This window comes from Cardiocondyla obscurior, linkage group LG04 (genome assembly GCF_019399895.1).
Source record: "Cardiocondyla obscurior isolate alpha-2009 linkage group LG04, Cobs3.1, whole genome shotgun sequence".
In the NCBI taxonomy this organism is placed as follows: Eukaryota; Metazoa; Arthropoda; class Insecta; order Hymenoptera; family Formicidae; genus Cardiocondyla; species Cardiocondyla obscurior.
In genome coordinates, this window is record NC_091867.1 from 5,357,300 (window position 1) to 5,501,478 (window position 144,179).

General features: G+C 40.9%; 2 protein-coding genes across 2 annotated transcripts; both read left to right on the top strand.

Moving 5' to 3' along the window:
• Window positions 1-1,749: 1,749 nt before the first annotated feature.
• LOC139102313 (uncharacterized) lies at window positions 1,750-69,026 on the top strand. The gene is made up of 9 exons (XM_070656124.1): window positions 1,750-1,934; window positions 7,331-7,438; window positions 32,787-32,865; window positions 49,314-49,331; window positions 62,193-62,350; window positions 62,644-62,778; window positions 63,590-63,780; window positions 65,799-66,020; window positions 66,808-69,026. Exons 1-9 carry the CDS (start codon window positions 1,790-1,792, stop codon window positions 66,901-66,903), a joined length of 1,152 nt encoding a protein of 383 aa, XP_070512225.1. The 5' UTR covers window positions 1,750-1,789; the 3' UTR covers window positions 66,904-69,026.
• A 4,374-nt stretch (window positions 69,027-73,400) lies between these two features.
• LOC139101813 (uncharacterized) lies at window positions 73,401-75,199 on the top strand. The gene has a single exon (XM_070655239.1). The coding sequence runs from the start codon at window positions 73,497-73,499 to the stop codon at window positions 75,042-75,044; it is 1,548 nt and encodes a 515-aa protein (XP_070511340.1). The 5' UTR covers window positions 73,401-73,496; the 3' UTR covers window positions 75,045-75,199.
• Window positions 75,200-144,179: the final 68,980 nt, after the last annotated feature.

Genomic DNA, 144,179 nt, shown 5'->3' on the forward strand with positions numbered 1-144,179 from the left:
AGTGCCGAGCTGATTGAGATTATCGCGCGTTACAAATTTAAATACCCCTAATTTCTGACAAAGCAAATTACCCACGGTATCCCACAGTGATCCTATCTTACATTGTTCATTCTGTAATAATTATAAACAATCAATTCGTTTAATAATAATTAAGTCTCATAATTATTAATATCGATAACTCGACGATTCAATGAGGAAGATTACATTTGAGAATTTATGCTTATGACATTTCGTTATCGACATAATAATTAAAATGAAGCTAATTAAGTTTACAATGTGATAAAAATTGGGCAAACACTTTAGGAACGGCCAGTATAGATTTAATCGAGACCGGCATTACTGGGCTCACTTCCGCGTCGTAAAATCGGGAGTGGAACGATTCTTCGTCGATTAAATCCACCGACGCGTCGATTACTAATTTTGACGTGCAAGCCAATACCTGCCCCAACCTCTGGACTATCCCGTATAACTGTCGATATTTATGGAGAACAACTCTTTAATAAATACACATATACCAGTTTCGTACCGGTGTCAATCGCCGTTCCGATACACCTACGAAATCGATAATCGTTTCTCGTTTATCGGTGATGCGAGCTTTTTGATGATCTCCCGATAAACTTTTCCGTTGCAAGCAATCAAAGTTACAAATTGGATTCGTGTGACGAGCGACAGCAGAGGCGAAGATATGCGTGATACATTGTAAAAATAACCTGGATTACTGAAGACACTGTCGAAGAATCCGCACGAGTGTATACGCGATACGTGATAATTATTCCACTGATTATTATGCCGATAATGGTAATTCAATATTGAATTCATCAGTTAAATAATATGCTGAATAATGCGCGATGGCTTTAATCTCTCCCTTTCTCTATGTGATTTTAATCTTTATTCGGTTTTCTTTAAATCAAACACAATATGATTTTGTTTATCATTGAACATCGATGAAATAGTCTGTGTAATACATTGTTAAACGCTAATAGGTTAAATTAGAAATAAATTCATAGCTCTGTATTAACTGTATTCTAATTCTTTAAGATAAGCTTCCAGTGCGAGTAAATTTGTTTTAATTTCATTGCTCAACGAGTCATTGATGTGCACGTCATTAAAAAAAGAACAAAACTAAAAGTGTAAAGTAAAATAAAACACATAGTAGCAAATAGTAATGACGACAATGATTACAATACACGCGAATGTGTAGATAGCTTTCTAGTATCAAAGGGACATTCGCAATCGCTAATTGGCGCGTTGTGGATTAATTAACGCCTCGCAATCCCATTGTATAACAGTTCGTTTTCTACTTTAAATAACGCGTAAAACTAACGAGATCGTTAGAGGCAACCGGCCATTTTTGCGGAATTAATCGATGCGCCGATTAATTGAATTAATCCGTCACTCCCTGTATTTTTTTTCATTTCTTTAGTCCATTTCATAAAAATAACATAATACTCATGTGAAAATTGAATAGGCCTGCATTAAATCGATTAAATAAATATTAAGTCTAATCCAAATAACGTGGATTTATATCGCGTCTTAATTTATTTGAGATTTTATTTTAGATATTCGTGAAATTAACTTTTATCTTTAATATTTTTCTTTCCCTTTGAAAAATACTGCAAAAGCTATTTCTGTTTTAGAAAAAGTTTGTTCTAGATATATATTTACTTAGGAATTGAAAATATGGATAATCTATGGCGTAACATTGAATGTAACTCTTAAATATTTAATTATTATTTAAGACAACTGAAGAACTGGTATTTGAATTTGCCTTTTCTTCTGTTTTCAGGCGATGAAGATGAGCAAAGTGGGCAACCAGACAAATTCGCAGGACCCACAGGCGGTGAATTCACGCGTTTTTGTCGGGAACCTGAATACATTTCAATGTAGCAAGACCGATGTAGAACGAATGTTCCAACGCTATGGCCGCCTAGCCGGTAAGTTTTACCAGTTAAAATTGTAATCGATAAAAATAAAGCTCCAGAGATAAGACTGTTAAAAAAAAAATTGTAAAAAAGAAAAAATTTTCACGCGCAAATCTTTATAAAACGTATTATTTAAACTAGATGTATTAAAAAACAGGAACGATAAAAAATAAACATAAAATGCAGCTAAAAAGTAAAATGTTCAAAAATATCTGTCAAAAATATCTCGTGAAAAATATCCTTGATAACAAACTGTGAAAAATAAAGAGTTTTAAAATATTTCGTTAAAAACGAGTAATGTAAAAATAGATTAAAGAAATTATACGTAATATATTTTATTATTTCAAGCAAAATTTGTTTTCGCGTCACGCTTTTGAGAATGATATATAAGTAAAAGGATTTGATTTTATTTAAGCCGTCAAAATTCTTTTTTTTTCCCCCCGTCCCTGCGTATCTAGAATTAAATGTGTCTCTCCTGTAAATGATAAATTCATATCTAGATCGGCAGGCCATCCGATTTCATTTATCTCCTTCGCATCTTAATTCGTTTCAATTATATCTCGCGGAAATATTTAGCAGCCTAGCGATCCCATCGGAATAATTTCTTCGCAATCCCTTCGCACACGCGCGCGCCCGCGAACGTTAATCCAGCGAAGTACGAACTTTATTCCCTGCGAATTTAAAAAAGAGCGATATTCATGAAAGTAAGATAGCGACATAAAGAAAGATAAAAATTGATTATCGTGCAGAAAGGGAGAATCATTTGATTATTTCCGAATGTTTTTTTTTTTCCTTTTTTTCTTTTTTTCGCAACTCTTCGTGAAGAGTTTCCGATAAATCGGATCGCGTGAGAAATCGGTGGCCTGATAACATTCGATAATTCGCGATCGAATAACTTATTATCCGGCGCGGAAAAATTGCACCGGGAAGAATAGCGGAAGGGGCAACCGGTCCCCGGCAAAATGGGATCTCGGTAACGCAATTTGTGCTACGGCGACTTGACCTTCGATAGCTCGAATTGGATATCCGTCGGTCTCCAGTTTCAGGAGGAGCTGCACTATGACTGCCGCTACCTTCTCTTCCTTTGTAAGTCGTAACCTCGTTTACTCCGCAATCGCTGGATTTGTTATCCTGGAAAATCATTTTTCCACGGAGTTCTGCCCCTCCTCGGGAACGAAATTACGATTGCGATCTAGAGTGATAGATAGATGGACGATGATAAGTCTAGAATGACTGTGTGAGATCGAACGTGACAAATTGACGGTCGAGATAATATCAAATCTTCCGCCTTTTGTTGGATTTATTGCGAATTGCGAACTGCTTATTGCGATTCCAATACACATTCCATAGAAATCTCGCGTTTTTTAGTGTAATAGCAAATTGATTTTTTTTTTAAATACTTATTGTACATCGCAATTAAGTTTAAAATAAGAAAAAAAAATGTAAAAAGACAGAGTGCAACGGACAGATTAGCTAAAGAATACATTTCTTATTCACTTCTTAGCTACGCCAATGAAATAATAATATTATATAATCAGGACAAAGAATGCTGTAAATTAGCTTCGTGCTAACCGAGATGATATTGGCGTTCCAACGCTGAGCTCGTCGGATATCACGAGGAAGAGTTATCCTATCCCGCTCTGTCCAGTAAAATCGCAATTTCAAATGTCGGACGTCGAAATTACAAGAAGTGCTGCTAGCTGCCGATAAACAGCTTACTTTCTCAATAAAGGGCGAAGACAATAAGGGCAACTTCGTCCTTGCAGGAATTAAGGCGCTCGCCGGATTAGAGGGACGTCGATACGAAGGATAAGTCGCGTCCTGTACGAAGACGACGCCGCGTGCAATGCGCGATAGCAGATAAATTACAAATTCTACAAATCGAATCTCTTTTGCAAATAACGTTTAACGCGAAAATTTACAATCTCCGACTTCTAAAGAACTACTTTTGTTTGAAATTCGGTTTAAAAAAGAAATCCTCGGCAGAGATCGGTTTAATTAAATTTCAATAACTCTTCCGCGTGAACTACACGCCTTTGCTACGAGACAAAATAAGAGATTATTTAATGCACTTCGAACTTAAAAAGCACAGTTAAATTTTTGATACAAAAACTTTTATTTTTTAGTTATTTATGAAACTTAAACGGAGGGAATGGCAATATTTTTTGAACATTTTATGCAGTTGTATCGGAAGAAGTCGTCACTAGAATGATTTAAATCTGTACTGTCGAATGCTCAGATAACAACACTAGAGAGTCTCTCTGTCGACAAGTTTTCCAATATAAAGTCGATATTTGTTCTATATAAATGCCAAAACATTGGAAAAATTCACTGCAACAGGCCCTCAACATAGTACTGTTGTTATCGAGGCACTTGGTTGTCACTTTGGCGACTTTTACAAAACAAAAAAAAACCGTAGTTACGAAAAATACAAATAATTGTTACAAAAAGTGAACTTGTCTATTTTTATATGGAGATATTTCTATCGAATAAAACTTTGATTTCCATTTTTACATTTCAATATTTTCCTTTCTCACAATCAAATTTATTTATTATTTTATTTAGAAATCTTGAAAATAATGTATATTGAATCGGATAGATTAACCAATAAATAAAAACGAGAAAAAATCTTACTGACTCTAAATTGATTTATACTAGCATTTATATCTGTTCAAATTTCAAATAAAATGCAACTTCTGTATCAAGATTTCTGCTTGAAATCCATTTTCGATGCTTGAAATCGAGAATGATTCGTTCTACGACAAATTGCATAACGACATTAAAATCTAATTGTGAATATGAATTTTGAATCGATCTTGTTTGCAGTTGAACAAAATCCTACAAGCATCTCTACAAAATATCCGCTGATTACATTACTGGCCTTTAGAAACCATAAAAACGATCAATATTTCAAACAGTTCCGTTATGGTTTTTAGATGTGCTTTTGTCGGAGTTGCGGTTTCGATATCGAAATCAAATAAATATTTTTCTTTAGTAAACACATTCTTTACGTATCAAAACAGTTTCGATTTTTATTACATAAGAACTAAATTGGAATTCATTAATTATTATAATATATATGAAAATAATATAAAACGTTGTGTAAGAGTTATAAACATTTAATTATTAAAAAAAAAACCGAAAATTATGTCAGCATATATTAAAATCGACCGACAAAATAATTATTTGCATATAGGACTAAAACCACGTTCAAAAATAATGTCGAGAATTCCGAAAAATAAAATAATGACAAGTGCGAAGAAGGGCATCATATCGCCCAGTCTGCACCTCGCACATATACTTGCACTTACGATCGCACATTTCGCTATCGTGGTTTTTATGACCAGAATAAATTTCGTCGCGGAACGATCTCCTGAGCGGCGATATCGAACTCCCGCACCCGTCTCGCGTGCACAAATGCACACATAACACCTCCGCTGTCCCCTTACGTATGACATGCGCGCAGACAGCGATTTAAATTCCGGAATAAACGTTACGGCGATGACGAGTTACGTTACGGGGATCGAAGATCGATATGATCGACACGACGATCTCCTTTCGACCGATACGCCGCCCTGAAAATGTGAGGGTGGGATTAAGCTTTGAGATATGGGAATGATATAGTGCTTTATCGGAGAGTCGAGCTCCGAAGCGCTAAATGTTTCGGGAGATCGACGGAATCGCTATGTAATACATGATAAATTTACTTTCGTACATTGAAAAACGTGAAATAAATAGATTTATATATTACAGCTTGGAAAGGAAAGAATTATGTCAACTTGCGACCCTAATGACGATAATAATTAATGCGAAAACATGCGCGTGTGTATTTCCGTACGATTCACCATCTGATAAATTAACGCAATAGTTTCATCCTTTCGTGAGAAAAAAAAACTCGAGATTCTAATTACTTTTTATTAATCTTGAAATTATTTAAAATTATTCAAGTTATAAATATTTGCAGCATCCAGTTTTGTTTCATTTCTTTTTTTCTTCTATTATCATAATAAGCTGCATAATAAGAATGAGAAAAAATACGAACCAGCATAAATATATATAATTTATAAACAAAAGGAAGTGTAATTTATTACCATTAATGTTTTACGACGAGGCCATATTAGACCCAGATTCGATATTTTTTGAAATCTCTCTCTGTTCAACAAGCGGTGTGTACTGAAGAATGAGCTGATAACAATAGCGACGATGAAAGCTATGAACATCTCTTGCACCGAGCTTTGCGATGAAGCGGCACAGGGAGTAAGGGGTAGGGAGGTGGAGGGCAGATTCGCACGGACAGTATTTGCATTCTAGCGCGTACACGCCCGCGTGCGCGTCTGTGTGCGTGCGAGTGAGTGCGTATGGGTTAGATTTACATATTTGTTTCGGCATAATGAATTCCATGCATGGTCAGCTGCTAACCACGCAAAAGTTATTACGGGTACACAGATTACAGGTCGCGTCCGTGCGACTTGCCGCTCCGGCAAAATCGACCGGCAACAACGCGCTCTTGTTTTTATTAATTTGGTTTGCAAAAATGTTTAATATTCCCCGGAGTTGTATTTAATCGTTCGGAAATGTCGTTATTTAATTTGGAGATTTTTGCTACCAGTTAAAGTTTATTTAATTAAAATTTTGCTCTATGTATTTGCGCGAATGGTTTTCCGGCCGGAGAGAAAGAAGGAGAAAAAGAATTACTTGAGAAAGTTCGTGGGCTGTACAATTACGTGTGACACGATTCGTTAATGTGTTACAAATTTTTTCTTTTTTTTTTTTTTTAAATGTGTTTGCGAATAATCCTAGAAATCATGCGGTTCTCTTTCCCCGTTTCATTTTTTAAAAATAAATTTTAATCATTTATTTTGTAGTTTTCTCATGTATAAAACATACGGGATAAACAAGAGGGTTTATTTAAAAGGACTCACTCGTCTCCATTACTGAAAGCTTTAGAGCGAGTGTTTTTCAAATAACATTTGTTCTATTATAAAAAGCAGTCATAAACTATATTTTGTAAAGATATTTTTTTTCATTATTATAAGGTTAGGAAATTAAAATTTAATTAAAACAAAATAAAGTATATTTTTCACGTGAGCGTATTAATAAGAATTTTTATGCTTTTCCGAACTCGTTTACAACTTACCGATAAACAATTGTACTGACTATTGTTACAAACCATGTATTAAATGTTAAAATATTTAATAATGAAATAACACAAACATAAAGTTTATATCGAACAGAACAATGAAAATAATAAAAAGCGGATGCATATTGTATGTAAAAAGTGGATGAATACTGCAAATAATTCAAAGCTATAAAGTACAATTGAATTGCATTGATATTTTTCATATTGATTTTAATTGCTTGATAATACATCAGCAATATATAATTAACCTTTTCCTATATTTTTTCAGGTATCTCTATGCACAAGGGCTATGCGTTCGTGCAGTTCACAAATCCGTTTGACGCACGCAGTGCGTGCCTCGGCGAAGATGGTCGCACCGTCCTCAGCCAGATTCTCGGTGAGTAGGTTTTTTTTTTTTTTTATGCTATATTATTTAAAGACCCGTTTAAAGACACAAAAAAGGAAGGTTCTTCGTGTCATATTCCTACAAATCAAACCTTATGGAAAAAAAGACGTCGTGCAGTTTACCGTAAAAGTGAATATTACGAGTATTATAATTGCATGCAAGATTTATATAGCGCGCGAAGAAATAACGCCCGATGACCTTTTTGTAAAAAGAAAAAGATTGTTTATTCATGGAAAATCTCTAAGGTGACAAGATTGTCGAAGAACCTCTCTCTTTTTTTTTTATTATCGAAGTATCGACACATATGGTCACATAGTGACGCATAATGAAACACAAAGATGAAAAAAGGGATTCGCATTAATATGCAACGACACATAACGTGCCATGCGATATAAGCGATCGCTTTGACACGATCATTTATTCAAAACTTGGAAGAGAAAGTGTATTACTCTAAACGTTTAGCGACGGAAAATGGTACCAGGTATATTCTATAAGACATATTTATGACTTACGCAAAGGCATCGCAAGCCCGCGATAGATATTGAAAGTGCAATATCGAAAATACTGAGGGAGCATCAATTTTTCAAATAACATTTTATCGATATTTCTTTTTAACGAAATTATTTTTCTTAATTTGCGAGGGAAATAAAAATGCCCTATTATTGCGCGTACAATATATCGAAGTAATTTATAAAATTTAATGGAAATTTTGTTTACAATAATTTTTTTATTAACGGAGACCTTTCAATTTCACGAGATCTATTCGACATGCGATAACTATTAAACGTTAAGTAAACATTATTTGAAAAATTATAAATGCACGATTTCAAGGATCTTCGTCACATCGCGCCCGAAAGATAGATCTTATTAAACTTATCTTGTTAAATGGCTATAACTTAATAAGCTTGCTCTATTTTGAAACGGAAAAGAGAGGTTTCCTTAAAAGTCACTCACGCGAACGTAAATTGCGGGAATCACGAGTATTTCCCTTGCGCCCGACGTCCTAATCTGACGTAGCTGACGTGGGTAAATGCCAGTCCTTAAGATATTAAATTAGAAACACCGCATTCGCATTAGGACGCGCAGAAGCTGCGGAAACCCGATTGCAGCCGGTAGTGGAGATATATCCGGCCGATCGCGTTTGGTTATGACACGGCATAGACCATCTTACAAAGGCAATGCCGTTGAATAAGCCGTACGTGTGAAATAAACAAACAGCGATGGGATTGAAATCCGGGATTTAACTCTGAGCGCATGCAGTAGTGAGTAGTGCATGCCCGACTAGAAAGCACTGTAATCGGCCAAGTAGAACAGACCATCATATCGCGTCCGTACGCCAAATGTGGGCTATACTGTGTAATTAACGCAAATCTTCATTAATAACGCTTAGTTTCGCGATCGCCGGCTTAAGAAATCGTTCTAATGACCCGTGCGCGCATCTGCTCTCCCTTTAATCTGTTGATTTCAACCTCGTATCACGCTGTCGAACTTGCAACGGGATAAACGGATATATATATAGGAAATATATATATGTATATACATACATTTATATATATAAATTGGCGAGAAATGCATAAGCCCGCTTTAGAAGATATTTATGAGGGTATTTAGGATTAGAGTGAAAGAGATGTGGCACGTATCGAATCCACGCGCATGACTTTATTTTATACAGCTCGTACTCTCAATTACATCGATTTATCTCGCGACAGACAGATATTATAGACGGAGTTTAGAACGTGAAAGAACTGCGATCCTTATATGGTGCTCGCGCGGAGCTCTGAAATATTCCTACGTTTATTTGTCATGTATGAAAAACGTTCATAAGATTTTCGAACATGCTCGTAGGACATGCGAGATTGTCGAGGCGTATCCTATACGTCCCTTGTATAATCCATGTCCTTCATGTCCTACATGTGCCGCGTATGCTACCTCTCGAGTATCGAATGCGCGTATCAGCATCGAATTTTTCAGGACACTCTCCGTAACGCGCGTCGATACAACCCTTTTTCGGTCGTCGTCTCTCGCACGAGCCGGCCTCTCTTATGCGAGTGTTTCTCACGGACTAGTATTATGCCGACGGACACGGCCCCTTTGACTCGGTCTCGAACAAAAATGCAAATTAATTTTCGTAATCTGTTAATTACACGCGTGTTATGCACGAAAATTAAATCGGACATTATGCCCTACAGAAAACATGTAAAAAATTTTATTTTAAGTAAAAAATCTTTTTTTTATTTTTTTTTTTTTTTATTTCCATAAACTCTCGCAGTTTGCAAATTTTGTTCCCGATTTCGAGTGTGCGGATCGGCCCAACCCTTTTACTTCTGCCCAAATATTTCCTCGCCGCTCTCACATTATAGAGCGCGTAGGAGCTGTCCACCCTCCTATTTCTAACCCGCTTTCCTCCTCTCTACCCCTGCGGCAAGTCGCACTTGTAAATGCACGCCATCGTCCGCGCGCTCGCGCCTGCCCGCGTGTGTACGTGCTTGTCCGCCCCGGAGGTAGGCGAAGCATCGGGCGAACCGCCGGAAACACAGTTCTTGCATTAGCCGAAGAAAGATTTCTGGGGTAATCGTGGCAGAGAAACTGCCATCCCAGGAGAGAGAGGGAGAGAAAGAGAGAGAGAGAAAAGGTAGTGTGTGTGTAGGTGTGTGAAAGGGGGAAAAGGGGGTAAGAGAAAGAGTAAAGAGAGAGAGAAACAAAACGAAGAAAGAAAAGACGCGCACGCGCGCTTGTCGTTCTTATTGGCGCGGGTTAGACGTACCAGGGGACGGGGGTGGCAGACGGGAGGATGGTTAGCGACGGCTAATTCCATTGGGTGTGCGAACGAACGGAGTAAAAGAGTTCCCACGCGATAAGCTTTAACCCTTTGACGCTGCTTGTATCTCCCAAAAAGCGAATCGATCTTTTCTACTGGGTGACGCGAAAAAGACAAAAACACCCAACGATACCCTCGAGTGCTCTGAAAAAACACCCCCGAGAGAGATTGAACGTAAGCGAGCCTCTCGATTTCGGTTAATTTACTACTTTGCCACTACACGTACCTACCCACCTCCGAGGCAAGGGATAACAAAACTGATAAAGTAGCCACCGTCTTATAATATTAATAAAAAAATTAAGAAACTCGAAACGCAGATTTTACTTGCAACAAATTTGTATTCTTCTCTGGTTTCTCGCGCTCTTTTCTGAACTCCGCATTTTTCAGAATTACGTGCAGCTCAACTCTTGCAAACGTCTGCATATTCGCGAATTAGTGTAAAAATGCGCCTTTTTTTTCTTTTAATTCCGGAAGTTCTGGAAAACTCAGATTAATATTAATTGTGATATTCACTTCGCGAGCGTCATCAACGTTTAACGTCGACTATCCGGAAGACGAGGGTCACATGACGAGAGTAATGCACGGCATATGCAAATACCGCGTGGACGATGATTTATTATACTAATCTCGTTACGAATTAATGTGCTGATTTATGATGGCGCGGTCCTTTTTCACTCTTCGCAAGGTGTCCCGACACCGCATGAAAACGCAACATAAGTCATCCCCGTCGCACGGATTTTTTCAAAGCCGACGGTCTCCTCCTTCTCCCGCTTTGCCCCCAAAATATCCGTAAATCTAACACATTCATATATTAAAATTTTCAATTTCTATATCTCTACATAATTAACATCGATGTAATTGTGAAACAGGTGCGAGTTGTACATGAAAATGACTAATTTTTCATTATTTTGAACTCCTGAACGCGTACACCCCTTATTTGTTTTCGGTTTATACGTCTGCAGAATTTCATTGCAACCCCACATAACATACAGCATCTTTTCAAAGCAACGGCCGACAGAAATGTACGAAAAGGGCAAGGCAGGAAGCAGCGGATAAGGTTAGTAATGCTGGACGTTGTAATTTTTATTCTTCCGGTGCTGAAATCCGATATGAAATTGAAACGCTACCGTCTTCTTGGTTCAAAATGTAGCTACTCTATTTTTATTTCCGTTTCTATTTCGTTAATGGATCGGCTCTCCTTTTTCGAGGTTGAATCATAAACATTTAGTTACATAAGTGCATTAAGATATTATTTTTAATATAATGCGCGAAAGCACAGTACACGTTGGCATTAGTTATAATCCGATGTTCGAACGGTATAAAAGAATCCCGGTGTAAAAACCGGTTTCGCTTAATAACGGACGAATGTGTAGGTGATGGTCGGTGTGAAAGAATCTGTGAAAATTTTTGCAGGATTATAAAATTAATATTTCGTGCCGGGGTCGAGAATGATTCCGTTTAAATAACACAAGGGCCGGACATTAATTATTCCAGCGTAAACAGAAATAGATTTTATGCAGCGTGTCACGTACGAGCGCAATGACGCAACGTCCCGATCGCTAAAAATGATCCGCCGCGGCGTATATCGCACGCGCTTCAATCTCTATCTCATTTCAAATCCGCCGCTAATTAACAGCAACGCTTGCATTGTTTAATTTTATTATGCAACGTTATTTTAAACTTCAGACTCGTTTATCCGCCGCGAACACAACACGTCGTGTTGCGAGCCGGAAATTCCGCTAATTAGGGAGGGCGTATAATGTAATTGCGCTCGGGATCTATCCCCATCCCTCCCCTCCCCCCGCCGTACCCCCGCGCCCTTCGTGCCACCGTCCAACCCCGCCTCGCCCTACTTCTCCCTGTCGTTGAGCGAGCTCAAAGTAACCTTTTGCGTGAAATGCGCTTACACTAACGAAGTCCGTGCTCGTTACTGGTTACATAAACGATAACCGGCTCAAAGTGACGTTCTCTCAGTGACACGCAGAACCACCGCGACGCTGGAACGTTTATTCCGGCGCTGCGATGCTCCTCTGAGTCCCACCAATAATTCCTAAATCATAGGCTGGCGCTCACCGGATGTCGAGGGTCAAAACATCAAGAGCGACATTCGAACTACGCTCGTTGGGTATTAACTTCGTCTTTTCACCCTTTCATCTGTGTATCAATTTACCCGATCCTATCTTTATCTTCTCAAAACACGATAATTTAATGGAACATTTATACCGACATTTATCGGGACTAGTAAAGCTGACGGTAGACTTTGCCTTATTCGATAATTTGCCATATTAATTTTACTATTAACAAAAAAAAAAAAAAATTTGATACGGAGAAAGTTACACGCTCGTGATTATATTTTTCTTCTTTTCTTACAAGGAGACGTTCTTGAATCTGCTTGTGGATTTAGTTACTCAATTAAATTGTTGTTGCGTAACGTACATTAAATTGAAATATCGAATTACTTCCTTTCTCAGATTTTCGTTTCTTCGTTCAGATAAAATTTGTTGAGATGTAAAGCTGAGAGACTTTCGTGTCCATTTTCCTCAACGAAGGGGCGCATCGAGTACGCCAATTTTCGTAGGCACGCGTTTTTCAGATGGAATATCGAGTTCCCGCGTGACACACGTGTTTCCGCGTTTGGGCGGGTTATCAAGAGAGAAAAGGAGAGAGAGAGTGAGAGAAAAAGGGACGAGAAGAGGGAAGGAGAGCCTGACTAGGCGGGTTCACCCAGTTATCGTAAAATGCTTGCGCCCTCACGAAGTATCGCGCTGCGCTAACGCGTACGGGCGGGCAATGGACGATATTTCGTTCGGGATGGAAATGAAAAGTCCGGCGTACCTACGCGCGCGTGATGCGAATGATTTTTTTGAAACAGTTATTTTACTTTACGATCGGCCCTTTTTCCATGCGCGCACCAGAACCAGAACGAGTGTATTTAATCCGGACGGAAGAGCGTATCGCAAAGGTGGAGGGGGAGGGGGGCAAAAGGGATGAAAAGTTGACCCAGTGCATGGCAGGGGTGGACGGGATATTTTGAAATCCCGCTGTCTACGCGTAGCTTGGAGTAACTTTTTTTTATTCCAAATATAACACGCAAATCTTTCTGATAAGACGAAATCGCATTTCAAAGCACTGCATGACATGTTTTAAAGCGTAACAAGAGCAAATTACTGAAGTAATTTTAAAATTATTAAAAAATAAAGTTATTGATCATTAATTAATTTATAAAAAAAAGGTACACGTGTAAAGTTTAAAAATTTAAATATTATATATTAAATGATGACTTTGTTTTATTCTGCACTTGAACTCTTAAACTCGAATATTTCGTTATTGAAAATTAATTAAAATTTGCAAGAAAAAAATTAATTTGTAATTAAACTTTAAATTTTGATTTAATTAGCATTCAATTAATTCTCAATGAAACGCTAACGTTTCCGCGTTCACGAAAGGAAATTGTTAATACCTAAGACTTGAAGATTAAAAGTTTCAAGTGCTGGATTATACTCTTAGCCCTAAGTAGTCATTAATCGATTTGTAATTAACAGACAGTTTAATGCATAAATCACTGCATTTTTGAGCAGATGTATTAAGTGCTGCGTGCCGAAGATCCACCCCTGGACACTCGGCATCATTTTACGACTCCCTCTACGTGCTCTCCTTTCCCCACTTTTAGTTCTCTCCTCAAATGAGCGCTGAAAGCTGGCAAACTCTTGAGGATATAATCCCGGCTTTCCCGATTTTCCCGCTGCAGCCTGGAGAGCCGCTCGCATGAATTTATATGAAAACGCTATCTACCTCTCGCCTTTCTCCTCTCCGCTACCCTTTCGTTGCATTATGCACCGCCCTTAGGCCTCTCTTCGCCATTTTAATGCGCTCGCGTTTTCAGATGATTTTCGGTGAATCTTTCACTCGGATCCTCGCTTAGAGGAAAAACTTCTGTATATCCCTAAATTAATTTGTTTATTTTACTCTCTGATCTTTCATATTTAAAATAAAAAGTTCTCCAAGCGGAGCCGTGGAAAAAGTTAAATGTTAAATTTCTAAAGTGGATAAATTAAATATCAAAATGCACTAACGTATTACGTCGCAAATATATTATTTCCTGATTGCGTGTAAGATTGTGAATTATTGATACATGATCCAAATGATAAATGCCGCAATCAACGTAAAAATGTGGTAACAGCAGGTTGTCGATAAGACCGGAAGGCGAATCAGATTAAAGTTCAAAAGTCGCGCCTCGGAAAAAGTAAGGTGATTGGACATAAAAGTAATTACACTTCACCGGGATGACCAGGAGAGTTAGCGTAATTGAAATAAATCAGCGAACGAGTTTTAAATTTAAAATCCTCGGTGTTCATCCTTTGTTACTGCACCTAGAAATGCAATTAACGAGTAAAAATAGAAAGGTGCTCGCATTCAGCTAGATAAATAAGTATCCTCCGATCAATCATGATCGGTTAGTTGACTCGCCTGCTCGCCTCCGCGTTTTCTTTTCACTTAATTGAAATCGAACATTTGACGATGCACCAAAGAACGGCCGTGACGTCCAATTAGCACGCGCACAATGCCGTTCGCTCGTGGCGACGACATTGCTAATTATAAAATATTAATTAAAATTGCGTAAGGAGAAATCTGATCGCGGTTTATAAATAAGTGGCTTCCGATGCGCCGCTCTTTCGCATCGTAGTGTCATTCAACTATTTAATTTAGCTTCTTAATTGACTGTGAGCTAATCAATCATTGTCCATTAAGCGTAGCAAAATTCTTTTTTTTTCTCTTTAATAAAATGGCAGTTTTTAAGTTATTATGACTACAACAGCATAAAAGTTATACGCGATGTTAAGTTTCATTTCGTCTTATTCGTAATCTTTAATCGTACAATTAAATCTGTATATTTTTACACTTTTGCTATCAACAAAAAAAAAAAAAGAAATTTAGAATTCAGGATTAACAAATGTGTCTAAGATTCATCTTTAAATTCGGCAATTTTTACGAAGTCTCTAAAAAAATTGTCTTATGCTCCAAAAAGAATTTATTTACGAATGTTTTACGGAAATGTGCTTATAGGGGCCACTTCAACATTTATCCTATTGCAAAAATTCGAATTCTCCTTTACTTCCCTTGCACCCAAATTTCCAATATCGTTCCTGCTTTTCACGTCCGCGCAGAAATCCAAGTTTCCGCGCTAGTCAACGCTTTAAATGCGTCAGCGTAGCGGGCTCGCTCGCCAGTTACGTGTCGAAGGTGAATAACGCGATTCGGGTGCGTGCAAAGGTGACAGGACGGCAGAGGGAAAGGCAGACGAGAGAAGAAAGCGCTTTCCTTCGCTCCCTTTTCTCTCTTTCTCGCGGGAAATACGTCGAGTATCTGAATAAATCGAAACAGCCAAAGTGATTCTCCAACTTAAATTAGTTTCCGCTTCGAACATCGAGCAGGTTACGTTAGGTCAGGCCGGGTCAAGTTAGAGAATAAGCTACTTTCGCTTCTTTTTGTAGAAACGGCTAGGGGACGGGCGGGAGGAAGCGAAGACTTCCGCCGCTGTAAACGGATCCCAGGTGATTTCGGGCTGCCTATTCCCTCGTTTTGCACGCCATGTCATGTACCCCATTTTTTTCGGCGTAACATGCCGTATCGCGCAAGTTGTGACCCGATACGATCGGCCGCATTATTTGGAAAGGTTTTTAGAAATCTATTTCTTTTTGCAATAATCGAAAAATTTTTTTTTTTTGAGTTTATTCGTCATGTTCGTGGCAATTCAATTTATAATTACTTTATAGTTTATATAAACGCATGTTATTGAAATACAAAAAAAAAGAAAAAAAAATAAAGATTAATTTTTCATAAATGTTTTATTTAAATTTCCGAATGTTTTTAATTCCCGTTGCCAATAGATATCGAAAATCGGGCTTTCCTCGGAAAATTAAACCTTCCTCTGGATCTAATCTCAAAAAAACGAATTTCTCGAACAAAAAAAAAAGATGGCGGCGAGCAAAACGGGAATAGCGTGGAACTAATCGACGCTCGAATCTCGTCGAATCCTCTCCAGCATCCACATCTCGATTTACTATTCGTGCATTTTCCTGGAGAATTCGAGAGGATGGAGGAAAGGTGGAAATGCTCGTATCTCTCTTTCCTTTTTGCTTTAAAAATCTTGGGATCGAAATTCCCATCGTGCGAAAAGACGACCGGGAAATTAACGTCTAACTAAAAAGAAGTAAGCAGCGGGTGTCTCGCAAAACTTGTATTTATTGTTAATCTTCGCGAGTTTTGTTAGCTTTACCGTGCGCACATTTGTGCTCACATCGAGAACCCAAGACGCAATGGTTAGTGGAAGCTACGAGGACATTCCGAAAAGGAAATTGAAATACTTCGCATTGTGTCTCAGTCGGGATCGGTATTCTTAATCGGGAATGCGTGTTTCGTTTAGCGACGCAAAGTGGTTTTCTCGAGATTTATCGCGTCACGACAAATATCCCTCGTGCGATTTGATCCGTTGGAAAATTATTAAACTAAACGGAAATAAGTTATCGCAATCGTATACCTGTTATATGAAATATATATTACATTATAACGCGATGCAAAACTATCCTTGGCGTAAAGTTCAGAAACGCTAACAAATATTTCCGCGCGGCGACGTTTGAAAAAGAGAAACTCAGCGAAGTTTATCAGAAATATACGCCTTTATTCGAGCGTACATTTCTATAGATCGTGTTGGATTTTGTCGTCAAGTTTCGAAATGAATTCATCGCGAAGTCCATTACAAGATCGCGGAACAAGAGGTTACGTCATTACCCGTGCAAAAGTCAAATCGATAACTTATCTCCCCCCGCGGCGTATGGCCACTCCAGGAAGAAATTCATTGACTTTGTAATACACTCTGGAAATATACATTTTACGCGTCGTTAGAGTTGTCCCGAAGTCCAACGCGAGCGTGAAATATGGAACATACTTATTTTAACTTGCGAAAAAGGCTGTATAAACTTTTTTTCACAAGGGTTTTATCTTTTTTTTTTCTCTCTTTCCCCCCCTGAGCCACTTTCGCGCAAGTACGAGCGCGATATAGTCGTCTTTCCGCGAGTTTTGTTTTCGTGGAATTAGTTTCCACCTCAGACTTCGCTGTCGGAGTAGAAAGGAAGTGTAGCGTGTAGTTTTCCGTTTTATATAACTTATACAATACTCATCGATTGTGTCTTTCTCTCATTTGTCTGCAATGGCGATGAGGAAACGGTGATAAGCAACATGAAAACACGTCGAAACAATGCGAGAAAAAGGAAACATTGATCGAGTCGAGAGACGGCGGAGTTGTAGGAGTGGTTATTATAATATTAAATAAAAACGAAACGTCCCGGTGGATCGCATGTATGCAGGCAAACACGCGCAACAAGACCAGAGAGATAAAAGTGACACGCCTGCCATTTTAATGCGCCGGCAACAAACGGCAGCTACTGGTTGCGCCCGCGTCTATCGTGGAAAAAGTTCGCGAATTAACACGATTATACACGCAAATAAAGAATGCACGAACGTCATTGCTGAAAGCGTTCGTTCCGGGCGCTCGGCTGCTCGGGAAATCAGCTTTCAAACCGGCACGGGGATGGCCGAAGCGCGCCAAAGCGGAAGCGAGCGGGGCCGGAGCGCGCGTACAGGACGAATGCAATTATGCGCGATGCCGGGAGAGAGAGGGGTGGCGGGCGCGTTCGTGTTTATAATTTTCTTTGAGGCGGCAAATTCCATTCGCGTAGCTTCCGCTTTGAATGCGCTACGACGACGCATGCATTTAAACGAGATAGTTAATCTTTATTCGGCGTTTTCGCGAACGGATTAAATCGGCTGAAAAGCCGCAAAAATGCCGGCCGGAAGAGAGCGAGTGTTGCATTTTTGCATCTGTAGAAAATGGGGCCGGGAGAGGAAAGAGAAGCGAAAGAGAGCTGAAAAGATCGCCGAGACGCGGAGCACACCCTCTCCCTTACGAGGCGTTCCGCAAGCGGATCCCACGCGGACCGATTCACGAGTCGGCCCTTGGATTAATTAATTAATTAATTAGCGGAGTAAAAGCCGTGCTTTTAAGAAAAGAACAGGCACACTTTTAAGCCCACGAGGATTTCTTTGATAATTCGGCGATGTTTATTTAATAGCGAATACAGATGGTAATCCAAATTAATGTAAGTGCGTGAAAAATTTTAATTATAATCTCTCTTTTAAAACTTCCAGAATAATTATCGCGTACTGGTTGTAATTCAATTTAATTTAACTTAATCGTCTCGTAATGGTGCCGTAATGAAATTAAATGCAAATTGGCGAAGCTTCGCAGGAGGCTCTTTAATGAATTTATTTTATAAAATGTATTGAGGCTACATATATGTGTATATATCCTGACCATGTTATGAATTTGACGACAGCATAAAATGATATTAATTGGGAGGATTGCTGCATCTAAAATAAAAAAAAGCCAATTAAAAAATTTATTTGGAAAATTATGTTGAAACACGCGTGCTAGTACATTTTATTTAATTTTATTAATATTTATTTTCAGAATGTAACTTCTACGCTGTCGAATTAAGTTGCTTTATTACAATTTGACGAGTCAAATATGGATGTAACTTGAAGAAAGTACTATTTTACAGAGCTTAATAGATATTCGTTCATTACAAGAAATTAAAATATCAATAAATGCTGTGACAGTTATCCGGCCAAAAAGAAATTAAGTGATAGTTGTAATCCCTCGTTACTTTGATAAAAAAAAAAATAAAATAAAAATAAAAAAAACAGCATAGTTTGCGAACGTAATTTTCTTACATACGCGTTATATTAATAAAATTTCTGGAACAACGGTAATTTTGTTTACAAAATTTTACCGCTATTTATCTTGCTTTGGAGTGTCTACTTAATTGCAATTATAAGTGCACCAACTTAATGCAAATTAATGAGATCTTTCGGACATATTAAATAAGTCCCACTCTGGAATTTCGAGTATACATACTTTTTCCGCGCACTAAAGACTTTTATTATTCAACAACTGGAAAAAAGGTGCGCACTGCGAGTCAGCATCAAAAAAAGGAAAAAAGAACAGTAATTAACTTAATGGATTTTCGGGAACGCAGCAAACTGCGACGTGGCGAAAGTAACGTAACATTACCGGAGTGATTTCAAGGAGCCCGAAGAAGTCATATTTCATGCAACTCGCTCTCGACACCCCCGTGACTGCATATCGATAGTCCATTCGGCGATGTCTCGCGTGATTAGAAAACTTCGATTGCCAGATTACGTGGAGCGGCGAGATTTACGGAGTCTACCGGGTGGTCTTATTGATACCGACGCGTCGGGAAACTTAAAGTGTGTCCGTGTCAAGGTGCAGCCACCGTTACCATCATCGCCAACTTTTCTAGGAAAGAGGAGGAGGACGAGGGGGAATGGAAGAGAGGTCGCAAACGCCTTCTCTCGTTAAGCACGAGTGGATTTTCCATCGAAATTGCTACTCGATTTGCGTGTTCATTTCTTGACGAAACGACAGGGCCGATTTCAGAATTTTCAGCCGTGCCCTGTTTCCAGTATGCGATTGCTCTGTGGCGCGGTTGCGGCATCGACGGCATACACGTACGACTTCTGTATTGAATTACACAGTACAGTGGAACCTCCATTAATCGAACCTCCATTATCCGAATATTCTATTATCTGAACGTTTCACCATTCGAGAACGTCCTATTATCCGAACAGAATATTTCCTTATTATTTTGCGCATTGTTTACCCTCAAGATAAAAGGTGCAACCCTTATTTCGGGGCGTACGTCGGATAAAAGGCCGGAGGCACAGAGATAATGAAATTTTACGCAGCTAAATATATATATCGCGGCGATACAGCCTGCGATTTAGCAGACATGAGAGATGCATAAACATAATTAAACTATCAATTTTGCTGATTTTTCTTTTAAAAGGAATCAAATACATTGTCAAAAAGGAGTAATTAATATGTTACTCGAAAATTCGCTTATCTGCGAATCCACTTGTACCTCTCTAATAGTTTGGATAATGGAAATTCCACAATGTATTCACGGCTGTGCGTGTAGGTATACGTATATACAATTGTAATTATGGTCTCGCGCAAATACTCGTATGGCTTATAGTAAAATAAGTACGCAAATACTTCGGTATACGGCATAAAAGTATATCAAGTTAATACTTTATGTGGTACGCAAAACCAAACAAAATTTAATATTTAAAGAAAGTTTTTAATAGGAATAAAACAAATGCGATCAATGCAGTTATCTACTTCTATATCAATTTTTTCTAACAAAAGAAAAAAAAAAAAAATATATATCTATATATATATATATAAATACCTATTGTTATACATAACATAATTCTATTATCGAATTATGCACAAATTGGTATTACTCTCAATTCAATGAAATTTTATTATAGCGGAAATAATATTCCATAATGCTCATCGTAATGGAACTATGCTGTAACGTAATAACAACAATAGACGGCAGAAATAGAATAATTTGCGCCTTAAATAACAAATCGAATAAGGAAGAGATAAAATAAAAATATTATATTTTATTTTATAAACCGAAAACAAATATTGGTTTAGTGCGATTTAATTTGGCTTGCAAGAAATTTTTAATTCGTCGTTTTGCTCATATTTAACCGCTAGATAAGTATATTTAAAAACATGCATTTTTCACAGAACTTATTGGTAATATAATAATATATGTGATAATCAAACACATCCCAATGGTCATCATCGAAACCCCTAAAGTGCAACTCGCGCAACTCGTAACGTAGTCGCTGAAATACGTTCCCAACAGAGTATTAGCTTCGACTACACATTTTGTCCGAAAGTAACGCCCGCTCGGCGTTGCAATTTACTATTCGAGACAATAATATGCAAATGCATCCCCGACAGCTCGCTCAGTTCTTATATCTGATTTATTAGAAAAACAAATTAAATTTGCAATTTATTACCCGAATGTTTTACAACATGGTAAAGAACTCGTTTGTTGACTGATCACTTATAATGTACATCATACTTTCCAAATTAAAAAAAAATTAATTGACTAAAGAAAATTAAGATAATTCAAGTTGTATAAAATAACAGAATATTATAGTTTTCTTAAGATTATTCTGTATCAATTTCTGCTTGCTGTCACGGTTTAAATTTTAATTGTTACACGTTCGCTTTTATAAGGTATTAAAGTATCGGAAATAATTCTGTAATAATTAGATCAATTACGATGGTATCCTTATACAAGCATTTTAAATGAAGTTGCAGTACAGAGTTCGTGACGTCTGTTTTTAAATGCATAGCTCACTTTGTCTCTCTCTCTCTCTCTCTCTCTCTCTCTCTCTCTCTCTCTCTCTCTCTCTCTCTCTCTCTCTCTCTCTTTCTCTCTCCCTCCCTCCCTCTTTTCTCTGAGATTTGCTATCCAGTTTGCTATTCGAGGCGAATGTAGGTTTTCCGCCTGGCTTGACGTTGATTTTAAACGAGTATAGATATTTACGCAGGACATGCTCTCCAGCTTGCGACAAATAACTCGAGCACTCAGTTTGCCTTCTCCCTCTCTCTGGAGCACGGCACTCACGGAGACAACCCAACCGAGTAACCCGCGCACTTGACTTACCTACCCTGCTTGCGACGCGTAAAACAGCCTTTACGACGGGCGCGTACAAACATCGTTCTCGCCCTCTCGGTGGATAACGCCACGGCGGTTCGTCATTGTCCCTTAAAGGAGCCGCGTGCGCAGCTCGTTAAGGACAAAATTCTCCGGCTTATCACCGCCGTGGGCGGTAGGAGGAGGGGGGGGAAGGGAGTTTAACTAATTAACCGAGGAAAGGACAGGCCTCGCGGGTATTTCGCTGTAATTAGCGACGAAATGCACGCCCGTAATGACATTTGCGAGGGAACATCTAGCTTCTTTCCTTTTCCTTTCCCGCTCGTGCTTTCTTATGCAATTTTCAAAAGTCACGTCGCAGTCACTCCACCCTGCTTTTTCATTGGGGAACGATCGTAGCAAGGAATGATGCAACACAATAACGATCTTGTACCGCAGAAAGTTAAAGATCCTTATTATATAAAAAATAAAAACGCTTCTCGTATTTTAAAACTAATATTTCCCCAAGTGAATTTGGCTCAAGTATTTTCTTCCGGCGCGATCATAAACCACGGGATTTTTTTTTTTTTTATTTAAATTGACCAACGCTGTTAATAGATTTTTTTTTTTTTTTGCAAAGTTATTCCTATTGCATATTAAAAATTTAAATTGAATTTTTGCCCATTAGTTTTATGCACGGCTTTTATAATGTTCGCCATTATAATCCTTCGAGTACTTTGAAAATATTTGACGCCGCATGATCAAAGGACACGGCTAAAAATGAAGCCTCGACGTTGTTTATGCTCGTTGATAATTTCCGGCGACGACGACGCGCGCAAATTGCGCGCGTGTATGAGCCGCGAGTTCACGCAATTCAGGCGAAATGTTATATTTGTCGTTAAAGCGTTAATACGTATACATACGCGATGCGACGTGGCGCAAGCGTTGCGCCGGCGAGTGCGCCATTGATCAGGGGGTGATCGATACCGAAACTCGATATTATCACGCGATTTAATTGTGCCGCCGCGTAATTATCTCGACGACAACAATAACAATAACAGGAGGGCGTGAAAAGTTTGGCAATTTGCGCGTCGTCCACGAGCGATAATGCGGAAAGCCTGCCCGAAGCGACATTGGGTGTCGCGTTTCTCGATAATCTCGATATTATTATATATATATCTATATATATATATATATATATATATATTTTTTTTTTTTTTTTTTTTTTAATAAACGGGGTAAATTATATTTTTACAGAAGAGGTAAATCTATTCCGGTTAACTGGAGAAGCAATCTACAGTCAGCTTAGATTTTAATCTTGTAGTTATTCTTTAAAAAATTGAGCAAAGTGACGAAAAAAATTAATTTCCAGGCTAAATTATTTTCTCAAACAGAATTGAAAAGGTTAGTGAAATATTATTAAAAAAAATTTTTTAACTAAACTGATTTAAAACTAAACAAAAGGTATTAGTTTTCAAGAATACTCAGCGTCGATAGAATATTAGTTTTTAAACTTGAAAACTGTAAAGTATTGTATTCGATTTTTTTTCTTTTTCTACAAATCCCTTTACATTGCCGCACGAAATTCCAGAGGTTTTTTGATGTACGCCGCAAAACACATTTTATCGAGGAATGTCAGACACGTCCCAGACGCCTAGATAGCTGCGGATGGTCCAATGGGAGGATCTACGAAGGATCTACAAATGAGGTCACCGAGAAGTTCGAGTATTACATTAGAAATTTGTGGGGCGGGTCAGGGACTACGCGACGATAATTTTTCGAGCGCGAGTCGCAAGGGGAGTACAAAATCAAAGGAGTCTCGCGACGATTCGCGGAATAAGCCAGGGAACGAGGCGAATCGGTAATGAACCCGCGGTGCAGGGGAGAGCGAATAAGAGGAAACATGCATTATTCACGCGCGAGCCCAAAGTGTTTGTATTTTAAAGTGACGCGCGTACATTAATATTGTATAACGCGAAAGTGGCTCGATGCATCGCGCAAAGTCGATTCGAATTCCGAACTTCGTCGTAGCATCGATATTATTCCTTGCTTACTAATGCGGCACGCCTAGGGAGCTGCGTCGGATAATACAAAGTGATGGAAAATTAAATGACGAACTTCCTAGTCGGGCGACACATTTCAAACTTCTTATCCGCCCATCTCGCGGGAGTTCTCGACCTTATTTCGTGCCGATACGATAACTGCTTCGATTTAAGACGCGCGCGGTATCGGTATCGCGTTCGCACCATTGACGATGCCGATTACTTCTGATAGAGCACCTTCAAGTTTCGCGCTCGAGTTGAAGATGAAGAGGCAGATGAACGCGAGGACGCGGGTAAATCTTGTTGCGCCGAGAGAAGAAAGAAGTGTGGCGATACGACACAACGTTACCGCGGAGAGCGGCGTGATATATGCTGAGTGCAATAAAATTCGCAGTACCTTAAACTATATTTTTCTCCGTATTTCCACGAGGTCTTATGTTCGGCGTCTTCGTAGCAAGCACGGAACGGAGTTCAAAAACGTTTAACGATGTCTGATAAGAATTAACCGTCGTGAGCCCAGACTGAATGCCGGCAAGTTTCGGTCGAGCGGACATTCTCCGGGCCGGGAGCGGACTTAATATTTAAAAATAGGGCGCAATTTAGCGGAAGCGTGCCGGCGCGGCTCGATTGGTCCGCCGAGATTTCGGTAGGGCCAAAAAGCGATCGGAAGGCAACCACGGCGTGGGTACGTGATTGGCTGATTGGCTAGCCGATTTCTAAGTCCGGGCACGCCACGCAACGCGACTCTAACTCAACAACGAGAACGCTCGCCTCCTGACTGGAATTTTTTCCATGTAATTACGTACGCTCGCCCTGTCCCCCAGTGGACCACCCAACTAAATTCTAACCCTATCGATTCGACCCACGGCGACCCCAAATATTTTTTACGTTGTATCGTCGGGTTCATTGCAAGGTAGACGCGTGGAATATGTATCGCCTATTTTACGAAATATAAAGCGCTAACGATGAATCCAAAAATACTTATTGTTTTTAAATTTTTTTTTTTTTTTTTTTTTTTAAGAATCAAACGCTTTGTATTTTTCTTCGTTCTGATATAAAAAAAATTGTAAGAGCGTGCGTAATATCAAAACCGGCGAACGCGGAGCTTATATTGGTTTTTAATTAACAAATTACACCGTTCTATCGACGTTACTATTCTCCAAAAGAATTTACTTTAGATGAGATAATTAATTACAATGTTTTCTTTTTTTTTCTCTCTTTTTTTCTAAACAGAGAATGGATTGGTCTCTGGACCGGTGTGTAAAACGTAGATAATGGGATTAATCATACAGCGGCTGTCTTCCTCCACATCGAAAAGTTTCCAGGGATCAATCATTCGAAAAATAAAATACGCCGGCGCACATTACATGGAACTCGCGTTACCCACGAGCGTTAATTATCTGTAAACATCTACCGACCGTGAAACCTCCATTCTCGCGATTTCTCGTAACATAATGAGTGTTGACTTATCGCAATCAATTCGTTAAGGCTTTTACCAACTCATACTCGATTTTATCATTTCGTACCTACGCCGTCACCTTTATCGGGCGGTAACAAGCGCCGAGGGGTCGTAGGGCGCGACCTTTGTCGAGCTCCGGGTCAGCAGGGGTTCGGCGGGCCCAGAGGCACGCGTGTAAATTCGCGTGTCGCTCTGCGTGCTGCACCCCAGGCTGCCCTGGAATGCGAGGGGTGGTGGTGGCCAAGGGGGCAGGAGGCGCGGAGGTGGCTACAAATTGCATCCATTACTCTTGCAGCCGCGCACCGCTCCGCAGCATCGCGGCGTCGCGCGGGGGCCGCGCGGCGATCCTCGTTGCAAACGGCGCCGCGTCCGACTATTGTGTATGAAATGATTATGGTAGCGCGGTATGAGGTCGCGGGGTCGCGCGAGGCCGTACGTCACTTAGATTGGCCCGCTGGCAGTTACAAAAGGCAAGAGGCGCGCGCGGACGGCGCGATTATGCGAGCTCGCGGCGCGCGTCGATGTCGGAAGCTGGGACCGCGCGCTCTCTTTCGTCGGGCCGCTGTCCCGCGACGGCTGTCGTCGAGAGACCGTTTGAATTTATGACCGCGCTCACATTTTCGCGTTACTCTTCGCCAAAGTAGGACCAGATAGAGCGGCGTCTGCCGCCCGTAACAATGGAAAACTCCCGCGTGCGATCTCCAACGTTACCCCCGTTGAAGCGAAGTTGACAGCGAATTTCGTTGCTTTTCTCACGTTGCGCGGAATGATCGTGTCAATGAAATATTGCCCGCCCCAGTCTCTCCTTCCGTATTTCGCGTAACGTACGATCGCGTTGCGACAAGGAAGCTTGTTTTTTTTGTCTTTTTTTTTTGGGGGGGTAAATCATATTTTAGATAAATCAATATGTTCGGAAAATATAAACTTCTTCTTTTTTTTTTTTTTAACCGGGCTTTTAAATAAAACAGAAGAAAAAGTCAAGTTTAATCTTTTTCTCTCTTCGTAAGAGATTTTTTTTTTCTTTTTATCAATTTGGAATATACGAAAAATTTTAACGCAAACGAAAAGTAGTAAAATATTTTGAAACTAAACTTTTTAAAAAGTAGAAGTTAAACCCGAAATTTTTGCTGACTGTCTGACCTCTTGAACTCGCTGATAGCATCTTTTTTTAAACTTTTTCTAAAACTGGTTGGAGTTTAATGGGTCTTTCATATTTTACGCGTAAGATGACAAACATTTAATAATGTAAAAATCAAGTCAATTGACACTTTTAAAATTTATTCTACAAACAAAAAACTTAATCTTTTTGTAGAAATACGTCGATTGACTTAAAATATCTAACCGCATATTTTTTGTACATTAATACTATATCGTTACGAATACTGAAATATCCATGTTTTAAATCTTCGTTTACCTAATGACTTTCGAACATCCCACAATAATTCTAATCAGCTGATAAAGGCGCGTAAATTATTACGGTGTAATTAAATAAAACTGCCATAATTACATGCAAAGAAGAGATACGATACAAACGCTATAATTAGCGCGCCATCCCTTACGCGTTGCAGCAGCGTGGGCGCCATTGAGAGCGGCTGGCGCATTCAAGCTCGCCGTATTGAACGGCAGCCACATTTCGAGCCGGCATTTCAACAGAAATGCGGAGTCCTTTTACGTTGCATCGCGCCCGTCCGAGCACTACCGTCCGGTCAATCCGTCTGCGGACGTCGCGACGCCCCCTTCACCCCCCTCCCCCCCCTGAAAGAGGAAGGGAAACATGACTGAAGGCTCGCACAAAGCCGGGCTTGCTTAATAAGTGCCTACCCCTTTTTCGTGTTTCAGAGCTCGCCCTTCTCTGCACCGCGCGCACGGGGTAAACAAAAGAACTTCTACCGACAAAGGGCCCGCCAAGATTAGCCCCCGCGGGCCCTTTCGCGGCAACCAGCGCGAATTCGCGAATTCCTTTTTTCCGACCGCGGGATTAGCGGGGATTAAAAGAGAGCCCGGCTAACGCCACCGCCGACGGTGTTATTTATCAGTTCTTTCATTAAGATGCGGAGAAATTGTTGGCTACGTATTGTCAGAATGTCAATTATCGGCTGTTACTTTAATTACTGCGCGAGGTACGCGGATCAGCTTTCCACGTGTTGATACGCTTCGAAAATCTTGGCTAAAACTCACAGGGAGATAATAAGAGAAATTAAAGCTCGGCCGGCTTGAGATCGTAAAAAGGAGGAAAATATGGTAGGAAAATGTAACGAAGCATTGTTCAATGGACAAGAAATATATAAAAGGGATATTTTCTATGAGGAGCCAGAACGTATTGCGGCGGAAATGTTATGAAGAGACGTAGAGAAATGAAATGTTAGAAAGATGGAAGGTAATCGTAAAAAGTTAAGAAAGGGAAATATGGAAGGTACGTGCGGTAAAGAATGAAAAAAATGGTAACGCTAACAGGAAAAATGTGTCAGGTCCGCGACGCTAATGATGAATACACGTCCGGAAGAAATAGGGATGGAAAGCGATTTTTATTGCGCGCTCGGGCTGGGATGCGAATGCGAGAGTAACGCACGGGGACGACGCTGGGAATTATTTACGCGAAACTGAAATACGTCGGAAAAATTACTCCCTGCGGTAATTCCATTACATTAACCGGCTTCGCGGAAGGGAAGGTTAAAGCGGGTTGAAGAAGTAAAATATTTGCCGAATAATTTATACGATGGCCTCAAAGTCGACCGCGACAAACGATCTATCCGTTGGAGAGGCCCGGAAAGACAACCCCCGGCCGCCGCTACCATCGCCGCCGCTTGTTTTGCTTCCTACGGCCAAGCGCGCAAGTTTTAACTGCGGCTATAAATAACGCGGCGCAATTAAAGGGCCCGACCCCAGCAAAGAGTGTAGCGAAACGATGGAAATGATGTCGTGTCGTGGGCTAATAGCGTAATGCGTGCATGTCGAGTCTAGCTCGAGCCGGAGTCGGGCCGGGCGAGTCGCACTGGCTGGTACGAAACTCACCCGGGCGCGCTTTTAACGGTCGAACTTGTAACCGCGCGTGTACACGGTGATAACTTCCGCCATCCTGCGTTCTGCGAGCGCAGTATACGAGAATCAGCCGCGCCGACCTGTCTCGAACCGTCGTTTTTTATTCTACTTAATCGGCCTCATATCCATGGAATGCCCGAGCGCGCATCAATTCTACTTCTTTTCACCGATAACTTCAAAGTAAAAAATTTAAAAAAAAAAAGATAAATGCCTGTAAAAAAAAAAAATTTTTTACCTGAAGTGATGGGAAATGAAAAGGGATGCCTCGCAAATTAGTTGCGATTATTAAATCGTAATTATTGCAGCAATTACGAATTGCTGTAGGGAGTATTGTAATTTCACGAGAGCGATTATCGCTTCGTTATGAAACGTTATTAAATAATATTAAGAAGCATGTTGATTAATAAGTATAGATTAGATATTGTTACGTTGTTAAATATTTTACGAGATTTATCGGCCTTGTGTAAATTCCATAATAAAATTATCGGTCCGATACGATTGGATATCGAAATATGCCCGGTCAAGCCCACGTGCAACATTAATTACTCGATCTGCAAGATCATAAATAAATTGATGAATTAACAATTTGGCATCCCTTGTGATTAACGGTTCGCGGTTATAAAATTAATAGGCCATATTATCAGCGATTTTCACAGTCTATCAATTATTCTTGACATTACTGAATAATAAAATAATCGTTGTCGTAATGACATATCAAATTAATAAATTAATTCCTTCGTGGTTTTAACCTAATATAAAATAGCGCAAATTAATATTTTTAGCATTTCTTTTCAAATATATTAGAAAAGTCGCCAAGTAGAATATAGCTTCGGCCATTCGTGGGGAAATATCTATTTCATTTTAATGGGAAAATCTTGTAGGACGATCCACCGTGTGGATTACATTATTACCGAGTGCGTTAACACCGCGGATCATTAATACGGACGTGCGCGCGTGAAAACAGCGCGAAAAATCCGCGAGCGGCGTCGGCGGCGGCGGGGCGACGTCCGTCGTGACGTCGCGACGCTGTCGGCGACGAAACGTCACGGACAATGCTCGTTTTATTACGAAGTTCGGCGACGGAGAAACGGCCGATTATTATTCGCCTCGCGTTGTCATATTCCATTAGCGTCGCTGCCTGTTACAGACTCCGCTCAGCTTCGCTCGCGATCGCGCTCGCGCTCGTTCTCGCTTTCTCCCGTGCTCTCGCATTCCCTGTCGCTCGCTCAACCGCCGGGCGGTTAGTTCGAGGAACAATTCACAACGCGATATAGGAATCACCCTTCAACCGCGTGCTGGAGATGACATCGATACTCGACTTCCTCTCTCTCTCTCTCTCTCTCTCTCTCTCTCTCTCTCTCTCTCTCTCTCTCTCTCTCTCTCTCTCTCTCTCTCTCTCTCTCTCTCTCTCTCTCTCTCTTACTCTTTCTCTCGCTCTCTCTCCTTCGTTCTCTCTCCACGTCTCTCTTTCGCTGTGTCACTGCTCTCTCCCGCACCCCCTCTCTCTTTCTCTCGCGGCGCGTTACTGCATCCGCGTACACCCGCGTATCGACTAAACTTCGCGGCGACGCCGACGCCCGCAACGATTAGCTGCGTCGCGGTGGCGAATGTCGGGAGTTTCGTTCCGCCGCGCTGCATTTAACCCCTTGACGCTCGGATTTTCTCTTCCGCCACGCGTAGAAGTGGATTACCAATAAATCAATCCGCCGTAGATATTTCGATCCGTAGGAAATTAAATCGAGAAAAACAATCGACACGGCCGCCGGTCGTTCCCGCGGTATTTCGCGACAAATAATTGCACGGTTTTATTTTCTACGTGTATATAAATAGGATAAGAGCGAGTTTACACTTCGTTCGTAAGGGCATGAGTTTTTTGATTTTTGGTACCTTTACATGCTCTCAGGCATGTTCTTAGATGCAACCAATTAAAAAAAAAAAAAAAAAAAAAAAAAATACGTAAGCAGATGTAGACTCGAAACATATGAAAATGTCCTAAAGTATAACATACATATATGTATATTTGCTTTGATAATAAAACTGTTAAAAAATCCACAAGATAGTTATCGTATCTTACAGACATATTAAAGAAATTTTTATTAATGTGTTCGTTCTATAAGCAATTGGCAAACTCGTTTATTTAATTTTGCATTTATTCGACAAAATATTTAATATTTAAAGGCTTTACAAACCAAATTTCGGTATTTGCATGAAACCGAAGATCGACTTTGCTTTAGACCTTCAAGTAATCTTACTCGGCGTCTTCAGTGGCTTCGTGAAATACCCCTCGGAGCTCCTCTTTCTCTAATAAATCAACCCCTCTCTCCTCAACCTTCTCAAAGTGCAACAAACATCTACCAAATCATCAATTTTCGGACGGCCTCATGAAATGCTCGCGGACCGACGTGTAAACAATTTGCGCAAGTAGCCGCGATAATGGAGGAGCACAAGGATGAGGGGGATGAGGATAAGGTGCGGGGCGGTGGCGCTGAGAGAGGGGTGTTTGGTTAGCTCACACAAAGGACGAAGCGCACCGCTGCGCACACAACGGAATCAGCCAGCTACTCTAACAAGGAACATCCACAAACCACCCCTCTGTGAGAGAGGGTGGAATGGCGAAAGGACGGTGGTAGGGGGTTGCTACAGGACCTCAACGGTTTGCGGAACGTCCGGAAGTTAGCGACACGGATACGAGCAAGCGTCTTGCAGGGGTGGCGGGCGAGATGGAAAATGTTTTCGGGATGAAGTGATTTGTGGCGGAGAGGTGTGTCCTTGAATTTATGATCATGTTCAAAAACTTCATCCAAAAGAAACTACTAGCTTCGATTTCAATAAAATTGAAAAGGACCGTCTCACCCACCGCGTTCTTATTTCAAGCGTTTTTACCTCGACGTTTCGATTTCTTGTCTTTAATTTAATTATAACGAGATATTCCTCGTTTTATGTATTCTACTTTATATGTTATTAACTTTTCTTTTTTTTTATAATTTATCCGTCTGTCTTCTTATTATTTGTTCAATTTCACTTCTTTCACTTCTTCCATCACGCCTTGAGAATAGAAGAACAACTCCATCGAATTGGAAAGCTGTTTCTTCGCTTTTATATTAGTTTTTCTTCGTTCTATCGCTTTTTCCGCTTTCCTTGCCTTTCTCCCTTTTTTTCTCCTCTTTTCCCTTTATCTCTTGACACTTCCTTCCTTATCGGTTCTGCCGTTCCATCTTCTTGCCTCCGGCAGGTATCGCTATCTCCGTTCTTTGGCATTCTATTTCTTCCTCTCTCGGTATCTCTAAACACCTTCGATTTCAGAAGTATACAACATATCGTCTCCCTACGTGCTTCTTATTTGTTACACCATTGTCCAAGTCAGTTATATTTCATCCTCTCTTCAATAGAGATAGTTTCACTTATTACTATTGATTTTTCATTTTTCTTATGATGGCGCGCTATTGCGCTTGTCGCGGAGTGTGCGGGCAACTCTCTCGCAGGTCTTAATGACTTCGTTTCAACACTATTGGCAATTTCTCCGATCTGCATATCTCTGTCCACGTCCGCTGACGTCTGAAGAGTTATCGTGCGTACGCGGACCGTAAGCTGAACAGAACAGCGCAGAACAGGCGTGCGGATCAATATACCTGCACACCTGTTGCGCGACTTTTGAATCACTCTGTACGATGAATACGGCGGCCGTCTCAGTTTACCGCCGTGACGAAAACAAGAAGAATGCGAAAGCCTTGTCGCTTGATCGCCCGCCGCGCTGCGTCGCGGCGCATTCATTATCAATCTCGCTACGGGCCGGCTCAAAGGCAGTGAAATTAATAACTGTTTGCGGAAACGCTGAGCGGAAACTTCGCGCTTCGCCGTGGCCGTCTACGTTTTATTAATCCGCGTAAGCTGCGGGCGGACTGCGTGGCGGTGTAGCGCAACGATGAGAGCGCATTTTGCGTTTATTATCTTGGCGCGGAGCTTGGGCGTCCGCTAGTCGATACGCGAGAGCCGCGCGCTCATTATGTTCGACTTCTTTGTTTTTGAAATGAGAAACGTCGATAGGAACGTCGTCTGGGTAAACTTTAAATTTTTAACAAATTATGTTTGAAAATAAGCGGGATAAGGTTCTCCGAGAGGTTCAATTCACTTCTGACTTGTTCGGTTCAGATAAAATCAGTAATTACTTATCAGATTAGAAATAAATTTGACTTTTCTTATTAATTATCTAAAGCGCATTAGGTAACAGGTCTCGGTTATTATCACGTAATAAAAAGAATATATCTTTATATGTATATAAATCCGTCAAATATAAAAGTTATATTAATACGAAATTAAGTGATCTTGAGTTATTCTATTTATGTATTATTACCTCCTAGTGTTCTTTAAATACTAATCAAGAAATAATTGTTTTCAGACGTGAACATGGTGGCCGAGCCAAAGCCTCATCAAACTGGACGCAAACGACAGAACGTTTCCAAAACGGGAAACGACTGGTAAGTTTTAAATTTTTACATTTTATATTTTATATTAATATATATTTTTTTTATGAAGAAACTTGTAAAATTTTTTTTTATCCATTACATACGTGTAATATATACACGCATAGTATGAAAGAATATCTTTATTTTCTTGCGGATCTCGCATGAATATTGCGTTTTCGCGAAAAATTGAGTCTTTCTAAGCACTGATACGCCATAAATTTATTATGCGCGTACATGGGCGTCGTGTGTAACGCTATGAAGCTATCTCACGTATTTGTACGAATTTGCCAACAATCTACTCAAAGTAAGATCCCGGTGTTCTTTGGCACGTAGTTGCACCATCTTATCTTATCTGCTCGATTTTTCCCAGCGCGGCGCGTATAAATCTTCCAGTGAGAGGAGTTTCATTCAAAGGACCGCTTTATCCCAAGCCTTAAGGTGCCGACGAACCCTAAACTCGATGTATAAACCCGAAAGCGCCGAGAACGTATTTTACGCGCAAAACGTGACCGCGAATTCACGAGCGGTCGCATGTTTGCGGAAGTTAACTTGCGCGAGATAAACATACGGAATAAAAAAAAAAGCCCGTAATTGCATCGTATTGCGCAGGAAAGATCCCTCGTATCTTGATCAAGTGTCACATTACTATTTCATGTAAGTCATAAGTATGTAAAACGATAAATCTAATGAATCACCGAAAAATATTAAGGATCATATAAATTAATTTACGGAAATATATTATATAAAAATGTGGAGTGTTTTAGGTAGAAATTTTGAAAATTATATATTTTATATTTCGATATATCAGGAGAATTATTACTGATATGTGATATATTGTAATTTCTAAGAAAGTAAATTTATCTCTTTTAAACTTAATTTGATTTATATTTAATATCGAAGCTTTGTGTCTTCACGATAACTGACTATCCCCAGACTGTGCATGTGCCTGAAACGTTAATAGCGTCGTCGGAAAGTATGTTCTTTTTCACGCGATGGTTAAGAATTTAATTGAGGCTGTGTTTCAGTAATCTGGCACAATGCTCGAGGAGCACGGGAAGTATTTCGACGTAAGATAAAAAAAAAAAAGCGGGGGAATGGTAGAGACATTCTCTAACAGCTGATGCATTATCCACGACAGATAGCGTCGTGGCAAACGTCGATACCTTTTCACGAACTAAGTCGCGTACCTTTCCTTTTCTCCTTACTAGCTCTGTGCCATCTTTTTTTTTGTTTTCTTCTTTTTCGTTTCCTTCCGCTTTCGGTAAAAGAGAAAAAGAATTCGACTACTTTCCGATTTTGCCAATTTAATTGATGCCAATTTTCAATCGTCCACAATATAATTTTGAAGTTTTAAGGTCGCAATGAAAATGATTTTTTGATAGAAATAATACTAATTTCGCAGCATAATTAAATATGACTTTACTAATCTACTACTTGTTCGAAAAGAAGAAACGACTAAAGAATAGATATGATTAATCCGCATTAAGAATAAGTTATAAACAACCAAATTATTCGATCATATTGAAATTAATACTCGAGTAAACTTTGAATATAACAAACTAAACATGAAACAGTTTCACAGATTAGTTAAACTTTGTTTTGTACAGTAAACGCTACGTAAGCATACATTTACGTAGAGCAAGGTGAACAACCTAAAACATCAAAATGATTCTATATACTGTTGGAATTAAAATGAAGTGAGTTACTGCAATAATATTATATATATATATATATATATATATATATATATATATATATATATGCAAGAACAGAATTATTTTTAAAAAGTGTTATTTTAAGATACATATAATATATAATTACTTTATTTCTAAATGTTTAAAGAAATGTTCTGCAATTTTATTCTTTTAAATTCTTGAGAATGAAATAGAAGAATATTACAGTATATAAACTGAAATTGAAGATACGCTCGTAAGAGGGATCGAGTCGTCAAAGCTCAAGAAATTGAGTGGAATGCTACCATGAATTAACCATCTCACGAGTATTATATATATATATATATATATATATATAAGTAGTGAAATGGTTTAACATCAAGATAGCTTCTTTGAAGAAATACAGAATCTGAAAGATGTTGTGTTCATGCTCCGTTAGCAAACCTTAATAAAACGGAAAAATTGGGTCAGAACTGTCAATATATATTCTGTTACGAATATATGTATTATGAATATGTGAAGTTGTTATTGGATATATATCTGCAGACGTAAAAAAAATTTTTGTGAGAAGTTTAAGCGGGATAACGTGGAATCGTCCATATCGATATATTGGACATACATCTAAGATAAACTACCGTTTGCGCAATCGAATCAAATTTCGTAAGGCAAAGTCCCGCCGGAATACGATAGAAAAACACGACATCTCGAGAACGTCGCGTAATATCTGCACGTTGGATTTTTCAGATCTTTCCTCTGTCGCCCCTTTTAATGCAGCTGTCAATCTCCCGCGTCCTCATCCTGACCAGAATTCCAGCCTGTGCGCGATCTTCTAACTGAATATCATGCGTCAAAAGCCATTTTCAATGTGGAAAAAAAAAGAAAAAAAAACGCAGACTTAGAATGCATCGCACAGTACTGAAATTCACTCGCTCTATTTTTTTACTTATTATTTTCATCGTGCACCACGTCCCAGTATTTTTTTTAAGCGATATATAATTTTAAAAAATCCTATAAATGTGTATTTCACATTTTCAAATTGAGTTTAAATATTATCCACTACAGCGCAATGTACGAAATTACAAAAATAATTCCTTTGTCCGTTCATAAATATACATTCTAACATTTTGCGTTCTACTTTAATCAGATTAGAGATTTCTATTTTTTATTTTACGTTCAAAGAAAACCTTTGACATTTTTTAAAACATAACTTATTAAAAGTTTATACAGTTTGCCATTGAATATTACATATCTTTTTGTTTAATAATACAGCTGACGAATACTAACCCGTGACTCGTAGCGCGCTAGTCGTTTTTGATAAAAATTTAATTACACATATTTTTTCGCGAATTTTATTATCAATATTAGCAACATTTTAACAATAAAGCTCTTTGTAAATTTAAATTACTGTTTTTAACCTTTGCGGTGGTTCTAGTTCTATAGAATGCACTATGTATACACAGCCATAAAGCATACCGATCGATTTTTATAATGACGCTAGAACGAAATAAAGAATTATAAACAGACAGCTTTGTATAGAAATAATTTGGTTCGCAAAGGTACAAAATATAAATTATTATATGTGAATCGGTTGAAATTTTACATTAAAAGGCTGATTGAAATAACATTCAAAATTGCTTGCTATTCGGAGATGAAAATGTCAATTCAGTTTTAACAAACAGATCATTTACCTGCATATAGAAACCAATCGAGCTGCGCGTTCGTGCCCATTTATTAGAACGGAATATTATTTCAATTTTTAACATGACAAACGTTTATATGTATATACATATTTTTTTTTTTTTAACTTTTATAATAACACCTACATATACAGTTATTATTTGTTATATTGTATCGAGTAGTTTAACGGAAAAATTGTATGACATTTACTTTAATTTTTAGAAAAAGTATTATTTTAAAGCGGGTCCAATCATAGACGTCGCGTATCCCTCGTATTTTGAAAGAATATATGTATAATCCCTACGTATCTTTGATGATTTAACTTTCTAACTTAATTCATTCGAAAATATTACCCGACGAGTTAATTCACTTTCCGTGTAAGATTCATCTTCCGCGTAACATTTTATAAGCTAAATTATTTCGCTCGGTGTGTCCGTTGATAGCCGCGCCACAGTCTTTACCGCCCATTTATTTCTATTTATCAAGCCGATTTAATTATGAATTCGAGCCCGGTTCCGTTTATTTAAAACGGAGACGCGTGTGCGAATAAACGCACGTGTGTAGCGCCGATGTCGATAATCCGCCGGGTCGGCAAAGCCGCGAAAAATATTCCGCCGACGTTTCCGGGATTCACGCGGGGTATTCGGGACAATTTCAGGATATCCGCGGGATTCCCGGCTATCCCCTGCGCCTTCCCGGGGCTCTCGGCGTACGTGTTACGGAAGCAAACAGGTCGCTTAACAAGCCGGAAGAACAATAAAAATGCGTCACCTCATTAACCGCTCCCAATTAGTCGCAGGGCGACGTCGCCCGGCGCTTAATGCAACATGTACCGGGTGTCCTGCGGAGTTGAGGTGGCATTATGAACATAGATTGTGAGCCTTACTTTCGTCTACTATTTTCTTTTCTTGTTTTAATTATCGCAGGAATACATGATCTAATCTCCCTTACGGCGCAGTGCACGTAACTTTTTAGGATTTTTCTAATTAATTAATTTAACCAATTAATGAAAAATGTGCGTGGCAATAAAAGGTGATAAGTATTTTTTTTATTTATTTTTTTTTTTGGTCTGTGCCGTATATAAGTATCGCACGTGCTAAGAATAAAAATCCCTTGTATATTACGATTAAAGTGAACAAGAGTATTTCATTTTTTTTTAAATAATAAATGTAACAACGTGACGATTTAAATAATTACACGACGAGATAACGCTAAAAAGAACGGCAAAACGTTGAGAGCAAAATGTGGAATAAAAGTTTATTATTTTGCAAAATGTATAGAATCGAATTCTCTACGATTCGGATCGCGTTGAGAGCCTTGAGTAAGATCTTTGAAACGGGGAGGCAGGAAAGCCAAATCCGACCTCGTCGAGACGGAAATCGCAGTGAAACGCGAATATCGCAGTTACGAGAATTACGCGTGAATTGTTCGGCTCGGTTTCGAGTGCGCTTCAGCACGCCATTCAAGCAGGATCGCCCGTTCATTGTCTGTCCGTTAATCCTCTTCCCGCACCCCCTCCATCGAGATCACGTGATTGCAAATTTTTAGCGAATCATGCGGCGAGCGCCACGAAGTTTTAACAATCCACGTTTCATCCTTGTCATATTCAATTAGCTACTACCGTCGATTTTAATATGCATCTATCGCATTATCACGCACGGTGTTCATTTATTGATAAAACTATTTTTTAAATCAGATTTGTTTAGACATTTTAAACATCGCTTTTATCTTTCGTTCAACAAAGGCAAATTATTATTTCAGGAAGTTGTGGTTAAGTAAAAAATGTCTGAATAAATTCAAAATATTTAAAAAAGTAGTAAATAAAAATTAGAATGGTAATAAGTATTTTAACTTTTACAGAGCTACCTATATCAGTAAATTATTATTAACAAGGATTTCTATTTACAAGCGTACTTTACTAACATAGCACCGAAAAATTAAGATAAAGGAGCGGCATTATTTCTGCAGATGAAAATACTGCCTTAACGTGTCCTTCCTCCTTTTCCTCTCGCTTTCAACTCCTTCGTGCGTTCATTTCCTGCGGTTTGTGTAAATTAGGTTTGCTTGTTGCAGCAGGGCGTATAGTAACGTAGTGCATTTTGTAGAGCGAGACTTCCTACCCGCGACTCGAAATAGTTTCATGTATTTCTCAGCTGAATAACTAGAATAATTATTTGTAAATTAAACGTGTACACAATTACGCTGCGCTATCAAGATATTTTTGTTCGACCTCGAATAAAGATTCCAAACAGTGCGTTTTATAAATTTCGCAGCTGTACTTAGTTCAGATCAAATTATTATTTTTTAAATATAAATTTAAGAACGTGCAACGCTTGTCTCATTTGGTAATCTAAAAATTAAATTCAAGAGGCACGGAAGAGAGAAAGAGGGAGCTAAAGATTTCAGCAAATGCGTCATAATCGTTCTATTAAGGAAATGAATAAGAAAATGTAGTCGAGGGCTTTTGAAGTGGCCTGTAGACGTTAGCTTGCCCTCGCCAACCCCTTTAACGCCGGACATAAATATTAATAAGCGAGCGGTGAAATTCACGCTTATCGCGCTACCGTGAAGATTTACATGAGATAACACGACTTTCCTTTTGCGGCATGCGCGCAGGTGTGTCACCGGTGTGTGTAAGCGTGTGTGTGTGTGCATGTGTATGTTTCCAGCTTCAGAAAACATGTCAACATTTACATACAAGGCCGGATAAGCGAGTCACGGGGATCGTTTTGCAGCTACGCCGACTTCTATCGGGCTTGATATCTGCCGAGCTTTATTACGCCACCCTCGGAGAATAAATGATGAAGACAGACGAGGAGTTGGGGGTTACTAAATAGTGCCGTGAGAGTGACACGCACTGGTTGGTAGTGGACGATACTTTTCTTGCGAGCCAATGATTTTTTTTTCCCCCCTTTTTTCATAAAGCAAAACAAAACAAAACGGCGCGCCGTGCCACGCTATTTTTACCGTAAAAACATAGTTAATTTTACATATCTCAATTCTCGCGCTTTTAGATTTTTACATCGCCGGAAGCTTAACTTTCTTGAATTTAACAGAGATCAAATTTCTAAAGTAATACGTAAGTTTCTTTTGATTTTAAAATCTTTTCTTTTTTGAAAGTTTGCGAGATTTCTTATAGTGCTTATTAGCAATTACGTTTACTTTATGTCGTTTCAGTGACATATTATTTTTCAACGTTATCTATCAATAGACGCACCCCGTCAGGTACTGGTTAATAATCTCGGCAGGTGAACGCGGTTACCGGCTAAATTTTCGCTCGAACGGAAGTGGCACAATTAAGGGAGTTTTGTCTCGGGGGTTGGCCGGAGCCAAGTTCCGGAGTACCATTAGGTATATTAATGTGCTTCCCTAGTTCGGGTCGTTCCGGGGCCAAGCGCATTATACCCGCCCCGCGCTCATTTACAGCCGATGCAATCGGCCAAACAACGCCGGTTATTGCCGAGATTAAATGTAACTCAAAAAATTTTATTCCGTTAATATACCCCTATTAGGTGCGGACATTCAAGATTCGTTCCTTTTTCCACAGTTGTGGATTCTACCCCGTTCCTTTCCGAGGTCCATTAGGTATTCTTTGTTTTGTATAATATTCTCAGACTTCTAAATATATGGATAATCTACTCTTTTTACCTTTTGCCGAGGTATTCAAATCCCAATTGCTGCATTTTTTAGAGATTCTAATTTTTAAAACTTGATCTTTACCTCCCTGTTGGATTTTTAATTCCTAACGCTGAAAAATTTACGGTAGAATAAAATGTGATATTCAAATACTGCATTTTGCAAGAATTTTATATTCGCCGACGCATTATACGTTATTATGCATATTACACTTTATTAGTTACATGTTATATCGTAATTTATATTTCTCAAAGAAAACGTTAACGCGGAAACATATAATATTATATATTCATAAATTTACTACGTTCTATTTTATTTTTATATATCTATAAAAAGTTTCGCGTAACTTTTTAAAAATTATATTTTTAGTTACATTTTTTTTATCCCCTTTTATTTCTATTAAATATAAAATTTCAAATACAGATATGACGGACTTTTGCTAATTTTATATTCTCTCAAAATTTGAAGCACATCTCTGTAAAAAATTAAAACAGTTTTTAACAAAAACATATTTGTTACTTCTTTCGAATACTCGTTTGTTATTTCCAAAAATTTTCCATTTTTCTCATAAACATTTAAAACATTTAATATATTTATGTAAAAAAAAGTTAGATTTTTTTTCTTATTTAAAAAAGTTTTTTCGTTTATCACTCTTTCGGCGGAAAGAATCGATGTTGAGGTCGAGTAGAATCGATCCGGAATGAGGAAGAGTTCTTATTATTCCGCGTCCGCGGAATATAAATCTGCATAGAGACACGTTCTCGCACGCGTGTGCGTGTCGACACTCGAAAATTATACTTGCAAACGCCGTAGGAGCGTAATTAACGTCGCCGGCACGCACCATTATCCTGCCGAGATATCCTGCTGGTATATTATCGCGCGTTTTAAAAATTGTCGCCTCTTTTATTAAGCACAGTCATCCAATATTTTTTTTTTTTTTTTTTTTTTTTTTACTTCGTCATTTGGACGCTCTTCAAACGGATAAATCAGACTACCTTCGTGCATCACAATTTTATGTGTAGAATTTTCATCTGCTTATAAAGCTTTGACACTTTTTTTTTTTATTTAAACAATAAAAGATTATTTTGTACAATTAAAAAAAATAAAATATTGCAAATGACATTTTAATGGAGGAAAATTTTCAAGTGGTTCATACGTGAAAATTAATTTAGAGAATATACACAAATTTTGGACAATATTACCCACCGATAATTTCGCACGTAAAGTGATAAATTAGTTTTCTTTCTTTATTATCTCCCACGGCTGTTAAAATTATAGCTTTGAACGGAGGACACTTCTAATTTGTTACAATTATGCAAAACTAAAGGTAGTATTCGTGCGATCGAGAATTCGATAATATTACATTAGAACAGGCAATATATTGCGCGCGCGGGCGCGCGTTCGCGCGCATCTGAATGTGGTGCACGATAGCCTTTGGTGCACCGCAAACCGCGACGTAACTTGGTAAACCCCCATCCTCTCTCTCGCCCACGTGTTAAACATTGATTACTGACATGCGTATAGTTAATATACCGATGTAATTCATGTGAATGTTCGGAGAACCGTTACGACACCGCGTTTGGACTTTAAACAAAACAGTTACGCGTGATGTGGGTGATGTGTCAATTCTTCCGTTATTTCCAAAATTAAATAAAAATTAATATTTTTAATTTAAATATTATCGCATATTCAGAAATGAGGCAAAGACTTCAGTATTATTTCTTTTAGGCGAGAGTTTTTATTTTCCAAATGATCTGTATCTTTTTCCCAACAAAAGCACCCAACTGTTTTTATTTCTTTATTTATTTATTTATTTTTTTAAATATTTTTTTACGTCGATTTTTCTTGACGTCCCGTTGATACGGGAAAGATGAAAAATATGCGGACGATATTGATAGTAACGCAGTCACCGGCACATGTCTCGTTACTGGGAAAACGATAGTTGGAGAGCTGAAAACGAGATCTCCCAGGAAACGCTATTGTCTCGCACTAAGGTCCCTTATAATCCTTGTTAATAAATCCTCTTGTTATACCTTACAATCCTTTGTTCTATTCGTCATAATGAATCCACAGACCGTATAATATACCCACGTGCGCTCGTGTAAAAAGGGAACACTCGGAATATGGCAGTGCATAGAGCTGTGTTTAATAACTCGTAGTTTATTTTTCGCTATTTTACTGTGCGCGGATAGACCCAAGTTTTACTACGGACGACCGTATAGTCCATCGACATCACCCATACGTTCCCGCAAATCCCCGAAGGGCCATCGGGGCCGCGAAGGTAACGACCGAGTGAAAGAGTCGTCTCCCCGAAAGAGGGGACGGGGATCGCGGCGATCTCTCTGAAAGGGTGGTTCGATCTCGCTCTCTTTCTCCGCAGCGCACGAACGAGTCGAAGGGTGGTGCACGACAAAGGGCGGACTCGTCCGCACTGGAAGAGACAACAGGAATCGAGACGCGAGCGCGATTCCGCGCGAATATCGCCGTAGTCTGTTTTCGAGCTGAGTTCAGCGCGAACGTGATTTTCGAGCACTCAAGCGAAGTGGAGAATGGTGTCCGCAGCACGTGCCTGCGGGCTAATCCGCCATCGTCGTTCCCGGCTGACTCCATTTCGCTGTACGTTCCGCCGGTTCCGGCGGTTTAGCCCGGGAAACTGGGCGCGTTCTTTTTATCCCGCCAAGTGTTTTACCTCTCCTCGGACTAATTCCGGATTGTACCGTCATCTTTCTGACTGCAATTTCCGCAATATCGCCATCGTCGAAATTTTTCAACGCCACATTTAACGCGCTCCTCCATTCTGAAGAGCGCGCTTCGACCCGCGTCTTATAATACATCGCGATCTATCTTTCGGAGGGAATTTCGTTGAGAAAGAAAAAAAAAAATTTAATTTCGTTATTTTTCCGGAAGAAGAAACAAAAATACGAGAGACGTTTATTTCTCGAAATTTAGAAAAGTGAAAATAGAAAGTGGAACGGAATTGTATCGCTGACGAAAAATGAATTCTTTTTCGGTAGAAAAAAATATTAAAAATTTTTTTTTTTTTAAGCCACGCTTCGGAAAACGTAATGACTTGTCCCGTAAGGACCGGTTTAATTAACGGCCGGCGGGAGCTGTTTGCGTGCGCGAAATCTCCTTACAAATAAATAAAAGCAGTCTGCCGAGTATTTGGTAGCCGCTGAACGCCCGAGTGCGCGCGAAACGCTCGCGGCGGAAGCAGCGCGCTCGTCGTGCGAGCGACGCGCTTAATCAAGCGCGAATACTAAATCAGCGTTGGGAAAATTCTCCGCGGCCGACCCGGCGGTCCGATCTGGTTGATTTGAAGCGGCATGGCGCGACCCATTCAGAGAACTCGTTCATTGTGCGCGCTCGGTAACCTTCGTCTGGCGGCGGAGTACACAGGAGAGAGCCGCACAAACAGGGCTGTCCGCTTTCGCCGGCGGTGAAACACCGAAGAGCATATTTGTGGAGCAGTCGAGCGGGTTCTATCAACATTTCAGCATCGTTAGCGTTCAATTACACGATTATCGACTGCCTCGGACCGCCCGCGCGATCGTCGGAACGTGCGCGTGTCCCCCTTCTCGAGTAGGGCACACGGGGGGATAATCTTGACGTTGAGTCACCTCGTTTCCTGCAACGGTGACCGGCGATTATTGAGAAACCACCCTTTCAGTTCGATCGGCTCGAACAAAACGCGCATCTCTCTCCCCCTCCCCATCGCGTGATCGGACGGAAAAATAATTAAGGACGGAATGGCGAGACAAAGCAGGTGCGCCTGTGATTTTCAAATATATTTGAACAAAGGACGTGATAAGAGAATACACGTCGGAAACAGATATCGCCCTGTGTCATTGGATACCTAGTTATTGCAAGGGTAATATCAAAATGTAATGGCGGTCAACGGACTGCTGGAGCTTTTATTGAAATTCTTGAAGGGGACCCTGAAAAGAATTCCTTTCTCTGCCAGACCCGAGTTATTCGGAACGTCGCACCTACGGAATGAGCTCGGTGTGTTCGGCGCTGCGTAATTTTGCGCACAGCAAAAACAAGTGGAATTTCGCAAAAGTGAATAAGCAAGTGAATAAAATGTATTTGAGAATTCCGAGAGAAAATGGTAATAATAATAAACAGATTATCAACTTTAACGCAGACTTCGAAATACGATAATTTTGTGACGTGCCATTCTTGCCATTAGCGACGTTATATTTTAAGCTTAGAGCAAATTATAAATATTAAAAATACCTGCCGTTTTATTGAGAATACAAAAGTTAATAACTTAGTACGTTACGTGATAAAATTTTTAGATGGTTATGCTAAATTTATATATTATATCTTTAGGCAAAATAAAAAACAATTTGATTACAGCGACTAAATATAGAATGAGGAACTAAAACAGTTGAGAAAAAGAAAAAAAAAAGTTTAATTAGAGAACAATTTTTGTACTTCAAATTGAGTTCCCATTTCCGATTCTTTGCGCTTTAATCTCTGTCGTATTTGTCATCCTTTGCCAAGATTTTTTTCGATTACTCTTTTGTCTGATAATAGTCAGCGAGACAGTGCTCCCGTTGGAATATGATCAAGGGAAAGAGCATAATCGTAAAATGATTTTAAAACTAGTGAAAATAAAGTCACGTGTATATTGAATTAAAAATATTCAGTTTCAACTGAAATCAAATCTTAAATTACATTTAAATATATTCTAATTTATATTGTAAATTTCGAACTGTATTATATAATGTATATTTTGAATTATACTACGAAATGCATTTGTACAATTATCGTCTCATTCTGCGCATTTTCATACACTACATTACACTACATTATTAATACATTTGCGTTATATTACTGCAATTTATTTTAATAATCATGAAACCAAGATTTTCGTATATCGATTATATGATTATTATGATTTCATATAACCCTCTGTTAATTCCAAAGCCTCAATTCGTCAGATTTTACGCAACGATTATTGGTCGTTATCGTTATCACCATCATTGCCGCTGTCATTATCATCCTTACAATATCATTCCATAAATGGATCGAAGATCACGATGTCACGGCCAGACGATGCGCGTCATGCGAAATTGAATATCGATTAATCGCCCTCAAGATTCGCTAATGTTGCGCCGGAAGTTAATTAAGCTGCGGTAATTGCGATCTCTCTTGAGCGATACTCACCCGGCTTTCTACGAGTTATATCGCCTTAACGCTATCGAATTGCATCATTAATTTCGCACATTATCTAAAATTAGGATTGATGTTTATTATTGCTCATTACGCGAATATATTTGAAAAAATATCTTTTAGTCGCTATTTTTTTTTTCTTTTTAGATCGGCTTTTATTTATCACATATTTTTATTTTTAATCGAGTAGACTTTCATGATTATATGTACATTTTTTGTCCCTATATTTTCTGAAATACTTAAACGTAACACGATATTATTGTTGCGCATGTAAAATTGTAAAAATTGACGTGAAAAAACTTTAGAATAAATATTTTAGGCACGGCAGTTTCGTAATTTTCACGAAAATTCTGTTCTATTGGAAATAAAGAAAATTGACGCACGACGTTCTCGATCTCGTCTACCCCTATTGAGTTTTCCCGGCCTTTTTCCCTTCGGTTTTCTCTTCGACTTCCGCCATTGTTCTTCGCGATCGGCGTCGCGGCACCTTTCATCGACGCCCTTTTGTTCGCTCGCCAATAACGCTACGATAACGAGTCAATCGTATCATGGAGAATCGAAAGGTGTCAGCTCGGGAATTGCATTGTCGGGAATCGGAGAATCGATAGTCAGGTAAACCGCTTTCCTTCCTTTTCTCCTGCTGCGATGCACGTTGTGTAAACAATTTACGCAATTTCATGTGATTAATTGCAGATGCTTAAGACACCGCGTATCACGAGGTCCTAAACGGAAAATTCATGCACTACAAAACGCAGTTGGCAAATGCGGGATAATTCAATTTAATGTTCAGCATAATTCAGAATATCCATGAAAAGTTGAGCAAATGCCTCATTTCATGTTACGCGATCGCGTTATTTTTACATTATCTTTTTTTTTTGCGGGATTAAAAACGAGGTTTAACTTTCGATATTAAATCCGGAGACTTGGAATTAATTTAGAATTAATTCTGTAAACAGAAATTCTGTTTGAATACCAAATGCATCATGTAGCGTTTCCAAAGGAAAATATTTATTTAAATAAATTCGTATATATGAAAATGTATAGGTACAAACGCGAGCGTGCGTCCGCTTTCTGCGTTTATCATCTCGCGGAGGAATATTCAGTTCGCCGCAAATACGCTTTCTGTTGTCAACTGGCGAAATAGCGCGAATAGTGTGAATAACGGTGATAATTTCGGCGGCAGAAATTAGTGAACAGGGGAGAAAGAGAGAGAGAGAGAGAGATAGCGATAGAGAAAACAGGAGGTGAAAGATAGAGTTCGCAAATGGCTACCATAAAAGCTTGATAATGGCATAACGTTTATTCGCAAAAATATTGCGTGCTTTATCGGCATGCATTTCCTTTTCTCTTCACTCGACTTTCTCTTTTCGACGCGATATGCGAGGATCTCACTTTATAAATAATTTCCGTAATAAACGCAATTTGCGGACATGCGCCACTGGTAATTGTTGCAAAGGTGCATCGCATTAATAACCGTAATAATGATAATAACAATAGCAGCCTCCGAGCGCAAAACTCGTAATTGTAGATCTGTTAACAGAGTAGTTTAAAAAATGATAATAACCAAATAACAGTAATAAATATTTTTTTAAAACGAAATAATAATTAATATTTTTTAGACCTTCTATATTTTATTAAAAAAAAATTTTTTTGTTTTTTAATTCATACCAACAGTCCGAATTCGGGTTAGATTGATTTATAATATTATTGTAAATTCAAATTTTATTCAAACTAATTATTTCTATACTTTTAATTTGATTTTATATTACTCTTGACTCATAGGAAATTTTCCGCTACCTTGTTTGCGCATTTGAACGCATTTAAACAATTGTCGTTGACACGTAAGTAATATTTGCCAAATTTGTAAACGATTTTGATAAAAATGGAATAGGGGCAAATGTTGACACGTGATTGACGAAAAGTCGTCAGTCAACAACTGAACGAATAACCAAATAAATAAAAAAAATAGAAAGAACAAAATGTTCGAACTATAGACATTTTAAATAACAATGGGTAGGTGCCTGACATCCTAATTGCGGCGCCATTTTTTTTTTTTTTTTTTTCTCGATACACGCGGCCGTTTAGGACGATGTCTTTTTTATTCTACAGCACGCGTGTTTCGGACGTGCCTCCGCTTTTCGATTTTCGCGCGTGATCGATTTTCGGCCATTCCGCCAACTATTTTTCCAATGTGACGCACTGCGACGCGCTGTGAAAACGTTCAGCGGCGAACACCCTTCACGCAATCAGTTTTCTTTTAATTGCATTATATAAATAAGCGAATCGATAAATAAGAGTAACGACGAAACTCGCGTAACGATTTCCATCATTTTACAAAGTGGTCACTGCCTAAAGCGAAATTTGTATAATTCATGCGCAAACGAATAATAGTGGAAGATTATTTGCACGTAAACGTCTGTTAGCAATTGTTCAGAACATATACAATGTATCATAAAACATAGGATTCAATGGTGAAAATGTATTCGTCCATAGACAGTCTATTTCTTCGTACGTGTACGAGTAAATAAATGCGGGATGATTAAAGGTACGTTAAAACATTTTCGTATTTATTTATACAAGAAAGTTTACTTTCGTAGCTAAACGTTTTTATTACTGGCTAATTAACTTTCAGTATTCACACCGACAAATACAGGATAAAGGCGGCAATGGCGTTTTGTTATCTAAAGGTGTGTCGTGGCCTTTTATTTGCTTTCCTTGAAAGCTTTCCCGTTGTTTAACATCGCGTTATCAGACGGAAGGATTATCGTAATATATATTTGAACGTTTAAAGGTAAAGACGTAGGTGGATCGGTGAAATACCGTAGAATGAAAAACTATAATTAAATACAGCAAAAATGATTACCGAAATTGCATTCAGAGTGCTGTATTTTATGCTGTATTTTAAATGTATAATTTATGTTATTTTCTTTTTTTTGTCTTGTTTCATTTTCTCGAATTATTAACTGACATTTGAATAGACAAAATTCATTAGCTTCGGTATATTTAAGAAAAAAAAAAAAAAATCACGTACGATTAGAAAAAGTAGCGAATCTGCCAGTCATATTGATGATACGATTGAAGTAATTGGCAATCTCCTGCTAAAACGCAACTATTTTATCAAATGTTTCGTACAGAAAAGTTTCGTCGTTTCGTTCTTTTTGCCACGAGAAATCGCACGTTTAAACTGCAGCTAATGGAGCATTTATTGACCAAAACGTTCCTCGCAGGACGAATTCGATTAAAGTTCGACGCGATTCGATTACCGGGAGATTCGTTTTGTCGGCTCTCTACTGGCACCATGTCTGAAAATCTTTGAAACCTCCGTCGGAAAATCTCGAAAAGTCACGCGGATATATTCATGCGATCGTAGAAATGCAATTTATGATACGCCTGTGGCTTGTATAAAATGGATTATTACAAAAACGAAGATTGAAGATTACATCAATTTTTTTTTGGTTTTTTTTTTTTAAATAAAACAATACATTTTCTGCAACAAGATTGATAAGAGACAGAAATTTTATCAAGAGTTAAGTTTCTATTTTTACTCGAGTTCTCTGTAGTCGTTTTTTCTACAAAAAGTAAAGTTTTACAAAAAAAGAAAAGGTATATATATATATTACTACACATTACACGCACAATTAAACTTAATAATAATTTAAAAAATGTATACAAGAAAACTTCTAACAAACAATTTAAAAAATTATTATTACGCTACGAAAACGTATATTATTTTTTTATTTACTTTAATACTTTACAACTTTATAAATATAATGAGATACCTTAAATTACGTAAATGAAATTTATATGAAATTTATATGAAATTTATCATCAAAATTAACGATAAATATTATTTAGTTCTCTTTTGGAGAACCCTGTAGTTCAAATTACACGCTCTGGTAATCGTCAATCGATTCGCCATTCGTGCCCAATCACCGCAATATATAGATTGCGAAATAACATTCGAATATTTCGGTCGACGCAAATTTGCGAATGTTTTTCACGCTTGCGTTTTACCTTTTATATTGCGCGATCGTTAGTAAACAATATTATATCAATTTAATTGTCACTTGCGTGCTGATATAAAATCATAAAATTAAGTACCCCGCCCCCATTTTCTCTATAATCTATGGTGCTAATTGATTTAAACAAATAATTGCAGTATAAACTCTAATAAAGAAACAATTAAACAATATATTGGATGATAATAATAATAATAATATAATATATTTATATAATATTATAATACATATATAGAATATGTTTCTAATATAAGGTATTTTTATTATGTTTCAGGGACTACTATTATGACAGGTGAATATCTCTGGTTTTACTCCAACATCCAGGTATCATAGTATTAACTTGCATTAACGTAGCGCCATGGTGTAACGATTGATATTAAAAATATGTACCTCGGAGCAATACCTGTTAGGTTAATGAGCGTAAAATCTTTGCTTTTATCAAAACTCAGGTGCTTTTTCCGCATTCCGGCTCTGCGATCTGTTTTTCTCGACTGTCGTCTCCATTTTCAATTGAAAGCTCGAGATTTCCAACAACCATAAACGAAATGCGTTTACGCGTTTTTTGTTCCCTTCACATATGCTCGGCTAATCCGAGTGGGTTCTGACAATACGCATTGCTCGACGGACGGTGCGCCTTTCGCGTGAGTTGTATGGCCAAAGCTCGCTACCGCGAGAATGTAAACGCATTCGAACAAAATAAGGAAAAAGGAACAAACACGACACCATGGACCTCGGAGTATAGCGTGACGGCGGCAAAAAAAAAAAAAAAAAAAAGAAAGAAAAAAACACACAAAAAAAAGAAAGGCTTGCCGCGCTTGGCGGAATGCGTCCCGTGGCGCATTCATATTTTGCCCTTTTTAATCGCACGCGCTTCAGACGCGGAACGGTGCGGGCTTTTATTGCAACGTCCACCGGTACGATGCGACACGGCCAACGCGCGCTCCGCTCCGCTCAGCTCGGCGCGACGCGACGCGACGCAGGGCGTCGCATCGCGCGTTCTCCATGCCGGTCACGGAGACGCCTCTGAATAGTCACAATTAAAACGAAAGCGAAGACGCAACGCGACGCCGCGTGTTACCGTTCGCGAGGTCGTGCTTCTCTCTTTCATTTTAAACTCCGTTTGTCTTTTTTATCCCTCAGCAGAGACCAAGTGGGATAGACGCGACGGTCGTTGATGAGCGCGCGTCACTTTGCATCCGGAGACGCGGCGGGATCTCGATGCGCATTTTGCAGAGTCGTTCTTTTATTACTGCTCATTTAGCTCCGGCGTGCCAATGAGAGAGTGAGAGAGAGAGAGAGAGAGAGAGAGAGAGAGAGAGAGAGAGAGAGAGAGAAAAAAAAGAAGAAGGGACACCGGTTTATTGTAATTGTTAAAAGAAATAGCCGGGACACGATACAAGAGGCTGCAATAATGAAAGAGGATTGACGCGCAGATGAGAAGAGAATTCATAAATCGAAATCTCGAATCTATCACGTGGATTCACGAGTGACGCACTGCACGCATGGGACTATTCGATTAACACGTGGATACAACGCAGCTATAATGTCCATACCTGGCGGATATTGGGTTAATTAGAGACGCCTGTCCCTCGAGATTCATCATCAAGTGACATCAAATACAATGAATTATTTGAATCAAGATTCGCACGACTCGTTGCCGTCAGAGTAACAATTTTTTTTTTTATGATTAAATTATTGTTTGCCAGTTTTGTAGAAATCGCGAGAGTGTAGCGTTTTTTAGTTATGAAAATATTACAAAGCAATATGCAATTTTTTAAATATACTAGTTCTTAACCTTTTGATGAAAATGGCAATACTGAAATTTATCACGTAGAATATACTATAAAAAATAATTTATTGATCTCTAATTATTAATTTATTATTAATTAATTAATAAAATAACATCTTGTAACCCGTATGTCTTTCATTTTTGCGTAACATATAATTCATTACAAGTGATTATTATTACCAAAAGCGTGCCAGCGTGGATTGGCTCGTAATTTGAACAAATGCAAAGTGTCATTCGGTCGAATGTGCACAAAAAGCTGCCGCTGGGCTAAATTAATAATTACTATTTACGGTTATATGAGCGTAATGAATAATTATGGATTATCGACTGAGAATAACAATTTGCGACTCATTGCGCACAAATGAGGTTAATTTCGTTGCGGTGAAATGTATTGGCATTTATTTCCCTATATTTCTACAACGAGCAAGAATCCATCGTCTTTATTGAAAAGTATTGTTCATTACACAACTCTTATCTTTAACATCGTATCTACCATATTAAATAATTTCTTTAACATATTTTATATTCTATTTCTTGTTAGCCTTTATCATTTTTTATCTCGTCAGAGTATTATTAAAATATATTTAAATCGACATTTTTAGTAAAAAAAAAAACGCGTGACTCATCTGGTATGTACATGCTCATTTTATCGCGCACCCGCCGTAAATTGTCAATTTTATTTTTGACTTTGCCAGTGGAGTTCCGTTATTGCAACATAAAGTTTTCAAGAGTATAGTATGAAGTTTGTATAGCAGGAAAGGCGTTCAATAAGGAAGGTAAGGGAAGACGTCAGTCCTAAATCCGAAAATGGCAATGAAGAATGAAAAAAAGCGAAGCTCATGTCGTGTTATCAATCATTACCAATATTTCAATTAATATTATAAGCTAATAAAACATGAGATAAAATTATAATTTCTAATATAATAATCAAAAGATTTAATAATTAGCACAAGGCTCTGGGTATCCCGGTTTGTTTGCTGGCGCAGCGATTTTATAATAATAACGTGCGTAAGCAAGAAATATTTTTCAGTAATTATTGACTCGTTTAATGCGTTCAAAGATAGACATAGATATATTATGCGAATTATAATGTCATATCAAGTAACATTATCCAATGATAACGATGCCGGTCAGCGCCGAGATGTACACGTAATATTACCACTATTAACAATTGCTAGCCAGCCACTATTAGTCGCATGTAATCACGATAGAAGCACGGGATACCATATAATTGCCTTTATTAACAAACAACAATGGACTATATATCATAACAATATTTGCGTATTGATCACATAACGTCTATATACGCATCTAATACATATTCAATATGACCATAACGAAAGACAATCGCTCTAGAAATATTTGAATTTTTACTTGCCTATATATTCTATTCTTCTAGACATAATTTCTCATATATTATAATAATCATCCTTATTTTCACCATAGTAAGGAATGGAAAATATATGAATGTTAAGCGTGCCTGAATGCTAATTAAATAAGACGGTGAATGCAATTACAGCACTCCTCTGCGACTACTCTTTTCGTTTAATAAAAATATTATATAATTTCTAATATTACGTATTTGTAATAAAAGACCATATAAGTGGAAGAAATATGTGGCAAAAATTACGGGAAGTGAAAGCGATTAAAATCGCATCTCGCAAGAGACATATGATCGATCTGCGGAGAAAAGGGGAGAAAGGGCGGGTTAAGGTGTTGCAACTCTCATTTGTCGTTCTTCCAAATTAGAGGACAGCCGTGTAACGCGACGCCAAGTAGTCTGAAACTGGCTGTTAAACCAATGCAAATTAGCGGAAGACTCGCGTACCTCGGAGTTTGTCCCTTCTAATTACGCGCGGGAACCAGCGAGAAAGGCTTAACCGGGTTTGCCGGGAATTAGTTGTCACCCGGTAGATGCGGATTGCGCGAAGGACAAGAACGTCGTTGTACCTGCGTGGTTTTGCACGGAGCAATAATTGCATGTACAACTGTAGCTCGTGATCGATTTCGGCGATAAGATGCGGACGGGGGTTATTTATGCCTTACAACGATCCTGTTAAACTGATTATGACCGAGAAGCACATACGTTTGTTCTGTCGCTAAATTTCCGGTAAACCTCTTTTTTGCAATATGTCACGTCATATAATGTGCAAAGCACTTTAATACATGCACCGCATAAATGTACAAATGTATTAGATGCATTCGATGCATTATTTTCTTTTTTTTTTATAAATTTTTATTATTATTTTTAAGCATGCTATGTATTTTTCCCCAAAGCGCATTAAAGAAAATCATGCGACTTACCGATCTGCGGAACATCAGCGGAGTTGAAGATGCTGCCGGTATCTGTAACATAAAATAAAAACAAGAGTAAATAATCTGCTCAAAACACTTTATAACTATTTAGTTAAATTATAAAAAGTGGTTCCTAAGATTTAAATCGTCAAAATTCTTGGCTGTTACAACAGCTTTCAATAAATACTTTTTATTTTCTTATTTTTTTTTTATTTTAATTTAATTTAATTTAATTTTATTTTATTTTACTTTTGTTAGATATATCGCAACAAATCATGTTATTTGTCATATTTAATTTAGCGTTTGATCGAAGTGCCCGATACTGTAACATCAACTGAAGGAGATTAATTAGGGACAAACGTCTCTCAAGACGCCTTCACGACTTCGAGAGCCTAATCGCATACCATCGATACGTCCCTTGACCCTTGATGTCGGGACGTCGGCGTCGCGTCGGCTTAAACGTTCGATCCCCATCAATGTGCATTAAGTGTATGGATCGTGCATCGCTTAATGCACGTCCTATCCGCGTCAAATTAAGCGTTAGTGCCACGTGAAATTAATTCTATGCTATACAGATGAATGAGAGCGTCGTGTCATTATAAAATTATTACAGCAGCCCCGTGTCTCGTTATAATCACGGTTTCACAGTATTATTAGCACAAAAAGTTTTACTATTAGACTTAACATATATTAAAGGCAGTACGAAAAAAATTAGAAACAATCTTTGAAGAAAATTATTAAAAAAATATTTTAATGACATTTAAGCTCCTCATTAATAATTTCTTTTTAACAGAAGGGAGAAAATGCGTTTACGCACTACTCGAGTGCTGATAAACCCGGGATATGTGGGATTCGTCGGCGAACCGACAATGCTCATTAACAAAATCTCCTCGTTTCTCAAACATAAAGCCTAATGCCAAAAACTGTCTGAACAAGCCGTGATTTTACTTCGACGTTTTTCGCTTATTTAATTTTTTTACAAAATTATTTTACTTGTTTCTAATACACTTGTTTAATACAGTTATTCGATTTATTTGTCGGTATCGAAAACATTTAAAAAGCGCCGAATCCAAATAAATACCAGGCTGGTCACCCGTGTTTTTTTGCGAGCGAGTCAATTATCAACTTTGAAATCGACGCTACGGCCAATCAAGTTACAACAGTGAAGTTACACGCCATCATCTCTTTGAAAAATATAAAATGTATTCGACATCCGATTCTGCAAAAGCTAAAAACTAGCGATGCGCTTTTATATTTAACTTGTTTTTGCAAGCCATACCAATTTATGCAAATATACATTCGCAGTTACAGACGCGCAATGAATTCCGCAGATATGCGCTTTGATCTTTACACGCGCCGTGATCGTTGTGTAATTTTTAATATATTCTGATTAATAGTAATAAATTTTAACAATTAGTCTCGCAAAACAGCCTCAACATTTTTAAACATGTAAATATTTTTTATATATACATATTTACATTTTTTAATAGCGTGCGCTACATTTGAAGATAAATTTCAGATTTAAAAGGGTTATAAAATGTTCACGCGCGTATATTTTCTCATTAATTTGTATATGTTTTAAAAGGGCATACTATAATTTTAATCAAAAATTAATTTTTTTGCTTTCTTTTAATGCAATTTCTTTTTTTTTTTTTTAATACCGAGGCATCTTAAGTATTATTATATCATAACATTTTTATTGTTACCGCAAACTCTTAATTATTCTAAATTCAATGCTTTACCACCTGCGAAATGGGACTGCGAGTGTTAATGACTGCTGAGATAATTTACGATCGATGTTTTTAATCGTTTCTAGAAACCGCAGCTGAATTTAAACGCTGAAAGTTTTCCTAGTGGAAGTGAACGGCCGCTCCTTACGCTCCCTAAACTTTTCTCTCATCCTTTTGTCCACTTTCGCACGATCAATCGCACAAATGTAGTCCCCGGTATGTTTCAAAACATCCCGTAACTGGTTAAAGTTTAAAAGGTTTTACGGCGTTAAAATATATTCATATTCACGTTATTTGTTTCTGCACGTTAATTGAGAATGAGGCTGCCGAACATTTTATATATTTTATGCGTAAACACAGCTACATGAGATATAAATCAAGTAGTACATAAAATTAACATATAAAAAAAGTTGTCGCAATAATGGTTGGCCTTATACATAAATGTGATATAACATTGTGTACGGATTTTACCGCGATAGATTAATTTATTTTAGGTACAAAAACGGAGGTTTACCAATATCACGCTTTTGGAAGCTTTTAAAACCGATCTCACGCATTTATTAATGCAATTAATTTAATTAATTTTCTTGCAGATTTGACATTTAATAATTATATTATGTAATTGCGTCGTACGCATCACGCGCACACAATCGGTAATTTACTGAAAATTTCAACGTCAAAATCCGCGCCGGCCACGGTCATCGCGCGACAATGCAGCAACAAATTTCAATGATGATTTATTAATATCGGCGCGGAAAAGGGTGACAAACACGACCGCGAAAAGCTATAATTGGCAGCTGGCAATCGTGGAAAACGCGATCCACCTTCATTATTTTGACGTCTCGCGTAATTGGCGGCGCGTCAAACGCACAAAACGCTTTTCACTTCTTCGCGCTTAGACTGCAATTTAATCGAAACATCGTACCGAATTAATAGCACATCCGCGCAAAAAGAGAGGGGACAGAGGGGAACGAGCAAGGGCAGAGGGGAAGGGGTTCGATGCCGGTGCGCCATTGTTGGCCAGTGCGCATAATTTGGCTTTCATGAAAAATCCGAAATATTCTATCGCGATTTAAGCGAAATTAATTGCGGCATTAATATTCGTACGATGAAATGCGGCGGGTAACGAAAGAAGAGGATATAATGCAAAATCGATCGCGATAACATCGCTCCTATGCGTGCAGAAACGTATCGGAATCACACCTATACGATGTTTTCCTTAAATCACCTGCATCTGTGCAGCCTTCGATATTTCGAATTTCGATAACTTTCTTATTTATATTATTCGTACACGTCACTTCTTTTAGATCTCATCCTCGTAAAATATTCATTTTATTTTCTTCAACTTTGCTCAAACCTTCTTTTATTTTTGATTCGAAATCTTATTTACAAAAATTGGAAACGTTTAAATTTAACATCTATATGAGATATGTTAAGAAAAGTATTTAATTATTTGAGGTAAACGTCACCTGGCTACCGTCGAGAGTCAAGTGGCAATCAGAAGTTAATCGACCGGAGGAAAACGCAAGAACGGAGAAATAAGATGAAGTTGAGAGTATAATTGTACAGAAATTGTAACGAAATTATTTAATAATAACGAGATAATTACAGTACGTGCTCGGCAACATAAAATTTTCACGCCACGGTACAAGAAATTAAAACTTTACGTTAACTGATTGGTTGAAATATTTATTTTTGAAATGTTTTGTACTTTAATTGCGATTAACGTTCGCTTCTAATAAATAAAAAAAAAATTCTTAATTTTGAAAGGCAGAGATACGAACCTAAAATACGAATCGCGAGGAAATTAAAAACGTAAAAAAGAAAAAGAAAAGAAAAGCGAAGACGAGGACAAAGAAGCAAAGATAGAAGAATCGCGTCGCCGCCACCGTGTGATTTGTGGAAAACAAATAATTGTCAGAGCTGCCAATCACAGTGCTCTTTGGCCGACGTTCGTCCGAGGGTTAACCCGTGATGAAAATCCACCGATTTATTGGCCGACCTTCTTTAGGCTCGTCTTCGAACGTCACTGTTGTCCGTTCTGCCCGGGACTCTTCGTTTTGCTCGGATTTTCCCCGGCGGAGTTTAAATTTAGATTGGAGAGTGTTCGTTCTTTTAAATGAAATTTAGTGGCAAACGCGGAAATTAAAATAGACTGCCAGAAGAGACAGAGACAGAAGGAGAGAAAGACAGAGAGAGAGAGAGAGAGAGAGCGCCGTAACTTCACATATTCTATTGTCTTAATAAGATCATTAATTCTTCAAGCAAGGGTATTCTGATCTGTCGAAAGTCCAAGTTGGCGAAGACGTCATTCAAACGTAATGGTGAAATGTTACTCGTAACCTGAGACGATTTATAAATAACAGTCAACGCAGTTTTGGACTTCGTAGCAACGTTTATCATTAACGCCGTGATCATTCCACCGTTATTACATTTATTTATCGCCCCGCCACGTATTTGTTGCAATGTCGTTGCCATTAGTTGCCGTCACCCGTAAAAGGTCGCACGCGCGTAAAAAAAATGTCAGAATGAAGTGGAAAAGTGGATAGCGGGGACGAAAAAGGAGGAGGGGAGGGCTGTAGAGGGGGGTGGAATTGGAGGGTTACGAATGGCCTCGTTATGGTATAGAATTATGACGTCGGTTATGAGAGACGCAATAATTGCGGGAAAACGCCGACCTGGCCACCGACAGAAATATTATTTATGACTTCGAGGGGGATGAGCGGAAATCGTGATACTTGCGATAGTAAAATATGGCCGGCTGGTTTTGCCCGCGCTGAGCGTAACATTGTGACGATGTCTTGACGCATTCCGGTAAAAAGTGCGTGATTTATTGACGGTAGATCGAGCAAAAATAAGAAATAAGAAACGATGCAGTGGGCGAGGCTGCTGCTGCTGTTCGCAATCGAATCTGTTAATACGTCGCGCCTGGAATTGTAACTTTCGAACCCTCGAATTATCAGCAACATTCCTTCGATTAAACTGGAGTCACGCTAATTTGCAAGACTCCAGAGACTCACGCGCTCGTCTTAACGACCGTTTACTCTTTCAATGAAAGTGTACGTTGCAAGAAAGTTTGCGATCGCTAGTCGGACTCGCGTCATTCAAATTCAATTTATATCGCGTGCATTATTTATATTTAATTTATATCGTCGGGAGATGCGCACACAATTCACTCGACCGGGACAAGGGGCTCGGCGCCTTTTGTAGTAACATGGTAAGCCTATTAGCTCGCTCGTCCGTCTGTACATCCGTGGCGCGTGTGACAGCTTGCCGCGCCGAATGAATTTTAATGAAATCCAGTGTGTTAGAGAGAGCGCGGGACCGGCCCCCGGCCAACTACCCCCGGCTGAATTTATCCGACAAATTCTCCCTCCGCGTTGTCTAATCTGAATACATGCATATCCGAGAGCCGCCGCGTATAAAGTGGAGACGCGACGACGTGGACGACCGAGCGTCGGCGTCGTTTTTCGGCGAAGCACGTCGTCCTCGTACCCCGAGATTGAGCGCGCCCGATTAAACGGTATGGAATCTAAAATAACATGGAATATTATATACGGGGAGATTGGACGTTCGCATACCGTTTCGGAAAAAAAAAACATTGTAGCGAGCTTGAATTTGCGGGAAAATGGTGCTTTTTGCGATTCGAGTCGGGAGCAAATTAAATCGCAGCACGCTGTTCGATCGTGGTTAAGAGATCTCGAGAGCAGTACAAATCGCTCTTGTATAATACGTAAGAACAATCTAACGTGCCCCATGCTAACCTACTTATGTCTATTCCGCCAATTAGAAGCCTTACTTACTAAAAATGGACATGTGTCTGACGTTGTAACGTTGATGCATCTGGACTTTTACATACTCAAACGACCCACATTTGTCGCTCCAATCGATTTGACATTTATCGGATTTGGAAGACCGCGAGAACATTATTTAAGGTTTCTAAAATTACCGTACGAAAGAAAAAAAGGAAATTTTAACGTCCTACTTAGTTTATTATTGTATTTGTCAAATGAAAAATGCAGTAAATCTCGTCTTTCGACATCTCTAACTTTGTGCCGCACGTTTGATTATCGCATGCTTATTCAAATGTGTTCGTAATACCGAACAATGATTTAGAAAAGTGTCTGTAAAAATTATCAAGTGACTGCTAAGAAAACAGCTGACTTGATAATTGGATGGTACTTGGGGAAGTGTTAAAACTGTCGAAACATACCGGCGAAGAAACGCGCGAACAACGTCGAAGATGACGCTTTGTAAGTCCCTTCCCATCTTTTTCCGATCATCCCTTTCGCCTGTCGCGACCCTCCGCTATTATTTGCGACTTGAAAGAAGGACGAAACTCGTTTTAAAAGAACTTTTAACAACGGCAAAAAGGCACGAATTCGCGGGCATTCTTGCACGCTCTTTGCCGATTTAATCCTTAAATAACATCTTCGCTTTTCCCCGTGAGACTATCAGAACGGTTCGTTACGTTTTCAAACTGTTGTATTTATCGAAACAATCTTAAAGTGTATTAAAGGATAGTTAATCATAATTCGAAAGACGCATATATAAAAACACCAGGTTACAAAAATGCGAAGTTAGTTAAAAATCGAGCGTCTAAAATAATATATCGACAAGGTCGAAATAAAATACAGCGCATCGTAAAAGTACGCTGTCAGATTTTCAGTGACATTTTTAATTTTTTTTTCGAGATTTTCATTTCGTTTGATTTTCGCTGGAAAATCAAACGTGAAAATTTTTTAGCGAACAGAGAATCGGCAATGGACGATAACAACGACGTGAGCATTGGCATATGTCAGTAACATGATATTTTTATTGTCAGGATTCAGACTTCACCATTGTTTCGCATGAGAGGCGTTGAGATCAACTACGAAACCGACGCAACAATAACAGTAGAAAACTAGATATCGATTACTTTTCCACGTTGTTGCAATATGACTGAATTACTTTACGTAAATATCGTGTATCTGATTTCAAGGAGTACGTTCGCAACTTTCGCTTCTTATTTGTTATGTATAAATACAGTTACAAACGTCAAGTGGCTGCTGTATCATATTTAATGCATTCATAAAAATCAACAATGAAATATGTTTCAAAGAAATGTACGAGCAATCTCTTTTCATTCGTTTATTCACGATTGGTAAGAGTGACGAATGCGGCAGCAGTAGTAACATCACCGTCGCGCGAGGCACGTACGCCGCATGTCTACCTATGTTTTGTTTATCTCACCCTTACACAGTTTAACGCGCTGTAAAAAAATTCGTATATGAAAAATTATATCGAATTTAACGTCGAATATCAATTTATAATTTTACGTAATCACTGTCAAGGAATGAATATAATTAGCACGAATGTATGCATAAATCAAACTTAAACGAACGAAAAATGTTTAAAATGCCACGTGAGGTAGAGTATATAAATCTTGTACTTCATTGTTGAAAATTATTAAATGTACTTTTCTTTTTTTTTTTTTTTTTTAATGTAAAAAAGATAAGCGCGCACTTAGCAATGTGTAATTTTAATGTAAAACGAAAGATCGCAGTTTATGGATCGTGTTTTAATACAAGTATTTAAGGGACGAAATATCTCACGAGCACATTGTGTAATCATGTGACATGCAGAGATCGAGTGAGCGATGAGTCTCATATCGACAATTTTATATTTAGCGGTTAAATATACCTACATCAGGCCGTGATTGATGGCGATTTAAAACGAGCAGAAAATAAAGTGTAACGCAAAGGAAGGATAAAAAGGAAAATGTGATATGAGAGTAAACTGTGCGATACAGTATAAAGATTTTAATTCCCGCGCACTCGTCGGGGATATAAAGAAATTAAATTGCTCTAAATTTCTGCGTAGAAGTGTAATTTTTCCACTTCGAGAAGAAGAGAACGTGACGAGGAAAAAACTTTTTTTTTTTGAGGGGGGAGTTCTATTTTTCAAAACGATATATTTTGGGCGTTGCGAATTCAATCAAAGGTACGTGAAAACGCGTTTGCCTCGTAGCAAAAAGGAGGGCAAACGGAGGCAATTTGCAAGCTTGCATCTCCGGTATTTATGGCGGGAGGCAATTCTGATATCGTAAAATCGCACACGTGCATTCCCCATTGTGTTCCCATAAAGCGAAATCTGTTCGAAGCTAAATTCATTCGTCATGATGTGCCCCTCGATATTCATATTTTGCATAAGAATATTATATGCCCTCGTTATCGTTCGCCGATTGCGGCTAATGGACTATGAACGTACGGCTCTATTATTGTAATAGAATAATTATCACGATGATACTCGCAAAAGATCGTACGCGAGGGAACGGTTCACGAAATTTTCCCGAAAACGATTTTCAATTACACTCGATGCAATTAACATGACGCTTTAACATTTTTATTATACGCGAGAGATATCGATTATCTTCCCAGTTTTATTATACCGATATGTATTTACTCGGCAAAGCGATACTATCGAAGGAAAAATCTTGAAGTAATTCGATCTTAATTCGCGGGAACCGCATTACCGGATACATCCTGAATTATTCAAATCTAATTTATTTTACCGCGTGCTCGTACCTTCGAAGTTTTAAAGCAACAATCGCTTTAGCTTCCTTAAAGCAGACGCTTCCAATTCCTGGCGAAATTCCTCACTTGACAATGGCAATTAATTAAAACATTGTAAGTAAATTTTATACGTGTGTAATACTTATTAATAATACAATTAATTTAGACGGATAACAGATTAAACGTTGATGATTCCGTTGTTTATAACTCGTTCATATTTTCCTTTAAATAAAGCGTGCAAGAGGTGGGAAAAAGTGGAAAAAGTAAAAAAAAAAAAAATAAAAAAAAAAGAAAAGAAACAAAAGAAAATTTTAATTTTTTTTTCTTCGAAATAAAACGAAATAAAAATGACATGCAACACCATTGCGGCGTGTTACATACCGCGACAAAGGGGAGTCTTTTAAAGTTCTCGTTGCGGGATCTCGCGATTCTGTAAAATGCATTTAATGCCGCACATTTATTCCACCGTGTACTCAAATGCATTCAAGAAAATGCTCTCGCTCGCGGAGCGGCTTATGCGGTTGTTCATTTACGAAGTTGTCAATGTGGAATATCATAAACTCTTATTTAATCGCAAGATACCAAAGAGAAAAATGGTGCTAAGACATATAATGTTAGGATGCGAAGTACAAAGAGCGAATAGCAGCAGACTGAGACGTTTAGCATTGCATTAAGATCCGAGGAAAAAAAGAAGAGACACGTATCTATGTGTACGCGGTTAACGCACAAATCTAAAGTAACATATATATTAATGTATTTTGCAAAATATATCCTTCTATTTGCAGTTACTACGCGTCGACCGCGTTTCCACCGCGCTTAGCACCACCGTTGAAGCGGCCGCGTTTGATGCCGCCGACACGGGCGCAGCATCCGAAGCTGCAGAAACAACAATCGACAGCAAACACCGGCACGATACCCGACTTGAATCAACTTAAAGTGTACAGTAAGTGTCGCGTTCGAGACGGTTACGTTTTCATTATCCGCGATGTACCTACTTCGTCTTCTCCGGCATTTTATTTTAAAATCGAATATTCGGATCTAAATAAACCGACGAGGTTATTCTAATGCATTTATCATTATATTTCCGTTGAAAAATTGTCGCGTTTTAGTGAATTTATGTTACTGTTATTATGATACACGGGCTATTTCTCAAAGTTTATAAGTTGCCTCCTGGTAACACGGTCCCAAAGCCTTGTCGAGCAATGAAGGCCGGGTTTAATTGAAGGTATGTCGTAGGCAATCCAGATATACTGATCTGCGGCAACTGCAGGGAGATGTTCACGGAACTCGGGGAGCTGTTGGAGCACAAGCGGAACTACTGCAAGCTGCGGTTCACATGTAAATGTCACACCTTCAACGGAGCCGCCCCAAGTATGTACTTGAAATAAACTTCGAGGCGCCTCCTTCCGGTACGTAAACGCGCTCCAAATCCCACCGGAAGATCCAGAATTAATAACTGCCCATCGCCCGTCATTTTAATCGGTGATCACGCTCGTCGATCATGATTAACAGTTTGACAATTCTTTCGTAATGTCGCCGCGCTGTTTAATCAAAACTTATATTCTATTTAAATTAAAACAGATTACTTACATTTATTAAATTTGATTTTAATTGGATGACGTAATTGATGATAAATGTATGCCTTTTTGCATGGGGAATTAAATTACAAACAAGATAAGTACCATATAAAATCCTGCACGTCATATTCCATTAAAAATAACATATTAAACCAGCGCATTGTGTTGCGTTATGTTATTGCAAATTTTAATTATTAAAAACCAACATTTTTATTAAAAGAAGATTAACGGTATATATGTTGCAAATTCCATTTTCCTTACGGCGGCTCGAATTATGCTGTTAAAGCAAAAAAGGGACAAAACGAGACAAAATTAATAATATTAAAAAAAAAAATTGAATTTTTCTCAAGATCAAATGTATAAACGAAGAAAATTTTTTGTTACATAATTTTAGATAAACAGTACTGAAAAATGCATTATATTACCGCTACAGAATTTATATTAAAAAATTGCGGCAATCTAATATTTATCAGTTGCACGTAATATTGCTTTAAGAAAATCAGTGTCTGTTTCTAAGTTTTGTCTCGTTTCACCTTCGCTGTGGCTCACCAAGTGACATCGCAATCTTCGTCTTCAACTTATTTATTGATACCCCGCACAAACAGGAGACTCGACAACGGCGTTGCTCTGCGTCCTCTGCAAGTTATCCTTTCCAAGTGCTTGGGAATTGATGGTCCATGCCCAGGCAGCTCACATGATCAACATTTACGAGCTGGGCACAAGGGCGCCGAGCCCGTCACGGAGCCCTAGCCTTGACCAGCCGAAGGAGTCGTCGCCTTCCCCGCAGGATTTCCAGGTTAATTCTCACCCCTCTTACGTTCCGTCTGAGATTTATTATTTATGCCGTCGTCGTGCAGCAATATTTTACAAAATTGCGCAACCTGAACTGAAGAATTAATAGTTCCGCCTCGAGAACGGCAAAGAGTGGAACGAGAAGGTGAGCTCCGGAGTTCACTCCGCCAGGCAAAGCGATTCAAAATAAAAGACACTTTACGCTTTAATCACTGAATACTAATTTTCTTATTGCTCGGAGATCACTGCCTGGTAATTACAAATGAATTCTTTAACCCACACATATTTATTTAATAATATAATATCGTAATGTATTTTAAGCGATCGACATGTCGCTGTGTGGAAATATACGTTTACGTGTACGCAAGCATATTTCAACTTACGAGTCTTTTTTCTCAGATGATAATTATCGTGTTTATCGGCAACTAATTAACAAATATATGGAATTGTTTTATCGTCGCGTATTTTTCGAGTAATTAAAATATGAGATTAACGGAAATATTTGATATCCTGTCTCGTTTACCCCGTATACCTAATTATCCAGCCTGGCGACAGCCGATCATTTAAATAAGTAATATTCTCTCACTTTCGTTAATTAATTTGCGTTTCATTACCAGTCAACGATTAAATTACTTGTGCTGTGGTATTGAATGTTACGTTATTGATAATGCAATTTTACCTGACGGGGTCTGTAACGTTTATTTTTTCGTCTCGGATATTTCTATATATATCTTTAAGTTCTATCAATTTCTTGTGTACATAATAACAAATATTCATCATCAAAAAATTTTTTTTAGATCGAAAAAAACGTTTTTTTTTCTTTTTTTTCCAATGTGCCATAAATTATTTTCGCTATTAGAAAATAATCTAAAATAAAATTCGATTTGCTTAACTAACGTAGATCTACATATATGCAATAAATAGGTCACCGATATCGAAACTCGATCGTTGTAAAAAGACCGGTTTTGTCGCGCAGCTCATTTCAACGCCACCCGTTTTCTTTCTTCCTCCCTTTTCCGTATCTACGAAACGAGACGTAGTCTTCCGTCACATTTATCGGAGCGTCGGCGCGAGGAGATCCGAGAAGGCAACAAAGAGGCATCGCGACGATACGCGTCGTTTGAGACACGAGATATATCCGCGGACGACGATGCAGACAGTCTTCTCGACAACGGTTGACGTGTACGATTTTCACGAAGTTGTATAGAACCGAAGTAAGGAAGGGGGCGGAGGCTGGGAGAGGAGGCTGTGCGCTTGCACTCGGCAAAAGCAACCCCAGTGACCGACGCGAAACACGTCGATTCCATCGAGGCTAACTCTGGGGTTGACGTATCGACAGAGAAACATATGACGAAGTAATATTTTTCCGCGCCCCCTCGGGTGATGGCATTTTCCCGCCACTCGCTCACCATCTCTCCCCTTAACAGTTTTCCCATCGACAGATAGCAAAACCGAAAATTGTACTTTTGATGTTAAATATTGCAAAAACTATTCATTCCCCGAATCTCTAATACATTTTCGCGCAGAATAATAGAATAAACGATTTTTCGTTGATCTATTTTTTTTCCTCTTCCCTTTTCGAATACTGGCTGCAACATTGTTATCGAAAAATGTGTTATATCAGAGTAAAGAGTTGGCCCGTCTGGAGAAGAATGTAAAGAAAGCACGAAGTTGTAACAGTATTTAATGATTAATCAATATCTGAACCAAATGTTCTTTCGCCGACGGCATCGGGGTCTTTCTAACAAACGCCGCTATTTAAAAATACATATAAGGTGATAAATTTTAGAATTGAGAGAGCAAAGAGAAATATTTTCGGTGGCACGGTTCAGTTATTTGCAGCTTATTAATAAACGTACGCTGGTAACAGCATATATCGTTGCTGCAATTTCCTATCACGTACGGAGCTTCTTGTGGGGAGGGAGGGGGGAGGGAAGATTTTAACACAAATGCCCTCGTTAATTATTTTCTTGTTTGACAATAATCGCGCGTAACGGTATTGACGTATGAAATCTGTGACAGGAAATCAAGGCTACAGACTGCGAAGAGCGTGTGGAGGAAGAGGAACTTGATGGACACGAGTTAATACCGTCCCCCGACAGTGGCAAGTCAACGGACAACGAAGCAGCTCTGTCGCCGATCAAGATTCGATCTGACGTTAACGGGTTGGATCACGAGGATTGCGACGAATTGATCCACGTCGAGAACACCACGCAGGCGTGCATCATGCATGCTCTCAGCATTGTGAGTCTCTCGGTTTCTTTTTCTACTTTACATTCAACCATTCAACAGCAACGTCAAGTGTAAATACGAAAGAGTTACTGAGAATAAGAAAAAAAGAAAAAAAAAAAGGAAAGAACTTTTGTACAATTATGAAATATTTTTAAAATATTAATTAGAGCGTTCGTCGGTTACTTTTTGTTTCAACTCGTATTGTACTTAGTATTCGTTATTTCGTTCTTTTTTAGCTTTTTTTTCTTTTTTTATTAATGTGAATGCAAAATCCACGGCGTATAAAATAGAAGATAAGAGACGGGTATATGACGATTCTTTGTCACGATGCGTAGTTGAAAACGACACGATGACAGAAACACTGATTTACATCACGTGTCATAAGGGCCGTGAAGAGCGTAAAGATCGTAAGAGAACCAGCATGGTGGCACTAATGACTGATGTCGCTCTCGCCACGCAGTTAAAAGCAGTCATCCACGATAGAGAATCGTTCTCTTGGGTGCATATTAATAGAGGCGTCGTAAATCGACGTTGTCGACGCCAACAACGAGCGGAACAAAACCGGTGGTGGTGATACCGTCGTAGTATCTCTCTTTTTTTTTCTTTTTCTTTATGCACGATAAATCGTATCGTTCTAATCTACACTAACGATAACAGATAAATTGCAGTCGTTAAAAACTTGATTTTTTAAATATGTAAATTTTAATATCTGCGTGATCTAAATACAATTATAATATCCAAAATAATTATTCTTTAGGCTATTATTAAAATTATTTTTGGAATAATTTTATTATTGCAGGACTCGTCTTTGGAATTGAATTCTGACACCAATTCGAGAACAACTTCTGGAACGGTGATGGCCTTGACCAATGGTTCATTATCGGCAAAAGAATAAAAAGAAAAAGTTAAAAGAAAGGATAAAGAGAAAATATTCATCGGAACGGTCTTCCCCGGCCAACCAACGAGACATATCGATCTCCTTTAAGGATAACGCACCCGTTTGTATATAGCTTAATTGCCTAACAAATTATATTCAGGATCGTTAGATCCCGTGGTCTATGCCGGCTGATCGGATATCGATCATATTCCCAAAAATAAAAAAAAAAATCAATTCCGTACTTGATTTTTTTACTCATTTGCAATTTCGCTTTGGCTTTTAATTGAAAGCTAATTCAAATGAAAGCCATACATAATAAAAAATTATATTGGATTAAATTCTTTACGCTGTATTTTATTTTTTAAAATAAAAAATTAAAATGCGAGTTTTTAATTTTTATGTACGTATTTTCTTTTTTTTTTTAACATAAAATTTTAATATATTTAGATTAAATTTAAATTTCTTATATTATTTTAAATTTTGAGAATTACAAATTCAATAAACTCTACATTCTGACAATTTTAAAATTTTTTATTTATGAGTTTTGTTTATTATTGAATAGCGCTTCTAAATCCGTTTAAATATTATCAACCACGAGATTCCAAAATCTACATAACGCAATTGTAAATCACATAATTTTATATTTAGAAGATTGTATACAATATAAGTTTACGATTATTCAACTATATAAAATCAAGTGCTTTTGTCATTTCGATGGCAAAATATTAAAGATACAAATATTTGTGGACAACATATTAGCCAAAACTGATCATCAATGGATTTAATATCTCTAGAAATCCTAAAAATTACTTATGTTTCAGTTATTTTTATCGTAAATTAATTTCTTCGACAATTATAATGTTATTAATAACGGATATAAATAATCCTTAAATATTGGCAAGGTTTATTAAGAAAATTAAAAGTCTTATACCTTCTTTTCGATAGCAATCGCACGTGCGTGTAAATTAAAGCTATAGATCGCCAATTAAATTATTTATAAAAGAACATATCTCTCAATAAACAATGTGATGTCGATGGCAAACTAATAACTCAATTACAGTACGAATTTCAACTTTAATCACTATCAAAACGGCAAGTCCATTTCTCTACTGTTATTTACTCCGTTCAGATTCATTTTTATTTTGAGATTCTTAATCACAAACATACTACACACGATTTAAATAATTGTTATCTATTTTAAGAAGGAAACGTAGCATAGAGAAAGCGAGGAGAGAAGAGGCTCTGTTGGTGGCTGTTATATAAATTCTATGTTAATACTGTTCTATGTTGTTCGTCGATTGACTTCACTTATCGATACACAAATTCGTATAGTTCTATCTATATATACACAATTCTATATATATATACACATACATATATATATATATATACATATACATATATATATATACATATATATATATACAAATATATTTAAATATTTTAAATTATATTCAAATAATTATTTTAATACAGCAGTTTAAGTAAAATCACAAACTAAACGTAAAACATTTAGAAGTCCATATATTTATGAATTTGTGGAGACACCTTATTAATTACTTCCCATTTTCAATTTTACGTAAAAATTATTTATACATTTTCTTGACTCAAATAAACGCGAGTGTGAGAATCAAAACAATCATATGCAAATATAGAGTAAATTATTTTTTCTTCTCAAGACAATGTAACATATTTTATTTTCAATTTATTATTAATGTTTTTACTGCTGTGACTTGCCATTGACAGTTCCCGTAATTAATGCATATCAAGGATGTCTAATAATCTAGATATATCATCTTTTGATACAGCCTGCACACAATTCGTAAATGCAATATAATCGCGAGAAAATAAAGATATCATCGACAGCCGGAAAAAAAGGGGAAAAAAAAAGAAAAAAAAATCGGTCGAGCTTTTATCGAGGCCTGACGCGCTTCTCTTCCTGCGTTTTTTTCTCTGTAAAACAAGATATTTATTACACGATTAGATGGTAGCGACGAGAGTTATTTGTTTATAGCCCCATATATAAACAATGTTTTATGGATCATTAATGTCTAAATAAAAATATATTACGTCTTTTAAGCGGTCTTCAAATCTTGTCCTTCTTTCATCCCGTTTGCATGATAAATATATCAGTATATATTATCAACAGCAATAAACTAATCGGTATTCTACAATTTTCATGAAAATCCATAATATTTGCTTAAAGTATTTTGATAATGAGATACTTTAATAATTAACGTATTAAATTAATAAATATATATATAAAATAAAAAAGAAGTTGTTTTTAGCCTATGGTGAGTAATTAGCAAACAGTCTCATTAGAACTAGTTTTTTAACGACATGCCAAAGGGAAAGGAGTCTTGCGGTTCTTGGCACGTTCATCCCTTCAAGCGTTTGCCTAATTACTGCGAGACATCGCGAGGCATTATGGCACTTTCTGCGGTTATTCAACCGTACTAAGAGTCTCGTTACAAAGATTTCACCGTTTCGCTGACCTCCTGATGTTACATCTAACAAGTTCGTTATTTCTTCAATTAATAATTGTACTCGAATTTGGCAGATATTAAAATTTCTCCAGCCTAACAGTTTCATTGATCAATAATATTATTTATTTTAAAACGTAATAAAAAAAAAAAACTTTTAATCGAAATAATCTACAGAAGATATTTTTTAAGTTCACCTTTAGATCTATTTTTCATTTTACGGAATACTTTAATGAGCGCATCCATCGATATGGCGGGCTGGACACCCTCGCGGGTATTTAGGTGATAATGGAGGATTCACAAAACATTCAACATAACTTCCCAGTGAATATCGGATGTCGTATAACGCTGGCTGTTATGTATTGCGAAATCGCGTAAACCATTAAGAGGGGAAAAACGCCGAGAGGAGGAGAGACGCTTATATCTTGCAAGAAATGCGGTCAAAAACCAGCAGGCGATCTACTTTTGTCCCCTCTCTAAAAACATAACTCGTCCGTGTTGCAGCGTTATTTTGTATCATTAAGATAAAGATTGAATTACAAAAAACAGGTAAGTTATTCCCTCCCTTTTCGGAAAACACGGCTTCTCTCGCGCTGCAAACGAGGGAAAAAATTTCTAATAAATAAAATTTTTTAAATTACAACGCTCGGAGTTTTAACTTGCTTGTCATCTCATAGCTAATTATATTCTCCTGTTTATTGCTCTCATTTTAAAGAATTCAGAATTTCGAACTTTGAAAGTTAATTTTAAAAATCTTTGGAACTGCAGCTCCTGCAATTTTAATTAACGCTAATCTTATTTTTATTTTTTTAAAATTTTATTTTGTTCTGCTGATATTTTGCCGACTTGCTCCTTATCGACTCCTCCTCCTCCCTTTTCTGCTCCGCTCTCCGCTAGAGGACAACACCACGTAGAGAATTGTGTTTAAAAGAACACAAGAAAAAAATGTATTGTATCATAATAAAAAATAAAATAAAATCTTTATACAATTATATTGGTAATTTGGTATAATCTGTTCATATAAGAAAAAAATACTCTATATTTTATAGCCTTCTAAACTTATTCTTCATCGATTTTTTAAAAATCCCTTTTCTTCTTTACCGTTCGCTAGATGACAGCACTTTGTAGAGAAGTGCAATAAAGATATTATTTATAGATCACATTTAAAGAAACGAAAAGTGGTTAAAGTGTCGTGAAGGATGCGCACATCTGTAGTTTATTACTAAGTATTATAATATGTAAAACAGTTTTCTCTAACGCGGCAGAAGCAAAAGTAAATGTCATGTGCGCAAAAGCGCGCTTTGAAATATCAAGTATAAAAAAAAAAAAAAAAAATTATAAAAGAGACTATAAAGCACAATAAAAAGATTTTTATCTTTATAAAACTTTAATCACAGTTTTATAGAATTTAGGCATTGAGGCTATTTGAACTTTTCGACTGGCTTTTTCATTGGTCCTCAAAGAGATAATTAATTAAATTAAACCATAATTAAATTACGAATTAAAATTTTCTTAAAACCAATAAAAAACAAATTATTAAAAAAAAAGATACTGCCTAATTATTAATTATTTATACATTAATTTACAACAAGTAAAGTATAATGAAAAAAAAGTGCCTCCAAGTTAACAAAATTTTGCAACGTCTAGCAGCTTAATTTGGCATCATTCTGTATCGACGTGCCTATCTGCATGTCTATAACATTCGGCGATAAATTCAGAACTCAGGTATTTTGGCAATAACAGTCCGCGTTCTATTTCATTTTCGGTTATTGCACTGCTTCCCTGGCCGGCGCGACTGTTTATCATTCGGTACAAGCCTTACGGTTAAAAACGACGTGCAATTGTGAACGGTAGTTGACTCCGTGGTAGAGGGGTGGGCATGTTTCACCTGCGACAAACCGAACGGTATGCAGATATGGAACCTGGGTAAACCGACCGCCTGTGGACTACCGTGCGGTAGTAATCACAGTCACTCCGAACAGTCAACGACATCCACGAGACCCACAGGTGGATAACAGGTACATCATTTATCGAAATTTACTAACATTTCCCCTCGGTCTTCCGCGCAGGCAATTTTGCATTAATGCATTTTCTGTTTATGCTGTATATAAATATAAATAAACGACGCGTTGACGTTTTATTTTGTTATATTTTATTTTATTTATTTATTTTTACTTAATTTCGTTAATGTAAGTATTTTTTGCTTAATTAAAAAAAAATTGCACTGATAATTTTGCGACTCATCATATGACTGCTCGCGTATTCGGTTCTGTTAAAAGTGCGTAACTTTTTCTTCGGATAATCAGATTTCATTATACAAGTTTTTAAAATTGTAGATTATGCACAATGCGCCAATTACTGGGATTTATACATTTTTTAAACGCTATTATGGTATTGTGTGGACTCATTATGATACAGTTTTAATGCAATAAATTTTTACGAGAACGAATTACAGGCCATATTGTCCGAAATGTTGAACGAAAAAGGGAGATGTATAAGCCAATTAAAATAATATATACGAAAATTGAGTAAATTAAAATTCGACGAGATATTTAATCACGGGCCGATGTGGAGAAAATAATTATCGTGCATTTATATACATATATATTGGCAAAATAATTAAAGAATTACAATTGTACTTAATATAAAGGTTCTGAATTTTAGCGTGGATCAGTAATGCACATTGTCTATATTAAATTTTATTTGCAATTTACGTGAATAATAAATTCATTATAATTTGAGTAGCTCACGATTACGCGCCTGTCTCAATTTAATACTAAAATGTACTTTTTATTTCGATTCCTTCGTTTCTCTTTTCACGCATACATCGCCGAACCCGTTAAAGAAGTAATCTTTCCGCTATGCACTTGGCGGTCATCACGTTTCAATTTCCGTTGCGGCGAACATCAATGTCCAGTTTCGTCGCGAGTCAGTGTTTTCCCTCGTGACCAATTAAAACAAAATCTTTAATTATGAGGCAGTCTCGTCTGTGTCTAACTGTAAATCGCGAACATAACTGTGCGACACCGTGCGTTAGTAACGGCGCAAGATCGTCATCCTGCGCTGAAGATTTGTTCCGCTATATCGCTGAAGATACCGACCTCCTGCTCGAGTCGACGGTCGTTTGTTACCAATGCTCGCAAACATAACGAGCGTTTCTATAACTGTGGAGGAATGACTCTGCATGTAACCGGAAACTGTCAACGTTCGCCAGTAAAACCCTGTTCCGTGAACGGCGTTCGTCGCTCGCGTTTATAAAGTCACGTAATTTCTGTTACAGTTCTAAGCCCCGTGCGTTAATGCCCTCGAGATTATTCGCGTATGGGATTTAAAATTTAAATTCACTGTTAAATATTATTTGAACTTGAAGAAATCATAAAGACGCAACAAATAATTCTTAAAAAGAAAAAAAAAAAATTGGAAAAGATTGCGGAATAAAAATAAAACGTTGAAAAAAAAAAATCTAAAATGCCGCGCGTTACAATTTTTTTTGTTGCCGTGGCTTTTAACGCGATAGCGTAAAGCATTGAACTTTCGTCGACGGAAATCTGGTGCGATTTCGAGCCATGGTAAGCGTGCTCGTGCGAACAATCGTCCGGGCGGATCTACGCGAGTCGACCGGAACTCGGTATAATGCCACGGAAACGGCCTGGGAAATTATATTTGTCATGGAGAATCGGCCGTGTCTACATTGGAGGACGATTCGATGCGATCTTTGACCGCGCGGCGACCGGACGCAACGGCCATTGAATGTATATAGCTGGCGTTTTTTTTTATTAGATCCAATGCGTTTCGATGGAAAGTTGCCGGTGACATTCACGGTTCAAAGTGGGATGCGAACAATCAGACCGAATACGCGAATGTCGGCTTCGTTCGTAAAAAAAAAAGCAACGTATAAAAGTTTAATTTGATCGCTCTAAATCAGTCAAGTGTCGTTCTAATTAACATTCAGCATTAATTTATTTATTAATTTATTTTCAGTTTTCGATTTATTTGATTTTAGTTTCAAAACTTTGGTATTATAAATAATAAAGGAGTTTCTTTTTTCTTTTTCCTTATTTTAATCCCTGCAATTATTTAAAAAATATAATACACGTATTAATGATTTTCAATCATGTTTAGACCACGATGCCGTGTCTGTCGGCAATGTTTCCGCTGATCTTTATGCTGACTGGAGTTAACGCGGCTGGGATAGGTGAAGCTTGGCAAGTGACGCCGCATGCGAAATCTGTCTATACGGATCATCCGTTCCGACCGCGATCGGACTCTTCAGCGTTCGAAGTTCGCACCGTGAGCGGAGTAGGTCGACTAATACCATTCAACGAATCTCGAAACGTTCAGAAGCATCCGGAGCTCACTACACCGAGTTTAAATGAACCAAACGCCCTGCCAGGAAAAAGCGAAGAGATCCTTCGCGAGAATAAGAACCTCGAGCACTTTCGAAAATTATTGGAGGATTCGTTTGACAATGGCGCGGGTGAAGAGGACATCGTCAAAAGCGGTACCGCACCTATACAAAGAATTTTTCAAAGAACGCTTATGATGAGAATTCTACACGCGGACAAGAACGACGACGACGACGACGACGACAACGTACAAACCACGAGAGGGATCGTACAGCGTATTCGTAGACAAGCGGAGAACGAGACCAGCATGGAGAAGGTCTCATCAACGAAAAACGTACGCGAGGCTCGTATCAACTCTCCCGAAACGTGGTCGACCGCGGCGCAGCCTATTTCGGTTGAATTTCGTCATCGCATCCCCCTAGATCAAGTGATTCAGCAGCAGCAGCAGCAGGAGGAAGAGGAAGCCGCTGCTCTGTCCACCATATACCGTAGGCATCAGGCACCCCGAGTGGACTTTGTGACGGGTCAGCATAATCGGCAGTACCCGGACTATCGCGAGTCCAGAGATCTGCCAATGACCAAGAACTACGACGACTACGATCCAATGTTCTGGTACAGAAACGCGATTCGCGAAAGAGATTACGAGTACCCGTCGTATCGCCGTGGATACAGCTATCAATATCCCGACCGCTACAGGATGGAGAGAGATTACTACACGCGGCCGGTAAGCGATCAGTACTATTACGATCGTTACAGAGACGGCGATCTCGATCTCTACAGAAGTCAACCCGCGCCGAGGCCCAGACGGATCATCTACTACGCTACCTTGCCGGAAGTTGTGAGGAAGCCAGTGGACTCGAGAAATTATCCGCGATACGACGCGAGTGCGACCAGAACGCCGGTCACGCAGGATAGCACCTACAAGCGCATACCCGGTAACGTTGATCCCAGTAAATATCGATACAGACAATCCTACGGCGGTTACGATCCCTACACGAAGAGGTCGAGTTATTACAACCGGTTGTACGACTATTCCGAGGACGATTCACGGCGGGTTCGGGTACCGACCAAGGAGGACTTGAGAAACGACAGATTCGGAGGCGCAAATAGCGATCGGAAAGTGAGCAATCTCGTAGCGATCAGAGATGAATCGGGTAAGCTACCCTGGCCGGTGCAAATCGGCACGGAGGTCAGTATCAAGGATGACGAGAGAATCCCCGGGCGAAAGATCTTTGGCGAATCGAGCATCGGCTATGAGAGATTTCAAAGCGCACAGCTGCAGAAAGCGCCAGACGCAACAGGATCTAGCGAGCTCCAGAGCGACAACTGACATGTTGAAAACTACATCCGTTTACATTTTTAAAAATTTAATTCTAGATTAATTTCTCGAGGGACAACATAGTCGCGATGTTATCAAAGCCGTAACTTTGCAAATGCAATTTTAGAATGTGTAATATTTAAATCACATTCAAGTAATGGATACACAAAAATAAGCATATTTTTTAGAAATTTATAATAATTAAAAATATAATTGTATTAAAAATATTTAAAGGAAGTTAATAAAATTTAATTCCATCGAACTGTCCTATTTAGTTCCTCAAATTAAGAAGTAATTTGTATAATATAAAAAAAAAAATTAAAGTAACCTAATATACGTTTACTTTAATTATATACTTATGTATTAATTTTATTTATCAAATAAAAGTGTATTATAAATATATTATAATGTGTGAAATAGAACTTATTGTCTCCAACTTTATTACTATTTATACATAAAAACCTTCTACACTTTTTAAATATAACTTTTATCAAATAGTACAGTAATAAGTAGACCGATAAATTTTATTAAGAAGAAATTTAATAACTTTTTCAATACTCGAAAGATATCATTACTTTTTATGTTTCAAAATAAATGTAAAGTATATTTAAATCTTTAAATTTACATATTAAAAATACTTGAAATATGAAAAATTTTTTAAGTTAAAAAAAATCGATCGACTATCAGGCATTAGCCATCTATGATCGGTTATGTCTCTTCTGTTAATCCAGTATATCGAAGCTTATCTACTGCACGTAAAGGCTTACCCACAGCAGCGTGTGCTTAACAGCACCTCGTAAATGAACTTATGCGTTACCATGAGAGTGAAATGCTTTAAACACGGTCTGTACGCTATTGCCATCTAATGTAAAATGTTGCAGAACAATACGTCTGTTTCACGTTGATAAAAACAAGAGATTAGATTTAAATATCTGACAATGTAAAATATTCTATTATTTTAAATAAATTTATAAGACATCCGCGCCAAAAAAAATTCAGATATATGTAGATTAGTCGTCATTAATCGAAAGAGATATTGTATAAAGTTTACTTTGTACAATATCTTTTTTTAAAATAATTTTTTGCACGATTGTATTTGTTGCATTCAAATATCGCGATAGCCGAGTACAAAATTTCAACCGATTAATATTTTCAGAAGAATACTTTCTCTTTTACCATTATTAACTTCTGCGATATTAACGAGAGAAAGGAAAAAACAGGCACAGTTTAATAGCCCGCTGAAAGCCTGACATTATTTTCGGTTTCTTCGTCGTCACATCGTTCAAGAAAGTCAGAAATCGCGTCGGCCTTCTGATCGGCGGTATTATCGGGCATTATCGGGCCATATGGAATTTGGGCTTCGAAACAGTCCCGTGCAGGAAATTGCTAACGACCTAAACGTTGGGGCGGCGCGCTGGGACTGTAAGTCCCATGGCCCCAGTTGTGATGGATGGACCTTGGCCTACTCTATAATTTGAAGGCGTTTTATGTGTGGCCCTAACACGTACTCCCTCAATGACCCTCCATATGTCCCAATTGTCGTCCGGCCGGTAACCACCAGCCAGTAAATGGACGTGGCGGCCTTTTATCGCGCTTTCGAGACTCGCGAAAAATAAGCTTTAATAATGCAAAATTATTATGCCCACGGTTGTAATTCGCGATAGCTCATTCGCTATTATTTGCAGCGATATAAACTGTACTTCGAAAAGCAAGGCAAGCGTTACGCCTGTACCAGTTATTCAAAAGCGACACAGCGTCACAGTCTTGACTTTATTTTGAATTCTAATTTTTCTATAGACAATCGCGCAAAATCCAAAAATACGCCCGCGCTCTGTTTGCTCACGCACCGCAATCTCGCTAATCCGAAATTCACGGGTGAAAATTCGGGATAATTATTAAATGTTCGTAAATGCGTGAATAAATTACACGAAATCACGGGAGGCGGGGACAACGGGGTAAGCGGGGAGGAAAACAAAAACTTATAATTCCGCAATTTGCGCCGCGAATTACATAGTTATTTAATAAATTGCTTTACATCTGCTCGCTAGCGTGCTAATTAGTGCCGGCCGCTATTATGCAAATCTTATACGTAGTATAGGCATGGTTAAATGAATACCCAATTAAATTGCAAAGTGAGTGTTCCCAATTTTCCCTATATTTTGCCCTTTGGTACACTAATTAATTTCCACGGTCGAGCTCACTTTATTTACGCGCGACAAACCTCAAAATTGTGGCCGACCGGCCGGTATATTTACGCGAACAGTACGGCGCGCGGGTGCAAAAATAATTTTCGCGCGTGTTACAGCGTACATCGATAAACGCTTATTTCTCGTGCTAATTCTCCTGCCATAAAATCAGTTACAGGAAAAGAAAATTTTTAAAAGAAAAAATTTATCTGAACTAAAAGCCGGTTAAAAAAAAATCGATGAAATAACTAAAATGTTATGAATTAATATCACCGGTAATAATTTTTTTCTTTTTTTATTTGTCCAAAAGAAGTTTTTGATACTTATCGCTTTTGCAATGTGCGTATATTTTCTAAAAGATTTATTTACTTCCGCATGTTTTTAGGTTTCAAAGATGATCTTTAAAGATCATCATGTTGGAATAATTACGCATTCACGCTGATTGTCTAGTAGCAAGCAGTCTCTCCCATTTTATTACCATTTTATTACCATCTTTTACACGGTAAGGTCAGTATACGTCTCCGGGCGTGACAAAAATTGCTCGAGCTAAGAAGCGAAACGTAACGAAGCGTTCCATCGTCGGTCAAGTCCCGATACGCAAGAACGGTCAGGGGTTGTTGGGCCACCCTACCACCGGTAAACGTAGTAACGTGAAATTATTGTGGATAATATGCGGATAGTTAGTCCGCGATTAGTCTGTCCGGCGGATTGTATTCCTTTCCCCTTTCCATTCCCGCGGGCGGCCTGCCGTGATAAATGACCGAATCCTCCGGAGTTTTTAACCGCGAGCCGTTCCCGCTCAAAGGTTCTCCCGTTCCATCTTTTTCTCTCTTTCCCTACTCGCGACTCTTTCCGTCCCACCACTGAAACCGAAGGTTATCGCCACAATTTTGCTGTAAATCACGTAAACGTTGACGTAAACGCCATGAGTAATTAGATATTCCTGCCCGCGATAACCTGAGCTTCTTACATCAGCATCTCCGATCTTTACCGAGAGCTCTTCCTCCGTGACAAAAAAAAAAAGAAAAAAAAATTGTTAACTCTCCGTATCCCGACGCTTTTAGCACGCCAATAAACGCCACAATAATTATATTTACGATCACCGGTTATTAAAATTAAAAGGACATTTCGTGACAGTTAGAAGAAAACGGAGGGAAAGGTCTTCGCCGTTGTTTCGAGTCTCCCTCCCGTGTTATAACATTGCTAATCCATCGGCTACTTACTCCGCAGTGACTTTCGGCGAGGGTGAAACCGATGAGCTCACCACCGCGGGGGTTTCGGTGTAGATTGCGACCCACGCCTAATTTTGAGACTCACCGTTGTTTATTACCGAATCCTTTTAGCGTCGAATAGGGTGCCGGATGGGTTCCACATCCCCCCTTTTTTTTTTTCTTACCGCGTAAAGAAAGAGCGCCGAAGACGCTGGTCGTTCGACATTAAAGAGGGAGCCCCGGGAAAGAAAAATCCGCCGTAATTGCAAACGGTGCAAGCCGTAGCTCGATCGCGATATATAAACTTTAAAACCCCTGTCATAATCGTCTTAAAGGATTAAATGAAACGGTCTCAGTGAATCTTGCAATTATTTCGCGGATATCTCAAAGATAAATACCTTGCGTTTACAACAAATAAATAAATTGATGCTAAAATATATTCCGTAATACACCGTGCATAAAAGACAGGGTTTCTCTTACAGTTTATATTGCGCGTTTAGAAAATTTATGCCGCTCCAAAGATATATGAGTTCAATCGTAACTCTCGTGCGGTACTCTAGGGTTAATGCGACGCGAAATGACGAAGCTAGCCGCGAGGCATTCGACGAGATCGTTAGGGACACACCCGCGGAAAACACGGGTGGGCAGCGTCGTATGACTTGGCATTAAAATCGCATTTGCCGCTTTTCCATGTTCCCCCCACTGCGTTTATTAAACAGTTAGTTTGACCCTAAAGCGAAGCATTTAACGTTGAGAAACTGTGAGAGAAAGAGACGACCGATTGCACTGCTTGCGAGAAGCTGATTTAAAAAGCAAGTTGAGAAAAATCAGCGAAAGAAAAAAAAAACGTGTCTCGTACATTTTTATTTATATTAAAATAAAAAAGAAAAAAAAAACCTACCAAAAATATTATGTAATTTTATTTAAGAAATTACTTAAAAAGTTTAGATTGTAATTTTATCGAAATTCTTTCGTTTTCCACAGTGTCTAATCTGCTCAAAGTAAATCAGACCGGCTTTGATCTCCGGCGCAATAACAGTTAAGCGTTTACAAAATCACCGAGTGCATTATTTGCGGCCTACACACACCGCGATGCCGGCGACCACCGATCACCGATCAACGTCCATCCATACCGTCGTGCGTCCATTCGAAGTCGCCCGGTTCGAAGGGAGGAAAACGGCGAGTGCGCATCGGTTCCCTCGTTTCATCGGGCTCTCCAATAAGAGTACACCTATAATTTGTAACGTGGCTCGGGTACCGGCCTAATGGAAAAATGCGTTCCGGCCAATTTTACGCGCAGCCGTCAGGCCAGGATGTTGGCCGCGGTACCGGCGCGGAGAAGAGAGGAAGGAACGAGGTGGAGGAAGAGTAAAGCGAAAGAGAACGGCGAACGAGAGAGAGAAAGAGCGAGAAAAAGGGCGAAAAAGAGACGGGAAAAAGGAAGAGAGAAGGAGAGACGAGCGGAAGAAGAAGCAAACGACGAAGAGAACCGAGAGCGAAGGCAGGAAGAAGCCTTCTGCAACTGCGCGAAAGATGTACACCTTGCGAAAGGCAAGAGCGACGGTGGTAGGACCGAGGGGCGGAGGAGTGGATACGGGTGGTGGATTTAAATGCGTTACAAAAGAAGTAAATCTGTAATAGGATTATAATGCTGGATCTTTTTCTCTCTCTCCTTCGTTCCCTTCTGCCTCCTTCTTTCTCTCCTCTCCTCTGTCCGAACGCGGGCGTGGCGCTTGTTGCACCGTTGGACTTCCTCGTCTCGAAGCACTTACGAGGTGGCCCTTCGAGTGGTTCGATTAAGCGGCTCAGGTCGCGTGGAGCACGGCGCATATTACTTCACCGAAGAGCGTTCTCGCATGCTCTCGCACACACGTCGCCGACTTTGATGACGATATGGCCCATTTCGACCGGTCAATCTTCGAACGATATCGCGTACAACAGCAACCGCCGTCGTATAAGGGTTCATAACGCCGCTAAATTATGGAATTAAATAAAAATAAATGGGAAGATCAGCGGAGAGTGAATTGTTATCGATGTCAAAAAGGTTGGAAACCTGACGAACGTTTACAAGAATTATCTTTCATTCTATTAATGCGTTCGCGCGCAGGTGAACGTGCAGTGTGCTGAATTCAATTTTGCGAAAATGTATCTCTTTTTTTTTTTTACCCTCCCGCGAAATATCGCCGTCGGTCTGACAGGGATTAGAATTACTCCGGGTCTGGAAATCTGATTTATGTGCTCGAAATACTTTACTCGCGCAACACAAAACGGCCTCGCGCGTCCGGGAAGCGCTCAATCATACCGGGACTGATTAACAGGCGTGTCGGTACAGTTTTCCAAAGACAATTATTTAACTTGCCAATATTGAACAGCATTCAATTAGAGGCAAATCGAAATGAACACTGAATGATTCGAGTGCATGGTGCACGCGTGTGCGCTATCCTGCGATACCGCATCGATTTTAAATCCCCGCATAATCCTACAATCTGTAAATGAAAATCTGTCGGCGATACCCTGAAATGGTTACATGGATGGAGGTTATCGCGTAACATTTCCTCGCCGCAGAGACGCGGATGAAGGCAGGTTGATAATTTTTTATCTTAATACTCCGTACAACATCAAATAACAGAACTTCTCGCCAACAAAACGGCGATATTCACCCCAAAAAAATTTTTTTTTTAACAAATTTATGTAAAATTATGTTTAACTTTATTCGTGCTTTCATCTCAACGTACGTTTTAAACGAATAAAAAAATGTAAAAATTGTCTTGTTCTTCAAAAGTAATATTTTATCGGAGTAGTCAATTGTATTCATTGGCATCGACGTTGCAAGCTTAACAAACGCGAATAACTTGGCGACGAGTGCCAGCGAGCATAATTCTCGACCGAAGGACTGTCGTGGATGTGCGTTTAAACGGTCTCGCGATAGTGCGGTCGTTATATTGCACGTGGCTTTTGATTAATAACGCCGCAATGGGGCGAGAAAGACGCCGAGGATAAAGGGCACGGAGTTGAGAACGGGAAGAAACGAGAAGGAAAGAGGGTATATCATAGTCCTGTGTACCATAACCGAGTAACAAGCCAACAGGCGCTTCTCCCCCACCCCCCGGACGTAAAGATGTCTCGGCGGTCGGCTCGGTTATATCTTCATTATAAGCCCGGCGGAGTTACGTACTGCCGCGGCTCGTGGTGTTCAAAATTATGCGCCGCCCGGAGTTATCACTGCCTTCGGGGTAGGCGTACGAATAATTGGCTTCCACCCATATAATACACTCCATACATCTCGCCACGGCGCCCTCGACGCATCTCACTATGCCCTACGTTGCGATTCGAGGGGGAGGGTATCATGTGCGTGCTCGTTTTCAATCGAGAATAATAAGAAAATAAATATGTATTATAGATGAGCGGCTTGTCAACGCAGGCAGAGCTTCACGCTGCGCTCACGTCGCGATTTTCGATTATCTTTGTTACCTTCTGCATTAAAGTCGTTATCGTGACAAAACTCAATTAACAAGATGTGTATAACTTTTCCAGAACGAACGTTTTACGATCAAAGTAATCGCGACACGTTACACTTGGCAAACCGGGCGTTTCTCTGCTCACTTGTGAGCTTCGTGCGCGTTGCACTTTTTGCCCTCGAAGTCCGTCGTGTCGGGCCGGGTTTATCGAACCCGCGTCGTTGGCCGCCGACGATTCGGAATCCCCCGCGTTTCCTTACGAAACGAACGGAATGCATAAGTATTTCCGGCGATATTCCACGGAGCGCGCGGAGGGAGGATTCTCCGCGGCGACTTCCGCTTGCGCGAGGCGAGCTAGTGTCCCTAATTACCGTGTCGGGTTCATGAATACGATTGCCGCCACCGCACGGAAGCTAGCGTGGCGTCACTGGCTGTTACTACCGCTCATGAATTTATGTATCTGCATTCCCCGACGCTGCCTGGCTCAGAGCACCCCGCAGAAGAAGAAGAGTCGCCTATTGTCGACGCGGTTCCTTACCCTCTACGAAATCTCAGGCCTCGCTACTACGAGAAGAATGTCGCGCCGCGATCATTCGGTTCGACTGACCGGCACACACCACCGACGGTTGCCTTTGCTACTACAGGTCGATCGAGTCGTCAAACCCCCAGAAGAAACAATCAGCGTGTGAGAAAAAGATCTCACGCGAGACTAATTCCAGATTTTAAAAGTCAAGTTCGACAATAAAATTTCAACCTATTAATTCCGCAACGATTAAATGTCAGTGATTTTTACTAATAGAGCAATAGCGCGTTATTAAGTGCGCTCTAAAACAATACGAGATCGTATATCTACCTGCGCATTGTCATCGCGCTCGTATCAATCGAATTTAATGACGTGTTATCCTTCGTTAAGAGGAGAGACTCCGCGATTGTAATTTCACATCGCGCTTTCATTACACGCGGAAAAGAGCGCGCGGCGTTACGGTTACAATGTTCGCAATTCATACGATTCCGCCGCCTCGTTTCCTGTTATTTTTACTCGCAAAACGGAAATTAAGTCCCGTGAGCTGCCGCGTGCGTTAACATCGCCGGCGTAGGAGAGCTACAACGGCAGACGAGAGCAATCTTTATCTTCGGCAGATCTGAGAAACGACAACGTGCTCCGTTTCGCCGGCACTCCTGCTTGAGCGGTGTCGTTATTAATCATTTCCTTATTTGCACGATATGCCAAGACTCATTTGTATAATATCGCGGCGTCATAAATAAATATCGCGCGTAAGATTGGCGCGGCGAATGCGCTAACCAGATTGATGGCGTTCCACATCCGTTTGTTCATTTCAAACGTTAACTTTGTATACAATTTGAAGGAAGCCTACAGATAATTTCCCATAAAGTAACATGACTCGCCGATCGCACAAATGCATGTTTAACGTCACGAGCTATCGGGATCTATGATCGTCGCGTGATTACCTCTGTAAAAATACGGCAGCTTCTGCGATTTTTCATATAATGCAACGACGATAAAGTATTTGATACTCCGATAAAAATATAATTTCGAAGAACAGAGATTGCATCGAATAATTGCAATGTACCTTGTGTGTGATTTTACTTTATTATACGGAAAGAGAGGGATTCGCTTCGGAAACACGCACACACGTCCGCGAAACAATCGTGAATGTTTTTCCAACATTTCTTAGCGCTTAATAAAGACCATTTTAATTAGCGCAATTATGTTTGCTAATTGATTTTTATTTTCTGCTTTACGCGGCATTTGAAAGAGTCGTTTTGAATTAGGCAATTTTTTTTTTCCTTTCTTACACTTATTAGAAAGTTCCGCGAGAGACAGCGAGTCCTTTGATAAACTCAAACTCGCCATAATTGAAAAGGATTGATTACGACAGCGGAACAGATTCCGCTGTGCATTATACGTGATTAATATATGGCGGGACGTAAATTAAAACGGGGCAGGCGTTCGTCGGCGTGGCGGATATGCGCTTATTTACTCGTAGTGACATCGTACCCGTATTTATATGCGAGAATACCGTCTTCGCGATTAATCGAGGCGCGAGTATGCGTGCCAGCGCGGCGATGGACAGAGGAAACCGTCGCGATTTAACATATTAGCGTTAATTAAGGCAATTATGTCTCCGCGTCGTGAGCATGAGAGTGTGTCCGCTATCCGCTCGACTCATCCATATTCAGCAGTCATTTCCGACCGGGGGTTATACATACACACTCGAGGAGGTGAGAGAGAGAGAGAGAGAGAAAAAAGACTAGAAACAACGCTATATACAACGCCGTGTTCCTTATTGCCTTCGCAGTGTCGCATGTTGACAGTCACCGTGGGATTATTCCGTTCACCATCGTCACGAGAGATCGGGGACGCAGTAACGTAACCGCGTTCTCCACGGTCTCTTCATGTGTTCTCTCTGTCTTATCCGTCTCTCTCCCTCGATCACGTTCCTCCTTGTCCTCACCTCGCACTCGCCTACGAAGCTTCCATTAGAAATTTGCATTGAGAAGCCGTGCCGCCGCGTAGGAAGTCCTTACCTCCCCGTGTAATTATCGCGGCGATAATAACGAGATCGTAATGAGGATCATCACGCGGTCGGCGGGCTAGCGGGCACTTTGTCGTTAGTGCTTGAGTAATACCGCGATTTACCTCGCGACGCTCAAGTGTACGCGAGTGACGCGTAACGACACGCTCTTTTCCGTGCCGACCTCTTAATCGCTCTCATTATTCAATGCTAATACTTGAAAAAGTGTCGTGAATAAAAGATCTGAACAAACGAAATTAAATATGCTTCAAGTTATTAACCCCTGTTCTGCCTATTAATATTTCCTGCGAATAATACTTTTTATTTTTAATTAATAATAAAAATATTAGAGTGATTATAAAAATATAGTATATTTTATATCAAAATGCAGCATTACGATGGATCGAAATTTCGTTCGGAGCGCGACGTTTGGTTATCGGCGAATCGCACGTATGAGGAATCGGAAAGTCTGGCGATGTCTAAAATTGGACGAGCGGGCAGTCGATACTCGTGATAGTGATAGCGCGCGGCGATGGCGGTGTGGAGACGTGTTGCGCAAAAAGCGAGGAAAAAAGAAGAACGACGGAGGAGAGAAAAGCAAAGAGGAACGGTGGAGGGAATACCGGGGGAGAAGAACGGGGGATGCGAGGCGGCAGTTAAAAGAGGCAGGGTGAGAGTCGGGCCAAGCCAGCTAGCTGGCCGGGTAGATGCAGACAGAGAATTCACGGGGTGGGTGGACGGAAGAGGGTGAAGACGACAAGGCAGGAGACGGCGAGGGGGCACAAGGGGGACGGGAGGGTGGAAGGTGAGTGGCGAGACGGTGGCGGGTGAGAGAGAACGGAGGATAGGAGAAAACCGGGCACGTCTAGGTTTTGCTATGACCAATGGCAGACGGGGACACAGCGCGCGCCGTTCGTATCGATCCAAGGGAGACTGCTACGTTGGACTCTCCGTGGAGTGCCTCTCTCGCCCGGGTCACCTCATCCGTCCTCGGCGAGGAGAATCCTTCGTCTTCCTCGTTTTTCAGACCCCGGCGGCCGAGCCGTATTTTCCTTTTGTTCGTGCGATTTATCGCTCAGTCCCTCCTCCGCCCCACCCTTCCGTCTTCCCTCTATCGCCTCTCTCTCTTTCGCTCTCCGACTTGAACGCGATACTTATCCGTCTCGCCTTTTTTATGTGCTTAATTTAATATGATGCAGACGACGCTGAGAACTTAAGAAATACAAGCAGCGAGAGGTGCCCGGTTATTCGTTTCATGCTCGAATCATTTCTTGTTCATGAAAGTTATATTAAATCCAATTAATCGCGTTTTTTAATCATGCGTTTCTTTGCGTTTATAAACTGCATATTTCTTAAAAGATTTATATGAGATAATTATATTAGTTTCGGTTTTTTCGATTACTAGTCTAGCGCAAAATCATTGACAGTTCGTTCAATGACCCTGAATGTTCTCCAGACGCACATTTTGGTTGGAGGGTGCAACTTCGAGAGGTAGATTCGCTACCTTCCGTCTTCTTGAAACAGTCGGCGCACGCGCGCCGGAACTCGCGCCGGGTCCTCCCTATCAAGAGACACGGATATCGGACTGAGGGAAAGGGCGTCGGCGGACAGGGAGGGTCGCGGAGGTCGAGTGTGTCACCACGGGTGCATGTCGCGCCGGTGACACACTCGTCTGGACATGCGTACTCCTCCGACCTATCGTCGCTCGGGTTATTAAAATTTTCGAGCCAATGAACATCCCCCGATCCACGAGGCGGGGACACTGCCAAGCGCAGCTTGTCGTCGATAAGCATAGAAAATAGAGAGAATGATGCGAAATGCGGCGAGAAGAGATTTAATCGCAGTCTATTGCAGGGTCAATTTTATATTTTTAATTAAATTTTAAATAATTTTCACATTTTACTTGATTATTAAAAAAAATGATAAAGATACTCGAAATTTAAGCTGACGTTAAACGTAAATCTAATTGCCACGATTCTATATTGATACATGCACATGCAACTGCTTAACATGATGTTGTCTTGATTAGACATGATTTAGCTCTACATCATCCTCAGTCAGTCTAGGAACGCAAATGAAACTCATGCACGCTCAAGTAACACTCTGATGGTTTACAGCCACTTCCGTGGCTCTAGCTTTGTAACTATTGTCTAAGTTACGACAAGATTGCTTGACATATAACGTCACATTGCACAAGTGATAGGATTATTTCTGCTTGAATTGCCGACTACTTAAAACGTCTTCGTCATTTTAATTACAATTTCTATTTAAAAATGTGACTACCCGAAGAATTTACAGACAATTGGTTAAAGAATTAGATTTTTATTTTAAAAGATTAAAATTTACATATCAAGAAAATACAAAGGTTACTTTCATCAGACATACGATCGTGCCGTTAGAAACTCAGATTCCTTTCACATTCCAATTAACGTCGATGCCCCGGCAGCATTATTCGATCGCGCGCGTTTCTCGGCGACGCGCAAGAAGGACATTAGGGGCAGAGTCCAGTCGCCGGTCAATTACCTCCGACCATCATTTGCCCCGCAAGTCGTTTGTAGGACGTCGCGGTAGATTTGCGAGCTTTCGGTACGGCGCGGCAGGTTGCGACCGTCGTTACGTCGCCCTCGTCGCGCTCGTTCGTTACGAGTTCGCGGGTGGAGCGGCTCGGACGAGGGAGGCAAACGAGGGCGCAGGGGAAACGAGGGGAACGACAGAGACCGGGGAAGAGAGGGGTGGCGGAGAACTAGGATGATTTTATGGTCGTGCAACTCGGAGCAGGGTCGTTGAGTGGCGGTTTTTGTTGCGAACCTCCGGTGGACCGGGCCCCGAACCATCCCGCATCTCTCCTCCGCGAACCGCCCACTCCATTATCTCGGTGATGATGAGTGCGCGGGCGGGTGGACCTCGTAACACACATCAGCAAAAGGATTACCCTTCCCCCTACCATCACCTCCCGCCATCGCGTATCTCTATTTTCTCCTTCATTTTTCCTCTTTCTTTCTTTCTCTATCTCTCACACGCACGCACACATACACGCGCGCACATACATACACCCTTCTCTCCTTGTCTCACTTGTTCGTTTTACTCGAGCGGTCTCCTCCCACCGGTCGCGCCCGATATATCGTCCTACGCGGGCTAATGGGCAAAATGATTTGCGAGCAAAAAATAAATTGCCGGAGAATCCCCCGATGACGGAACTCTGTATATTGTATATTGTTCCTGCGCAACACACCGGCCGCGCGCCGACTCCTTTTTCGCGCTTTATTAGAAGATCTGACGCCGAGAGAGAAACTGATCCCCGGCGTCGGAAAGCGACACTATGTATCATCAAAACGGACGGAGATTCAGAAGTGAGACAGCTATGCTATTATAAACTGGGCGTACACGACCCCGCGTTCCTCCTATGCACTGTCTGTTAGAAAGATATCAAAGCCGGGAGGGCATCGACAATTTAAAACGAGACGTAAATTTCAGGGCGTAACGTTCGGATGAAAAAAACGTTTTGCGAAAAGAACGCAAGAAAAAAAAAAAAAAAAGAAAGAAAGAAACATAAGTAAAAAAGTAGTATTTAATAAATATTATATATATTTTTTTATTATTATTAATTAAACTATTATTTTAATATATTAATCTAACCAACTCTGCAACATATTACACGTTATTCGCGTTAACAGATCGAGCGTACGTTTACAAATGTTCTCTCTGCGCGGCCGAGCATAGCGTTTCTCGAGCGAATCGATTTCCAGGAGCGATTCAAGGAGGAAGACGGCGGATGGCGCGGACCGTTCCAGGACAATCTTATCTGCCGTTGAAAAAAAATCGCGATGTCGGTTTGCGTCTTTTGTGCGAACTTCTAGACGGATACACGTAACCATGGCACGGCCGTCGTATCAGGTTTTACGCCACGCGATGCGCGGAGATAGGACCGGGGCGAGTTTATACGTAATCAGACCCGTATCCGCATTAACGATTCCCAGCGTAGTACGTGCGTGTGCGGCGGACACGTGTACGTACAAGTGCACACGTGGGTGAATGCACGCGTGGATAAGGAGCGACAAATCGATCAGCGTGACGGCGCTACCTGGACGAAGGTGAATTGTTCCCCAAACGCGAGCCTTTCCCGAGGCCTTTGTTTTCTGAGATGGAGTTGCGCGAGACGCGCGATTTGCATGAGAACGGGGCCGAGACGAGGGTCACGCGCCACATCCACGCACGGATTTCTACATACTCCAATCCTGGAGTCGCTACCTGGCCTCGCGGATTTTATTTAGAGCGCCCAGAGCACGGGGGAGATCGAGAAGAGAAACGGGGGACAGAGAAAGAGAGAGACGGGACGGGAAAAAAAAAAAAAAAAAAAATGAAGCGTTGAAGCGTCGGCGCCGCGTCGGCCTCGGCCATATTATTCCGTGAATATTACATTTGTGACTTGGCGTAGCGGCGTGGAGCCGCGATAGGGGATACCGGTTGTGTTTTGCCTCGCGTTTCCTAATTTCCTTCGGGAAACGGCGCGAGTAATGTCGCTCTCGCCAGCTGCAACTCCCCCGTTTCTCCCGGCGTTTTGCTGCGCGCGCGCCCGTGCATTATTCAACGGAGAATTGTGTCTCTCTCTCTTACCGTCGTCGTCCGCTTAATCAAACTGTCGGCTCTTTTTCACTCGCGATACTGCGAGACCTAAATATCCTTCCCGAACTTGGTGCAAAATCGAGTTCGGTGGAACGGTTGAGCACGCTGCGTGTCGATTGCATACAATCGTTCGTGTTATTAATGATATAATTATCGGGGGATACCGCGCGACACGATATCGCCGAGCACGTTCGCCCGTTAATATTTCACGGCCGCAGATCCGATCGTTTAGGAAGTCTCACATATTTCAGCCGACGCGCACCAAGTTATTAATGTGTTAAAGACGATACGGGTTTCTTCTCGCCGGGTGAGAACAAAACGTTTTCGCGCGCGATGGAGGGTTACGGTTATAAATAGTCCGCCTTCGGGAGGCAGTAAAGAAATGACGGCGAGGGAAGTTACGACGGGGGTGGGAGAGTTTGTCAGCGAGAGGCAAATGAAATTGTATTAAAGTTTCACCTTCGCGGGTGAGCGAGAGCAGGCAAAGAGAAGAGCAGAAAGATACGGTAAAGGGGGTCGAGGGAAGGAAGGGCGAGCTCCGGAGGCGCTCGGGGGATGCAGGCAACACCGACGACCGAAACGATGAGCCCGAGAATATTAAAGCCTGTCGCTTTAGGACAAAATGAGACGAGGCTTACTCGTCTTACTTTCCGGCATACGGACCGGCAAACTCGCACCCTCGCTATATCGAAATGCCGAGACCCGCGCGAATACGATGTACCGTAAAAGTGACGAGTCCAGGTGAAAGAGCGGCGTTACTTCATGCTAAATTAATCGTTTTGAGCGCCGACTGCGTCTTGCAGGAAATTCCGCGCGTGCAAGACGGCTACGAAAAACCCCGGATGGATTTTTTCCTTAACGGGAATTGCACTTCCCACAGCTACCGCGTATATCGTGCTACTGCGAACCGCGGTTCGAAATCAATTACCTGGCAATGAGCGAGCAGGATAAAAAATGCAGGAGGAAAATTAAAGAAAGCCCTCACACTCCGACTTACGTGACGACTTACTACTCACTACGGCGGCGATTAACCGGCAGTTCTTTTTCGGTGTATTGCACGAGGAACGAACGCTCACGGCGTCGTTGTCTATTACGCGAAATTTATGCAGCTATTACGCACCAGGTGTCCATAAACACGTGGACTTGTCTGACCCTCACGTCGTTCTCCCTCGATTTTTATCGGAAGTCCATCAGTTTGCTAGCGTGTCCGTTCGTGACACTTGCCACAGAAAATTCGCAGAACGATTCTGCACTTACGTGACGTCAAAACCTTTTATTTCGTTTCAACTGCCTTTTCAACGTTCAGTTAAAAAAAAAAAAAAAAAAAAACCGGACAAGCAAATATTAATTTTTTAATTTTTTAAAATAAATGTCAATAAAATAAAACAGCTGACAAAAACCAACAACTATTCATATGCGAGAAATTAATTTGCAAAAAAAAAAAAAAAAATTATATTTTCTAAATTTACATTACAAGCCGGGTCGATAAGATACAAGTCTTAAATTAATTATTAGCAGTTACGGAGTCATAAAAGTTTATGATGTTCCGCACGGTTGAAACTCGCGATTCGGCATTTCTTTATTAAATAGTTGTAACAATATCTAAATATATGAAAGCGCGAGAAAGGCGAAGAAGAGACGTGACGAAAGAGGGGAAGAAAAGGAGGAGAACAGGTTCGCTAACGGACACCTCAGCTGCCAATTTACCGGGCGCACGCAACTAGACAGTCATATTTTATTTACGATATAATTGAGATATATTGAAACGCGAGATACAGACGTCCAGCTGCGCTCGCGTGGAAGAATAACAACCGTGTGCCGGCGTCCACGACCAAGCGATAATTTAAACGTTCCCTCAAAAAGGAGCACCGATGCATTTTGTTAGATCGCAGGATCGCCACGATGCATTCAGAATCTCCGACCACGTCGATTTCACGCTCGATTCGCAGAAACGATCGCGGTGTTAGAACGCATACGCATAGCGCCGCGATATTTTTTCAACTTACAATATTCTTATTCTCCTGTCAATCCTTCAGTAATACACGAAAATACGCTAACAGATATAACTTTGAGTCGAAAAAGGCCGTCGCGGCCTTTCATTACTCATGAATATAATAAAATAATAAAAATAAGATAAACAAAGGAAGTTAATATAGGCTCCTTTTTAACCTTAAAAGATCTGAATTTAAGAAGATAACTTATAAAATAGCTTGTTAAATATATAACGATAAATTACTGGTATCTCACGACTTATTTCAAATTTTTATTACGTAGTTTTACCTCGTTTTTCAATAAATATGTTAATTTAACATTTATTCGCGCATTTAAATTAGCAGTTCGTTAATTATAATTCTGCATTTACAAACGTGTTTTCATAGAAAACGATGAGTCAAAAAGAAAAGAGTGTGTATTAAGATTCAAGGATAGATCTTTGACGAGGGTGGATTATTTTCCTGAGAATCCGTGGGCGCGTTTCGTAAAAAAAAAAAAAAAAGAAAATAAAAGTAGATTTCCACGGATCTCTTGCTACGTGCCAATAACCCCCCGCGAAAGTTAAATTTTAAAAGCATTTAATGTCTGCCGACCCTCATAACTCGCTTGTCTTACGCCTCACCGGGGCATAAAGCGGGGACGGCGCGTCGAGGGGTGCGAAGAACATAACCTACTTTCCGCGCAGGGGCCGTCAAGTTTTAATATTACGAAAATATCGATTCCACGTCGTTCTGACGTGGCGATTTTCTGGACCATTCCTAGAACATACGCGGTCATCGCCTAAAAGCGCCTGTCTGAAATTGATACGAAACGTTGGTAAAGTGTGTGGCTTGAACGTATGAAAAACGTTCCCCATTTTCCGCGATCATTAATATTCTACGTTTGCAGTCTGATCGCAGAATTGTTCAATAATAAAGAATCGTGGAACGCATGAAAACATCTGTATGCATGAAATTTTATATATAATTATTACCTGCCTAACGCATAAAATATATTAATAACGTTATTAAAAATATAATTTTTCTAAAAATTATCATATATTACATATGAGAAATTTATCACGATTTATTCATTCTTAACTCTTGTAGATTAAAAAAAAAAAAACTGTATTGCTGTCTAATAAACAGGAAGATTATATTTGCGGAAGCGCGAGTCGAGAAATCATTTCCGGAGCAAAAAGCGGAGAGGCCAGACGAAGTTGCCCTTACCACCAACTGCGAGACGATGATTCTCATTAAAAATGTATGACGGGAACGCGATGATGATGACCGACGTCGTTGCTACGAGATGCTTAATCGATCCTAGAGATAGGTTCAGATCGTCCCGGCTACCGCGGCGAGATTTATCCGTGTGTAATCACAGGGTCGGCCATCAAGAATTGTTATTGGCGTATTTTAATGCGCCAGTTGAATGGGGCGGTTATTATTTCTGCGGTTTTGCGGCCGTTCGAGAAAATTGGCGGTTGGGCGAGAGTTTCGCGATGGACGGGGCGGACGGCCAGATAACCCTGAGATCCATCTGTCACAGTGAGGGCGTTCGCAATTCGTCAGTCGACGAAGGGCTCTCTGCCGGATTGAAAAATCTCCTCCGCAGGTCCGGGGGAATTTACATGCGGCGCTTTGCGATGCGCTTTCTCTTCCTACTCTTTTTTCTCGACCCGCGAGGATATTTTGTGTCGCAAGTAATGTAATAAGGGTGAGGGAGAAAACGTAATTTACTCAGGAGTACAAAAGGTTCCGCGAGACATGAGAGATAAAGAGAAAGAGAGAGAGAGAGAAATATATTGTAAAGAGAAACTCACGCATCGTCATCGCTAGATTGTGAATAACGACGTAAAACGTGACTGGTAATTAAAACTCAAGAGCACTCAACTTTGTCACTTTGTATTATTTGTAGTAGGTGATAACAAAGACAGAATAACGAAGGTAATAGGCAGTGAAAAGCTGCAAAAGAAGAGTACGAAAGAGAAAAGAACGAAGAACAATAAGAGAAGAATAAATACGTTTCATTTCGAATGTTTGTCTAGAAGTCTCATTACTATCGATGAATAGAATAAATCCACTGATATCTGCCTAAAGAACTGTCTTTTCCAAATACATCCACCCTTGCGCCGTTAAATTATTACACATTTCCGTAAATACAAAGAACTTTTATATATCGTTAACATTTTTTAAAGTAAAGTAACATTACCAAAATTTGCTCAAAAAAAAAAGAAAAAAAAAATCGGTGGACGATGCGGATCGAACTGAATTTTAAGTTCTCATCAGGAATGATCACTAGGCGATTGCGCGCCGGTATTCGGGTTTAATTACGTGTCTCGTCGATAATGCCCATCCTCAGTAGAACCGTAACGACGCACAGGCCCCGAGTCTCGGCGTGATTTATGTCCGGGAAATAGTTCGTGCCTCCGAGGCCAGACCTATTTCGGTTTCGGCAGAAAACGGCACGGGTCCGTGCGCCTCTATTAAGGGCAGTGGCAGCGAAAAAGGGATACAACCCGGGTCCGGCGGCCGTTAGCCGTGCCGTTGGTGCGGCAGCAGCGGGAGTGAGCATCATAAACTGTTTATAAATCACCGTGCCCGTATACTCTGTCGTAGGATTTAACGGAGGCGCGTCGGGATGCGTGAAGCCAGCTCTCGTGGATAGCCGTATCTGGCGCGACGCGCCGCGAAGATCGTATCACTTCCGCGGAAATTCTCCTTAACGCGCGGGCTGACTTCAACACGCTCCTATCCCCAAAGCTGGCGAAACCGAGCAACGGAACTCAAAGCGGCAAATAAAATAAAAAAAAACGCGGGGGAGCACCGGCGACGTATACGCGTTACGGATGTTCCCTTTACGAGTTTCGCTCGCAGCTTCGGCGAGAATAACGTGAAATAACGAAGTTGAAGTCGACGTTGCGGAATCGTTTCGGCGCCTCGTCGTTCGGCAAGAGAGAAAAAAAAAAAAAATTAGCCAACGTCCGCGTCGTCATCGGCGACCCTGCGCGCCGTAAATTTTCGTTTTCTCGTCGCGTTATGTATTATGCATCTTCTGTCCAACCCGCTTCAAGAGCCCCGTATTTAGAGCTCTTGACAATTATCTTTCCGGTGGGTAAGAAGGCATGTAATATTCATGCCGCGGTATCGTAAGTGGACGAGCGAACGGACGGCGCACAATACCGTAGATTCCGAGATTGCGCGCTCACCGTGACACTAATACCGGAAAGGAAACGAAGAAAATCAGTCTTAATTGGGACACACTGGAAATGACGACGCTTAATTTAAGTACCGGTACCCGTGTGCGAGGGTACGCGCACCTGACTCCTCTAGCTCGCAAGATTCGACTTTTCCCGAGAAAGCGATTCGCGTTAGCAGGCCACGGTTCGAAGATAGCCGTAATAACGATTAATAATACCGAGAATGCGTGATACGCCGCGAACATTAAACAATACGAAAATAATTATTCTTGAGCGTTAGTTCTATCTTAATGGAATAAAAGGGAATTAATTTAAAATTGTATTTAACGTGACAAAATTAAAAAGAAAATCTATACATAAGTATATATACAAATAATTTTATATTTAATTTTGCGTTTTAAGTTAATTCGCGAAAATGAATTGCGTTTGCGTTACGTAACGTGAACGGCGTTCATCGTTTATCTTAACGTTCACGTCGGTCGGTGCTCATCCTAACGCTCCGGCGCATCCCGCAATTTCTCACGGAATCATCTTAGGCAGGGCATTAGTGTTTGTCAATTACTGGCGCAGGATATCGGTACACAGGGCGCGCTTCCTTTACGTTTCTACCCGGCTGTTGTCGATTTCTTAAGTAATTTGGTAACGGAGAATAGAAGAGTCGCGACAAACGATGACAAATGATTCCTCTATGTCTTTACTAAGAAAAACTACGCTTCGAATCTGTGTCAAGCATTTTGGTCGTTAACGATCGATGGCATAGAAATATAGGAGCCGTAACGGAGCGAGACTACCGACAACGAATTTCGACGACACGCGAGGGTTTTCGCGTAACGACACGCGGGAAGAAAAAGAGAGAGCGAAGAAAAAAGCAATTATAATTCCCTCTGTATCGTCGGCGTTATAATTGGAGCGCGGGCCTCGATAATGGAGGTCCAAAGAAGATTAAGAATAGGACGCCGGTCGTTGGATGGGGTGCGGGAGGTAAAGCAAGAACGGAGGAGAGGAGGGAACGCAGGGCTCGCTGAAGCGAGAAAAAGAATGAAGAGAAAGACGAAAAAAGATAGCGAGAATGGGAAGTAGTAGAGAAAAAGAGAGAAACAGAGAGAGAGAGCCCTAGGTAGAGTCTCGATGACTTATGTGGCTCTGACGCTATCAGCGAAGCGTCTCTAGAGTCCGGCTTGAGCTCCGTAACGCCGGTCCTCGTAAATCATCACGATCCACCCACGCCCGTACCGTGCTCTGCCTGCTCTCGAGCTCCAACTTGGAGATGCGATACGACAATTAACGAGGTCAAAGGGGGAACCGAACGTTTGCCTACGGAACTGCCGTGCGTCCGCGACCGAGAGAGGTACACGAAAATCACGAGAACTCCTTCAAGAACACCCGCGCAATTATCTCCTGTCACACCTCCCTACGAACGCAATAATTATGCAGTTTCCAAACTTGGATCGCGCCTAAATTCAAGCATTTGTAAGATTAATCAATTCGAGATGGTGCCGACTGATTGTCTTATTAATTTCAAAAGTTTAACGCCTCCGATATCAAGTTAACTAATTATCATTATTGTGTTACATCTACAGGTGTAATTAATCTATTATTCATATATAAAATCGACAAAACATTTTCCAAGAAAATGTCTCCTCTCTCTAAACCTTTTGCCCCGCAAATCTCGACTTGTCTAGAAACGTGCTACCCGATCTTCCAGGAAGGCTTCCTTTTATCTCCGTTCGCGAGTAGATCTGTGGTCCCGCTTTCGGCACTGGAGCGCCGTTTCATTCATTGTCGTCCATGTGCACTATGCGCACCCGGGGTGCACCCGCGGAGATACAAATGACAATGATACCCTCGGGCATGGGGCTACCGGATCCGCGCTTTATCTGCGAGAACGATCGTCGGTGGATACGACGGGTGTCTCTTTTCGGAAGAGGGGAAACCTCGGCGATTCTGCGACTCCCACGCAAAAAAAAAAAAAAAACGGAGGCGGCGTAACGTTTTTATTAGGGCAATTCTCTGTAACCCACAAGTGGTCGCTACAACAGGTCGATTCCCTTCGCGGCTACTTCCTCGAACTCCAGACTAGCGACGCGCGCGAACTGATTTTTCAATTTGGATTTCTTAATTATTAAAACGTTCATAATTGAATTTTTACATATTTATACATGCAAAACAAATTTCCTAAATTTCGCTATTTTTTTTTTTTTTCTTTTAAATCAACGGCCGATAATCTGTTTTATATTAGTAAAATTATAACTTTATGTAATAATTTTTGTATATAACTTAGAAATATCATCTTTTTTCCTTTTTTTCAGGAATTTTAATCCATTTAAAGTTACGTAAACACGTGAAAAATTAATAATAAGCAGGCGGCAATTGTCATGTTCTGAAATCGTACTCGTTAGCAGACTTCAAGTGCAGGCTAGCGGCTCTGGGAAGCGCTGTAGCGTTGCGTACACAGTGCGACCAGTGCGAGATGTCCTCAGGATAAAAGACTGGCTTTGTTCTACACTTATGAATAAAACATTCGATAACGCATCTTGGAACCATACCGCACGTACGTATACAAGCACATGTATCGTACACATCGCCGCGAGAATCCAGCTCGCACTGTGACTCTTGGCCCTTTTCCATCCTCTCGTGACATTCTACTTGTGTCTCATGCGTCTTTTTGTCGCTTTGTCTTACCTCTTTCCCTTTCAAAACAAGGTCTCGTCGCTACGAGCATGATCGGCCTGTGAGAAAATGTCGAAACAATAACCCAACGCACTCGCATAGCCACAGAACGATAATGCCGTGTCCGTAGCTTTATTACTTCTGCAATGTTTAAATGAGTATAACACTAATGAATTAATGAGCTAATTCGAGAAGGAAAGTTGCAAGAATAAAATTATCCTACAATAACTGACATATCATTTATTTAAAGAATGGCACGAGATAAAAAAAAAAAAAAAGAAAATTATCTAACATAAATTAATTCATCGGAAGAAAAATCGAAGCCATTTGCGCATTGTGAATTCTGAACTCTAACGTTTCGCTAAACAAAGCGCACGAAAGTAATAATTATTACACTGTAGAACCGGAGGCTGCAACTGCGAGATAGAATTTCGGGAACACGACTCGCGCGCTTTGCTCGAGGGGAGAGCGCGCGATCCGGGAGAAAATTCAAGACACCGTCAGTAGTTACTCGCGAGAAGCCGAGTGAAAACGGTTGTGTGTCGAAGAGGGTAGCGGAGGACGGGGAGCGGAAACTTGCCGCGGAAGAAACGCGCGTGTCTCAATGTCTCCCCGAAGGCGCGCCACCGCCTTCAATTTGTGCCTTCATTCGCACAAAGCTCGCTCATAAAAGAGAAGTTAAAACTATGCCGTCGTTCTTATTACTGCCTCGAGCCAAGACCCCGCGAGTCTCGCCTCGCCTCGCCTCGTTCCGCCTCGCTTCTCCTTACCCTGACCTAGCCATCACCCCCTTAGCCATCTCGGTTCTACCATACCACCGTTGCTTTCTCCTTTGGTAATGGAGCAAATATTTTCTTTCCGCTTACTTCCAGCGCGCTTGGTCTGATTAAATAATTTATAATCCGGGGCGGAATGTCATTTCGGAGGGTGCGGAAAGAGAGAGAGAGAGAGAGAGAGAGAGAGAGAGAAAGAGACAAAAAGACAGAGAGAAGAGGAGTAGGTTCCGGTTTGTGCCCACGGTTCATCGCGAGATCGGTTAACCTCTGGCTAGCTAGCAAAATTCGTAACATTATATCGCGCGGCTCAGGTTCGTACAGAACTAATTACATCTTGCCCTGGCCGGTAATCGGAGGATTGATCGGCCGCGGTGCGGCGCGGCGCGGCGCGTCGACAATTCCCGCGATACACCGAATATTATTGTGGAAATTAACGATCGCGCTCTCTCTTTCTCTTCATCTCTTTCTCTCTCTCTCTCTCTCTCCCTCGTCGCTACTGATCATCATTCTGCGCTTCCGCGCTCGCTGACGGACGAGGGATAACAACGCTACGGCATTGTTTGCGTTGCGATTAATTTAGTTCGCCGCGATCTGTAATTATGCGCGTGATTGCTCGTAACATCACATCGGCCTATCGGAACACGCCGCATGTTACGGCACAGGCTAGGATGTACGATAATTCACGGTACATTTTTGATCGATGATGTATGTATTAGAACGATGAAACAACTAGTGTACATCTAGAATTTCGTGCTAACGAGATCGCGTGAGTTTACATTTGGACAAACAGATACGAAGAAATTATTGTAAAACTTGCCGAGATGGATCCAAAGTATCGATCACATTTTTCGAATAAGGAAATTCTTTATGTAAGTCTTGCATGGCGTTATTTTTATATTACTTAAAAAAAAAAAAAAAAAAAAAAAAAAAAAAGGGGGGGGAGGTACTATTTTTGTTCACGCTATGTATTGCACCGACAATCAAGATTGCTCCCACGTAATTTCATGCCACGATAAAGAATATATCGCGTATGTATAATATAATACGGTTCACGTTTAATACAATATGCAGCGTGGTATGAGAAACCGCACGACATATTTTACTTCAAACCCTCCCGAAGTTCAAGTCGCGCACTCTTACAGAGGAAGAGGGTCTTTTTCCCCTTAATTTTTACTTTCCGCGTACGTTGTCGCGAGATATTTGACATATTTCAATTGCGGCGGTTAAGAATGTGCCCTTCGAATACCCGGGTTTTCGCGGTTGCTTTGAACCACCGCGCAATCCGTTTGTCCTTTCGCATTTCGATGTGCGTGGAATTCAGTTTAATGTAATTTCGACCATTTTGATAATGCTGGTTGAGTAGCCGCTATCTATGCAAACATTTCCGTCCGTCATTCCTTAAATGACAATGAAACGGCAAGTGATAAAAACGGAGAGGGGGAAGAGAATTTTGTTGTCAATTGCTATAATTTTATCATGTATTTTATATAGAAGTGAGAATAAACGAGAACACGAAATGATAGTAAAATTACCGATTCTAACCTGGCGAGCAAACAAAGTTATTGTATAATTTTAGCGCAATATACGTGGCTTCCCTCAAAGGCAACGGGGCTAATTACTGTACAGTGAAAGCTTTATAGCATACACGAACGCGAGTTTATATCGCGGCGTAACAATGCCGATAAGTGTGATTTATTTCTAGCGCAAACCAGAACGGACGCACGTAATTTCTACGTTACTATAAAAATTAGTTGGCGAGTCTCGATGTTCGTCACAGGTTGCACGCGGGCCCCCGTTATTTATCGCTTCGCTACGATGAATCTGTCATGCGTAATATATCGCGCGGGTACACGTCGTTGCGGCACCGTATCGTCATCAACAATGGCTGGTGCACAATCGATGTTGCACAAAAGAGTTTTTCGCGAAACGCGCGCGTACCGTGCGCGCCGAGAGAAACCTGGAAACTGCTTCTATTAATTAATTCCCGTCATTTTTTCTTTTTTTTTTTTTATGAAAAATTCTCCGTCGCACGCGCGGATTACGAATTGTTGCATAAGCAGCCGCACCATTTAATTCGCACGATGTATATCTTTAATTTCTCTATCGTATACTTTCAATCCTTTAATAATTAACAAAGCATTAAATATCAAAAATAAAATTTTGTATTCTTTCTTTCTAATATTTAATTAATTTTTATAAAAAGGAAATAACAATATTTTAACGTTGATTATATGATTCGTAGATATAAGAAAGTTAGCCATTTTTTTTATTTCAAAGATAATAAAAAATTAATGTTTATAAAAATATTATTTGCGTTTAGAATCTAGGAGTCTACAGTTTCGTGCTAGCTTCCGTTCGGATTCCGGGATTGCCGAAATTCATGGTTATTAAAATCAACAGGAAGCACGTCGTGCCGGATGTGCGCGCGATGTGCACGATATAACGGATCGTTTTCATTATCTCCCGTACCCGCGACCCCTTCGCCCTGTGGGTGGCGGAATCGCATCGATCAAACGTAGTTCGTAGTGTGACTGCGACACGTCGTACTGACAAAGAATGATCGCGTTTCATCTCAGAGAGACCACGTGTTAGTACGATTGCGCGACCGCTCGTGCCCGGTTCTCAGACTTTCCCCGGCAGATTGTCTCGTTCCTTAGGAGAGATATTGGACCGTTAATCTTGATGTCCACGGATAATATTTGTAGCATAAGGCGTTACGCCACGCATCGAATCGCCTGCATGTAAAACGCGTTGTAAATCGTCGCGACATCGTATCGGCTATCGAGATCGCATTACCGTGGCATAATGGTATATGAACGTCGATTTGCACGGCTTGTTTCATGTAAGCGTTCGGTTTTTCAAAACGTTTGAACATTGTAGAGATCGAGCAAAATTAATTCCATTAGCCAATTGTTTTTTTTTAACATTTATGAAAAAATATTTAGATTTTATTAAAAAATTTTTTTAATTATTTTTTAAATTATTTTATGTATTGTTCAAGTACTGCAACGTGTTTCATCTTGTGTCTTAAAAACTTAAAAAAGACCTTAATTAAAAAAAATAAGTATGATAGACGACTTTTTCACGTGATGTTTTAGATAAGTCACGTCCAAGATATGACGTCCTTACGGATAACATATTTGTCTCGCGTATTTGTGTAGAGATCGGGATAAGGGTTAATTTGCAGCATCGCGCCAAATCAACAGATCCGGGCGATTGACTTTACGTGTTTGGCCTTACAGCCGCTGATACCGCGTGTTTAGAAATCGATGAACCTTCAAGAGCCACGATTCCCTTTCGCGTGGTCCAGAACTCCGCGGAAAACGTGCGGTTCGCGTGCGCTACGTATGTTTGCGCTTCACCCCGCATTTCTCTCTCTGACAAACGTGGCAGGTCTTCTCTACCGTCCTACACCCTTCAACCCCCATTCCACGGCCTTTCTCTCTTAGCTTTATATAATTGCGGGCTTTCATATTTGATGTTGTAGCGCCGTGCACCCGTGTGCGGGACGTAGTTAGCTGCAGCTAGGTTTGTACGGGCTTACACACACGGTACCGTTTCTAGCATTTCGTAGTAGCGCGGACTCGGGCCGGGGCCAGGTATGCGGGCCACCTGCAAACAACGGCCCCTTGTTTGAAGACAGGATTTGCCGCGGTGTTATTCTCGGATTTGCAAAGAGAAGCGGGATGCTCGGCGCCGCCCGTTGCACCGCGACTGAATTTTTAAACGCGAGCCTTCCGCATAAAGAGCGACGAATAAAAGCGTAAACAATCTTGTCATTTCGAAGTCACGTTGTCGTGATGAAATTATCCACAAAATACGTTGTATTCCATGAGCTAGCTTTCCGGCTTAGCGTTTAAAATATGGAAACAGGAATACGGGAGCGCGTTCATTAATAATTAAAGCATCGTTCTTTTCAATTTAAATAAAATACCTAGAAATTTTTAGATCGATTCATTTAAAAAAATTCGAGCGTTTCCAAGACAAACTATTTCCAGCGAAAAGCAACCGTAGAACAATAATCTACTGTTTATTCTTACGTGCCGAAATTTGCGCTATCAAATATTTGCGTCCGTGAAGTGAAGCTATAGAAGAGGAAGGAGAATGCATTTACGGATCGTGCCCTCGTTAATTTCTCCGTCTTTTAAATTGCATCTTTATTCTACGACTAGTACGGAATCCTCGAGTTTCTTCTTTTTCATCATTTAACATAACGGAAGTCAGATATGAGAAAACTTTTTTTTAGCCATTTCCAATGCTTTAAGTTACCTCGCCGTTATTAGATATGTATCCGCTGTGCTTTACGCGCGTATGAGTGCGAGAGTACTTGTTATATTCAAATTTGGTCACTTGGCTAGTCCGTGATTGCGCATCGATGAATACTCCAATAGAGCTCCGTAGAGAGATAAATATATATTGCTATTCTATTATCACGCATACGAATAATTCCGTTTTGCCTGAGAATTCTTGGCAATACTTGTCTCACAGTGATAGTGCGCGGAGAAAAATTATTAAAATTAGTCCCTCCTCCTCTCGTTTTCTATAATTCTGCTCAAAAATTTCAATTGCTAAATAATGCGGTGGAATATCGCTCTCGATACCCATTCCCGATAGAAGAGACGGCGGGTAAAGACTGGCGAATAGTCTTCATAAATGCCCTCGAGGTGTAATATGACATTTAATTAAGAAACTTGGGCGAACCTAACCGCGCGAGCGCGCACGGCGAGTGATATTTGAGGTAATTAAAAATGTATCCGTCGCGGTTCTTTGAGACAAGCCGTTTTCATTGCCACACAAAGAAGCCTCCCGGGGCTAATCTCCATTTCTCTGCCTCCCCCATCCATGCCAGGCCCTCTGCATCCTCCTTCCTTCCCCTCCCTCCTTCGCTAACTCGTGCAAAATCCTCTCCGTCGTCCAGATCTCTCTCTCACTCTCTCTCTCTCTCTCATTCTCTCTTTCTCTTTTTCTCTTTCCAGAATCCTCCTCGAAATTGCCGCGAGGGTACTCAGCACAGAGAGCGAGGGGAAAGGATATCCCGGGCATGTCGGGGGAACGTGGAAATTCTTTTAATCGTTTGATAATCTTGTTTAAACCTGTCGCCCCGCTCGCGCGCCCCAACTCCCGTCCCTCGTCCACCTCACCCTACGTTCCCTGCGGCCTGTTGGCTCACTTTGTTTGCACGGATTATGAACAGTCTCGAGAAAGGCGGCGGAGGCCAGCGCGGAATGAGAACCGGGCACAGGAGAGGCGAAAAGGCCTTTTGCCTCTCTGTCTCTTTCTTGCGAGGCATCATCCAGAGATTCCAGCTCTTGCAAAATTAAGCAATCCCTTCCACCCTCGCCCCCGCCTTCGACCTCTCGAGCCCGTCGGATGCTTTCGCGAGCGCACCTGCCTCGGCGTAACTTTATCTGGGCACACCTACGCCCGAAACGAAATCTAAAGCACGATTCGTGAGAGTCAACAGTAGTCGTCAGTAGAGCAAAAACGTAATCGGACACGGAGATAAAGGCGCCGTGTTCCATTCAACGGACAAACTTTTGCACGGAATGACTGAATCCATTTAATTATCGACTTTTGTAACTTAATCTAATTTTTATTCGATGCTTTTCCTGCTCCTTCTTTTTCGCATGTATTAAAGAATTAATTTTCACGTTTAACCAGCGAACGAAGAAGTTGCGGACGCGAATAGCAACTGCAGTAGCAGTCAGACACTAAAAGCGCGTATCTTTCAGATGCTAAGGAGAAGCTTGGACTTGAAAGAGCTCGAACAAGGAGCGGAAGTCGAGATCGGCTTCGTGAGAGAACGAGTCCTCCAGATCCTTCCAAGAAATCTAAGCCAAATGTCGCATTACCCGAAAGGACAAACGACGGGGATCGCAAGAACTAGGGCGCGTCGCGCCCATCACGCTGGTATCTGTTCATCTAATACTGCAAGAACGAGGGGAGGTTTTGCATCTCCTTGCTTGGACTCGGGTTTGCGCGCCTACTATTCGGAACAGGGACATTCGCGCGTGTCGCCGACGTTCGATGGTAGATAGAGAGATGACACAGTCTTCCGTGGAAGCGGGGACGACACGCCGCGCGCCGAGCCGAGCATAAATACGCACGCACGCACGCACGCACGTACACGATCTCCGCGCTGCATTTGCATATCATCGACGGACGCAGCCTCGACATGAATATTTACCGGTCGTTTATGCGGCTCGCGGTTCTACCAGCGCGAGAATCGTCCGCCACGATCGCGTTACGCAGCCTGCCGTAAATCGATAACACGCTCGATAAGCAACGTACGTTTATGTCATTTCTCTCTACGTCGCGCCTTTATTACAACGCCAACTTTTAACAGGTTGATCGTCGCGCCGCGTGAATATATTAAAAATTGATGTACTCCCGTCGTGTGCGCGTGTTCCACGAGTATACATAAAATAACGAAGAGAATTTATAAAATTGTATAAACCATTTTTTTTATGTATCCATTTTACACCGACATTGTAATTTGTTTTTTTCATTTATTAATATTAATTAATATTAATTCATTATTAATTTAAAAAAATTTATTTAATAAAATTATACCGTCTTCATGCAATATCACTTTTCATATGCATTCTCATATGCGCCCACGCTACAAACCGATACGTATCGCCAACAAATGATCGATGCAGGATTGTCGTGTCGAGTCGTCCGGCAATAATCCCGATGACGCTACGACGGATCGGCGAATGGCATGCGAATGGGTCGGACGAGAAGTAAAATTACGCGGCAAGAGTGAGAAAGAACGAATGTAAAGAGGAAAAGAGAAAGAGAGAGAGAGAGAGAGAGAGAGAGAGAGAGAGAGAGAGAGAGAGAGAGAGAGAGAGAGAGAGAGAGAGAGAGAGAGAGAGAGAAAGAGCGAAGGAGAGAAAATCGAGTCCCCGCATCGTGGCAACTAATTTAATAAAACCGTGACTCGTTCGTTGCACGGGTCGGTAGCCGCAGCAGGCAAATGTCGGGAAGGGGAGAGGAAAAAGGAAAGGCGGTGAGAAGGGTAAAGGGAGGATTGGAACGCGCGAGGGGAGAATTTTTCATATGCTTACTTGCACAGAAATAATGAGCTTGTCCATAAATAAAGAATAGAAGCCGCTCGCGGCGAATGGGTAATGAAGTCTCTCGTGGATAATTGTTATCGTTGGAAAACGTTGTTGCCAGCCTCGCGTTTTCCACGACGGAACCGCGATGCCGGGAAAATAAAGCAGCACGACGCCTCTCGGCGCTGCCTCAGCGCGCTCGGTGTACCTTCTTTCTCTTTCTCTCTCTTTCTCTTTTTCACCCTCTTTCCTTTCGCTCTTCCGGAATTTTGCGCGCGGCCCGAAGAAAAGAAAAATTAATATCGTATTACGGTATATGCTACACATACATTTTATATATCGTATATTTATATACGTACGAATATCTGTGCATAACACACCAACTGTGCTATCGCGTTACCTAACGAACTAAAATGCACTTACTTCTTATTGTTATTCATTAGTTCACCGTAACTTTCCTGAATTTGAATAAATCTACTCTAGTTATCCTACGTGGAGATTGCATCGATTCATTCTAATAAGCCATAAATTAATCAACGGCGACATAATACAAAATCTTGGACAAGGACATGTCTACTCTCATCACGTTCCTAAATGAAAACCGGAAGCGGCAGGCGCGGCCCGAGTATTCCGCCACTTTAATCCAACAACTTTCGCGACAGACAAATAATTTTGTTTTCTCTCTAACGCACTGCTTTCAGAGCTCGCAAATGCTCTTTGGAGCTTTACGAGAGAGTTCGTCGACTATCGGCACACATATCCCGACGTATATAAGGGTGTGCAAGCGAGCGAGCGCGCGCGCGCGTACGAAGCTTTTTAATTAAACGTAACGTGGGGGTGGTGCAGCCTGTGCCTCTCTCTCTCCTTCTCTTTCTACTACTCTCTCCGGTTCAGGAGTTCAAAGTCGAGCCTCGGGAAGTCAATATCAAATACCTCCGAGCTAGACGGAGTGGCTCTGTGCGCGAGCGGTAAGCACATCGAGCACAGGCGGTAGCAGCAGAGACAACCCTCTGATACGATCTAACAACGCGGATCTCTCGACTCTAGCTGACTGCTGTCTCTCTCACCCTGCACGTATAGGGTGTCTCGGAACGAGCAAGCCAAGATCTCTTGCTTAGTCTTTTGCTTGATCTATTGCGATCTTAAAAATTCACGAGCCCCGTATAATATTTCCGGTCATCTTTTTAATAAATTTTTTAAATCAAGTTTCAAATTCGTATAAAGATTTACGCTTAAGATTATTTAAATGTATTTAAAAAAAATATATAATATTAAAAATTAATTGTTCTTTAAATTACAAATTTATGTTACATTTTTTTTTAATTTAAATGTTTAAAAGAACTTAATTTTCAATTAATAATTCAAAAATAATTCACCTTGTTCAACCAATTGGCCAATGTAGGTTTTTCTTATGTAGAATAAATCTTAATTAATTTATAGATAAAGATAATCCGTGACACCCCGTATTTTATATCTTTCTCTAACTTACGTTCCTATCTATTTCGTTTCTGTCCGCTAGTTTCCTTCGCTTGTCCACCCACATCCGCGTTCTCTTTACTCCGTGTTACGAGTTTCTGCACGTACGTGAAGCCCGATGCTTCTGCTAGAACTCCTGAAAGGAGAGATCCTCTCTCGGCCACGGTACACACATAAATCGAACCGGGGACTCTTTCGTGTCGCTATTTCAACGACCTCGTGCCGACCCTATCAAAGAAGGGCAACGTGATAATGGTTATAGCCACGAAACACGATTCCCGCTTCCCGACACGTTCGAGAACATGTGAAACTCGACAGGACTTCTTTCTTTGCGGTCCCGACGTTCGAAACAGAAAAAGAAATTGAAAGAAAGAAAGAGATAAAAGTCCGCATAAAATCAAAAGAATAATTCAACCCAATTTCAATTTTTTTTTTTTATTTTATTAAAAAGTTCCTATTGCATTTTTATCGCGGTTTATATTCAGCATAAATTCTCAGCCGTTTGACAACTAATCGAGATTCTTTCTCGTTGAATTTAATTCTTTCGCAGAGCTAAATGTTCGCCTGCCGCTTATTAATACGGGCTATGATCGCGCAAGAATGTTTGGGCGATTATCTCGTCTCGTTGAATGTTTTCTCGCGCTGGAGTCTATCTACCGCGAAGCACGTGCGTGAAACGTATGCCGATTGCGCGATTGCGTTTAACGGCAACGCGGAAATTACTTCTTCTCCTTACCTGACGGCTACCGCGCCGGGCACGGTCGTGGGATCAAGCGTAATCGCGGACCCCGTTTTCTCACTCTCCCTACGTCGCGCTCGACGATATATTTGGTCAGGTTCGCTTTCTTTTCGCATGCATCTTCCTTCCTGTGACTCTCATTACGACAAAGCTCAATACGAAACGTCGCAGTACTCATCAAATCGAAATGTAATAACGCGATATAATGCTATTGCACCGGACTAATTTAATTTATAAAAAAAGATCTACAAAATGGAAACTTATCCTTGCATAAATTAATTTAGAATTTCATTATTCAAGTCTTAGTCGTCGTAGCATTTAATGTACGTTTAACAAACTAGTTTGACACATTAAACGGATGACTTAATTACGTTTCTTAAATATTAATTAATTTATTTATTAGGTACTGAAAACCGAGATCATACGCGCAACTTCGTAAAAGCAGACGGGTAGCTTTACTGAACTGTGCTACATTATGGTAGATATTTTCCTTGTCGGCGGCAACAGAGACGTCCGTTACTGCTACAAAATGCACGGCGCTTCCTTCGTATTTTTTTCCTAATTAGACCGCGGTTCGTTAGCGGCCGCGCGCATATTTCGTTAGCGGCCCGTGATTTCGCGAGTTAGCCGGGAAAACGGCGCTCTCGGATGTATCGCTGCCGGGTAACGCGCGATTATATGGTACACGCATTACTTTGACAATTAGCCGTTAATCAGGATGCCGACGTCGCGGGCGGTAATTACGATTACGCCGCGACTTTGTTGCGATCTTAATGTAATCAATTACCGCGCGAGAGAGCGAGCGGTACTCGCGCAAAGGCGAACCGCGTTGCGAAACACATTAATCCGCGGGACCGAAACGCATTCTCTCCGCCATGCGGATTATTGGCCCAGATGGATCGTTAGTCCTCCGTACGATTATAGTTATTTAGCAACTCTACGCTACGCCAGCATAGATTTTCAGCGAGTAAAATCAGCTAAAGTCTCTCGTTATATTTATAGCTAAAATTTTGTATGTAATAAATGTGTATAATTAATCCCTATATTTAATAAATAAATATACTATCACAAAAAAGAAAACAAGAGTGCGTATAAATATCAAATTTAACGTATACAATAAAAACGATGCCGCTTAATTAAAAAAAAAAAGTTGTTTATCTTTAATTTAATATAGACGGTACAGTATATACGTGCAATCGTTAAATGGGAAAGATAGCGAAGGAAGGATTTATATGAACGCGATACTTTTTCTTCGAAGAATAGCAACGCTCGTTCACTCTCGTCACAGAAGACGGTAACCGAAGGTAAACCCAATAAATCACGTCGATCTCGCGACGTCGTCTCACGTCTTTCCGTCGTTCGCGTCCTTGTAATTGGTGAAAGAACGAGTGCGTGTTCTCGGCGTCGACGATTGTCACCACATGTTACCGATACGCATCGCTCAAAGAACAGGGGGCAATACGAAAACGAACGAAGGCGAAAACGAGGGGAAGATACGTCGTTGACATGCGAAGAGCACGGAAAGCCATCGCGTGCACCGACTTGCAGCGAACATCTAGCACCGTAGAGTTCGGAGACCACCTTGGGCCTTCCAGGCGACAGGGTCCGGTTGCGAGTCGTTCCATCGACACTTGGCACGACTCCCCGATCGCGTTGCTAATTTGGCGCTGATCCGACTCCCAGATGCCGCGCGAAAAGTTAATGCAGCTGCGAATGCGAAAGACCGTCGCAAGAGAGCCTCACCGCGGTCAGTTATAAACAAGAAGGCTATCCGCAAGATCACATTACGTGCAAAACAAAGGTTAAATTCGATCTCTGAATTTTTATTTCGACGAAACTGCACCTACGTTGGATTGCTCGAGCGAATTTATAAAAGAACAGATTTAATTAGATTTTTCATTGACAGCATGATTTACAAGATGCAATTAAAAAAAAAAAAAAAACGCAAATTAACACGTCGCAGTTAGAATATTAAGGCGGTACTTTTACTAAATTTTTCCCTATATTTTGCTATTGAGACTTAAATGCTGAGGCACTTTCGATATCTAACTTTTCAGCAGATTCATGGATCTAGAAAGCGCGTTGCAGATGCATACGCCGCTGTTCGATGCATCGCAGATGCCAGTGCATTGTGTTGTGCAAGGAGCAACGAGGACGAAAGGACGAAAGGGAATCTAATCTGATGGCGCGTTGCGGGTCCACCTAATGGGCAAATCGTGTCGAGAACACGCACCTCCCGGCTCTCGTGTCGCCCGACACGAAGGAGACTCGAGGCTGTGTTTGCCCCGTACTCGATGACGATATCACCGTGACGCAATCGCAATATGTAATGCAATGCGGATGTGCACGCGTGTATCTGGCCGCGGAAGGGAAACGAACGAAACGGCGGTCGCGCCGTGGAAAAAATTCCGGCCTAAAAAAATCCTGCACTTTGGTCTCGACCTTTACATTATCGAGACCGCCGGGAAGTATTTCGCGGTAACCGTCAAGATATTGATAATTCTTTAGACGCGTACGTGTGATACTTAATACTATCGCGCGTGTAATAGACCGTATATTAATAACGATATCAGTTAAAATTAATTCGAATAAGGAATAAAAGAATCTTGCCAGCCAAGGAACGATTATTAATTGCCATGTGCGTTTTATCGTATATCTACGAAAAATTCTACTTGTATTGATTAACTTCCGACGGCATTCTAAGAGGCGATCGTGTTAATAAGAGCCGGAGATAGGAAGTTCGCACGGTCATATTGTTACGGGTATCGTATCTGCGCTTTACATGCAGGGGTGCACGCTCCCCGCTGTCACGACAAAAGTGGAAACGAGCCGATAGGGCGATACGAGGTAGAGGAGAGGACGACCGAGCCGAGTCTCGTGCTCTTACGACCCGATAAGAAAAGCTCCGCGAAGGTATCAAGCGACCGACGAAAGCGCGAACGCGATAAGATTAAAATACGACCGTGAGAGCACGGAGCGTCTTTTACCACCACTTCGACCTCGCCACCGCGATTCATCACCATGTCACCGACGTAAATCCAAGTAATCGATCGCGACACAAGGATTTAATCTTCTTTCGCGTTGCTTGTTCTAAAGTCTGATTTGTAAACTTTTCAGGAAATTATTAACGAGAAATTCTTTTTTAAATATTGGTTATAAAGATGCATAGTTGCATTTTATTATTACTATCTTGTGTAAATAATAAAAAAAGCAAAGAAAAATCTATAAAATATTCCTCATTTACTTTATCACATTAAAAATACGCCTAAGTCCATCGCAATAAAAAAAAAGCTAATTAAATGTAAAAAAAAAAAGTATTCCGTAACCATTAATTTTGTTGCTTGTTAAGAAAATCCGGTAATTTTTTCAATTCTTACAGGTGTATCGTAGAGAACCCTCGTTTTTATGCCCTTCTAACGTAATTCTACGAAAGTTCGTTAAATTATCGAAGGAAAAAAGCGTGGAGAAGAGACGGGGCCGGACGATGGAAATTTATTCAACGACTTGTAAAACGTACACGACTCGTTTCGCGCTCGCTGGCATTAATGTATCTCTCGGTGAAATCGGTGTCCTCGGAATCACGCGACACGCATTTTCGATGCTGTCGCGACCATTATTTAATTTTCGTTTTCTTCCCCTGCGACTCTGGAGATTCGACCGGTTCGAAGGCGCGTCTTCGTCTCACGAGCGAGATCGCGATCAGTCGATCGTAGTCGGTCGGCGAACGGTCTTTGACGTGATCACGCCGAGAAAAAGTTTAATTGCGTCCGTGCTCGAGAAACATCACCGCCGCCTGCGCGACTTTCGATAATTCCCGGTTGGCAGAATCGAGATTATCTTCAATACGGTTTATAGTGCGCACCTAGAGAGCGACCGTTACACGTGCACACTCTTCTCGCTCTATCCTTTTCTGTTCGCTTATTTTCCCGCGAGTAAATATGGCTATCAAACGTCACGCTTCTCTCTCTCTCTCTCTCTCTCTCTCTCTCTCTCTCTCTCTCTCTCTCTCTCTCTCTCTCTCTCTCTCTCTCTCTCTTTTTTTTTTTTTTTTGTGACCGCGATATGCGACGTACATCGTGTATATCTATTCTAGCCATGTCCGACTTGTTAGCAAGCCAACCGCAGTGGCAGCTTACCGGTTATTTCGACAATATTTGGTAATAATAGCGCGGTGTTACCGAAAATATTCTAGCATTTTATAAAATGGAAGCCATTGGGAAATAAATATATTTCTAAAATTAAATTAAAAAAAAAAAGAAAAATCACGCAAAAACAAAATTGTGACTTAATAAATTATCTCTTGGATGCAATACTTTTCGATTATTATCTAAATATTCACGACAATCATCAAAGATGTTTCTTTACGCAAAACTCTTCTTCATTTTCTATGCATCTTTGTAGAAACTAATAATCTTACGGAATAATGTGTGCGGCGTACGCATTTTTACAAGTTCGTAAAATTAAATAAACCGAAGTCACGTGTTTTTTTATTATAAGCGCGTTTCTTGTCCCGCCCTTTTTCGCGGTAATTCTTTTCTCCTCCGTGTCACGCACCTGCTGCACCGTCGACGAGTGAAACTCAGGTCTATAGCCGTAATAAAATCGCACGTTTCGTTGTAATGCCGTGGACGAGGACGCGATACCCCGAGCGAAAAGGAGCCCCGCGGGGAAACGGGCAAGGCGCCGCGCAATTACAAAGCTGCATAATTGCATCGTGCAGTAGCAAAGAGAAAAGAAACGGGGAAGGGGAGAAAAGGAGGGAAAAGGAAGGATCGACAAGTGCATACGCGCGCGCGTAACATTGCTTTATTAGCAAAATGGGATAATGCCACGGTGTGTGACAAATTGGGAGCAACGCACGGCGGTAGCAGCCGGAAAAGCCATGCATATTCATAAAACGACCGTCGGTGGGACCGCTATTTTTTTTTCCCCTTTTTCTCTCGCCCGTTTTCTATCTACCTCATTCTCTTTCTCCTCACTGACACTACTATAAACGTACAGAGCTATACACACGGTGAACCCTCGTTCACACGTGGCGTGGTCTCATCCCGCGCGGAAGGAACGTCGAACAAAACCTAGGAAAGCTGATACTACCGACGTCTTTTTCGTCGCTAATCGCCGAGAGACAATACGCGAGCTATGCGTGTGGTGCATATCGTTGACTGACTTCTTCGACAATGAAGGAGGAAATCTCTCACGAATAATGATTGTAATTTTTCACTGTCGTAGTTTCTACGGAAAACCTAACCGCGTGAGATTACTTCTTGTTTCTTATTAGAAAAAAAAAAAAAAAAATCCACAGAAAAGAAACAGAATGAACAATATTGTGTAATAAATAATGTTACAAATATCGTAAAGATGCGAAAGGTAGAAAACGATGCCAACCCACCCGGCCGCTTTTTCCATTGGTTTTTTTCGTTACGAGTGCGAGTGGCGGCTCGTTTTCGATCGAGCCCACCTGCACTTTCCAAAATAATGCCGAGTTTTTCTGGAATCGCGCGAGCAGATTTTCGGCACGAGTGGTGAACCCACCTGTGACGGTCCGGGCGTATTGGGTGGCCTACTTCGCGAGAGCGTGCTGTATTTTTACGAGCGGTGTGCCCTTTCCGGACCGAAGCTTTAATTAATCAACCCATTAGCTACGATTTGATTTCTGATTAAAAAAAATCCACGATCGTCGATCGATATCTTTATCGCTCGTTTATGCGCCCCGTACACGTGACTGCGTGTTTAAAATACACTTTTTTATTTTTCTAATTACTTTCAGCAGTTCATGCACACGTGTCTCAAATATCTCGTCTCGGCATCGCTGTCAACACTTCCCAATAAAGATCTTTATGTCGTATAACAAATTATATATCTTAAATTTGATTTAAATGCTTTCTTTTATTTTTATTTAGTTCTAACAAAAATCTATTTTTCGCTCTTTCACGTTTAGAAAGATATTTCCTAACAAAATGTTTCCAATGAAAATAATCGATATCAAAAATATAAATACTTCGAACAGCCGAGCTAAAGTTAAATCCTTAAGTTTAAAAGCATCGGCGGAGCCGAAGGTGGTGCATTGTGTCGATAGCATTAACTCTGTGCCATAACGCGGTAACTACATGCTGCCAGATGAACATCTGAGATTGCAGAATGGGGATTTTACGCCAACGAATGCATTTACACACAGCCGCGGTAAGGAACGACCGAGACTCGTGAGATAGCAGGCGACAACGAGGAGGAAGACGACGACGATCGGCAATCGCGGGGATCCTTTGTCCTCTTGCTCGCGGTCGGTTTCCCTTTTTCTTTACGACCGCGCCGCTTTGCGTCGCGTTTAGAAAGGTCGGCCGGCCGTTTTCTAAAGGGGGCCTAAGTCGCGCGGGGCTTATGGGCTTGTGTATCAGCTGAACCGTATAATTAAAAGAATACGACATGCCACGCGAGCGCGAATATCGGCGAAATTACGACGTGCCGCGCGGCTCGCGATAGGTTTAACGTGGAAATGCCGCAGCCAGATCGCGAGTGCATTTCACCCACGACTACTCCCCTTCCCCTCCGTTTCGTTCGTCATCGCACTTCGAGTATAGAGATTCGTCGAACGACGCGTGTCACGCACGTCATATACGTATGACTGTATAATTAAGAGACACGATAAAAACGCCAGTTCATGCGAGTAAATAAAGACTTACTTATTATTGACTAATTGTGTAAATTTAACATCAAGTAGAATTTACTTTAATTGACAGATCTGATTACACAATGTATTAAAAATTTTTTTTTGTTTAATTTTTTTGTGACAATAAGTGAGACTCTTCGTCTTTTGCATAAGAATGATTCGTCTTAAATTCAAGTGAAAAGTCTGCTCGATGAAGCAGATAAGGAGGCGGCACCGCGAATCCGGCCACATCATGCTCGCAGATGTATCATAAAGCTGAATAATGTATCTTTTAAATTTATTCTCCAAAAAAAATTGCATATAAAATTTATATTGTAATATAGATACATAAGTAAAGAGTTTAAAGTTAGAGGTAATAATCTATGCAACCAGATTAACGAGTTGTCTCCGATCCTTCGCGCTATTGCTTTTTATTACAATTGGCCTCTCCCTCTGCCTTTCGCCAATGATAGCGGGAATTCTATCGCGAGCCGTTTCCTTATTCTGGACCACCGGGCGAGGGGATTATCTCGGAATAGTACCAGTTGGTCGCTGCTTATAACCGTCTCGTAAGCGGAATCGGCTCGTGCGCGCGGTCGGCTTTGACAACGGTAAGTATCGCTGGTTTGTAATAGCACAAAGAAATACGCGATATCTTGCTACGGGGGGATCTAAAGGTACGGTAACTTTTTCTATCTTTCATTGGCGAATCTGGGAATCAGTTCATGGAATGTGCCTCGATGCACTTTAGACAATTCCGGACGTAAGATCAAAAATCATATAAATTAGTGAAATAAGACGACAATTTGAAACGTCGAATAAGCTAATAGGACGCTCGCGGTCTCGTTTTAGAAATAAATTACAGAAGAATCATCGAAAGATACGAGATCAAGTGCGGATCTCTATAATTTCTCGTTAAACAAAAAAAAATTGTAATTTTATTCGCGTTCCTAAGACGGAAAGTAAATTATATTTTTAAATAATAGAAAAATTAATAGCGCATTAATTCTTATCTAGAAAACACATAAAATGTGCTCTAGCTGAACGTACTTATAAGATACCATTTTTGTCGTAGACTGGACGATGGCCGGAGCGAAGGCTCGTGTACGACGGGTTCATCGACAATTTTATACCCGGTGGTTCATGTGAGGCCAAAGGCTAGCGAGTTATTAGCAGAAAATTACCGAGCGCTCGCGGTCTATTACGCGATACACGCCGAAGTGTCGCGCTTCATCTCGGGGCCGTGAGAGAGTGATGCTTCGGGCATCCCGTACTGTGCAGCGGCCAGAAGCACAAGAACACAGGCTGTTTTCCAGCCACAACCGTCAATCGACGCGAAATTGATCGGCATCGAATAATGATATCAGTCATTATCGCGACTGATCGATGATGAGAATGGGACGTTGGATATTATCGGTTTTAATTTAACAATTTTTATTTTAAAACTTTCCACGCTTTTCATTAAAATGATTGTGTATTTTTAGTATTAAAATTATTTAAATTTTTATAAAACATGTTTTTATGTTTACCCCTTATTTCAAAAAGAAACCCTAATCGCTGTTCTTCCTCAAAAATATTGTAAGAAAATGCTACTCACCGGACGATGCGCAGCAGCGGAGTTGAAGATGCTGCCGGTGGCTGTAACATAAAATAAAAAATAACATAAGATTAAAAAAAACATATTAATGTTATAAAGATGTAAAAATAAAAAATTGTTTTTAATTACGTGTCTTTAATTGATTCTTCAATATTAAAAATAAATAAAAATAAAGTAATCTGCCAATAAAACGACAATCAAGTGATTTTATTATGCAAAAAAAAAAAAAGATGCCCACCTAAAAGTTGCTCCGCCGATGCATGTGCCCTTCCCGGGGCTGCTCCTCCTCTCAGATGGGATGTGTCGAGCCATCCTTCCGCGCACTGGACACTCACGTACGCGACCGGGTGACTTTAATCGCGAGAACTACTTTAAAAGAAAAAAAAAAAAGTATTTCACTTACAATCTTGCGCGCGACCTTGGACGATACTCGCGTTTTTAACTGTGCGTAGCAAAAATCGCCGATTATTTAACGGTACTCCCGACGCGCGACGAATAGGCTACAGTTCGTATGTTTTATAATTTCGGCGACGAGAACACTTGATCACTCTTTCGGACAGCGGCGACGAAGGCACCTTTCTACCTTCGGACTTCCTTCGAAAGTGTTCCTTGAACAAAGAAAGATTTAGATTAGTAACTATCCTGAAATACTCTCTGCGTAAAAATCATTGAACAATTACTTTTCTGTATGCATGGTGCTCCACTATCTCCGTACGCTGCACGTGGTCCGCTCTGTGCTCCGATAAGACTACTCTCTGCGCCCTGCGCGGCCCGACTGGCGTGACTGCCGGAGTGGGAGAACATGAGGAAGGAATGCGAGTAGCGCAGCTAGCTCGCTCGCTCGAGCGCCCGTGTTTATGTTTTGGTCACATATAAGCTCACCTATAAGCTTACCTATAAGCAATTCAACACGTTTTAAAACATCGAATATTATATGTAATATTCACTCCCATTTAACGCGAATTGTAACCATTGAACATGTCGCGATATTCGTTAGTTAAGTAAATTATTCGTAACTCACTTAATCAATTCAAAGAAAAGATTATAATTGATATATAATTGTACATATGTACATGTTACATATAAAAGATTAACAAAAAAAGCAAGCATATGTAAATAATGCGCGCAAAGAGTCGTCGTTTTTATTTTATTTTTACAGATTAAAATAAAAATTTATGCTTACTTTGGGGATTGCGTGACGCTACTCGGAAGCTTTCTTTTCCTTTGAATTTGTCCGGAATGTCTCCGGGCCAGATTCTTCTTCCACGGGCAAGTCCCCCGTATCGAGAACACTCTGCTTCTGCTCTCGATCTCAATCTGAAACAAAATAAAAGATTTTTCTCGTTAATAACATATCAAGTGTTAATAATATTATTACAATGTGCAATTCGCTTTACGTACTCTCCGCGTATAAGATATTTGGCCCGTACATACAGAGATTCGATAGCGACACTCGCTGCGTTGTCAGCCATTATGCGGAGCGCGTCGGTGTGAACATCGCGCGCGAGTCTCGGACTCAATCGAAGCTGCCTCAGGTTGCGCGATTGTTGTAGGTCTAGTGGCGCCAGCTGCACGACCGATCAGCTGTGTGGAAGATGACCGTGGCGAACTATCGCGCGCGCGAACACGTGCGCCTGTGTCAACGACCTAGGCTCGTCGTTTCGCTCGCTATGCAGCGCGGGCCGGGTTACGCACGAAAATTCATAACGAATTGCTACGCACTGGTACCACGTTTCGCGAGTTTTTAACAGACGGACGCGTTGCCGTAATTTTCAATTAAATTAACTATTTGCAATTTATATAATGTAATGTCCAGTGTTTTAAAATACACTAAATAAAAATGACTAATTTATCTGTACAAATTTAATGCAAATTCTCGTGCGACAAGGCTGCCGTATCTAATGTTTACTCGCGTACATCGCCGGAAAATTACCAGAAAATATTATCGGCCGCAGAATACCTCCGATATATCCTCGAGCATCCTCTTTTACCGCCGAGGAAAATTGTCGACCGGTGGAATCTCGTGCACTGACATTCCGCTCCCATATGTGTGCAGCCACGCACGGCATTTCGCGCATACCGCTCGTCGTATGACTGTTGGAAACCACCCTTTTATTTTTATTCTCTCTCACTCTCACTCTCTCTCTCTCTCTCTCTCTCTTTCTTTTTTTCCCTGTTTTTCTTCCAAATGCAAATTGCACGGTCAGTTGAAGCGGTAACTTCACGGGACTTGCGGTTTGGGACAGTCACGCTACGTGATTCGACCTATTACTTTCAATGCCTTCCGCGTATGCCATAAATTTGTTTGTATCACGACGTAACATAATACTAGCCGTCCGATCCTTCGCCGCATAAATCTCTAAGACCATTTCTATTCATATTGTATGCCATTTAAACAATAAAAATTTCTAAACGTTCATGACTTGTTAGCATTTTCTCCCCTACACCTTATTATTATATTTATGTGGTTGAAATGGAGATATGAGAGATAAAAATTTTGTGGGATGTTTCATAAAGCAAAAAATACCGCAAAACAGTTTTCATATAAGAGAATCGTTAATTCTCCATTATTTTCTTAATTTTTTAATATATTTTTTTTAATGTAAAACATAAAAATAATTGTTTATCCTATTATTATTGATCTTGCTTTGGAAAACGGATTCGACACCGAGCGAAACAACTATGTTCTCGTATCAAGATACGAAGGAAAAACCAATGTAATCATGTACCCTTTGATAAGTCAGTGCGAGAGTATAACTGTGCGATAAATCGACGTCGAGGCATAATTTCTGCGCGACGTAGCTATCTCTTACAAAGTAGAAAATTATAACTTATCCGGATGCTCGAAGAGAAGAATCTCGTGGCACAAATATAAGCTTTTCTTGTCTCTCCCTTTCGTTCGCTAACCGCTAAATTGTATTGGTTTCAAAATCGCGTACGGTAATCGTGAGAATTGTTAAAGTTGCCCTTATCACTGTCGCCGAAAAATCGTACTTAATCACCATCATCAATCACGTCTTTATCATAGGAATTGCGTATGGAAACATGCCGTTCGGTACCAACGTATAATCCAATGTCCTCTTTTGCCTCTCTCGCGGTTGACTGCGTTCGTGGAATGTGCAAATGCTTAGCGATGTCACGAGGAGTAACTTCGTTAGGTCTCGCCGGCATCCGGCGGTTAATTTTTTATTTATTTTTATTTTCTTTTTCGATAAGATCGTGCAAGCCGATTAGCCGCGGAGAACGCGATCGAACACCTGTAACGAACGCGGCTCGGTCGCGCGTTCCTCGGTATCAACTGGCCGAGTCATGCCGATTCTCTGGTCTGATCCCTCCGGTTGGCCCCCGATGCCTTCGAACCTGCCGCGTCATAGACGTTAAATGACAGAGATAGCGATTTCAATATCACGCGGGGTCCCAACAGCTCGCGATCTTCTACGCGAAACAAATGGACGTTCGCGGAAAAAAAGAGCACCGATGAATCGGCGTATCTAAATAAACAATTACGCGCTATTGTGGACTGCCGGAAACGATCAGATCCAGACAGTACCATCGCGCTGTCGCGGAACGCTTGCGCAAGTGCGACCGCGACTACGCCGCGTCTCGCCGACAGCGATTTCGCAAACGCAGTACGGCAGGGGAATAATAAAGCGTCTCCGCCGACGGATCGAGTCACGCGAGTACACGGAAAAGTTAGCGCACGGAAAACGCGACCACCCGCGGCGCGTTTGAGTAGGCATCGCTTGGCTCCGTGACGGCTGTAATACTCGTCTCGAACGAGAGGTTCCGCGATGTGGGAGAGCCGGTGCACCGACGGTGCACCCGCCGACGCTCTCAGAAGCAACACTTTCTCTCTCGTCTAATCCTGAGGACACCCGTCGACCCAATTCGCGAACCGCGTTGCGTCGCACTCACCAGATGTCCGCGATTAGGAAAGTCACACGGATGGCTCGCAATTTTCGCAATGACGAGATCCACAGAGGTGATGCTCGTTGAAAAAGAGACCGACGGTCTTTACTGTTTATCCTTTCAACAAAACGTCTACCTTGCATAATTACTTATTTTATTAATCCCTTATGTGTGAAAATTTTTTACTTATTTTTCACTTGAATTAAGTGCCATTAGTCCCGTTGTATCAATAATAATTAAAAAAAAGTAATAGAAGGTGTGAAAATCGATTGACGTAGACATCTTGTAAATTACATTTTGTATTTAATAACACCTACAGATTTAAAGGGATGCAATTTATTTAGAGAAAAGCTATATGTATATGACTAGTAGTGAAGAAAATATGTTATTTTTGATGCGTTTGTAAGCATGCTGGCATCGAGAGCACATTTGTGACTAATTAATCTGTTTAATCTGATGGGGGCATTTTATCCGGTCGTTTACGCGGGTCGCCACCGACGTGGCAAGAAATTACTGCGAAATGATAGGTTCCCACGGATTCCTTCGTGCGGCGGCCTACGTAAACTGCGCTAACCACTTCTCGATCACGTTATAATTCGTTCTACTGCCTTCAAAAAGTCGTATAATTAATGACAAACACACGCTCGATTATTATTGCAACGTCTCACGTAATGTCTACCTTATCACGGTGCATTATCGCTCACATCAAATATTAAAGTAAAATAACATGCTACATTATGCGCCACTCGCGTTTAACGCGCGTCGCATAACCGATTCAAATTTGAATTTTATATCGCACATGATTTATACATATTTCGCATTTGATTCTTAACTATCGCGATTAAATTTGCGCAACGTATTATGCGGTCCGATCGATTGGAATGATGAACATACGCTAACCCAGATCGAAAGGACAACGGTATTAATTATGTTCCGCTTTAGTTTTCAGAGCATTTTAATCATAAATCACGTATGATAACGGAGCAAGCGTAGAATATGCGCAACCTTGCACGGCGAGGCGACACGAAGCGCACGAGTGTATTAAACCGAACGGTACAACCGCTTTTCCCTGACCGAGAAGAAATGAGAAAGTTTGATGCACGTGTTAATTACCGTTCAAGTACGCGTACGCGAGTACGCAAGGAAGATCGCGAGCACGTGCACAAGCCGATCGAGTAACCGACCGATATCTGTCAGTCTGCCGCTGGCGCGATAATTTATCGGTACGCCTACGTAAGTTGGGATTCCATTAGCAGCTTATTAATAGCGAGTCCGCTTTAAATAAGCACGTGAGCGCAAGTTATACTGATCGGGCGACGCATCGATCATGCATGCGCGTTCTCTCCGAGTGACGTGTTTATACGTGTGGATATTCCGAAACGTCCGTCTCTCGCGAATCGGTACAACATCATTTCGCAACGCGCCATTAAGAACGTACGCTCTCGTTAAAATGGGTTCATTTACGAGGTAACTGTTGACGACATCGCCGAGGGAAACGAGGAAGAAAGGAAAAAGTGAAGAAAAGGAGAAAAGAGCGCTGCCCTCGCTGCGAACTAAATTAATCGTCGGGCCGCGATATTTTGCGATCCGATGATTGACGGCAAGAAAGCGCTACACCGAATCCGGCATTCCGGCGCAAAAAGTTGACAAAGGCAAGCTATCGCAAAACTGAGCAGCAAATATTTTTCGCGGAGTATCCGCGAGATCGGCTCAATTAAATTCCTTTTAACACGCGTCCACTTTTCCATGCCACTCGTGGGATTTCTTTTTTTTTTTTTCTTCGTCGACTAATTAGCAGAGCGCGGCGTCAGCTGATTGCGTCTTTGATGTTCGCGATTGGAATGATGCTTCCGCAGATTAGCATCGTCGCGCGGTAGTAATCTCAAATCGATAACGACGACGACGACGGCGAGTGGACACCGCTTCACCTCTTTCGCGGCTTCCTCTAGCATTGCGGCTGAATATCGCGCGAAACCACGCCTCTACGCAAATCGTACGATAAATCGAACGACGATGACGCCGTGCTATCGCTGGAACTCCGCAGCGATTCGCAATAAATTACGCGACCCGTTGCTTGCCAATATCTTCGAGATCGTAACTAGTAGAGATGTGGCGTCTACGAGCCTAAGGTTCGTAAAATCAATTTAGAAAAGCGGCACGCTATTTATTCGGCTTTTAAAAAATAACCTGATTTATGATCGCGGTCGGATTGTTGATTGCGCATTTTACAGTTTGTTTGAGAAATTCCGCAGAGGAATAAAACGTAAAAAAGACTTGAGCCTAGATTTAAATTGTGATACGATAATCCACGGCCGTATAAAACTGGCCCAAGACTAAGTGGCTAGTTAAAGATAATCAGTATCGTCTATCTGGTTATTAATTGGACGCGCGACGACGACGGTTATGAGGCGCGGTTGGGGCTTGATAAAAGAAGCAATACGGGAGAATACCGCGGACACCGACGGTCGCGCTAATCTTAATCGCGGAAACGGTTAAACTTTTCAACGTTCAACACGAAAGCTGTACGGCGGAGAGAAGAAAGTTAGAATTATAATTTATCTATGTCTTGGTGCGTAAACTCCATTAAAACATGTTTAGTAAGCGGGATGAATCTATAAAATAATCTTGAACATATTTATCTCCCAACGTTGAATTGCATAAGTAAAATATTTCAAAAATTGCGCTTTTTTTACCTGTTTTTAATCACTTTCTCTTGCTACTTGTATAAGAATTAAACGTAAATAACCAAAGACAAAAACAATATCGATAATTAAACGCAAATTGTGAAATAATTAATACGAGTTAGATTCGTTTTGATATAATCTTTCGATCTCATATCGGAGCAAAAGGTAGCATTACATACTAGTCGGTCAATTATAGACGACGCAGTGTTTCGAAATCAACGCCAGCTAGTAATTGTCATAATGAGGACGATATTGTTGCCGCGCGTCAATTACCGGACGAAAATGTGGCGGCGACCGACGATTATAAATACGGCAGCTTTCGCGAGGCGAGGTGTAATTGCCGGCTGTCATGTATCGTCGATTGTGGCGTATATCGAGTATCTGTGTGTTCAGAATCTCATGGCGCGGACTGGACCCCTTGTTCCGCGATATTTCGTAACCATAAAAATTACAACGGTGATTCCAAGACGGCTGAACGGCGATTGATTGCTTGCAAGGGCCGCGGCCGCGGGTTATCCTTTGAGAATCTTGCGTTACTTATCGCTGTCTCGATCCGCACGTTTTTCGAAGGAACCGCCCGAATCGATTGTTAAAACAAAATTTACGAATGCTTCGTACATGTTACTCTGTATTAAGGAACGTTCTTTATTCGAAGATCGTGAGCAGCGGTAAGACTTGCTGGAAACGATAAGGACGGGCGTAATCCGCGATGACCCGAACGAAATGTAGGTACATTACATATCCGCCGATCTGCTCGCTGGTTTGTATCGCCACGCCATATCGCCGTACGCGAGATTAATAGGGAATAAGCGGTGAATTCGCCGGCACTCTCGAGTTTGTAATCACGGCATATCTGCCGGTGCACGAGCACGACGATGCTCGCGAGCGAGTAAACGAGGGACCGACCGGCCGACCACCCTCGCGATTTCCGCACGCGAGCTACGCGGCACCGGACGACGACGATTGCGGATTCCAAGTACTTTATGGCAGATTAGCGATCGTTGAACGCAAGTATTTTAGCTGTTAAGCTAAATAATTTTATTCATAAATATAAAAAATAAATTTTAATCTAATAGCTTCGACAGTCTTAATGTATTATGATTCACGAATGCATATTAATTTATAAGCGCCTAATTTCTATTTTTTACGAATTACTAACAATGCCAGTTGTTTTCAGAGCAGCAATTGCGGAGTATGGCAACCGAAACTCTGTTACGCGTGCATCGAGCCGTGATATAAACGCAATTAGTCCTGACACAGAGATCAGACGACGTCATATCGGGGCTACTTCTGCGGATGATCCGAGCGCGGCCGCGTATTCGTCGAATTGCCGCAAGCGCATAGAAACGGCCTGTCCCTTCGGGTGATATCGAAAACGCGATAACGTTGCACCGATGCATTACGGGGCGGATAAAGCGTTGATTTCTCAAAGTATCGTACACTTCTACAGCCGAGCGGAAATTAACAAGAGGATAAACAATATCAGCAAAAGTGCTTTCTTAGTTTCACTTCAGAAAATTGCAAAACCCGATCGCTCTCAATTTTCAACTTTTCTCTATTGCGTGGGAACACATTTTATACATATGTGAAATTTGTCTCGTTTTAAAATTCGTAGAATCAAAAAGAAAAAAGCGCGAGCTTAGCAATTAAAAAATTGGTAGGACGTTTCAGAAACAGAAAAGATATATACGTTCGACTTTTATCGGAAAGTTCAACGAAAGAGAAAGAAAAAGGGTGAAATGCAGCAGCGGCGATCGCGCGAATTCCAGCGCGACTCACCTTGCATCCGTGCCCTCGACTTGCGCCGTGCCCTTTCCCCGTTCCCCGCGTATCGACCGGCCGTGTAACCCGCTTTGCGTTCTGTGCAAATACGAGTAAGCCGCGTAACGGCGCCGCCGATATTACGGATTGCCGGCATCGTCGAGATTCGCGCATCGCCGGATGCGCTTCGTTGTTGCATTTGCCGTTCGATTCATTCGGGACGTTTCCGCAGCAGCAGCCGCCGCCGCTGCCAAATCGAATGCCACGATTCCTATCTCGCTCTCACACGGCCGCGCTTTATGCACTTTGCCGGAGTGGCGGGAGGGAACCGGGATTGAGACTAGGGTATTAGGGAGCTGGGAGGAGAAGAGGGTGCACGTATAAGCGAGCGCGTGTACGCGTGTGGGTGGGGGCACGTTCGTGTGCAAGTGCACGCGGGCACAGCGATGGGTAGGTCTCGTCATTTCGTTGGTCTTCTGTGATGATGACGTGTTCCGTGTGTTTCGCGGAATGCCACGAGCAGCTCTCATTGTAACGGAGTTAGGCCCGCGGGCCACTCTCGTCAGAATGCGCGCCGTTGCACTCGCGTTTTCCCCCGCGTGTCTCCCATCCCTCGATCCCGCCCGTGTCTCTCTCTCCTCGCCCTTCTCTCGTGCCACGGTCCTCCTCGAGCAGCGCGGTGCAACCACGCCGTGTCGGGCTCAGCGTGGGCGCCGCGCGCGGCTCTCGCTCGGGCAGGTGGATGGTTACCCCGCGGCGATAACACCACGATTGCACACGCACGATCGCGCGCACATGCACGCGCGAGTACCGCCACGCACATACACGTGTATACACGCATCTCGGGGTACACGAGTTACATTTGCAAGCGCTGCGGGCCGGGCGCATCATTGTAATGATCCGCTTTTCCGTCGTTCTCGTTACGCGCAGACGTGAGATGTTTTGATTTTGGATTATGAAAGCTGTTCTTACGGATGATTAACTGCGGAATACCGAATACGCGCTTTTTGAATGGCAGTGATAACGATTAATGACAAAATGTGTCTGACAATAAGATAATTTAAGAAATATTGGCTCTATCTCAATTCGAAGTTACTTTTAAGTCAAGTTAATTAAATATACGCGTGTCTGATATATCGTGTTGTATTTACAACAGCATAAGTCATATGATTCAGCGTTTGAATAATGTAAATTCGAAATCTTGATTAGTGTCCGGTTTGCGCATATTTTGAAATGTTGTTTCAGGCGAGAACACCTCACAGCTTAGTCATTTATACTTGGCAAATTTTTACTGGCGAGTACAATAAGACAGAGATTTAAAAAAAAAATTAAATAAGATTGAAGAAAAAAAATGTTTTATCGTGTGAGCGACAACGTGCTATTGTTCTTCTCATAAATCATCTTTTTCCAGACGGTTCTCGCGGCGACACGCTTGATGTCCATATAATAACCTGACACGAGAGAACCAGACAGAAAATTGATGTCAAAAAACTTATTCACTGGCTCTGATATATGAAGCCACGATCCTTCAGAAAGTCAACTTCGTTTTTACGATCGCGATTATAGGCTTCTATATTATTCTGATTACGTGGATAAAAGAAAACGACAGGGTCAACCTTTTATCGTTCTTTTCAATTTTCATCTACTTTCTTACAGTTTTAATAATAATTCAAATTTAAATAAATTTGTATTTATTTAACTACATATATATTCATTGAAACAAAATAAGATTAACGACAGATTAATGATGCGGCATCGTACGAACAATCCCCACGGGCGACGAAATCAGTATAACGCAAGTACAATAACCGCGATCCAGTTAACTGGAGTTCGTTTCTCGATGTTCGCGCCTTATGCCCGTGGATAACCATCGATACTCGGAAGTGCAGAATACGGCGAAGGGAGCGGAAGGCGGACGTCTCTCGGCACCGAGACAATTAACGATCGTTCGTTTCTTTCGATATCAGTGCATACGCCGAAGCTGAGCCGCGCGGCCGATCCGTAGGAGGCTCTTCTCGGCGGACACAATAAATGGACGGTGGTCTAACGCTTTGTTGAGAGTGTAAGAGGTTTGTTTGTGCTCTCTTCGTGGTCTCGGGAGCCTGGAAGCATGTGCGGTGATTGCCGTAACCATCGGGCACGCCTGCCTGCCTGCCAGCCTGACTGGCTGCTTGACTGCCTTGTTCGCTCGCTCACTCGCACGTTCGCCCGACCGCATCGGATATACTCTCCGGCCTATCTGCGGCAATGCCGCTGCGAGCAAGACGCACATGCTGCTGCATTGCGTTACGTTACACTGTCGCGGTTGCCAATGTATCACCTATCTACCTGCCCGCGATGTAGTGAGTTTCCTCTTTCCAACATCCTTCCTTCTACGTCCCCTCGGCTCTTCTTCATCATCTCTTTGCTTGATAGCGGATCTTTGTTCTCCGCACTTTCACGGACATCTTTCATTCTTTTTAAATATAGATTTTTTACCATGTTCTAGATATAACGAGAACCTGTCACTCAATGCATTTATAAAGAAAAGTTCCTTTTTTTTTTTCTCTCCTACGGTTTCAGACCGTTTTATTCTAAGTCTGTCATATCTAATAATGTCTAATAATAGCTTCTCTTTTTTTATACTAGTACTTTGGTCTATTTTATTACGTCTTGTATAAATGCGTCACGCTGCTTACTTCGATCGTTCGGTTTTTCTCGTTATATCGGCTTGTCCGCGACCGTAGCCGCGGTGACTCACTAGTAGTAAGCGGCGCGAGCACTTGTCGCGAATATCCGTGAATGCCCACCGCTCTCGGGTGGAAAGGGTGCTCGGGACATCGCATTCGAGCGATGCTTGCGCAAAGTGCTTTTACGCGCGTGTGTATGTACGCGATCGGAATACCGGTTTGGCGACGCGACACGCACCGCGTGGTGCTGTGCGAAATCACTGTCAAACGTTTACTTGGGATATATCTTGCCAACGTCGTCGACCGACTTGAATTTAAATCCGACGAGTTATCTTTTTCTTTTTTTTTTTTGTCTCCGCAAACGGGGACATTTACCGTTAATTACAATTTCTATCGTGCGAGATGAGCTTCGAGCTCGGCTCGAACCACCGCGATTGCAAAAGCATGCCTGCTAACTTCTCACCGTTGGTTTTTAATTTTCCGACGTTTCTTCATTTTACTGTAACTGGAAATCTTACATCTGTTCGATGTTACTTGTACTCAGCGAAGTTTACTCTGTGCTCGACAAACGGCACGGATACCTCAATCGAATTCTCATATTTCAGCTGCGCGCGGTTATTAAATCTTTTATTTTTTGCGAGAACAAGAGGCGAGATGCGGAATCGTTTGCATATTGATTGTGACTCTCGATGAAGTGACGTAAGCGCGCAACGATCTGGCGTGAGAACTCACGGCTTGACCGCAGTTTTCATCGCAACGTAACGGCTCGTTAGAGACAATACTCTCGTGTGTCGGTCTTCTGTGAGCATATTCCGCGTGGGAGTTAACTCGAGATCGAATCTCGTTCAATTTCGTCGGCTAGTTAATAGCCATGATTCTACGTAACGGCTCGGTGTCCGCATTTTTAAGCGTATCATTAACTCTGCAACACAATAGTGCATTGAAACAGTAAACTTTCGATTACTCGTTTACTTATCGCAATTTACTTCCCCGCCGTCGGGGATGTATAAAATTTCTTCGTCATGTGAAAATTTCTCCGATAAACGCGCGACAATAAATAAAAAAATTTTTCATAATTAATATAATCTAAACTATTTACGTTATTTAATTCCATTTATCTATCTACATTTCTGACTACTGATACAACGTTTGAAAGAACATAAGATAGTCAAATTAATTTTTAAGATGTACGTAAATCATGACAAAAAAAAAGAAAAAAAAACTTTGAAATGATGAAAGAAAAGGAGGAAGACAAGAAAGAAAATTCATACACGTCTGCGTGTTCTACGGTCATCTTTGACGACGTCTGACGTTTCATCGTCATGCAAATCACGGCTCGTCCGAGGAGGTGGACGGCCAGGTTCGAGATTCACATTATCGAACGCAAGGGTTAAGCGGTTGCCGGTTAATTGAACACTGGGTACGCAGACAGCGGGCCACGCGAAGAAGAAGAGAGGTCCAGAGCCTCGGTTGCGTTCCCCACGGTCCCGTGGACGTTCGCGCGGCACACGTGGCTCATATACATCGCACATGTCGATCACGTTCGGCTCGGTCATTATCATTGATCATCCACCGCCTTTCCCGACGGAACGCTCCGCGGCCTATCGGTTAATTGCCGCCGCGGCATCGATCTTCCCAACGCAAAGTCATAAAGCCACGTACCCCGGTACGGGGATGCGGATGATGCTTAATTCGATCGTGCGTCGATATCCTCTTTCGTTCGATAACGTGTTACACGAACGCTCGCATTTCGCGATACCGATACTCGCTCGTATTAGCAAAGGCAAAAATAATAAATTAAAAATATTGCGAAAAAAAAAAAATAGATTTAGTGAAAAATCCCGTGAAAAATCGCAAATCTCTTGTGTCCCTCTGTTCACTGATCGCCGGTGCGCGCTTATCGTCGTCCACGAAGATATTTCTCCACTCTTTATTAATCGAATCCTTTGGAATTACCGTGGCAATTAATGTACGCCGCTCGCCGCGCTATTAACGCGATCGTACATACGTTTTGCGCGGGGCATTAGGAAAACCGTAGATAACAGAGACTCGCGCAAAAGCCTGTTCTCTCCTTCCTCCTTTCCCCTCGGTATGCTGACTGCAAAGCGATTAACGCGAAATCGATGATCGCCGTACACGCCGGCTGCCACATTGTTCCCGTCACCCGCGAGAAACTGAAAGCTTCCACCACGCGCGTTAATATCATCGCATCTTTCGTGAGACTCTAACCATTAGTCAGGAGCAACTCTGTATATTTCATCACGGTACAAGCATGTGAATCATTCACAAAAATTTATATATATTTTGACGAACGGAGTTTAAATGCCGTATCATTAGATAATCAATCGCGTGAGTTATGGTAGAGATCAATATTCACGAGCAATATTTAATCTTAGAAAATAGACAAAACATTAAATAAATTGTGCTCTAATTTTTTTAAATGTTATTATGATATAATTTTTTTTTTAATGTTCTTACTCATCTCTGTATGTGTATTACTAATTGTTAATGCATAGATCAACGCGCTTGCGAAAGTAAACGTTTAAAAAAAATTTTGATCTCGTAAGATATACGATTTTTAAGACCGTCAAGCGTGTTCCTCTATCGATTGTACGGTATGTCGCAATGTTAGGCGAGATTGGCGCTTTCACCAGCGCTGGTGACATTTCATTGGACGTTCATTAGAAACCGAACGTCGCTCGTAGATTAAAATTCTCTCTGATAGATCAAATCGTCTGGTTCCCATATCCCTATCCGAACGGGTTTCAACCTCACGGGATAGACCCGAGAGCTTCGCGATACGATCTTATACCCGCGATAAATTCTGAAAGTCGATCGCTAACAGTCGATAATTACACGCGCCCGCGTATTCACTTAGGCTTTCTCGAATAATCGTGTTTATGGCGATGACGTGCGATAAGCGCTACGTAATGCAATGATGTAGATTGCGATATACAATGCCGTGCACGAAATATGCATTTTAATCCTCTGCCCTCGAGAATTTTTATACTTTACGATGACGCGTCTACTTATCGTGACACGGACGTCAACATAACTTTACGCTTTTTAGTCAGCCGGGTCTTAGCTAAAAAAAATTAATAAAATTCGCCCGAGGCAACGTCTTTACGTAAAAAAAAATTCATTAAATTAAAATTAAAGCTATTAAGTACTAGAAAAAAAAAAAAATATATAACCTTAATGTTACAATAAATTATTTTACAAACGACAACAATGTTGACGTTTCTTTACTTAACTCAGGGGATAGACTTTCTCGCAAGTAATTCGATTAAAATTGTAACGGCTGGCGATTACGCGACCAAGCCGGTCGGAATCGCACATTGTGTGCATCACGAGTAAATGGTATTGTCGGTCGATGTCCGGTGCGCTACTCGAGAGATCTGCATTCACCGTCGGGGGTTAAATCGAATAACCTCGCGGCGTCGCGCATTCAAGGGCACCATGAAACGATCCCACACGATTTCTCTCGCGTGCGCACATGCCGCCCGCGTCATATGTTTTGAGCGAGCGAGTCATGACGCTTAACCGAAGCGAATGAGGGATTTAGAAGGCACGTTACACCTTCGCGAAGCGCTACGAGTCTCCGCAGCAATCTACTCCAAAGAGATTTAATGCTACTATCGATATTCCCGCCCAACCACATAATTTAACGCTGCTTCAATTTACCTTTTAAACGGCATATCCTTTAAAAATGACCGATACTTCGTTATATATTACCTATACAATATTATATAAGTATGTATTTTTGTACGTACGCATATGCATGCCTGTACGGGTATATGAAATAGTTGCACATTAAACACATGAAAATAAATTTAAGAAAATACCAATTTTTTTTTTTTTTAATAATAATGTATATAGTTTTTATTCTTTCAGTTATTACCGGTGATATTAATAAAAAAATTTTGCAAGAAATGCAACGTTATCACTTCTGCAATTGATAGTATTACTTACATGTAAATGCTATAAATTGAAACAGCAATGCTTAGCGCAACGAGATATATTTTAATCTAGTGATGACTAATATCGGCTGGCTACGTTCTCGTTAGCAGCGAATATTACTTGCTACAAATAAGTTGCGCGCATAAGTAGGAATGCTTGTGTAATACAATGTGACTAATATGACCGGTTACATTCTTGAATTGGTTTATAATCATCATCGTGCATATTCGTGCGCCTGTTTTCTCTTTTCAGTTAATCATTAAGCAGTATTTCGAAACGTTGAAAATTAATAACGCGACGACTCGCGACTTTTGTCGCATCAAAGGATACTAAAATTTATCAAGATCGCGGAAGAAAAGTTCTAAGTTTTTTCTTTTTTGCCTTTAACCGTAGGAGTACTGCGTGCATTACGCACACGATAATCTACGAGTTCGTGCCGGTTAAATATGTCGCCAGAGGCATCGTTTGCGTTTGCCATCCGCGGAAGCAGTGTAAAGAGCAGTTCGTAAGAATAAAAGAACAGAAAAAGAAACGCGAGCGACGAGATAAGGAAGGAGGTCGAGAAACGGGCGACCGGCACGAAGAACGAGCCATCATGAAGATGAACACGAGGAGCTGAGGACGCGAAGCAAAAGACGAATCAAGGGGAAGGAAAAAGCAAGGTGAAAAGAAGGCAGAGAAAGGTGTAGTTGCCCTAATAGATTATTAATTTACACGTCGGTTCTCGTGTGAAAGGATGATGATAGAGAGAGAAAAAAAAAAAAAAAGAAGAGAAATAGAGAGAAAGAAAGGACAAGAAAGAAAGGTGCCATTTTTGCACATACTGAACGAGGTGAGGCTCCATGCGCCGGCACCACACCTGTCCCAAACCCGTCCCGCTTGATTATCTTGCATTATGCAAAATACGTTTTTTATCACGCGCGCATCCCCGTAATAAACGGTTGTCCGGGCGACGGTTGACATAATGCGCCTGCTATTACCGGCCCGGGGAATTGAGCCTTTTCGCCTTGACAAGCGCGAGAGCGGCGGTACAAGAGCCGGGATGATACGCCGTGTGCTCGCAGTACCCGTAAGCGGGATATCGACACGCCGATATCCCGCTTCTCAAGTTTCGGGCCCCGGGTAGAGATGTAATTCACTCTCTCGCGCGCCACGCCGCACCGTGCCGCGTTGCGCCACGCCGTGCAGCATCCCGTGCATTTAACGAACTCCTTGATTATTTTTGCTGACGCGGCCGATACACTCCGAGAGAAAAATGTACTCGGACCAACCGTAAATTCGCACCGGCCCCGGTATTTACGGTCATCTCGCGTCGATTGGCTCGCGCGTTGCCATTTCGATCGTTCTCGGTGTGCGTATAAGTATAGCTCTTCCTCATACTTAGCAAAATTATTCCTTGCGAAGTAGAGCGTTAAAAAAAATTTACTGTCTAAGAAAGTGCAATTTTAAAATCACACTTGAAAACAAAGAATATATCATGTGATTGTTATTGTTATAATTTGTAATTATATACGTAATAAAAATATTTAATAGACAATATTCGTACTAATCTTAAATCGTATTAAATTTTCGTGCAGCCACCGGTATATTCATAAATTTTGTAAATGACGCATATACAAATCGAACCGCTCGTGCGTCACGCACATGTTAATTAGCAGATTAAATTGCGGAAATGAAAGATTCCAACGCTGTCGACACATAATACCTCTTCTTCTAACTTTCGTTCCTTTCTACCTATTTTCGCGTACTTCACACGACCACCTGGCTGAGCCGGCTAATTATTTATCATAATTTATGCAGACTTTTTTTCGCAAAAAATATTTTTTCCTATACTTAATCCCTTGTTACATGAAACAACCGTGGTGTATTAGATAAATATTTTACTGTTTTCTCTCATGTTAGGTGAGTGGAAGGAGCGAGCATCTAGCAGATCAGAGCACCTCGAGGTGGACACGCTCGCCGCAACGTGCGGACGAGCTCGCGAGTCGCGAGGTAAGTTGAAGCGGATGGATATATACAACAATATATGTGTACGAACCGACGCGATCGCGCGCGGCCAGAGGCGATTAAAGAAAGCGACACACCGCATATGTCACAGCGTTCACACGCCCCGGCACCGACACCCACCGCGCCTAAGCGGTGATAGTAAGTCGCTCTCCTCCGCGGCTACACGCGGCCATAATCTCGCGGCTCTCTCGGCCCGACACGGACGGTAGACAGGAATGGCCGGGCCGGTCGATCTCTGCCTCGTTTCCCGCTCCTGCCCTACCCCTCCGCCTCACTTGGCCCGCTCGTGACTGCACCGGACTGCACGGATGCAGGTAGCTCTCTTTCTCTCGTTCTCCCTTACCCCTCTATCTTCTGGATGACCTCGCGCAATGCGACCGGCAAGTGCACGTCCGCCCTTCGGGAGCTCGCCGCCTCGATCCTCGGGCATGCACGAGAATCGCTCGACAGGTTCTACAATCGCGATGAACGCGGACGCGGAGAATTGCACCGGGCTCACCCGGGAATTATGAGCTAAATTTTAATGAAAAGACTTCTGTTAAATGAGTCCCGCGTACTTTTTATTTCCGTTAAAAAAAAAAAACTCGTATCACGTTTATTAAATTTTAACAGTGATTGGGCGTCTTATCTGTTTATAAAGTTTCTCTTTTTTTTTCTTTTTTTTTTTTCTACAGTAAACGTTCCGATATTTTTACCTTCGGTTTCGAAGAGTTTCGTCGCGGACAACCAGTAACAATATGTCGAGATAATCTTAGCGAGATTAATGCGCGCGTCTAGAGATAGTCGAGCACCTCTTCGTTCCCGGCGTTTCTGAATTCGTGACCGTACCCGCTCCATCGAGACAACAAGTAGTTCTCTCGCGTAATATCTTCTCACGCGTTATGTAAGGTGATACGTTGATAACCGACGAGCTTTTATCACGGACCATTTTATTTGCTTTTACAAATTTCTAGTGCACGATAGACCTTCTCTTGTTTCTTTTCCTTCACAAAGAAGTCTATAAATAACGTTCGGAAGTAATTCTGAGTAAATTAACGACCGACGTGGATCGTTCTACGAGTATCTAAGATCGTGACTGCACCAATGATAGATGTAGGTAGCTCTCTCGTGAGTGACCCCGCGCAATGACAGGTGCACGCTCACCTTAGAGAGTTACCTTCGTTCCAGAGAAGTTTCGTTAGATTTGATTGTTACTTTATAACGACCCGAGACTCGATAATCGCGCTGACAATCCAGATGATGATTTGTCGATCATGCAAAACGTGAGTTTCATCAAAACCATCATTACTGCGAGTTATAACTTTTTTCGCACTTTTATCGATTTCCAACTCGTGGATCCCAATGCCTCCGCTTCTCTCCTCGAACGAAATCAGCTGCGGACAGCTAGGTAACCACCTAAACAATGTTCGGAGATAATCCCGTCGGTCGTTTCGCCGTATACGGCGGTTGCTAGAACGCAATTTGCAACTATATGCACAGTGCGTTCCCCGCGTAGCCACGTAGTAAAGTACAAGTAGAACTATACGAAGCAAAGATGAGAAACCATCCAATATCCGATCAGAGCGAAGAGGAGAAGGCCGCGGGGGAGAGAAGACAGCAGAAAGGCTGCTGCGGGTCATTGAAAGCATGGCAAAAGGACCAATGTTGTCCAGTATGTTCCGGTAGATGCATCGCGGGGAAAAGGAAAGAGAGAAAGAGATAACGAAGAGAGAAACGGATAAGGAAGAAGAAAGAGACGAACCGCGCATTGGTTGTTGAAGATGTCGAAGAGAGACGAAAGAGGGGACAGAGCGAGAGAGATAGAGAGAGAGAAATCGCAAAACGCGCACACAGACATAGCAACTGTAAAATAAACAACCTGGTAATAAACCAGCAGCGATGTCCAGCATTGTAAATTACCCCGACGAAGGCCTAACGCGAAGCCGCGTTTTATGGACCGCCCCGCACAATTCTCGGATCTGCGATGATGGCTCAATATCCTGTGCCGGCACTTCGCGCTTGCAAACGCATATATGGATCGTATCTGATGTACGAATAAATAATAATTATACATACGTATATTTTTAAATCGGTAATAAAGGCCTCTTCTTTACATAACAAAATTTTATTTTAAAAAGTTTTACGCGTAACCAAGTTTTTTTTTCTAATTTATTTTATGTTATTATTTAATTTGTATTTAATACCTATTAATTGAAATTAACTGTAATAAATGGGATCACGCGAAAAATACTAATCAACATCGCGGACCCTTGTTTCTTGAATAAGATACCGCGATCGTTCGTCGTGAATTTTGCAGAAAGATAAAACCGGCGATGCAATTATTATTTTCTACCGTGGTCGTCATCGTCTTCGTCGTCATCGTCGTTGTTTGTGAGTACGTACCACGTACGCGGCATGGTACGTGCGCACACGTGTGTATGAATCGCCTCTCACGTGCATCGAGGCGACACGCACCGTTGATAATATCTTTAATTACCGGCACCTCGCTGAGGTGGGGCCCGGCTAAAGTCTCGGCCAATGACAGCATGCAAGCCATACAGTCTGCGCAAAGCTGCCCCTACGATAAAGCTGCACCGAGGTTCCCGGAAACTTAATAACGCCAATTACAATTCGGCCATTCGTGTTTACCGCTTTACACTGGCTGATTCTTAATTGCACGCAATAACAGGTGTCAATACGAATTTTTTTTCTATGCGAAGACGTAATCTTGGCGCAGGATTTTCGACTCGAGCCTTAAATGAAATTCGATTCAGACAGCGACAAATGCGTTGCGAGATACGAATCTCCGTTTTTAAGGAATGAGAGAAGAGATTATCTCGCGTTTTGCGCAGAATGTTTTTGATTCATAGCGGTCGATTAAGAGTTGGTAGCGGTTAATTAATTCGTAAATCAACGGCTATCGAAGCCAGATAAAATTCCAGAAGGCACGGTTAACGCCTCGGCCGGCCATGCCACACCTGCGGAATAGAAGCATTTCCTCGTTCGCGGGCACACACACGTTGTGTCTACTTTATTTGTGCGGACCTGCGCGCGACGTCGTTAGAATATCCTTTATCTCGCGAACCTACGTGGCACTATCCTTTTACGGCGTCGGCAGATATCGCGAGGAATACTGCATGGTAGGCGTATGTAGAAACGACGTGTTACAACCTCCGCGAATACATCTTTACGAGCAATAATGGGGTGATTCTTAGATAATTTATGTAAGGTAATGTAATAGCGTCGTCGCAAAAGCGATATGCTTTTTTTACTATGCAAATAATCGCCTGACATACGTAAGAAAGGAAGAGTGTTACATTCTGTTGAACATCACGCACGACACCCATTTATTAGCTTCCATTAAATTAAAATTACATTACACGATCCAATAGACAATTACTACTGGGTGTCAAACTAGGTATTTTTTAATCTTATTTTTTTTTTTTTAGCGAAATAAAAGAAAAGAAATTTGTGCTAAGTGGATGACACTTAGATTTTGTATAAAATTAATTTAATAATTTTTAACAAATATCCGATTTTATATTTTAATTTTACGTATTCATATTTTTTATTTGATTTAATGATTAAAAAATGAGATAAGTAAATCCCATCAGATGTGTGAAACATCTGTCGTGACAAAAGTCCAATCTTAACGCATTATAACGTTCTTAATTTCTATAATCTCGTGAATTCTCATTCGATATATGCTGAATCGCATCCTGTCTTCAAGACGAAAATCTTGACCGAACGACTCGTTGTCCCGCGCACGCGGATGACGGCAAAATTCCGTTAGAGACCGAGGGGCTCCGCATATCTCACGAGCTCTATTAATATGTATGATTGGCCACAATCATATAGGAGAATAGATTCCCGCGGGGCATTTGCGGAATACGTTGCAACAGGGGCAGATGTTGCCGGCCCGTGTCACCGCATAAATCGCAAAACGCCGCCAATTAGTCGATCCCACCAATTACAGGACGTGAAATTAGAAACCGCCGGTGGCATACCGGTGCTCGCACTGCCGCTGATCTATCACGAATCCTATTATGTGCTTGTCCGTGTCAAGCGTACGCCAGCCCGGTGATTGATATATTTTTTTCAAGCAATGTGTATATTTGTGATTGAGACCACGAGCGTTACCAGTGGCAAAGCCATTGTAAAATTTGACTACGGTATAATAGTAAAATCTACAGCTCGTATTTGATTCAAAATAAAAGTGCAGGTAAAGCTAACACATATTAGAATAATATTAGTTTGCAATTTTTTTATATATCAATGCACTAACGTTAATAATAAATATAATTATATATTTCTTAATTAAATAATATATTTCTTTTTTTTTAAGAAAACTAATTAATTTTCCGAATTTCTCAAAGATTTAAGAAGTCAGTGATAAAAATATACTATAATATGATTGTTAATATCTATTTTGCTGATAACCATTTCTCGTATCATAACGTACGACATACTGCGACTATCCGTTATTTTCCTTTAATATCGTCTCCGCAAAATTCCGTCAGTTGTAGCGCCCACCCAGATTGCGGTACCGGCATTCTCCGGCGCTCATTGACGCTCTCGTGGTACTGAATAAAATGACGCTAACTCGCCGCGAGGTGTACCGTACGTTGCACGCGGAAGAACGGGTGACGTGTCGATATAATCGCGAATGGCAATGGTTGTGGGAGGAAATAGAGAAAGAGGTTTCGGAGTAGGACAAGGAAGACGAGAAAGACAAAAGCGCATTAGGAAAAGCAGAGATGAGAGAAGTCAGAATGCAAGAAGGGAATGAGGAGGAGAGCACGGGAGACGAAGACAGAGAAAGCGTGAAACATCCGTGAGGTGTGGTGGCAGGTGAGCGGGTGTGCGCGTTTCGCGTTGGCATTTGCTAATGGCGATACTTGACGGTGGAGGGGAGAAGAGGAGCCTCTTCTCTCCTCGAGATGAAGAACGAGGAAGAGCCGAGAGGAGAACGAGAAAAAAAAAGAAAAAAAAAGAGAGAAGTTGGCGGGAGCGAGGGAGGATTTGCCCCGCAGATGAGAGTCACCAGGCACGTTATACCGGCATTACCCCTCTCGTTCGTAGCGCCAGGGGCTCGGACGAGATACCCAAGTCCGGACCCGACGAGAGGATATACAGAGGAGTGCAGGACGCGAGTGCACACCCACCTACGATGGGCTGAGTAACGATATATTACTCGCGCGCCTCGTGACACCTCACCTGCCGGCTTGTTGCCTCTCTTTTCCGTTTCTCCTTCTGCCGGCCTGTCGACCTCCTTGCTTCTTTCTCTTTCTTCCCCTCACGCAAAACGCGTTGTTTCGGTCCATGTTTCCTCGTGGGTGGATCGCTGCCCGCGGCTACGTCCGTAACTACAGAACAAAGTCCGCGTCCGCGAAGAAGCTAACAGTTCACCGTGCTGATCATAAAACGCTGCTTATCCTGATCGACTTTGATTCTCGGAAACTGGTGACCGGAGGTCATGAATAAATCGTATATGTATGTCTCCACGTCGTTAATACAAGAAATTCGATTAATTGTTAAAAAAATGAGTATTGAAACTATTGTAGTTAAAAAGCAAACTACGAGCTTAAAGAAATTTACATAAAAATATAATTTGTTTTAATAATAATTAATTTGATTTTAATTAAAAATGCAGAAATCCTTTTACGATCATGCACATAATGATTGGTGATAGATAGTCAGCGTTTCACTGTGGGTGAACAAGAAAAAACGCGCCCACCGCACCCGGTACGACCAGGTAATTCGCGCTCTTAGCCAATCGATCCGCAAACAAATTCGATCCATTAACGCGTAGATATATATGCGTCATAATTTATTGTCGTGCACGCCGCGTTACGTGTTCGCAGAGACAGCGACGATCAATGTTTTAAAAATTCTATAATTTGCTATTAAATGTTTTTTTTTTTCCTTTTACTTTTTTACAATTCTCACGTCGGCAACGCGCGTGCCGGGGGATGGCTGCTTCGCAAACTGGACCAGCTCTTCTAGCTCTCGTCGAGTATCAGAGAGAAACTCGACGAGGCGAATGGATGCTCTTTACCTCCCGCGGTCCGACACTAATATCCTTACCGTATTGCTATATCGTCGAGGAGAGTAACGTTGCGCAATGCTTTCCGCCGGGATACGAGCGAGCACCTACTTTCTCAGAGCGATAAAACGGATGAATTATTAATGACGTTAATGACCGCGCGCGACGTCTGTCGCCGTTTGATAAGGCGGCTGGTCTCGGGTGAGAGTCGCGAAGTCCCCGAGTCCAGCGATTTAGTATTTTTAAGGGAGTACCACACGCAATGTAAGAGAGAGAAACCGAGGGGCATAAAATACACGCATAATAGTTATGTTATCTGTATTATTTAATAATAATATGTATTCTTGCGGGAAACAAATTTAGCTCTGAAACTTACTGATAGGAATCAAGTAGAAGATAACGCAGGAACGAAGAATGTTTTAAACTTAGAAAAGATATCGCGATATATGTTTGCGCGCGATTAAAATCGTAGCAGGTAAGCATTCTTTCGTCGAATGCTGCGTAACTTCTCAAGCGGAACGTTGTCGCGCGAGAAAACGGTTTTCCCTTCCTTCGCCTGCCGACGCAATTTTATCGTCCGCGGCGCAACCCCGCCGCATTCCGTCGCGCAAAGTCGAAATCCCGCGGCCACGGTGGCCGGAGGAAGAGGCGGGGTATGAGAAGCCGGCGACATTTAACTCGGCAATCGGTAGGACACCTGTGACATTTCATTAAGTACCGCTCGGCCGCGCTCAGCGACAGCGTGTAGATGCGGACGGGAATAATAAAAACGGTGAGGGACGGCGGCACTCGAGAGAGCAATGCGCGCAGCGAGATACAGCCGATGGAAACCGATTGAGAGAAAAAGAGAGAGAGAGTGAGAGAGAAAGAGACGGAAAAGAAAAAAAAGCGGTAGAGAAACACGCCGGTCGGTGTTCGTGGCGCAAAGTGGATTCATTATGTGGTGGTCCCGCGGAATCTGCCGCATTTGCATCGCGGTAGCAGTCGCGACCGTACACGAAGAGGACGCGAACATTAGTCCGCGTCCTCGGATACCGCAGCGCGCATTTAACATCGGTAACGGTCCGCAAATCGCCGCTGACTGCGAGAGCGCCGACTGGTCGTTTCCGGACAGCGTAGCTACAAGTCACCTCGTATGATATTTGTTCTGCTAATGTTCATTCGATAAGATTGTTGCGACAAAAGGCTCGTTACTTTCGCAAACGGAAAATGTCCCGTACGAAGACGAAGACGAAGAGTATATATAAGTAACACGCGCGGTAAGCTTATAATTTCTCAAATTATGACTGGTATAAAAATCTGCATTGGTCATTAAAAAAAACCGAATGTTTGTTAAAAGGACGTGTAGTTAAGAATTTTTTCAGTAGTGATAAATAACCCATTTAAATAATATTGTTGAGGCGATCCGTGTTTTTGAAATTTTAATTGGATTTCAGGCGAATTTTATCCAGTTTAATACACATTTTCCACGTGTATTAAATTGCGTATTAGATGTAACATATATTTGTACACAATTTTGAATACCTCGGGTGTTTAATATACCACTTCATGAATTTTAAATCGCGCCGTTGCATATTTTAAATCAGATTCGGTTAACCGTAATTGACTTTCCGCGCGGTATTAATTTCAGCAATAATTTCGTGCTATTAATTTAATGGCATGTTCAACAATGGCCGATTTCACACGACTCGAGCGTAAACACCCACCTTCGTCCGGCCGCATATAACGAGCATGTATGCATAGTTTTGATACATACGTAAATCACGTAAAAGTATCGGATCTCCGCGGATTACGCGTTAATTTAATCGATCTCATAAATCCGCATTAACACTTAAATATCGCGATTTCAATCAATCGTTGCTATAATATCAATTACACTAACTAAAATATACCATAATGATGCAGCAAATTGACACCGTGTATAAAACAATTATATTCTCTAAAGGATCTATATTTAAATCTCTGCTCGTATTTAAAGCAATTTAAGTACAGATTGCATGTGAGACATTGAGCTTTTCATCTAATATCAAATCTGTATATTACTTTTTAAGCTTTGTACGCGTATAAATAAAAAAAAAATTATTTTATAACGCACAATTATTACACTACATTTCAATATCTTTTCAAAATTATTTGAAACGATTGTCATGTTAATGAGAGAACAAATGCGTATTGCAATTAATATTAATAAATGTAATCAATACTAATCAATATAATTTATTAGTAATCAGATATTATAATAAGGAAATACGTTTGTTTCCGGATAGAACTGATCCACGCAGAACGATAAAATTTTTCCATGTTCTCTTCATACCTCGCTAGCTCTGTTTGTAATTAAAAATCGACGACGGATTTTCGTCAGATTAAGGTTGCCATTGATGGCGCCGCGTCAATTAGCTGTTACACTGTTCTCCGACACGCGTTGCATCATTTAGCCACACGACGGGACCTTTCGTCCCATTGTTATCGCTAATGAAGCGCGAACAGGTTTCGCAACCGAAAAAGTGCTCTTACGAGGCACTTTATGATCTCGCTCGCGCGGCTCCCTCAAAGTTCACGCGGCGCTTTTAACAGCCGCGCATCGTCAAACACTTACGGTACACCGTTACGACCGTCTGACGGACAATTAAGCATCAGCCTGATTACTATCGATCTCGCGGTCTATTGATCAGATGTAGAGAAAGTCGTTTCGGTAACCTCGATGAACTCCACGCCATCAGACGACGGAAGAAACATATTTACCGCATACCTCAGATATCGAGCACCCTAATGACTGGTTTCACCAATACGTTTGACGCGGTCAACATCGATTGTAATTAAATCTGTTTTCTCTATATCACGCCTGACATTATAATTTAAATAAATTATCCTTATTGCTGCAGTTTCATTAATTATTAATAAACAGTCATGTAATTAATTAAAAAAAAGTTTTTTTAATGGTCAACGTATAAAATGATTTTTATCCAAACGTATGTAGTCATTAATTTTTTCCCTACTTTTGTCAAAAAGAGTAATGAGCTTTATATGATAATTACTCTGATGAACATTGAAAGAATGCGCGATAAATGAAAAAAAGATGCCAAAATTTTTGCGCCGAAAAGTACGCGACGTAAAAAAATTCGCCAGCGATATGAATTCACCGAGAACGAAGGGAAGAGAGGACGCGGGCCCGCATATATTCGCACGCAATTAAATTACCGGCGTTTTTTAATTTCCCGTAAAGAATCTCACCGATATAGCGCCGGTTGGCTCCGCGAGCGGCCACGGGCTCGTTAAAAATCGAAGCAATTTATGAACATAACGTTAAAAGCAATACCATGCAAACTTTAATCTCGAGAGCGCGTGATATATCGCCGCGGGCCGGCCGATGCAATATTTCTCGAAAGCGCGTGTGTCTCCGTTCATCTCTTTCTCTTTCTCTTTCCTGGACCAACGATTATCGCCTGCATCCTGCCATCGTTCGAATTGCTCACTAAATTACACGATTTGCCGTCGAATCGTCAACGTTTCGTGAATGCCGTTGCGCAAACAAAACTATTAGAGTTTCAACGTGCCGACGAAAATCAGTTTTTCGAGAAGACAAAAGGCGGGGTCTTTCACTTTCTCGTTCTTTCAGCTGTAACGTACGAGATGCGCTTTGATGTATGGCATGTGTATCAACCCGCGCGAATGCGTGAGACCGTGCGTGAGCGTACGTGATCATGCGTGCGTCTTGTTCGCGTGCAACGTATATAAAGACTCGTTTCTCTTCGCAAAGGCGAGGGCGAAAAATGTTAACAAGAGCTACAAGCAAATGTGCGTAAAACAAAATTTAAAAAAAAAGAAGAGAGACAAAAGAAGAAGAGAAAAAGAGAGAGAAATTTTCAATTTCTGCATCGTGGCTTGCTATGCACGACGACATATGAGATGAAGACATCTCTCTGATGAGAACAATGACAACGTCCGACTCGACCCAAGTCAAATCCGCTTCATTAAGCTTGTCATTGCCTCGCGGAAATTACGTTTCTGCACGGTCAGTTAAACGGATGCGACCCGTAACGAACGTCAACTCCTAGACGATTAACGGGACCTCGGGCGAAGAGATAACGTAAAGCGGTCGTAAAGTTTGTGTCGGGACAAGTTGTGTAAGGCCGCGAAAAATCAGTTGACCGGGATTTAATTAATAATACGCGGAGGGGGGAGGGAGGGGAAAAGGTCTTTTATGCGTGCGCGAGCGCGATATCTCGTGAAAGTATTTCTACTTGCCTCGCGCGACTCCACGGAACCGTGAAATTCCGTTCGATTTGTTGCGACCGGTGCGCAACGGTCGATTAATATAAATTGTTACATATTACGAGTATCTAATTGCATCGCGCGAGGATCGATATGTTGTAACGCTCTCGCTGGTATGAGTCAGCTCGAAATGCGCTCGCGCAACAGACACACACGTATGCGAGAATGATAGCGAGAAAGACGGAAAGCGAGAACGCACGGGCGAAACTTTTCAGGCGATGTATTTAATATTGAAACGCGCGCCTATCTCTCGCGGTAACGCGCCCTCGCAGCGTGAAATATTCCGCGTGCGTGCGACGTGTAGTGCCCGCCGAAATTCGCCCCGACGCGCAAAAATTTCCCACCCCCCCAGCGTCTTTTTATCTATCTCGCGAGAGAGACGGGACGCAACTGCCGGATTGCTCATCTCCTCTATTCAGTCCCGGCGGCTTCTTCCCGCGCCAAGTCTGTCATGACATTTCCAAAGGGGAACTTCTAACGTGGATGTCTGACCGCGTGCACTTTGCAGACTTCAGCCGCGAGCGCGGAGCGCGCCCGGTGCCGCGAAGCAGGATAGGAAGATAACGTGACACAAATTAAATTTTTCTAAAATGTGACATTTCTTTCCCTATTAAATATTCAATTTCTTACTATTTTTAATTATTTATAAAACAATAAAATGATAAATAGCGAAAACTATTAATTTTGTGTAAATAAAAAATTATCCTTACCTCAACGTTGCTCCGCTGAAGCAGGATGCCTTTCCGAGGCCTCCTCCTCCTCAGTATTTCGATTGCGGGCTGAGTCCTTTAACACACGCACGAACACTCCCGACGCGGATTGTAAATGAAAATCGCGCGTCACTACTTACGCTACTCGCGAAAAAAAACCGACGAACCGGCTATGGTTCGTTTATTAAATTTCGACGAACGGAAACACTTTCAGCTTCTTCCTGGATCTCAATCTGCAACAGAATAAATGATTTTCTTGGTTATTTACAAATCAATTATTAATATATGATAAGAATGTATAATCGTATATTTACTTCGTTTGTACTCCTCCCGTAGAGAATAAGTCGGCGCATACACACGCAAGGTAGCCGCGTTAATTGTGCAGTCGGTCATTTTGTGAGACATTGTAATCGAGCATACCCCTCTCTCCCCGCGCATACCCCGCGCGTCTGGCGCACTCAGCGCGTTCGACCTCGGTCCGCTATGCAGCAATAATACGCTACAACCTCTGTCCGCTACGCTGCGATAACGCGCTACACACAAAGATTTAGAACGAATATTACACTCAAAATTACATTCTCATCGAAGTCCCACTTTGAGCAAGCTCCGACCAAACTAACGGACGATTAACTTTCAGAGCTATCAATGACATTTCTGTCGGTCGTGTTACGAAATTTCCGTGGACAACAGAAGCGCCGTCGATAGAATAGAAGTTAACTGTCGATCAGATTGCTTGGAGCTTCATCAAAGTGGGCCTGATTCAATTATAGATAGGTTACGCGATCGGCCCGGAGAAGCGAATACATTAACGTATTAATAAAGATAAAACTCACTTCTCAAGAAATAGAAATAATCTTTAATGTTTTTTAGGTGTAGAGAATGGTAAAAGGAAGGATGTTTCGCCCGAATTGTGTCGCCGTTTGGCAATTATGCGGAGCACCTCTTCCGCAGATCCTACGCTAACGCCAGCCCAGGGGGGACTGAGAAGGAAGGCTGCTGC

What these genes read in the sequence shown, in the direction of transcription:
- LOC139102313 (XM_070656124.1), top strand. Translation starts at nt 1,790, where the DNA reads ATGAAGATGAGCAAAGTGGGCAACCAGACAAATTCGCAGGACCCACAG. An exon ending in ACGCTATGGCCGCCTAGCCG is followed by an intron (nt 1,935 to 7,330) that starts GTAAGTTTTACC and finishes ATATTTTTTCAG; the next exon opens with GTATCTCTATGCACAAGGGC. An exon ending in CGTCCTCAGCCAGATTCTCG is followed by an intron (nt 7,439 to 32,786) that starts GTGAGTAGGTTT and finishes AATTGTTTTCAG; the next exon opens with ACGTGAACATGGTGGCCGAG.
- LOC139101813 (XM_070655239.1), top strand. Translation starts at nt 73,497, where the DNA reads ATGCCGTGTCTGTCGGCAATGTTTCCGCTGATCTTTATGCTGACTGGA.